Genomic DNA, 144,179 nt, shown 5'->3' with positions numbered 1-144,179 from the left:
ACAGGAAGAGAAACCCAAGCTAAGTTTTAATTTTAAAGTTAGTGAATTGCCCTGGAATCCAACATTCCCTTTATGGATCAGCATGCCCAGAGTTTCTGTGGGTCATCTACCCCAAGGAGACAAAACACCAAACAGTTCACAGATCTCTGTTATAAAGGTTTTTACAAAGACTGATCCAATGCAAAAGGCTCAGTTGTCACTTTTTGAAACAATGGTATTCCTTAGCCTTTTATGCTAGCCATGGTAAGCAAAGACATAAATATCGTGACCTCCAGTGTGAACTTGTCACAGTCCACTCACTTGGTTATTAATGGCTTTCCCCTGGCATAAAGCAAATCACCTGTCAGTTCAGGTGAGCAAAGGAAATCATGGAAATTCAAGCAAAAGAGGAAAAAATGCATGCACATATAAAGGTTTAACCCAAGGTCACCTAGTCTAAGATTCTCAGAAAATATGTCAGAACTTTTCTTTCTGTGAGGTATTACCGGGTGGAAAACACACTCAGCATCATCAGGTAAGTCTGTCCCAGGTGTAGCCTAGCCTTCCCATAGTTCCAACAGAGAAACAACAGCCCCAGATCCTGCCCTGTGACCCAGCTTCCACCTCGGACTCCGAGGCCAAGGCCTGGGAGAACGTGGACCCACCATTCCACACGGGAGCAGGAGCTCAAGGAGGGTTGGCTCAAAATTCAAACTTTATTGCATGAAGAAATGTTAAAATCCTTTGTGATCAAAAGCTTTTGCCTAGAGCCTTGGAGAGGATTACAAAGAAATGTTTTCTTCCTCCAGTTTATTTCTTAGGAAATTACCTCCATATCTGCCAAAGTCACAAAGACCTGCAGGATCTCATTTTTGCCATCGTAAGTGGAACATTTGGACATCCCTCATGACTTTCTCTACTTCTACTTCCTGAGGAGAAAACAGATCTGGGAAGGAAAGAGAGACTGCCCCGGTCTCTTGGCTGCACTGATGGAAGGGCTCCAAGCGACAGTTCTAGGAACAAAACCTGGGACTGTGAGCAGACCCATCACCTCTTACTTATGTCTTCTCACTTCACACTGGGTGACCCCATTGTCAGGCAAGGGTCATACTCCTTCCAACCAGGTGCTTTGCCTTCATCCTTGTTTTGCTACCACGTGTTTCCTTCTTTTCTCCTTTCCTTTCATCTATCTGTCCATCCATCCATCCATCCTTCTATCCTTTCACCCCGAATTGATGACTTGCTTTGTGCCAGGCTCTGTGCTAGAAACTGGCTTTAAAGATGAGCAAGATCAGTCCCTGCCCTCAAGGAGCTTCCAGTCCTGTGGAGGAGGCAAACATAACTGTAACATGGTACACAGGCTGAGGTGTGCCGAGACACTGTGAGTATTCAGAGGAAGACGTCACCTCCAGCTGTCACCTCCTGTGGTGGACATTCTCTTAAGATGGCCCCTGTGCTCCCCACCTCCTCGTGTTTGCACCCATGTGATCTCCTCCAGTTGAATATAGATGGGATCCATGACTTGCTTCTAATCAATACAATATGGCAAAGGTGACAGGGTACATGCAATTACATGTATGTGATCACATGATTATGTTACATAAATTGTAATGCCCATATTGCTGGAATCAGTCTCCCTTGCTGGCTTTGAGGAAACAAGTGGTCATGCTGGGGAACCCCATGAGGCAAGGAACTGCAGACAGGAGCTGAAGGCAGCCTCTACCCAAAAGCCAGCAAGACACCAGAGTCCTCAGTCATACAGCTGCAAGGAACTGAATTCTGCCAACAACCTGGGAAGAGAATCCTTCTCAGCCAGGCCTCAGATGAGAGCAAGCCCCAGCTGACAGCTTGATTGCAACCTTATGAGACCCTAAACAGAGGACCCAGTGAAGCCATGCCATAGAATCTGTGAGATAATAAAGATGTGTTGTTAAAGCCCCCAAGTGTGTGTTGTTGTGCAGTAACAGAAAACTAATACACCTCCTAAGGAGCAGCACACTGCTCCAACTCCCATATTCATTCATTCATTCATTCATTTGCTCATTCAGCAAATATTTATTGAGCACTTACTATGCACCAGGCATTGTCCTTGGGCTAGAATATACTTGGGACATATTAGTAAACAAAAGAAAATCCCTCATAAAGTTTATATTCTAGTCAGGGGATACAAACATTAAAGTAACAAGATTATATAGTGTGCTATTAGATGATGAGTGCTATAGAAAAACATAGATAAGGGGGACTGAGAAGTCAGGGAAGTGGGTTGCAACTTTTAATAGAGTGGTCAGGGTAGGCCTCACTGAGACGGTCCATTTGACAAACACTTGAAGCATCTGAGGAAGCATCAGGTAAGAAACTGCAGTCATTGTCCTTTACACGATTTCAAGCACGGGTTCAAGGTCTAATCCTGCCCTGGGGGTATGTGGGGTCATAACCTTCCTTTTCAATCTCATCTCCCACTGCTCCCCATCACTGCCCTAGTCCACCCTGTAGCTCCACCACCACACAACCCTCTACCATTCCCCAAATGCTACCAAGAACCTTTGCTCCTTTGGAAAACACTTCCTCATTTTGTTCACCTGACAAAACACTTCTCCTCCCCACTCACCTCAACCATCACCTCCTCCTGAAGCTTCCCCTTGTGCCTGGCAGAACATCAGCCTCTTCTCCGTGTTCCCCCGAGCTTTGCTTATTACTTTGTTGTGTGGGTTCCCCTTTCCACACATGTGTCGCAACTGATTGTCTCTGTCTGTGGGAGAGACTGTGGGCTCCTTGTGGGGAGCGACCCTGACTGTTTGTTACTGCATTTCCAGACCCCGGCATTATCATAGGTGGTAACTTTTTTTTAATGTAGTTGAATGTCAGTTCTCTTATGTTTGTTTGTTTTTTTCTCTCCATTGCCACTCCTATCCTGCCTCTCTCTTTCTCTCTTTCTCTGCACATCTCTTTCTGCATCTCTGAATGTCTTCTGTTTCTCAGTCTGTCTGTTTCTCTCTCGTACACAGACTCATAAGCATGGACACACCCTATCATATGTAAAAGTTTCTTTTGAGCATCTGTCCTCTCACAGCAGTAGGGGGTATGGGTAGGAAGGGAGTGAGGATAGGATGGGTAGGATGGGGTAGAAGAGGCGCCTTTCCTTCAAGGGAAAATCTAAGGTATACAGCTGACTCCTCATAAATATTACATTAAAATAATGTCATTGTTATCTGCACATCCACCAATGGAAGGGGGTGTCTCAACAGCAGAGCTCTTGATATTTTTGATCAGGTAATTCTGTTGGGAGGGGCTGTCCTGTGCATTTTAGGATGTTTAGCAGCATCCCTGGTCTCTGCCCACCATTAGCAGCCCCTGAGTCATGATAATCTAGTCCATAATGTCTCCAGACATTGTTAAATGTCCTTTGGGAGGCAAAATTCCCCCACGCCCCATTGAGAAACTATTGATGTAGGCCATTTATCCTAGGATCTGAAGGCACTCATCCGTGATTTTCCGGGCAACCTCTCAAGCATAACATTTCTGCAGGGCACATCAGAGAATAAAGTGTCTGAGTTCAGACAAGAACAGCAACCTCAGCCCACTTCCATCCTTCCCTGGCCTTGGGTCTGGCCGTTTTGAGCTAGCACTGACCCAGTGTGGCTTCTGCTAGCCTATAGGGTCCCTTTGTGCTGTGACTTTTTCTGGGAGCACCTATCCCCAAATCAGGGCCCACAGCTTAGATTTCAGCCCCCCCTGACCAGCTCTGCTGGGCCTTTTCGTTTAATGTACCAGCTGCACATCTTCTGTACACACAACCCTCCTTCCTACCACTAAACAGTGGGGCAGCTGTCAATGAGTTGCTCTTCTGAAAATATGACAGCCGTATTCTCTAATAAATCCACAGCTGAGGTGGTGTGCATAAGTGGGGGTGAGAGGTGGGGAGGTACATTTTCCCCTTCCTAAACCATCAGACTACATTTCACAAAAGTAGTTCACCTAGTAGCAAAATCTGGCCACCTGGGCAGAAAAGCTGATTAGAAAAGAAGGAGATGATACTGTTTTGAAAATCTAGGTAGAACTCAGAAAACATCGAGATGGAAATGAAGTGGATGGATGACTAGAGAGATTAATGACCTATACTTGCAAAACCATTTCTGGGACTTTATGTGATAGGAGACCTCAGAAACTCTCAAGGGGTGGTCTGACTGCACATCAGATCTGATTGGAGAGGAATCCATCCCAAGAGGGTTATGTAGCTTGATCCTGAGTCTGCTTAACTTGTGTAATCAGCCTGCAGTGGTGTAAGCAGAGGTATTTTAGTATAATACCTAAAATGTTGTTTAGAAATGTTGAAGTACTTAGAGGTTTATTTTGTTTTTCATTTGACTTGTTACCCAGAGAGTATTTGGACAAGGCAGTATTTGTTTTCTTTTTTTCTGATAAAAAAAAGTAAAAAATTATACTTTTGAGCCAACTTCTTCCATAGCGTGTGCCTGACCCTTTTCGCAGAACTGCACACAGCTTTGGACTTGAGTGCAGATAACCCATGCAGCCACATCTGTCTTTGCCCTCTGGGAAAGACAGAAAACAGTGACCTTTAAATGTTCTTAATAAGCAGTAAACACCTTGAAGGAGGAATGGTTTCCCTTCTAGAGCCCCAAATATGATGATTTTTAAAATCTTGCTATTTAATTTCTTATTGCAATTAAAAATAAAACAACAAGACAAACACTTATGGTAGCAAAGGAATTGCTGATGGCAGCTTCAGTATGAATTTCAGGCACCTGCCTGCTTATAATGCCACTACCATGTAAACCAATGACTGAAGGAAAGAATTAGCTTGCCCCTGATTACATCTGATGCCACCAGTGATGACAATAAACAAGGCCAGAAATGCCAAATGATACTTGTGGGAAGCTCTGAAAAAGGCCTGGGAAACATTTTCAATTGAGGATACACAAGAAAAAAACAATCAACTGAGAGTCTCATAGATAAAACGCAAACTGACTTAGCCTAGTCAGAGTAATGCAAATTAAAATAACAGAGCTATCACTTTATACCCTATTAGACTGGCAGATGTTGTAGTGGATAATGCCAAGTGTTGTGGGGCTGTGGGTTATAGGAAACCTCCTGTATTGCTGCTGGGAGGAGGCACTGGTGCAGCTAGACTAGAGAGAATTAGGATTCAGTCAAATTACATAATCCTAGGACCCAGAAAGTCCCCTCTTAGTATGACTCATAGAAAATCTCATACAGGTTTGGAAGGGGGCATGTAAGAAGATCTTCATCTCAGTGCTCTTTGTGGGGTTGGAGGCAATCTGGGTGTCCATTAGTGGAGTTCTGGAAAGATAAGTTATGGTGGATGCATACCTTGAAATGCTATGCAGCAGTTAGAACCAAAAGATTAGTTGCATGCATAATGACACTGATGGTTCTTAAAAATACAGTGCTGAGTTTAAAAAGTAAGAAACTAAAGAAGATATAAACCACACTGCAATTTAAGTAATTTAAGAATGTCATATCAAACAATAAAATATATTTTGTAAGAACACAGAAAGATCCATGTTAAACACATTAGAATGTTTACCTATATGGGGGACAGGGGCGAGGAATGACAGTTGGAATTGGGATAAAAGAAAATACATAAATAAGAGGGGGACTTTCACGGACCAGTGACGACACTGTTCCATCAACCAACTAGTGTGACTAATTTAAGTCTCTGCACTTGAGACTACTCCCACATACATTTTGTTTAAAAATAAAGTACAAAATGTTTCGCTACAATTTTTGTCAACATAACATAAAACATCTGATAAAAATAGTTTATCTTAAGGTCATTTTAAAAGGAGATGGAATATCGGCTCACACCTAAGACTCTCTGCTGATACAAGTGTGCCGATTTAGATATATTATGTCTCCCCACAAAGCCATGATCTTTTAATCCAATCTTGTTGGGTGGAACATTTTGATTGTTTCCATGGAGATGTGACACACTCAACTGTGGGTGATAACTTTGATTAGATTATTTCCATGGAGTTGTTACCCTGCCCATTCAGTGTGGGTCTTAATTAAATCACTGGAGTCCTATAAGAGCTCATAGACAGAAGGAGTGCAGAGCAGCTGAGAGGGACATTTTGGAGAGAAGCTAAGAGCTGACACTTTGGAGATGCTTAGAGATGCAGACAGAAGGACATTTGGAGATGTTAAACTAAGAGATGAAACCCCAAGTTTGCCCTGGGATACACAAAGACAAGACCACCCCCTCCCACCCCACCCCCAGGCACTTAGAGTGAAATGTCCTGGGAGAAAGAACCAAGAACGCACAGGAGCTGAGAGAGGAGTTGAAACCCAACCAGGGAGCAAAGGAACACAGACGCAAGCTATGTGCCTTCCCAGCTGACAGAGGTGTTCCAGATGCCATCCGCCATCCTTCAGTGAAGGTATCATCTTGTTGATGCCTTAGTTTGGACACTTTTATGGCCTTAGGACTATAAATTTGTAACTGAATAAACCCACCTTTATAAAAGCCAATCTGTTTCTGGTATTTTGCATAACAACAGCATTAGCAAATCAGAACAACAAGGTAGAGGTTAGTTGCCTTTGGGGGAGGGGCCGACGCCCCCTCCTCAGGACCCCTGTGCTGACACTGGGTAAGAGCATCTGTAACTGGAGGAAGGTTGAGAATCCAGTTTGAGGCCTGGATGCTGCACCATGAAGCTGAGGTCTGCTGCCACTGGGGAGGGGCAGAAAAGGAGCCTGCAGTCTAGAGCTGCACTATCCAACCCAGTAGCCACTAGCTACATGTCACCATTTAAATTAAAGTTAATTAAAATTAAATGTAAATAAGGGGGTGTGATGTCATCAACATGGTGATGTAAGACATCCCCTGGAAAAATCTCTCCTTGGAATCAGTCAATAACAGGACAAATCCCACTTGCTTAGAACTCAGGAGGACAATAGAGATTGGAGAAGGACTTCACAAATGTAAAATTGAAGAAAAAGAAAAATAACCTCCAGGAACAGGTAGGAAATTTCCATTCTGGACCCACCCGTCTGTACCCTTCCCCTTCACGCAGCCCCATGCAGCTTGGGAGTCACAGAGTCTGCCGTGGATGCAGACTATAGAGCCACTAACAACAGAGAGTTAGAACCTCACGGTATCCAGGCATAGGGACCCAAGGCTGCAGAGACCCAGGGTGGAACGCAAACTGCTGAGTCATGCTGCCTGCTGTATACAAAAGGGACCCCAGGCAGGCAAGAAAGAGAGACCACAGCAGAACTGTTGGTAAGAGGTGCACATATGCGATCCAGCTTCTGTTGGCTGGTCTACCTAAATGCAAAACAGATTTTTCTGGATTGACCCCATCTGGTTTCCTGGGGCAGGATACCCTAATGGGGAAGAAACCAGAGGCAGAAAAACCTCAGAAAAAAAAAGGTGGTGAGTGGGTGGGACTGTTGTAGGGCAGAACAAGTCCCAGAACTAAAAAGAGTAAGCAAAAGGGGGCAATGAGTGAGGAAGAGACTTTAAACAAAGCACAGGAGCTGGGGAGAAAATTCTGCACAAAAACTAACAGAATAAATCAACAGTCCCAGAGAAGGAACAGAGGAAAGGAAATTTTCTCTTGGAGGTGAAACAATTGCACAAAAAGTGCAATCTTAAAAATGGTACCAGATATCCAGGGCAAGAAGCAGATGAGGAAGAGCTGAAAAAAATCTGAACAGTTATGCACAGGCTACTCTATAGGTCAAAGAAGGGCCTCAATGCAAAGCAAATAAAACAATAAAACCCTACAAGGAGGCGGGGCAAGATGGCAGACTGGTGAGCTGTATGTTTTAGTTACTCCTCCAGGAAAGTAGTAAAAAGCCAGGAACTGCGTGGACTGGACACCACAGAGCAATCTGTCTTTGGGCATACTTCATACAACACTCATGAAAACGTGGAACTGCTGAGATCAGCGAAATCTGTAAGTTTTTGCGGCCAGGGGACCCGCGCCCCTCCCTGCCAGGCTCAGTCCCGGGGGAGGAGGGGCTGTCAGCTCCAGGAAGGAGAAGGGAGAATTGCAGTGGCTGCTCTTACCGGAAACTCATTCTACTGATTCAAACTCCAACCATAGATAGACTGAGGCCAGACACCAGAGACTCTGAGAGCAGCCAGCCCAGCAGAGAGGAGACAGGCATAGAAAAAAAACAACACGAAAAACTCCAAAATAAAAGCAGAGGAGTTTTGGAGTTCTGGTGAACACAGAAAGGGGAAGGGCGGAGATCAGGCCTTGAGGCGCATATGCAAATCCCGAAGCAAGGCTGATCTCTCTGCCCTGGGCACTTTTCCTTAATGGCCCTGGTTGCTTTGTCTATTAGCATTTCAATAACCCATTAGATCTCTGAGGAGGGCCGTTTTTTTTTTTTGTTTGTTTTTTTTTGTTTTTGTTTTTTTTTTTTTTTTAAATCCTTTTTGCTTTTTCTAAAACAATTACTCTAAGAAGCTCAATACAGAAAGCTTCAAAGAATTGAAATTTGGGCACGTCAAGTCAAGAGCAGAACTAAGAGAGCTCTGAGACAAAAGGCAATAATCCAGTGGCTGAGAAAATTCACTAAACAACACAACTTCCCAAGAAAAGGGGGGTGTCCGCTCACAGCCACCATCCTGGTGGACAGGAAACACTCCTGCCCATCGCCAGCCCCATAGCCCAGAGCTGCCCCAGACAACCCAGTGTGACGGAACTGCTTCAAATAACAGGCACACACCACAAAACTGGGCGTGGACATTAGCCTTCCCTGCAACCTCAGCTGAATGTCCCAGAGCTGGGAAGGGGGAGCAGTGTGAATTAACAGAGCCCCATTCAGCCATCATTTGAGCAGACTGGGAGCCTCCCAACACAGCCCAGCAGCCCAGAACTGCCCTGGGGGGACGGCACTCACCTGCGACATAGCACAGTCATCCCTCAACAGAGGACCCGGGGTGCACAGCCTGGAAGAGGGGCCCACTTGCAAGTCTCAGGAGCCATACGCCAATACCAAAGACTTGTGGGTCAGTGGCAGAGACAAACTGTGGCAGGACTGAACTGAAGGATTAGACTATTGCAGTAGCTTTAAAACTCTAGGATCATCAGGGAGATTTGATTGTTAGGGCCACCCCCCCTCCCCGACTGCCCAGAAACACGCCCCACATACAGGGCAGGCAACACCAACTACACACGCAAGCTTGGGACACCAATTGGGCCCCACAAGACTCACTCCCCCACTCACCAAAAAGGCTAAGCAGGGGAGATCTGGCTTGTGGAGAACAGGTGGCTCGTGGACGCCACCTGCTGGTTAGTTAGAGAAAGTGTACTCCACGAAGCTGTAGATCTGATAAATTAGAGATAAGGACTTCAACTGGTCTACAAACCCTAAAAGAACCCTATCAAGGTCAGCAAATGCCACGAGGCCAAAAACAACAGAAAATTATAAAGCATATGAAAAAACCAGACGATATGGATAACCCAAGCCCAAGCACCCAAATCAAAAGACCAGAAGAGACACACCTAGAGCAGCTACTCAAAGAACTAAAGATGAACAATGAGACCCTAGTACGGGATATGAAGGAAATCAAGAAGACCCTAGAAGAGCATAAAGAAGACATTGCAAGACTAAATAAAAAAATGGATGATCTTATGGAAATTAAAGAAACTGTTGACCAAATTAAAAAGATTCTGGACACTCATAGTACAAGACTAGAGGAAGTTGAACAACGAATCAGTGACCTGGAAGATGACAGAATGGAAAATGAAAACATAAAAGAAAGAATGGGGAAAAAAATTGAAAAACTCGAAATGGACCTCAGGGATATGATAGATAATATGAAACGTCCGAATATAAGACTCATTGGTGTCCCAGAAGGGGAAGAAAAGGGTAAAGGTCTAGGAAGAGTATTCAAAGAAATTGTTGGGGAAAACTTCCCAAATCTTCTAAACAACATAAATACACAAATCATAAATGCTCAGCGAACTCCAAATAGAATAAATCCAAAAAAACCCACTCCGAGACATATACTGATCACACTGTCAAACATAGAAGAGAAGGAGCAAGTTCTGAAAGCAGCAAGAGAAAAGCAATTCACCACATACAAAGGAAACAGCATAAGACTAAGTAGTGACTACTCAGCAGCCACCATGGAGGCAAGAAGGCAGTGGCACGATATATTTAAAATTCTGAGTGAGAGGAATTTCCAGCCAAGAATACTTTATCCAGCAAAGCTCTCCTTCAAACTTGAGGGAGAGCTTAAATTTTTCACAGACAAAGAAATGCTGAGAGAATTTGCTAACAAGAGACCTGCCCTACTGGAGATACTAAAGGGAGCCCTACAGACAGAGAAACAAAGACAGGACAGAGAGACTTGGAGAAAGGTTCAGTACTAAAGAGATTCGGTATGGGTACAATAAAGGATATTAATAGAGAGAGGGAAAAATATGGCAAACATAATCCAAAGGATAAGATGGCCGATTCAAGAAATGCCTTCACGGTTTTAACGTTGAATGTAAATGGATTAAACTCCCCAATTAAAAGATATAGATTCGCAGAATGGATCCAAAAAAATGAACCATCAATATGTTGCATACAAGAGACTCATCTTAGACACAGGGACACAAAGAAACTGAAAGTGAAAGGATGGAAAAAAATATTTCATGCAAGCTACAGCCAAAAGAAAGCAGGTGTAGCAATATTAATCTCAGATAAAATAGACTTCAAATGCAGGGATGTTTTGAGAGACAAAGAAGGCCACTACATACTAATAAAAGGGGCAATTCAGCAAGAAGAAATAACAATCGTAAATGTCTATGCACCCAATCAAGGTGCCACAAAATACATGAGAGAAACATTGGCAAAACTAAAGGAAGCAATTGATGTTTCCACAATAATTGTGGGAGACTTCAACACATCACTCTCTCCTATAGATAGATCAACCAGACAGAAGACCAATAAGGAAATTGAAAACCTAAACAATCTGATAAATGAATTAGATTTAACAGACATCTACAGGACATTACATCCCAAATCAACAGGATACACATACTTTTCTAGTGCTCACGGAACTTTCTCCAGAATAGATCATATGCTGGGACATAAAACAAGCCTCAATAAATTTAAAAAGATTGAAATTATTCAAAGCACATTCTCTGACCACAATGGAATACAATTAGAAGTCAATAACCATCAGAGACTTAGAAAATTCACAAATACCTGGAGGTTAAACAACACACTCCTAAACAATCAGTGGGTTAAAGAAGAAATAGCAAGAGAAATTGCTAAATATATAGAGACGAATGAAAATGAGAACACAACATACCAAAACCTATGGGATGCAGCAAAAGCAGTGCTAAGGGGGAAATTTATAGCACTAAACGCATATATTAAAAAGGAAGAAAGAGCCAAAATCAAAGAACTAATGGATCAACTGAAGAAGCTAGAAAATGAACAGCAAACCAATCCTAAACCAAGTACAAGAAAAGAAATAACAAGGATTAAAGCAGAAATAAATGACATAGAGAACAAAAAAACAATAGAGAGGATAAATATCACCAAAAGTTGGTTCTTTGAGAAGATCAACAAGATTGACAAGCCCCTAGCTAGACTGACAAAATCAAAAAGAGAGAAGACCCATATAAACAAAATAATGAATGAAAAAGGTGACATAACTGCAGATCCTGAAGAAATTAAAAAAATTATAAGAGGATATTATGAACAACTGTATGGCAACAAACTGGATAATGTAGAAGAAATGGACAATTTCCTGGAAACATATGAACAACCTAGACTGACCAGAGAAGAAATAGAAGACCTCAACCAACCCATCACAAGCAAAGAGATCCAATCAGTCATCAAAAATCTTCCCACAAATAAATGCCCAGGGTCAGATGGCTTCACAGGGGAATTCTACCAAAATTTCCAGAAAGAACTGACACCAATCCTACTCAAACTCTTTCAAAACATTGAAAAAAATGGAACACTACCTAATTCATTTTATGAAGCTAACATCAATCTAATACCAAAACCAGGCAAAGATGCTACAAAAAAGGAAAACTACCGGCCAATCTCCCTAATGAATATAGATGCAAAAATCCTCAACAAAATACTTGCAAATCGAATCCAAAGACACATTAAAAAAATCATACACCATGACCAAGTGGGGTTCATTCCAGGCATGCAAGGATGGTTCAACATAAGAAAAACAATCAATGTATTACAACACATTAAAAACTCGAAAGGGAAAAATCAATTGATCATCTCAATAGATGCTGAAAAAGCATTTGACAAAATCCAACATCCGTTTTTGATAAAAACACTACAAAAGGTAGGAATTGAAGGAAACTTCCTCAACATGATAAAGAGCATATATGAAAAACCCACAGCCAGCATAGTACTCAATGGTGAGAGACTGAAAGCCTTCCCTCTAAGATCAGGAACAAGACAAGGATGCCCGCTGTCACCACTGTTATTCAACATTGTGCTGGAAGTGCTAGCCAGGGCAATCCGGCAAGACAAAGAAATAAAAGGCATCCAAATTGGAAAAGAAGAAGTAAAACTGTCATTGTTTGCAGATGATATGATCTTATATCTAGAAAACCCTGAGAAATCAACGATACACCTACTAGAGCTAATAAACAAATTTAGCAAAGTAGCGGGATACAAGATTAATGCACATAAGTCAGTAATGTTTCTATATGCTAGAAATGAACAAACTGAAGAGACACTCAAGAAAAAGATACCATTTTCAATAGCAACTAAAAAAATCAAGTACCTAGGAATAAACTTAACCAAAGATGTAAAAGACCTATACAAAGAAAACTACATAACTCTACTAAAAGAAATAGAAGGGGACCTTAAAAGAAGGAAAAATATTCCATGTTCATGGATAGGAAGGCTAAATGTCATTAAGATGTCAATTCTACCCAAACTCATCTACAGATTCAATGCAATCCCAATCAAAATTCCAACAACCTACTTTGCAGACTTGGAAAAGCTAGTTATCAAATTTATTTGGAAAGGGAAGATGCCTCGAATTGCTAAAGACACTTTAAAAAAGAAAAACGAAGTGGGAGGACTTACACTCCCTGACTTTGAAGCTTATTATAAAGCCACAGTTGCCAAAACAGCATGGTACTGGCACAAAGATAGACATATAGATCAATGGAATCGAATTGAGAATTCAGAGATAGACCCTCAGATCTATGGCCGACTGATCTTTGATAAGGCCCCCAAAGTCACCGAACTGAGCCATAATGGTCTTTTCAACAAATGGGGCTGGGAGAGTTGGATATCCATATCCAAAAGAATGAAAGAGGACCCCTACCTCACCCCCTACACAAAAATTAACTCAAAATGGACCAAAGATCTCAATATAAAAGAAAGTACCATTAAACTCCTAGAAGATAATGTAGGAAAACATCTTCAAGACCTTGTATTAGGAGGCCACTTCCTAGACTTTACACCCAAAGCACAAGCAACAAAAGAGAAAATAGATAAATGGGAACTCCTCAAGCTTAGAAGTTTCTGCACCTCAAAGGAATTTCTCAAAAAGGTAAAGAGGCAGCCAACTCAATGGGAAAAAATTTTTGGAAACCATGTATCTGACAAAAGACTGATATCTTGCATATACAAAGAAATCCTACAACTCAATGACAATAGTACAGACAGCCCAATTATAAAATGGGCAAAAGATATGAAAAGACAGTTCTCTGAAGAGGAAATACAAATGGCCAAGAAACACATGAAAAAATGTTCAGCTTCACTAGCTATTAGAGAGATGCAAATTAAGACCACAATGAGATACCATCTAACACCGGTTAGAATGGCTGCCATTAAACAAACAGGAAACTACAAATGCTGGAGGGGATGTGGAGAAATTGGAACTCTTATTCATTGTTGGTGGGACTGTATAATGGTTCAGCCACTCTGGAAGTCAGTCTGGCAGTTCCTTAGAAAACTAGAGATAGAGCTACCATTCGATCCAGCGATTGCACTTCTCGGGATATACCCGGAAGATCGGAAAGCAGTGACACGAACAGATATCTGCACGCCAATGTTCATAGCAGCATTATTCACAATTGCCAAGAGATGGAAACAACCCAAATGTCCATCAACAGATGAGTGGATAAATAAAATGTGGTATATACACACGATGGAATACTATGCAGCAGTAAGAAGGAATGATCTGGTGAAACATATGACAACATGGATGAACCTTGAAGACATAATGCTGAGCGAAATAAGCCAGGCACAAAAAGAGAAATATTATATGCTACCACTAATGTGAACTTTGAAAAATGTAAAACAAATGGTTTATAATGTAGAATGTAGGGGAACTAGCAGTAGAGAGCAATTAAGGAAGGGGGAACAATAATCCAAGGAGAACAGATAAGCTATTTAACGTTCTGGGGATGCCCAGAAATGACTATGGTCTGTTAATTTCTGATGGATGTAGTAGGAACAAGTTCACTGAAATGTTGCTATAGTATGTAACTTTCTTGGGGTAAAGTAGGAACATGTTGGAAGTTAAGCAGTTATCTTAGGTTAGTTGTCTTTTTCTTACTCCCTTGCTATGGTCTCTTTGAAATGTTCTTTTATTGTATGTTTGTTTTCTTTTTAACTTTTTTTTTCATACAGTCGATTTGAAAAAAGAAGGGAAAGTTAAAAAAAAAAAAAAAGAAAAAAGACAAACAAGGAAAAAAAAAAAAAAAAAAAAACAAAAAAAACGATGTAGTGCCCCCTTGAGGAGCCTGTGGAGAATGCAGGGGTATTCGCCTACCCCACCTCCATGGTTGCTAACATGACCACAGACATAGGGGACTGGTGGTTTGATGGGTTGAGCCCTCTACCATAAGTTTTACCCTTGGGAAGACGGTTGCTGCAAAGGAGAGGCTAGGCCTCCCTGTATTTGTGCCTAAGAGTCTCCTCCTGAATGCCTCTTTGTTGCTCAGATGTGGCCCTCTCTCTCTGGCTAAGCCAACTTGAAAGGTGAAATCACTGCCCTCCCCCCTACGTGGGATCAGACACCCAGGGAAGTGAATCTCCCTGGCAACGTGGAATATGACTCCCGGGGAGGAATGTAGACCCGGCATCGTGGGATGGAGAACATCTTCTTGACCAAAAGGGGGATGTGAAAGGAAATGAAATAAGCTTCAGTGGCAGAGAGATTCCAAAACGAGCCGAGAGATCACTCTGGTGGGCACTCTTACGCACACTTTAGACAACCTTTTTTAGGTTCTAAAGAATTGGGGTAGCTGGTGGTGGATACCTGAAACTATTAAACTACAACCCAGAACCCATGAATCTCGAAGACAGTTGTATAAAAATGTAGCTTATGAGGGGTGACAGTGGGATTGGGAATGCCATAAGGACCAAACTCCACTTTGTCTAGTTTATGGATCGATGTGTAGAAAAGAAGGGGAAGCAAACAAACAGACAAAGGTACCTAGTGTTCTTTTTTACTTCAATTGCTCTTTTTCACTCTAATTATTATTCTTGTTATTTTTGTGTGTGTGCTAATGAAGGTGTCAGGGATTGATTTAGGTGATGAATGTACAACTATGTAATGGTACTGTAAACAATCGAAAGTACAATTTGTTTTGTATGACTGCGTGGTATGTGAATATATCTCAATAAAATGATGATAAAAAAAAATAAAAACTAAAAAAAAAAAAAAAAAAAAAAAAAAAAATCAAAACCACAAAGAGATCCCATTTCATACCCATTAACATGGCTGCTATTAAAAAAAAAAAAAAAAAAAAAAAGAAAAAAGAAAATTACAAGTGCTGCAGAGGATCCAGAAAAATAGGAACACGCGTTTCTTGCTGGTGGGAATGTCAAATGGGCAGGCAGCTCCTGTGGAAGGCAGTTTGGCGGTTTCTCGGAGAGCTAAGTTTAGAACTACCACATGACCCAACAATCCTGCTACTAGGTTTATACCCAAAGGAATTGAAAGCAGGGACTCAAATAGATATTTGCACACCAAGGTTCACAGCAGCATTATCCACAATTGCCAAAAGATAAAAGCAACCCAAGTGTCCATCAACCAATGAATAGATAAACAAAATGTTATATATACATAAATGGAATATTATTCAGCAGTAAGAAGGAATGAAGTCCTGATACATGGGACAACATGGATGAACCTGGAAGATATTATGTTGAATGAAATAAGCCAGACAGAAAAGGACACATATTGGATGATCTCACAAATACGAAATAATTGGAATAAGCAAACTCATAGAGTTAGAATCTAGAATATAGGTTACCAGGGGACAAGGTGGGAATATGGAATGGGAGGTTAAGGCTTAAAATGTACAAGGTTCCCATTTGGAATGATGGAAATGTTTAGTTAATGAAAGGCAGTGATGGTAGCACAACATTGTGAATGCAATTAACAACACTGACATATATATCTGAATATGATTTAAAGGGGAAATGTAAGATTTATATATGGTATCAGAATACAAACCATACAAACAGGGAACCCTAAGTTAAACAACAGCTTTAATTAATAGTATGGTTATAAAGATGTGCTATCATAAATTGTAACAAATGTTCCACACCAATGCAAAGTGGCGGTGGTGGGGTAGTATATGGGAATCTTGCATGCTTGTTCTGTAAAACTATATCTTCTCTAATAAAGAAAAAAACGGAAAAAATTAAAAAAAAAAAAAAAAAAAAAAAAACCCTACAAAAGAAAGAGAAACTGACCTTCAGAGTTAACTCATCAAAATAATCAGATGCCCAGACATTGGCAAAAAATTATAAGCCAAACTAAGGAAAGGGAAGACATGGCTCAGTCAAGGGAACAAACTAAAACTTCAGAGAAGACACAGAATTTGGAACAACTAATCAAAGAATTTCAAACAAATCTCCTAAATTAATTCAAGGAGATGAAGGAAAATATGGATATAGAGCTAAAGGATATTAAGAAAACAATGTGTAAGCATAAAGAATTTGAAAATATAAAAAGAAACATAAGAGAAACTATGCAGATGAAAGGCACAAAAACATTGCTAAAAGAAATCAAAGAAGACCTAAATGAATGGAAGGACATTCCATGTTAAGGGACTGGAAGATTAAATATTAAGTTGTCAATTCTACCCAAAATGATTTACAGATTCAATGCAATCCCAATCAAAATTCCAACACTCTAATTTTCAGAAAATGGAAAGCCAATTATCAAGTTTTTTGGAGGGTAAAGTGCCCTGAATAGCCAAAAACATCTTGAAAAAGAAGAATGAATTTGGAAGACTCACACTTCCTGACTTTAAAGTTTATTACAAAGCTACAGTGGTCAAAACAGCATGGTACTGGCACAAGGATAGATACAAATATACCAACGGAATTGAACTGAGAGTTCAGAAATAGACCCTCACATCTGTAGCCAATTGATTTTTAACAAAGAAGCCATGTCCACTCAATTGGGAAATAATAGTCTTGGAATCCTCTCTCTTCCAAGTTAAATATTTCCTGTTCCTTTAACTTTCCCCACCTGAGATGATTCCTGATGCGCATCTGTCTCTCCCTATCCTATTTGGCTTTGGTTTGCCATGCTGCCCCCAGAATTCAGAGACTGATCCCTGTCCTCGTCTGGGACACATTGCTTTTATTAATGCCCATAAGCTTCATTTAAAGTGTTTTCCCCCTTGTTAACAACATGTTTTTAAAATTATGAAATATATAAGGCATATAAAAAAGTAATGAATGAAATAATCTCCTAAGAACCCACCCCTCTGCTTTGGTACTCTAACATGATGGTACATCTGCTTCAGACTTTTGAAAGGAAATGAAATGTTACAGCTACAATTGAAGCCCTTTATAACCCCATTCACAGTCTCCTCTCTCTTCTGGAAAAACCATTATCATCAATTTGGTGTTTATCTTTCCCATGCATGTTTTTATATGGTTAAGCATATGAATCAGAAAAAGTTTCCATGTCTTAAACTTCATATAAATGGGGATGTACTGTATGTATCTTTCTATAACTTAAGTTTTGGAGATTCATCCATATTGATTCATTTTAAATGCTATGTTGTACATTCATTGAATTTTCCACAATGAATAGATCCATTCTCCTGAGATGGGCATTTAGGTTGTTTCCCATTTTCCCTATTACAGACAGCATTGCAGTGAGCGTCCTTGATGACTCCTTATGCACATGCATCAGAGTTTCTCTAGGGTCAGGTGTGGCTGGAATGTCTGCGTCACTGAGTGCATGCATCTTTCACTTCACTAGATATTACACATTTACTTTTTCAACCATCTGTGCCATGCTAAGCATGTGGTCAGCTAAAATCCCCAAGGTTTTATCATATAAACTCCTATCAAGTGAGGAGTCCCCCAATATGTTCTGTTCTTAAAAAGTCAACATTGAATTCTCTGAACATCCACAGGGTGCAGGACACTGTGTAGGATGCTGTATTAGGCACTGGGCACATAAAGAAGAATGGTAGGTCCTTCACCTTTAGTAACTTACAAATGCAGGCAGGCAAATCTAGGCCATGCTGGGTCTGTCAATGGAGGGACCTCGCTGATGCTCTCAGTTACCTATGAAATCCCACTGATGAGATGCAGAGCCTGGTACTTGGGAAGGGAAGAAGAAAAATGAAATATGATGGCTATATGCTATGTAGTGAGAGTACCTTTCCTTCAAGGATCACCCCTGTGGTGGTTCGGAGCTGTATGTACCCCAGAAAAACATGTTCTTAAATCTAATCCATTCCTGTGGGTGTGAACTCATTCTAAGTGGGACTTTTTGATGAGGATACTTCAGTTAAGGCGTGACCCACCTCAATCAGGGTGGGTCTTAATCCTCTTACTGGAGTCCTTTATAAATAGAATGAATACACAGAGAAAAAAGAAAGTCAAGAAGCAAAAAAGCAAGCAAGAAGCTGAAAGCAATGAAACTTGGAAGAGAAGGGAGAGACCAACAGACACTGCTGTGTGCTTTGCCATGTGGCAGAGAAGCCAAGGAGCGCCAGCAGCTGGTCTTTGGGAGGAAAGCATTGCCTTGATGATGCCTTGATTTGGACATTCTCATGGCCTTAAACTGTAAGCTAATAAATTCCCGTTGTTTAAAGCCAACCCATTTCGTGGTATCTGCTTTGAGCATCCTTGGATTTCATAACTTTTACATTTGTGTAGAGCGTCATAGTTTACAATTTGCTTGCATATACATCACCTAATTGATTCTTATATTTTTACCCTGGGAGGCCGAGTCACCTGGCTTTATCCCCACCGTAGACCTGAAGGGGTGAAGTGAATTGTTATCACATTACCAGGCCAGAAATGGCAGAGCCCAAGCCGGAACTCGGCTCCCCTAGCTCCAAATCGGTGCCTTCCTCTGCACATCTATGATTCCCCACAGTGGGAGAGCCCTGTGGGGCTCTCTACCTGTCCTTTCAGTCTGAAAGATAGGTGTGTTAGCAACAAAAGCTCCTGACCCCATTATCAATTGCCCTTTGGTCACCAGCGCTCCCACCTTCTCTTCCTCCCCAGACCTAGGTCTTCACAGTCCCTATGGGAAAAGAACAATTCAATCCATGGCTGGAAGCATCTATTTTCTAGAAAACACAGTCTTACTATATTTATAGAGCTAAGGTGCAGACAGCTGGCACTACTCACCACTCTTCAAATGCATCCCCATCTTCCTCTATTGCACCTTTGTTCAGTTTTCCTCTTCTGAGTGCTCTCGCCAACATTTCTACCTATTAAAATCCTACCCTTATTCACGGGTTACCTCTTTCTGGAATCCTGAGCCAGAAGTGAGCTTTTGGGGGAGGGTTGCCGGAGGGGAAAAGGAGGACAGGTCATTGTGATGAGTAGGAAAAGCTTAGAAATGCTGCCAGGCAGACCTGGGTTGGAATCCAAACTGGTTAATTTACTTCCTGATTTGCCTTGGATAAATTATGCAACTTGCTAAATCTCAGCTTTCTTAACCTGCAAAGTGGAGATAAAAATATCCAGGGTGTTCTTGTGAGGATTAAATGAGATTATGATTGAAGACACCTGGGACATAAAGGGCCTTTCTTACAACATGTATCACATCTGGCCTTGTAGAACACAGGGATCCTGCAGGTGAAGGTCTCCTTTATTCTACCCCCGAGTGCCTTGAGGGTAGAAGCTGCACCCTGATTTCTGAGCCAGGTGGCTCCCTGGTGATGTAGTGAGCAGGGACACGTGGATATCCCCCGGAGGGGGCTGCCGAGCTCCTGGGTTGTAGCTGGCCCTGGGCTTCAGGCGCTGGGCAGCAGCTGAGGGACCTTGGCAGGCCTGAGAATGGGTCTCATAATGGAGTGTGGAAAATGAAGCCCAGGGCCTCCTGAGGCCAGAAATTAGCAAGCCAGGAAGAGAGCTCAGGTTTCCACATTCAGCTCTTTCCATTAAAACAGAAAGGGAGGAGAAAGTAGGAGAGGAAAGTGGGGATGGGCTGGGGAGCAAGAGAAGGAAGAGGAAGTGAAGGGATTTAGAAATGGTGCAGGAGATTGTTCTGAAGAGCAGGCAGGATTCCTGGCTTAGAGCCCCTCCCCACAAATGTGTGACTTAGTGTGAAATGGGCAATGATATCTGCACTGTGAGGTTCGAGCGAGATAATGTGACGGATGTCCGACTATCTTCAAAAGAATAACATACTAAAAAAAAAAAAAAAAGAATAACATACTTTACAGATGTAGGGGGTTCCTGTCCTCAGTCGTCAGTGCTTTGCCACTCACGGCTGGGAGAACCTTTCACAAGATATGCCCTTTCGAGCCTCTGTAAGAGACAAATGACAGTATGGTGCCTTCCTCCAAGGGTTATCATGAAGTTAAATGCCTTGCTCACAGTAGGTCCTCAGTGTTGGTTGTCTTTGCTTCTGTTTTGCCTAGAGCTTGGGTGGGTTAGGGGCATCCATCAATTCTTGCTTGGTTCTCCAGATATTCCTGATAAGTAATGGTTAACATTCCCAGGTTGGGGCTTAGAAGTAAGTTTGCTGATCGCACAGCCAGCCTGCCTGTAAGAGGAACTAACCTTGGGACTAAGAAGCGTTCCCATTTGGCTCCTACGTGGTAGGGGCCACTAACGTCTCTGCCACATGTTTAGGATGACCCACCTGGGACCAGTCTTTGAGTCAGACTCACGAAGCAGAAAAGGTTCAGTTTTGCCCACCCTCTCAGCGTATCTCTCACTGTGAAGTGGGGATGACATTAGTATCCACCTTGTGGTATTGTCATGGGGATTAAACGAGATAATACATGCAGAATACTTAGTACAGTACCTGGCACATAGCAGATGCTCAACAAGCAGTAGAGATTAATACTTCTACCATCGGGGCATGGGTCCCATGAGGGCAGGAGGGCACAGTCCAGGATTATGATGTTATTCTGGGTTAGAAATGGCTGACCCAGCTCTTCCCCCTTGTTTTTGTAAAGAAGGGCTGGGAGGAGAATACTCTCTCTAACTGGAGAGGGGTCTTTGTGTTTCCCCCAAGGAGAATGCCTCTAATCCAGGGGCACCTCCACCATCAACACCAAAGAAGCATTGGAAGGCCCCCAAATCCCCTCAGGATGGTGGCCAGACCCAACCTGAGAACTAAGAGATAACAGAGGGACGAACAGGTGAACAGGTGAGCCCTTTGCCTGAGAAACAGGGTGACTCAGACACTGGCAGGTGGGGTGACCTTCCTGGTGATGACTTTCTTCTTGAATAGGTCCCTGACGAAAGATACAGATTTCTGAGGAGAGGAAAAAAAGGTGATTAGGGTAGCATGTACCACATCCCACCATAGAGAGATGCCAAGTCCTATTTTAAGCAGGAAAGGGGAGGAAACAACTGGAGAGAGAAGCACATTCTTTTCTTCAGCGACTACCCGGATCTAAACATTCTCTTCAGGCTTAATTGTCTCACAACCTTCAATCTGGAAAACATGTCTTAAAAATAATAACTGTGGCCACAATGAGAGTTTTGAAAAGTAGCACCCAGCAAGTTGTCGCTCCACGTGAAATGATTCAAGGAGAGTGGAAGTGACCTGGAACAAGGACTGGAGAGGAGAGCCATGTTCTCAAGGGAAGAAAGTTACAAGAAAATAAGGTCTGGGGACAGTGGTAGGTTTTCACATGGAAATAATGGATGCAACCATCTATTTGAGTGAATCATTTTACCATTAGGTAATTCTCCTATACTAACAGACCTTTGAAGAAAGTGAATAATCCAATCTATTTGAACAGAGAGCAAAGGAAAAGGAAGAAACAAAATTCTCCCTAGATTCTGCCTCCGCAAAGTTCAACTCATTTTCTGGATTCCACATATTTTCCTTTATATATTCATACATATTTGCCTTATAGATTTATCTTATATATTTATATGTAAGGGAATATGTATCTTATATACATTTATAGTGGTATGTAGATTTTTATATTCTGCTTTTGTTTACTTAACCCTGATTAATATTCTCTATTGGGAGGCATCATGTTGAACAATTTTTAAATTTAGTGATATAAACATAGAAACACTTCAATAATTAAAACAAAGTTAGCATGGATCCACTAAATGCCAAGGTTTTAGTTTTACAAATGATCTTTCCAAAAAATTGAAATGGAAAATGTTTGAGACACCTGTAAAACATTGAGTTTAAAACTCTCAACTAATAGATGCACTAAATAACCCTGAGGAGTAGATAGTGGGAATAACTATTATTTTTTTAAAATCATTGTTCTGCCTGGGTGGCTCAAATAAGACAAAGAAGAATTAGTTTAAATGGCAGTTCCAGATAAGTATTGGAAGGAAAGTTGCTGTATTTTATTTAAGTATCTGTATTTATTTAACTATTTTATACCTTGCGTTTGGGTATGAAAACAGACATTGTGAACTAGCAGCCTGGGAACAGACATGCTTTATAAACAAATAGAAGAGCCACATTCACCTTTATGCATCTATCATGCCAAAAAATATTAATTGAGCATCTACTAGTTGCCAGGCTCTGTTCTAGGTGCTGGGGAAAAAGTAGCAAACGCAAGCAGTCAAAAATTCCTGTCCTTGTGGAGTTTATTTTCTAGCGGAGGAAGACAGACAAGAAAATATATAGTGTGTGTGTGAGTACATATAGATACAACATATATATATTATCTTATATATATGTTGTGTGTGTATATATATATATACTTTCCTATATACTGTGTATGTAATATATACAATGTGATAAATGTTGCTGAGAAAAATAAAGCAGGAAAGGAGAATAGGGAGAGCTGGGAGATTGGGGGAGCTGAAAGGTAGGAAACAATCTCCATTTTAAATAGGGTGGTCGAAGCCTCTCTAAGTAGAAGATATTGAGTGGGAAGATAAAAGTCGCAGGCTATGATTCTGAGGCATCTCGTGGAAGAGGAGGCTGAGCTCATCCTCAAAGATCTTTCCCAAATCTGACATTTTGCTACTCCATTATTATGATGCTTCAGGAAAGTGGGTTTGTGGGTTTCTTTGTGTGTACACACCCATACAAATCCTTCATTCAAAGTCCAATGAAAACAACTGGAGACGATGTCAGCATTAACTACCCCATATGCGTTAATTAGATGGGGCCATCCAGAGGGAGAAGGCAGTTATTAACAGGAATGGACCTCACACATTTCACCCTAAGCAGTAGGAAAAGCCCAGCTCCCCTGCTCCTTGTTTCAGCTAAGCAGACAAAATCAGCAGCCTGATGCATAACAGCAATTTCAGGGAGCCTTCGAAGTCCTTTTGTCCTTGCTACCCCTACCCGCACTCCATGCTCTCACCCTGGAAACACCCTCCATCTGCATACCTGCTCCCGAGATGGGAAACCAATATTTACCGAAGTGCTTTCAGGTGAGGCATCTCAGTTAATCTTCCCAGCCACCATGTGGGAAATGGAGTCTCAGCCTCTCGTCTAACTGATGAGAAAACGAGGCTCTGAGAGTTTAACTAAATTCCTTCGGGTCACCCACCCCTAGGTGTGGCATTCTGGTGTCCTTGCTCTTTGCCTGTCGTATTGTTCTGTGGTCAGAGGCGACGCAACCACCTCACACCTGAGAGAGGACCCTGCAGGTGCTTGCTGCTTGGTAAGTGTGGCTTATGGCAGTTCCTGTCCTGGAAGCAGGTACTGATAGGAACGAGGGCCCGGGATGGCTGAAGGGAAGGTTTTGCACAGCAAGGAAAGAAGCAGAGCCAGGGTTCATGGGAGGCAAATGAGGTACCCAGGGTGCAAAATTCCAGGAGCCTTCAGTGGCAGGTGCTGGCCTCACATGTGCACAGCACTGTTTTATTTTAGTGTAGAACTGATTTAGCAGAGGGGTGATCCCTGCCCATGCATTCTGGGATCTATCTGGTTGGTGCTGTGCAGTGGGTTGAATACCTATCCCCCCACCCACCACAAATTCATGTCCACTGAGAACCTCAGAATGAGACCTTATTTGGAAATACGGTCTTTGCAGAAGTAATTAGTGAAGATGAGGTCACGCTGGATTAGGGTGGGCCTCATAAGAAGAGGAGAGGACACACAGAGGGAAGAAGGTCATGTGAAGGCAGAGACTGGCGTGATGCAGCTACAAGCCAAGGACTGCTGGGAGCCTCCAGACGCCAGGACAAGGCAAGGGAGGATTGTCTCCTGGAGCCCTCAGAGGGAGCCCCACCCTGCCGACGCCTTGATTTCGGACTTCCAACCTCCAGAACTGTGAGAGAACAAACGTCTGTTGTTTCAAGCCGCCCCCTTGTGGCCATTTGCCATGGCAACCCTAGGAAGCCGACACAGGCTGACAACTTGATGGATGAGTGGTCCGAAGGGGTTCTGAGGAGCAGCTTGTGTGCGTGTGGCAGGGGTGGGGGTGGGGGTGGAGGCGAGAGCAAGGGGAGCAGGCAAGGGACAGCTTGGTCAGGCCCAGGCTGGCCTGGGAGCATTCTCCCCGCCCCTCGGATGTGCGGCAGCTGGCGGGGAGCACAGAACACTTTGGGAGCCCTGGAGCAGCCTCAGCGCTCCTGGGAGGAGCCTGGCTGAGGGGGCTCCCGCCAGGCGTGGCGGGCAGGAGCAGGAACGGGGGCGAAGAGAAGTCTGTGAAGGAGCTGAACTTGAGCTCCTCTAAGCAACTCTAGAGATCACTGATCCCGGAGATCACTGGGGGTGGTGGGAGCGGCCGGGTGAGGGGGGGATGCGGTGGGGGCGGCACTGGGATCCTGAATCAGCAGGTGGGTGTGGGGCGGGGCGACAGGACAGGGTGCGAGTTTTGTGTTGAGATGACCTTTGTAGCGGCAGGCCCGGGTTTGGGGAATGTTTTGGTATCAGAAGGAATCTTGTCTACCGACTTCCAGCAGGGAAAATACATAAAAATAACCTCAGGAATATTTTGTCTTCTCTTATTCCAGGACACTTCAAAGAAGATCGTCAAGGTCAAGAAGAGGTGAATAACAACTGCCTGCTCTCATGGTTTACCTCCCTTCTGGAACAATCCTGTTTCTCAAGGGTGGTGAAGCACACCAAGAAAGGCACTCTCTTGGGGAAAAAAAAAACAACTGTTAGTTCTTGAGATAGAAACAGAAGAAATATAAGGAAGTCAGCTCCTTGTGGATAGTACTAAGAAAAGTCGTCTCTTTAAGAGATACTTTTAAAAATTTAAACAGATGCTTTTAAAGGATTATGGTGTTTCCAAAGGTATTTGTTACATATAAGGATTTGTGTTTGCCAAAAAAACCCACATTTTTTCCAAGAGAGGCAGCCCTGGCTTAATTCAATTTGGTGGTGAGGTTAAGTAAAGCACCCATGAAATGCCTTGTGTCCAGGTTTGTGGGGCATTCTAGGATGAATCGGCCATAGCTCCTGCCCTCAAGAGGCTCATACTCTAAATGTAGAGAAATTGCATGTGCAGCTGGGTGAACAAATTAAACGTTTACTTTAAATTACATTTAAACATTTTCATTCTGCATCCATAGGCCACTGTGTACTAGAACATCAGTATGGATCATAGCACCCGAGGCTGCCAGACTCGGACGGTCTCTTGAGGGCCTCCAGGTCATTTTATTGCTGGGAAATAGACTGCCCTATTTCTTCCTAATTTATTGGCCTGCCAGGCTAGTTTGGGCTTTACGCGGCACTGCCTTCTATCTGTTCTCCAACTGAAGACACAAATGCCTGCACTTTGCTTTTTTGGACACATCAAGCCCTAGGGGTGTGTAACCAGCCCCAGCTGAGGTGTGCCATTTAGTCTGGATGGAAACAAGCTTGGGGAACTATGGAGGTGAGCAGTTGACCTCTCACCTCTCTCCCACCCCAAAGGCCAGGTCCTAGGGCTCAGTCGGTGACAGGCTTGTGGGCAGCACTGCCTCAGTGACAGAGAGGTTGTTTACGGGGCTGAGAAGTAAAGCTCACTTTCTGTTTTTTTTTTATTTTGTTTGGTTTGGTTTTGAGGCCCTTGCCTTCTTTAAAAGATTCCAGCCTAGGAGAATTTTGGTTTTGACCCTGCCGTGTTTGGCTGAGGAAGGCATATAGCTCCCCCGTGAGAGAGAGGCAGCCAGGTGCAGCTGTGGGAACACTGTTCATCAACTTCAGCGGGATAGTTAGCCCCCCTCAACCTCTGTTCCCATCTGTATGTAGAACGAGCCCTTGTGGCTTCCAGCTGAAAACAGGTATGAGTGGGAAACTAAAAAGGAAGGGTTGTAGAATAGCCTTCTGGAAGCATCCTCTCTTTTTACACAGAAAACCAGGACTCCGTGAGGAAAGCCTGGCCAAGAAGAATACAAAGGAGAGGGAAGCACAGCTAAGCTGGGCTCAGAACCATCTTGGGAGGCTTGGCCCAGGACAGCTGTCAGGGGAGACCGGGCCTCCCTTACAGTGTCCATACCTGCAGAGAGTAATGGTCCAGTTAGAAATAGCTGTGGCTACCTCTGTGTGCAAAGCACTTCACAGTTTGCACACATGTTAGTTTTTGCACTCTCCAGGTTTTAATCTTTTGTGGAAAGTCTTTCTACTTGGACTTAGTCTTTCCCAGCCCTGCCACCAGGCAGCTTCACAGACCCCAAGGCACTTGCCCCACAGAGCGCAGCATCCTCTCTGCAGGAAAAAGGCCAGGTCAGGAGAAAGCCTTGCGTCTTCTCAGCAACCACGGTCCTCCCTTGAAGCTTGGTGGGCTCAGCCTCCTCCTCTGCCCCAGGGCAGCTCCCGCCCATCTGGGGCAAGGGGCAACCAAGGGCTGCCGCTCTGTTCCGGGAGCTTGGAGACCCACTAGCCTCGGGGCATTTTGAGCAGAAGCTGGGGCTTTCCTTCAGCAGAGGCTCTGCACCTTGCCTGGTGTTGGAGAAGAGCAGCCTCTAGCGTTGGTTCTTGGAAGAGGCGCGGCGGCATCTTCCTGCCTTGGCGAGATCCAGGAGGGTGGGGGGAGGACCCGTCCTGCAGAGGAGTGAGAGGGTGGGGCCAGCCCCACAGGTGTGGCAGGGGCGAGGCGGGGAGGTCGAGGGCGTGGGCTCTGAGCTCTGGGAAGGCTGCCTGCAAACACTTTGGCCTTTCAGGCCTGCTCCATGACGCTGAGCATGTCTGTCTCCGCCCTCTTATTTCAACACCCAAGACTCAGGGCTCGGAACAAGCTCACCTGCCTCTGTAACTGGAGAAGGGGAGGGCAGGAAAGGTGTCAAACAGCGTGTCTGGGTATGAAGAAGGGCACCTCGTTGTCCACTGAAAGTACCACCCCTTGGGAGGCCTCCATCTGGGCCTCTGTGGTCCTGCAATGACTAATCGCTCGGTCGGGCCTTGCAATCTGCACAGGAACAGCTCAGCAGCCTGCGAGCAGGCTGATGTTGGGCGCTTGCCCTGCGAGGGAGGACTGTGTGGTGACTGTTTTTTCGGGCCCCACCATCATCAGCCCCACCTCATTCTTTGAGATGGACAATCTGCATTTTCCCAGTCTTTAGTAAGTGCTACATAAGTCTGGTTTGAAGCCCCCCTTCCCTTCTACATGCATTACATTACCAAGTGCCTCCTATAGTGAAATTGTAGAGCTGCTGCTGGCCATGGGACAAGGTGTCCATGGTGCTTATGAGGCAGACGCTTTGGGAAATAAAGTGATAGAGGCATGCATGAAAGAAGAGGGCACGGTCAGCACCATGCCCTCGGTACCTTTTTTGTTTTTGTTTCCTATGAATGATAATCTACCTCCAGATCTATGAGACTACCCAGTTTAATGAGACCCCAGAGTGTTGCATCTACTAGATCAAGTTGAGTGGTATTTGTGTATAAATTTTGCCAAATCTATTTCCAGTCATAGGTAGGGTGGCCACCCAGCTGGGTTTGTGTTGAACAGTCCTGGTCTACAACTGTCATCCTAGCATAATTATTTGTGGAGTTTCCTTCCACTCTGAAAAGGATCTCCTTTAGACAGTGTATTCACGGTCCCCCTTCACAGACAGTCTACGTAAGAAAAATGCTTAGGTATTAGGATTTAGAGGATGTGGGAGATAATATTACCAGGAATTGGAGATAAAAATGGCTATTATAACCTTGGAATAATTAGCACCAAGCTTTCTTGGAACCAAACAGAACAAAAAAACACGAAAGCTTTGGAAGTTGATGCTGCCTTGTAAACGGACATGTTATGTCCTCTGGAGCGATATATAAATCAGGTACTAAATTTTAGGAGAAATTTTTCACATAAATTGAGATAAAAGGGTCATTGAGTAACATGAGGGCCTATATTTTCAGTGGCAGATTTTGCAAAAGTTTCTATGTGACTGTTTTTTATATTGATCTTCAAAAATGACTGTGTTTTTCCAATTCTCTCTCTGAAAAATGGGGGAGGGAAGAATGTTTGCCTCACAGGCATTAACTGAGATAAAATGTGTGAAAATGCCAAGTAAAGTACAAAAATCAAAACACTGTTTTTATTATTATCTTGTCCAAACCTCACCTTTTATTGATGGGGAAACCAGGATCCAGAGATGGACAGTGACATGGCTAGTGAGTGGCAAAACTGGGGCTAAAACTCTTGTTTAATTCCACATGCTAACAAAACCCCAAGTTGCTGTTCACTGAGACTAATTGAAAATCTGTCAGGCTACCAATGGGTGCAGGGGATGGGAGTCTGCAAGATGATGCAATGGGTGTCCCAAATACAGAAGCTAGAAATGGGTGTTTTAAGTCATTGTCATGGAAAGATGATATTAACATAATTTTCTTTTAGCAAAATAAAAGGCTTCCTTGTGTTTTCACTCCTGGCTGAAAAGTACAAGACACCTTTTCTTTGCTGGTTAAGAAAAGGAACAGCCTTTGCTAAGCACCATCCTTAAACTATATTCAATTTAAAAATGTTTCACCATTTCAGGGACTTTATTTTGAACCTGTTAAATGTCTGTCTAGGTAGGCTTTATGTTGCCCTTCCTAACTCTTTAGCTCCATATCTTTCCCTTAAAGTGGGTTTTCTGCCTTTGTACGTAGGCTAGATGGACTTACTGTGGCTGCTCCCCAGTTCAAAGGTTTAATTACTGGCATTAGGAAACCTTCCTCTTCTCAGAACATGCTAAACTCTGCAGCCCTGCCTTAGCCCAGTTTCCCTAGAGAATGGAGCCTGAGGCAGAGCTGGCAGGTGACATCTTTAGTGGGGGGACAGGTTTAGTTCCAGAAAAGTAAGAGTGAGAAAAAAAGGGGAAGTAAGGAGGCAAAGCAAATTCAGGATGGTGCGTTGCCAAACAGGCCATAAGGAAACACTGCTGGTTGCTCAGTCAATGGACACCTGATCAAACCCACCTGGGCCATGGCTGAATAAGCAAGAGTTCATTGACTCGACATCCTGGCAAGGAGGCCAGGGCATGGGGCAAACTTGCTGCTGGGGCAGCTCTTGGAAGCCTGGAGAGAGCGATGGCCAATGCTGAGTAAAGGGGAATTGTGAGTTTTCCCAGCAGTTGGAAGAGAAGGCACAAAGAGGCCAAGGGAAGTGGACACCCGGGAAGGGACACATAATGTGAGGCCAGAAGATCCAGCAGAGGAGTATGTTTGATCAAGAGCTCAGAGGCCACAATTTACCATGATCATCAGGACTGTGTTGGTGGGAGGGCAGCAGCATCGCTGAAAGCTCAGTGCTGCTCTTCTCTGCAGCCCAGGGTTGATGGTAGGAGAGGTGGTCAAAGAGCTGGGCTCATTGATGTCCATGGGGATGATGCCTCTGGCCCCCAGGTAGTAGGGACCAGGAGGGGGCCTTTACCAGCAAGGCCAGAGGCGTGGCCATTTACTTGGGTGACTGTACTCTGAGAACAAGGAGATACCCAGATGCTTTGAGGACTACTGGACACAGGGTCTGAGTTGACACTGATACCTGGAGACCCAAAGCATCATGGAAGGCACCTTGTTAGACTGAGGACCTACTGGGCCCAGGTAATAAATGAAGTCCTGCCTGAAGTCTGGCCTACATGGGAGAGAGAACAGCCTAGAAGAATCAGTCACGAGCAAGGAGGACACCTCAGGAGAGAAAACAGTCACCACCTGAAATCACCTGCAGGGGAGAGTTAGAGTTTTATTAGAGCAGGAAGGTGAAGGGAGATATATTTCTTATTTACTTATTATATTAATAATCTTTTTTAAATTCTCTAGACAAAGCTATCTATATTAAAGTGAGCAAGTCATCAAGAGTTCCTCATTTAGTGAGTTTTCTGAGACGCAGAGTGCAGATTCTGCAAGAGATTGGCCCATCTTCAGGGAACTGATCAGTCAAACCCAAAGGAATGAATGAAGCCCAGAAGCAGGCAACTCTTCATGGAAGAGGTAACATGTGGCAGGGAAGGGTAGAGGCCCTAACATCAATTCAGCAAAATCCATACAGTATGGCCTCCATGCCAAGCCCTGCGCCAAGCTCTGGGCATACGGAGATTAGTCCAGTCTGGTCCCTGAGGTCCAGGAGCTCCCAGACCAATAACCAAGAGCCAGCCATGCAGGACTTCACAACTGGGTAGAGGTCATCTCTTTGGGCCTCTCTCTGAATTGGGGATGTTGATATTTGCTCACTGCTCACAACCTTTGGGTTGTTTTCCCAGTTACAGAAAAATCCTCTGATCCACTTCCCACCTCGGTGAGACTTGGCCAGGTCAGGGTCAGAGTGCACCCTTGGCCAGCTGTGTGCTACTAACAGAGTGGCTGCTGACCCGCTGCCCAGGCTGCCAGACTTGTAGGGAAATCCATGAAGAAAGCCTGCTTCAGTGTGTGAGGTATTTCCCCCCAGGTTTCTGTAGCATTCTTGCCACCTTGGAAATGAAGAAGGAAAAACAATTAATAGCAACTGGCCAAATAAATTTCCACTGGCCTGGAGAGAGATTCTTGGACTTGTCTCTGTGTTACCCCAGTTGCTGTCATTGGTAGAGGCTAGATGGTTACTGGATGTGTTTGAGAAGTTCAGCTCAGTGACTCGTTTTGTTCTTGTTTAAAGGTCAGGGAGGAGAGAAGGAATTGGCAAAGCAGGTAAAGAAGGAACAGCCAGCAAGGTAGAAGAGAACCTAGAAAGCCAGGTGAACAAACTATGCCAAAGAAGAAATGTCTAGAATAAGCAACTAAATACTCTGACAACAAATTCAGAGAGAGTTATAAAGTAAAAACTGCCTCCCTCCATCCCTACTCTTACTCCTCAGAGGTAATAACTCTTAATAGTTTTCTATAATTCCTTCTAGAAATTTTCTTAACAAATGTAAGCATAAATATATAGAGAAATGTACATACATATGGTGGGTCATGCCACACATCTGATCCTTAATTTGCCTTTTTCACTTAAAATTATGTATCAAAGAACTTTCATACCAGGCTGTTCTATTTAATGGCTGAAAATTAAATTTCATTGTACAAATATATCATAATTTAGTTAATCATTCACCTTTTGGTAGATATTTATATCGTTTTTAGCTTTTTGATATTATTACATCCTAGTGAACAAAATGATTCATACATTGTTAGGCCCCTCTATAAGTAAATCTAGATGATACATTACTAGGAGTGGAACTGCTGAGTTGAATTTTGGGAGATATTGTCAAATTTCTCTCCAAAAAATTTTTGGAACAGCTATGTAGGAGAGTACCTGTTTCCCTACATCTAGTACCACCCTTGGACCAAGGGAAGAGGGACCCCTGCCATGGGCCTTGAGCTGCAGAAGGTCCCATTCTGGTTCTTCTCTGACTGTGCCTCTTCCCACAGGGCAAACTCTGTGGGGTCGAGGGGATTTCTCCTTGAGTCTGTACCCTTCCTCTTAGACCACATTCTGGGTAACTGGGACCCCAGAATTTCCTGCCCAGAAAGCCTCAAGCCTGCTTCTGGGGTCTGCACAGGTCTCCTCCCAGATCCATCTTCCAGAGTATGGCTAGTATACTGACCCCTAGGCCCTAGGGTAGCCAAGGGGTAGCTATGTACAGGCTGCACATGGGGTTTGGGTGTGTGGGGTGGGAGGGTCACCACATGGGCGTAACTCACCACACAGTGGGAGGATGGAGATGGGGCTGGGAAAAGAAGGGAGAGCAAGCCATGTACCAGGAGTTAGGAGCTGGGCCTCCTTGTACCACCATAGTCTGGTGAAGAAGTCTGGGGAGTCTGAGATTTCTGAACTTGAACCTGGCCTTTCAGATTGTTATTGAGGTATAATTGTTAACGTAAGAGGAAAGAACTTATTTTATTTGACAGTTTGTTAGCTTGATTCATAACTTGCAAGTATTTACTTATATTGTATGTGGGTATGCATTTGTACTGTTGCTTTAACCTTCAAATGTTAGGGGTGGGTATTTTCCAAGTTTTACATTTTTGCCCACCTGCTGGTGAAAAATGCTATATGTAAGTTTGATGGACATTTCTTTAGAATTAGTAAGGCAGAGCAGAGCACCTTTGAATATGTCTTAGCCATTTGAATTTCTTTTTCTGTGCACTACCTGTTTATATCCTTTGCTCATTTTGTCTTTTTTAGTGTTGTTGTTATTTTCTGTATTAAGCTAATTAGCTATTTGCCACATGTAATGCAACTATTCTCCTTCTCCCTTTTGTCATTTATCTTTTCATTTTGTTTAGGGTAATTTTTTTCCATATTAATGTTTGAATATTTTCTGCTTTCAAATTTATCCATTATTTTTCTTTTCTTTCCTTTTTCTTTTCCATTCTTTTCTTTTTTTCATGACTGTTGTTTACATGCTGCTTACATGTTTTTCTAAAACCTATCTCACTCTAAAATCATTTTTAAAAAACCAATCAAACAAACTACTTTGCTTTCTTCCAGCACATTTTGGACATATCACCTCCTGATCCAGTTAAAAAAATCAGAACAAGATTCTAAGGCTTCTTTCCCCAGGAATAAGTACAGTTTAGCTCTGTCCCAAGGGGCTTTGCAAGACAGAGGAGGGCCTACACACACACAAACATTTATTGAGATATAATTTATGTACCATAAAACTCCCCCTTTTGAAGTGTAGAATTCTTAGATGTACAATTCAGTGGTTTTTACTATATTCACAGAGTTGCACAATCATCACCACCACCTAATTTTGGAACATTTTCATCAACCTAAAAAGAAACCCCAAAACCATTAGTAGTTACTCCCCATTCTCCTCTCTCCAGCCCCTGGCAACCACTAATCTATTTTCTGTCTCAATGGATTTGCTTATGCTAGACATTTCTTCTTTGACATATTTTGTTCACTTGGCTTTCTAGGTTCTCTCCTACCTTGCTGGCTGTTCCTTCTTTACCTCCTTTGCCAATTCCTTCTCTCCTCCCTAACCTTTACATATCAGAGGACCCCGGGGCTGAAAGCTGGGACCATTTATCTTCTCCATCCACATTCACTCCCTTACTAATCTCATCCAGGTTTGAGAATGTATTCTCTCCAGCCCAGATCTCTTCCAGACTGAATTCCAGACTCCACCTCTCCCCTTGGCTATATAAGCATCTCAAACTTAACATGTTCAAAACTAAACTCTAATCCTCCACTTAAAATCTGCCCTTCTCAATTTTACCCCCATGTCAGTTAATGGAAACTACATCCTTCCAAGGATGTAGTCAAGGATGGGTCATCCTTGGATGAGTTGGAGTCATCCCTGACATCTCAATCCCCACCCCCCGCCACCTCCCCTCCCCTTTCATCTGATCTGTTAGCAAATCCTGTGGACTTCATCTTCAAAGCATATTCAGAATCAGGCCGCTTCTCCCCTCTGCTGCTACACCCTGGTCAAAGCCACCATCATCTCTCTCCCGAATTATCCCAACAGTCTCCTAATTGGTTTCCCTCTTTCAATCTAGCAGCCAGAGGAATTCTTTCAAAATCCCATCAGCTCATGTTATTCCTCTGCTCAGCACCCTTGGGTGGCACCCATCCAACCTAGGAAAGCCCCGGTTTCCTTGGCCTCGCGCCCTCCTGCTCTTCCTCTCATTCGCTCTGCTTCGCTCCCCTCGTCTCCCGAAGAGCCTCTAACGCACTGCGCGTGCTCCTGCCTCCATTTGCACCTGCAGATCGCTCTACCAACAGAGGCGGAGTTACAGGGCACCTAATGAAGCCTATGCTTCCCAGCCTTCACTTACATGGGCCCTCTCCAAGACCCTGTACCTACTTTTGCACTGATAATTTTATATTCTTTTTCTCAAAGAGGGCCCTCAAATTGTATAACCATCATGTCCCACATATCTTGGATTTACTCCTATTCCCAGATACCTGTATGGCTCGCTCCTCCACTTCTTTCAAGTCTTTTTCGAATATGACCTTTGGAGTGAGTCTCTATTTAAAGTTGCACCACCATCCCTCCATGTCTAGCAACATCCTATCCTCTGTTCCCAATTTATTATTATCCTTAGCACTTATCACTATCTGAAATACTAATATTTATTTATTTATCTTGTTTTCTGTCTCTTTCACTAGAATTTAAGTTCCATGAGGGCAGGGATTTATGTATTTTGTTCCCAGCTATATCTCTAGTGTTTAGAGCAATATTTAGCAAATAGTAAGTGCTCAATAAATATTGTCTGAATGAATGAAGCTCTTTTTTGGAATAAAGGGGTGGAATAAGCTAATTTGCATTTGTGGACCCAAAAAGAAGGGGCATCAAGACCCTAGGAGGAAGACAAAGGTAGGAGGAATGGAAAAGACAGGTGCTCTGCGTTCACCAAGGCCCAGATGCCTGAGTTCCCCTGACAGCAGTTCAAGGTTGGTGTTTGGCCTGGAGGTGCTGGGGCCAATAGAATATGGATGCTCTGTAAGGGGCAGGTGCAATTGCCCAGAAGCAGGGACAGCTTTGGGGCCCTTTTCTGCTCCATTGTCTCCCTGTGGAAGATGCTCCATCTCTGAGCAGCATCTCTGAAGTCCCTGTGCTCCAGAACCTTCTCCCAAGATAAGAAGTCCCCTTTCCCCCAGTAATGGTCCAGGACACTTGCAAGCTGTAGGGTTCTCCTGAACACCTAAAAAGAGTGGGGTAGAATGGAAGCAAAAGTAAGAGTTTCAAGTATTAGGTTTAAGAAGTGGGTAAGATTACCCAAAAGACAGGAAAAAGAGGACACAAGCTGGGAAGTTCAGGAGAGGTCAGAGTGGACTTGGAGGTGGGTCAAAATGCATAGTTATGAACGATATCACAACTAGTGTGAGTACAGGCTGCATGGTTCAGAGCTAGGTGGCTTGGTGGTGCCAGAAAGCACAGGTGTGTCTTGCAGAAACAGCTGCCGAGGTCAGGATCTCTCGCCAGCTGGCCCTGCCACCAAGGACCCACCAACAGCCAACCTGCATTTTCGAGAGGATTGCTTTCCAGGGCAGTCATTTGGCCTGGGTCTCAAAAACCATTAAAATTTAGCTTGGGGTATCCAAAGAACTTGAGAGAGAGAACAATAATCAAGAAGGCAAGGTTCCAGATACCCCCTAAGGATTGAGATAGCTGCTGCTCTAAAAGCCATTGAGCATTTGAGAGCAAAATGATGCCTTTTTTACATGGTAATTTTATTAAGGGAATAAATATTTACAACCACATGTGATCCAAATCTGTTCAGCCATAAATTTTAGAGGCCTTATTTTAATTAACTGAGGCCTATTAGATTCACTTTCTTATTGTTTCTGGCCAAAACTAAGTTGTCACACTCAGATTAATTTCTTCTAGAAGAGGAGCAAGGCGGTTATAACTGTACACATATGAGTCACTCATCGTTGGCAGAGTCTGTTGATATTTGAGAGAATATTATTTATCCAAAATAGTCAGTGATACACTGCTGGATGGTAATGCTTAATTAGACCGTCAACTTAACATACAACTTAATTAGTTCTCAATTAAATGGAAAGCTCCACTCTGTAGTCAATTTTGTTCACTGCAGTTTCTCACAAGTGCTGCTACCGTTGCTGGGAACGTATGCGGGGCCCTTTTCTGACTCTCCACCGTGTATCCTGAGCATGCTCCCTGGATACACAGCTCTTGGAACTTGGAAGAACAGTGCAGTACAGGGAGGAGACAGGAGGGCATCAGGATGGATAAAACCATGGAGTATCAGAACTCTAAGAGATCTTCAGTATTACCCAAGGCTACTTTGTCCTTCTGAGTATGCAGAGCTGGACATCCAGAGAGGAGAGGTTCTAAGACACATGGCACAGTAGTGGCAGAAACTGGATGCCATTTCTTTTGACTCTGAAAAATGTTCAGACCTGCTGTACTCCTCATTTTTTATTAGACTCCATAGTAAGAATTCTTCACAACTTTGTCCTTCTGATGCATGCTACCCTCCATGAGCCTTTCCCACAGAGAACTTTAAGAACAGTAAAGAACAGAACAGGAGGTGTGGACTCTACCATTTTTCAGGATTTCTCCTTGGCTTTCTACTCTCAGGACAAGGGGGATGTAATGAATGTTTGATTTATGTCCCACTCAACCTTAGGGAGCAGAAACACTGGAGAGATCGCAAAAGATTAAAGGTGTGCGTAGATGTGAGTGCTGTCCCCAGGACTTCATGTAAAGCTGTCATGCTCACATCCCTTGGGTGACTCATCGCTGTCGCCCAGAGGCTGCCTGATACTGCACGAGAGAAATTCCCTTTAACTCTGAGCCTTGCAGCCTCGTTTCAGAACAAATCTGCCCTTGCGTCTCCTGGCATTAAGGGAAAAGTCTGTGCCTATACGTAAGTAGAAGGGTGGGAGAAGCAGCTGCTCCTAAGGGCAGCTTGGGGTTGCCAACAATAATGAGAGGGGTGGATTTCTAAGGGGAAGGGGACCCTGGAGGCAGAAGATGGGGTGGTGAGGGGCAGCCATCCTCCCTAATGTCAATATTCTCTCACCTCTGATTAATTTGGAGGTGGCTGGTGGACGTTTTTAGTGCTGAAGTGAGCAGAGGGGAACTGTGCCTACTTAATGTAGTTATTCCTTTATTTATTTATTTGACAAACATCTATGAAGTTCCTGTTATGTGCCTAGAACTGCTTATACTATGCCACCCGGTTGGCTTTGGGTTTGTGCAAATATGTGATGGAACTCTGGATAAGCTGCCACAGGCATTTATTGGTTCACGTTTCTAGGATTGCTCCACTCATGGCCTCTCCCAGCTTTCATTCTCCCGGTTTCAGGACTGTGCCCTGCCCACCTCCCACCTTCAGCTTTGGCTCCATGTCTTAACTCCTTGGATCCATGGACCTGTGGGTTTTTGTTTATTTGTGTTTTAACCTATTATGTATTCAGTATTGGGCTTGAATGTATGTACTGTGAAAATAGGTGTTTTGCTCCAGATCAGCACTTACATTTCTCTCCATAGTAGGTGCTGCATAAATATTTGTAGAATGCATAAATTAATGCATATGCATAATGAAATAATGCATAATTGGGGGAGTTGCGAACAAAACAAAACAAAACAAAAGGGTAGGGCAGCACCTTTGCCCTCGGAAGTCTTTTTAATTTTTTTTAGATTAAAAAAGTGTGATACCAGGAAGTGGAGTTTAAATCCCCTCCCTTTGAGTGCTGTCTGGACCTAGTGACTTGCCTCCAAAGAATAGAATGTGGAAATGGAAAAATAGTAACTTTATATACAGAAACCCAGCAGACACTACCTTAACAAGTGATCAAGGTTAACACTAACAGTGGTAAGTCACGTTGGTAGTATGTACCCTCGAAAGACGTGATGGGAGAGGCACTTCACCTCTGCGATGTTCTTCCCCCAAATCAGAACCCCTGTTCTGAGAACAATATCATGACAAACCCATGAGAACAATATTGACCAACCCAAATTGAGGAAAATTCTACAGAATACCTGACCAATACTCTTCAAGACTATCAAGGTTCTGAAAAACAATGACTGAGAAACTGTCACATATTAGAGAAGACTCAGAGATGTGATGACAAAATGCAATGTGGTATCCTAGACTGGATCCTGGAACAAAAAAAAGGCATTAGTGAAGAAACTGGTGAAATCCAAATAAAGCCTGGAGTTTAGTAAACAGTGATGTACCAATGTTAATTTCTTAGTTTTGACAAGTATAACCATGGCTATATAAAATGTTGATGGGGAACCTGGGTTAAGGGTATGTGGGACCTCTTTGCACTATCTTTGCAACTTTTCTGTGAATCTAAAATTATTCCAAAATTAAAAAAAAAATTTTTAAAACCCTTGAAAAGGCAGCTGAGCACCCTCCATATACACAGTTATAAGGCAAAGCTGGCTGCCAGTTCTAGCCTGCAACCTGTATTCACAAGAAAGTAATACATGCTTGGCATAAAAAAATCAAACAATTCAGAGTTCACCCCCCTCTGCCACCCCAATACCACCCCTCAGAAATAATAGCTGCTGGGAGTTTGGTGTCTATTATTTCACATCTTTTTCCATACCTAAATAAAAGCTTGTAATTTTGTATATTACACAAATAGTTCTTAAATTCTAAAAATTTTTTAATGAAATAATGTTACATATATATTATTTTACACCTTGATTTTTTTCACGATATAATATAGCCTTGATATTTTTCCTTGTCTCTACACACATTTGACTTCAGTCTTTTATTTCCCCCACTTTATTAAAGAAGTTGTGGGTTTACAGAACAATCATGCATAAAACACAGGATTCCCATCTACCACCCACCAACACCTTGCATTGAGGTGGAACATTTGTTACAATTGATGATAGCACATTTTAATAGTTGTACTATTAATTAAAGTCCATTGTTTAACATGGTTCACTATGTAGTGTAGTTTCACGGATTAAAAAAAAATTTTATTGTTACCGTATATGCCGTCTAACATTTCCCCTTTTAATCATATTCAGATATGTATTTCAGTGCTGTTAATTTCATTCAAAATGTTGTGCTACCATCATCACCATCCATTACCAAAATATTTCCATCATTCTAAATAGGAACCCTGTACATTTTGAGCCTTAACTTCTCATTCCCTGTTCCACCCTGTCCCTAATAACCTATATTCTAGATTCTGACTCTATGAGTTTGCTTATTCTAATTGTTTCAAATCAGTGAAATCATACATATTTGTCATTTTTTGTCTAGCTTATTTTATTCAACATAATGTCTTCAAGTTTCATCCAAGTTGTCGCATGTATCACGACTTCATTCCTTTTTACGGCTGAATAATATTCCATTGTATGTATATGCCACATTTTATTCATCCATTCATTAGTTGATGAACACTTGGATTGCTTCCATCTTTTGGCAATTGTGAATTGTGCTGCTACGAACATCAGGGTGAAAATATCTGTTTGAGCCCCTTCTTTCAATTCTTTTGGGTTTACACCAAACTAGTGGGATTGCCAGGTCATATAGTATTTCTATACTTAGCTTTCTGAGGAACCGCCAAACTGTCTTCCACAGCAGCTGCACCATTTTACATTGCCACCAGCAATGAATGAGTGTTCCTCTCCAACACTTGCTGTTTTCCATTTTTTAAAAAGCATCCATTCTAATGGGTGTGGAATGGTATCCCATTGTGGTTTTGATTTGTATTTCTCTGGTGGTTAATGATGTTGAGCATATTTTCATGTGCTTTCTGGTCATCTATGTATCTTCTTTGGGGAGATGTCTGTTCAAGTCTTTTGTCCATTTTTTAATCGGGTTGTTTGTCTTTTTGTTAAGTTGAAGGATTTTTTAATATATATTGACTATTAATCCTTTATTGGATATGTGGTTTCCAAATATTTTCTCTCATTGTGTAGGCTGTTGTTTTACTTTGATGATAAATTCCTTTGAGGAATAAAAGTTTTTTTTATTTTGATGAGGTCCCATTTATCTATTTTTTCTTTTGTTGCTTGTGTTTTTGGTGTAAAGTCTAAGAAATCATTGCCTAACACAAGGTCCTAAGATGCTTCTCTACATTTTCTTCTAGGAGTTATATCTTATATTTAGGTCTTTGATCTATTTTGAATTGATTTTTGCATATGGTGTAAAGTCATTCTTTTAGTTTTCAAATGGAGATCCACTTTTTCCAGCACCATTTGTTGAAGAGATTTCTTTAAAAATTGAGTGGTATTTTCTGCCTTGTCAAAAATCACTTGGCCATAAATACAAGGGGTGATTACTGAGCTTTCTGTATGTCTGTCCTTGTGCCAGTACCATACTGCTTTTATTACTGTGGCTTTGTAATAAGTTTTAATATCAGGAAATATGATTCCTCTAACTTCATTTTTCTTTTCCAAGATAACCCCTTACCCTTCCATACAAATTTGACGGCTGATTTTTCCATTTCTGCAAAGAAGGTTGGTGAAATTTTGTTAGGGACTCCATTGAATCTACAGTGTAAATTTTCTTGGGTAGTATTGACACCTTAAGAATATTCAGTCTTCCAATTCATGAACAGGAACATCCTTCCATTTATTTATTTAGGTCTTCCTTGATTTCTTTCAGTAATGCTTTATAGTTTTTTGTGTACAAGTCCTTTACATCTTGGTTATATTTATTCCTGGATATTTGACTCCTTTAGTTGCTATTGTACATGGAATTTTTTTCTTGATTTCTTCTTCCAATTGTTTATTGCTTGTGTGTATAAACATTACTTATTTTGGGGTGTTGAACTTGTACCCTGCCACTTTGCTGAATTCATTTATTAGCTCTAGGAGTTTTGTTGTGGACTTTTCAAGATTTTCTGTATATAGGATCATATCATCTGCAAAAAGGGAAAAGTTTACTTCTTCCTTTCCAATCTGGATGCTTTTAATTTATTTTTCTTGCCTAATTGCTCTGGTAAAAATTTACAGTAAAAAGTTGAATAACAATGGTGACAGTGGGCAACCTTGTCATGTTCCTAACGTTAGAGGGAAAGCTTTCAGTCTTTCACCATTAAGTAGGATGTTAGCTGTGAGCTTTTCGTGTATTCCCTTTATCATGTCAAGGAACTTTCCTTCTATTCCTAGTATTCTAAATGTTTTTATCAAGAAATAGTACTGTATTTTCTCAAAAGCCATTTCTGCATCTATTGAAATGATCATACGGTTTTCCCCCTCATTCTGTTAATATAGTGTATTACATTAATTGGTTAATGATTTTCTTATGTTGAACCCTCTTTGAATACCAGGGATAAATCCCACTTGATCATGGTGTATAAATCTTTTAATATGCTATTGGATTTAGTTTGCTAATATTTGTTGAGAATTTTTGCATCTATAGTCATAACAGATATTAGTCTGTAGTTTTCTTTTCTTGTGGTATCCTTATCTGGCTTTGGTATGAGGGTGATGTTGGCCTCATAGAATGAGGTAGGGAATGTTCCCTCCTCTTCAATTTTTTTGGAAGAGTTTGAGCAGAATTGGAGTTAAGTCTTCTTGGAATGTTTCATAGAATTCCTCTGTGAAGTCACCTGGTCTGGGCTTTTTTTTGTTGGGAGGTTGTGATGACTGATTCAATCTCTTTACTAGTAATTGGCTTGTTGAGATCTTCTATTTCTTCTTGAGTCAATGTAGGTAGCTTGTTTCTAAGAATTTCTCCATTTCATGCAGGTTATCTAATTTTTTGGCATACAGTTGCTCATAGTGTCCATTTTCAGTTCTTTTTATTCCAGCATGATTAGTAGTAATGTCCCCCTTTTCATTTCTGATTTTCGTTGTGTCTTTCCTCTTTTTTTCCCATGTCAGTCTAGCTAAAGGTTTGTTGATTTTGTTGACCTTTTCAAAGAAGAAACTTTTGGTTTCATTGATTCTATTGTGTTTTTTTTTTAATTTTTTTATTCCATTTATCTCTGCTCTAATATTTATTTCCTTCCTTCTGCTTGCTTTAGGTTTAGTTTGCTCTTCTTTATCTAGTTCTTCCAGTTTTGAGGTTAGGTCTCATATTTCAAGACTTCTTTTTTAATGTAATCATTTAGAGCTATATATATTCTTTCTCATCACTGCCTCCACTGCATCCCATAAGTTTTGGTGTGTTGTATCTTCATTTTCATTCATTCACCTCAAGATATTTCATAATTTTGCTTCTGATTTTCTCTTTAACCCATTGGTTGTTTGAGTATATTGTTTAATTTCAACATATTTGTGAATTTTCCATTTCTCCCTCTGTTATTGATTTCTAGTTTCATTTCATTCTGGTCATAAAATACACATTGTATGATTTCAATATTTTTGAATTTATTGAGACTTGTTTTGTGCCCAACATATGGTCTTTTCTGGAGAATGATCCATGTGCACTCAAGAAGAATGTGTACTCTGTTTTTTTTGGGTGCAGTGTTCTATTTATATGTCTGTTACGTCTAGTTGGTCTAGTGTATCATTCTAGTCCTGTACTTTTTATTGATCTTCTGACTAGATGCTCTATCCATTATTGAGAGTAGTGAATTAAAGTCTCCTACTGTTAATGTCGAACTGCCAATTTCTCCCTTCAAATCTGTCAGCATTTGCTTCACATCTTTGGGGCTCTGCTGTTAGGTGCACATATATTTATAATTGTTATATCTTCCTGCTGCATTGTCCCCTTTATCATAATGTAATGACCATCTTTGTCCTCTTTAACTGTTTTTGACTTAAAGTCTATTTTATCTGATGTTAGCATAGCCACTCCATCTCTCTTTTGGTTACTACTTGCATGTGTGCCTGTTTGGATGTATTATGTCCCTCAAAATGCCATGTTCTTTAATGCAGATATATTAGTGTTGATTAGGTTGCAATCTTTGGATTAGGTTGTTTCCATGGAGACATGACCCACCCAACTGTGGGTAATACCTTTGATTAGATTATTTCCAAGGAGGTATGGCCCAGCCCATTCAGGGTGGGTCTTGATTTAATCACTGGAGTCCTTTAAAAGAGCTCACAAACAGAAAGATCTTGGAGCAGCTGAAGCTTAGAGAGACATTTTGGAGACGGCTGTTGAAAGCAGACTTTTGCTAATGCTTCCAAGATGCCTTGGAGAAGCTAAGAGAGGACAAAATGCCCCAAGAGCAACATTTTGAAGAACACACAGGAGCTGAGAGAGGAGCTTGGACACAACCTGGGATCAGCAGACACCAGCCACGTGACTTCCCAGCTAACAGAGGCTTTCCAGATGTCATTGGCCTTCCTTCGATGAAGGTATACTTGTGTTGATGCCTTAATTTGTACATTTTCATGGCCTTCAGACTGTAAAATTGTAACCAAATAAACCCCCTTTATAAAAGCCAATCCATTTCTGGTATTTTGCATAATGGCAGCATTAGCAAACAGGAACACTTGGTATATGTTTTTCCATCCTTTCACCCTCAAACTACTTGAACTTTGACTTTAAGGTGAATTTCTTGCAGACAGCATATAGTTGGGTCAAGCTTTTTTATCTATTCTGTCAATCTTTTGACTGGAGAGTTTAATCTGTCTTTTAACTGGAGATTTTAATCCATTTGCATTTAAAGTCACTACTGATAACACAGGTCTTTCTTCTGCCATTCTGCTACTTAACCATTGTAAATCTTATACCTTTCTTGTCCCTCAATTCTGTTAAAGCTTACTTTTCTATTTATTTGCTTTCTTGTGTTGTACCGCATTGAGTACCTTCCCATTTCTATCTGGATATATTTTTCATCCATTTTCCTTGTTGTTACCATAGGGTTAAAATTCAACACCTTAAATATAAAACAATTATATTTGGTTTGATACCAACTTAACTTCAATGGCATGCACATATACTTTTCCTATACCACTCTATCCCCCCAGTATTTTTTGTTCTTGTTAACACATATATCTTTGAACATTATGCATCCAAAAACCTAGATTTACCATTGCTTTTTATGCATTCACATTTTAGGACCTAAAGGAAGTAGGAAATGGAGTTACATACGAAACATTACAATACAACAATACTGACATTTATAATTACTCAAATGGTTACCTTTAATGCAGGTCTTTATTTCTTTATGCTGCTTTGATCCACTGTCTAGGGTCCTTTCATTTCAGTCTGAAGAACTCCCTTTAGCATTGCTTGTAGGGCAGGTCAGGTGGTGATGTATGCCCTCAGCTTTTGTTTATCTGAGAACATCTAATCTCTTCCTCATTTTTGAAAGAGAGTCTCACTGGATATAAAATTCTTGGTTGGCAGTTTTTCTTCAGCATTTTAGGTATTTCAACCCACTGCCTTCTTGCCTCCATTGTTTCTGATGAGAGATCAACAGTCTCATTGGGACTCCCTTAAATGTAACACATGTTGCTTTTCTCTTGCAGCTTTCAGAACTCTCTCCTTGTCCTTTGCATTTGATAGTGTAAACAGTATATGATGGGGTGTATTTTTCTTCATGTTCATCCTGTATGGTGTTCTCTGAGCCTCTTGGATGTGCATATTCACACATCTTTTGCCAAGTTTGGGAAGTTCTCTGTCATTATTTCTTTGAATATTCCTTCTGTCCTTTTCTCTCTTCTCTTTCTGGGACTTCTGTAATGCATATACTGGTGTGCTTCATGGTATCCCATAGCTGTCTTAGTCTATTTTTACTTTTAATATTTCTTTTTTCTTTCTGCTCTTCAGCCTGACTCATTTCAAGTGTCTTGTCTTCAAATTCAATGATTCTTTCTTTTACCAGCTGCAATCTGCTCTTGAAAGCCCCCTGGGCATTTTTCATTTCAATTATTGTAGTCTTCAAATACATAGTTCTGCTTGATTCCTTTTTAAAATTTCTATTTCCTTACTTAGACTCTCAGATTGTTCATTCATTGTTTTTCTGATATCCTATAGTTCTTCCTCTGTATTTTCTTTATCTTCTTAAGCATTTTTAAGATCATTTTTTTTAAAAGACTTTGGTATGTTCATATTCTCATCTTCTTCATTGGTGTTTTCTGTTTTTTATCTTCTTCCTTTGGATGGCCCATCATTCCCTTTTTGCCTTGTTCCCTTTTTTATGCACTGTACCTTTTATTTTTTTTATTTTTTTTTTAAATTTTTTATTTTGAAATAAATTCAAACTTACAGTAACAGTTGCAACAATACAAACCCCATACACAGAACTCCAGCATACCCCAACCCCCCTCCACCGACACCCCAATGTACCAACTTTAATATTTTTTCACTTTACCATTTTTCTTTCTTTCCTTCCCTCCCTCTTTCCCTATCATCCATCATCTATTGCTCTGTCTTCTGAACATATGAGAGCGAGTTGCACACATCCAAATCAAGATACTTTTGCTCTTGCTTATCTCCTTCCCCTCTTTTTTTGGTTTGTGGGCATTTGTTAGTAATAGCTGCTACCATTTTTGGAATTATATCAGGTGACAAGCATTTGCCAAATTCCTTATCATGTGACTTAACTCTTACAACAACCTTGTAAAAATCATGTTTTACGAACTGAAATCTGAACAGGTTACAGAGATTAACCCTTGCCCATGGTAGTTAGCTGTAAGTGGCAGAGCCATGTTGAACACCAGTACCTTGTTCTTCAGCCACGCACCACATCCATTCACTCTTTTTTTTTATCATCATTTTATTGAGATATATTCGCATACCACGCAGTCATACAAAACAAATTGTACTTTCGATTGTTTACAGTACCATTACATAGTTGTACATTCATCACCTAAATAAATCCCTGACACCTTCATTAGCACACACACAAAAATAACAAGAATAATAATTAGAGTGAAAAAGAGCAATTGAAGTAAAAAAGAACACTGGGTACCTTTGTCTGTTTGTTTCCTTCCCCTACTTTTCTACACATCCATCCATAAACTAGACAAAGTGGAGTTTGGTCCTTATGGCTTTCCCAATCCCATTGTCACCCCTCATAAGCTACATTTTTATACAACTGTCTTCGAGATTCATGGGTTCTGGGTTGTAGTTTGATAGTTTCAGGTATCCACCACCAGCTACCCCAATTCTTTAGAACCTAAAAAGGGTTGTCTAAAGTGTGCGTAAGAGTGCCCACCAGAGTGACCTCTCGGCTCCTTTTGGAATCTCTCTGCCACTGAAGCTTATTTCATCTCCTTTCACATCCCCCTTTTGGTCAAGAAGATGTTCTCCGTCCCACGATGCCAGGTCTACATTCCTCCCCGGGAGTCATATTCCACGTTGCCAGGGAGATTCACTCCCCTGGGTGTCTGATCCTACGTAGGGGGGAGGGCAGTGATTTCACCTTTCAAGTTGGCTTAGCCAGAGAGAGAGGGCCACATCTGAGCAACAAAGAGGCATTCAGGAGGAGACTCTTAGGTACAAATATAGGGAGGCCTAGCCTCTCCTTTGCAGCAACCGTCTTCCCAAGGGTAAAACTTATGGTAGAGGGCTCAACCCATCAAACCACCAGTCCCCTATGTCTGTGGTCATGTTAGCAACCATGGAGGTGGGGTAGGCGAATACCCCTGCATTCTCCACAGGCTCCTCAAGGGGGCACTACATCTTTTTTTTTTTTTTAACTTTCCCTTCTTTTTTAAATATATTTAAATATATTTAAATATATTTAAATATTTTTAAATATATTTTTTTAAATACAGTTGTATGAAAAAAAAGTTAAAAAGAAAACAAACATACAATAAAAGAACATTTCAAAGAGACCATAACAAGGGAGTAAGAAAAAGACAACTAACCTAAGATAACTGCTTAACTTCCAACATGTTCCTACTTTACCCCAGGAAAGTTACCTAATATAGCAACATTTCTGTGAACTTGTTCCTACTATATCCATCAGAAATTAACACCATAGTCATTTCTGGGCATCCCCAGAACGTTAAATAGCTTATCTGTTCTTCTTGGATTATTGTTCCCCCTTCCTTAATTGCTCTCTACTGCTAGTTCCCCTACATTCTACATTATAAACCATTTGTTTTACATTTTTCAAAGTTCACATTAGTGGTAGCATATAATATTTCTCTTTTTGTGCCTGGCTTATTTCACTCAGCATTATGTCTTCAAGGTTCATCCATGTTGTCATATGTTTCACCAGATCGTTCCTTCTTACTGCCGCGTACTATTCCATCGTGTGTATATACCACATTTTATTTATCCACTCATCTGTTGAAGGACATTTGGGTTGTTTTCATCTCTTGGCAATTGTGAATAATGCTGCTATGAACATTGGCGTGCAGATATATGTTCGTGTCACTGCTTTCCGATCTTCCGGGTATATACCGAGAAGTGCAATCGCTGGATCGAATGGTAGCTCTATATCTAGTTTTCTAAGGAACTGCCAGACTGACTTCCAGAGTGGCTGAACCATTATACAGTCCCACCAACAATGAATAAGAGTTCCAATTTCTCCACATCCCCTCCAGCATTTGTAGTTTCCTGTTTGTTTAATGGCAGCCATTCTAACCGGTGTTAGATGGTATCTCATTGTGGTCTTAATTTGCATCTCTCTAATAGCTAGTGAAGCTGAACATTTTTTCATGTGTTTCTTGGCCATTTGTATTTCCTCTTCAGAGAACTGTCTTTTCATATCTTTTGCCCATTTTATAATTGGGCTGTCTGTACTATTGTCATTGAGTTGTAGGATTTCTTTGTATATGCAGGATATCAGTATTTGTCAGATACATGGTTTCCAAAAATTTTTTCCCATTGAGTTGGCTGCCTCTTTACCTTTTTGAGAAATTCCTTTGAGGTGCAGAAACTTCTAAGCTTGAGGAGTTCCCATTTATCTATTTTCTCTTTTGTTGCTTGTGCTTTGGGTGTAAAGTCTAGGAAGTGGCCGCCTAATACAAGGTCTTGAATATGTTTTCCTACATTATCTTCTAGGAGTTTTATGGTACTTTCTTTTATATTGAGATCTTTGGTCCATTTTGAGTTAATTTTTGTGTAGGGGGTGAGGTAGGGGTCCTCTTTCATTCTTTTGGATATGGATATCCAACTCTCCCAGCCCCATTTGTTGAAAAGACCATTATGACTCAGTTCAGTGACTTTGGGGGCCTTATCAAAGATCAGTCAGCCATAGATCTGAGGGTCTATCTCTGAATTCTCAATTCGATTCCATTGATCTATGTCTATCTTTGTGCCAGTACCATGCTGTTTTGGCAACTGTGGCTTTATAATAAGCTTCAAAGTCAGGGAGTGTAAGTCCTCCCACTTCGTTTTTCTTTTTTAGAGTGTCTTTAGCAATTCGAGGCATCTTCCCTTTCCAAATAAATTTGATAACTAGCTTTTCCAAGTCTGCAAAGTAGGTTGTTGGAATTTTGATTGGGATTGCATTGAATCTGTAGATGAGTTTGGGTAGAATTGACATCTTAATGACATTTATCCTTCCTATCCATGAACATGGAATATTTTTCCATCTTTTAAGGTCCCCTTCTATTTCTTTTAGTAGAGTTATGTAGTTTTCTTTGTATAGGTCTTTTACATCTTTGGTTAAGTTTATTCCTAGGTACTTGATTTTTTTAGTTGCTATTGAAAATGGTATCTTTTTCTTGAGTGTCTCTTCAGTTTGTTCATTTGTAGCATATAGAAACATTACTGACTTATGTGCATTAATCTTGTATCCCGCTACTTTGCTAAATTTGTTTATTAGCTCTAGTAGGTGTATCGTTGATTTCTCAGGGTTTTCTAGATATAAGATCATATCATCTGCAAACAATGACAGTTTTACTTCTTCTTTTCCAATTTGGATGCCTTTTATTTCTTTGTCTTGCCGGATTGCCCTGGCTAGCACTTCCAGCACAATGTTGAATAACAGTGGTGACAGCGGGCATCCTTGTCTTGTTCCTGATCTTAGAGGGAAGGCTTTCAGTCTCTCACCATTGAGTACTATGCTGGCTGTGGGTTTTTCATATATGCTCTTTATCATGTTGAGGAAGTTTCCTTCAATTCCTACCTTTTGAAGTGTTTTTATCAAAAAGGGATGTTGGATTTTGTCAAATGCTTTTTCAGCATCTATTGAGATGATCAATTGATTTTTCCCTTTCGAGTTTTTAATGTGTTGTAATACATTGATTGTTTTTCTTATGTTGAACCATCCTTGCATGCCTGGAAGGAACCCCACTTGGTCATGGTGTATGATTTTTTTAAAGTGTCTTTGGATTCGATTTGCAAGTATTTTGTTGAGGATTTTTGCATCTATATTCATTAGGGAGATTGGCCGGTAGTTTTCCTTTTTTGTAGCATCTTTGCCTGGTTTTGGTATTAGATTGATGTTAGCTTCATAAAATGAGTTAGGTAGTGTTCCATTTTCTTCAATGTTTTGAAAGAGTTTGAGTAAGATTGGTGTCAGTTCTTTCTGGAAAGTTTGGTAGAATTCCCCTGTGAAGCCATCTGGCCCTGGGCATTTATTTGTGGGAAGATTTTTGATGACTGATTGGATCTCTTTGCTTGTGATGGGTTGGTTGAGGTCTTCTGTTTCTTCTCTGGTCAGTCTAGGTTGCTCATATGTTTCCAGGAAATTGTCCATTTCTTCTACATTATCCAGTTTGTTGCCATACAGTTGTTCATAATATCCTCTTATAATTTTTTTAATTTCTTCAGGATCTGCAGTTATGTCACCTTTTTCATTCATTATTTTGTTTATATGGGTCTTCTGTCTTTTTGATTTTGTCAGTCTAGCTAGGGGCTTGTCAATCTTGTTGATCTTCTCAAAGAACCAACTTTTGGTGATATTTATCCTCTCTATTGTTTTGTTCTCTATGTCATTTATTTCTGCTTTAATCCTTGTTATTTCTTTTCTTCTACTTGGTTTAGGGTTGGTTTGCTGCTCATTTTCTAGCTTCTTCAGTTGATCCATTAGTTCTTTGATTTTGGCTCTTTCTTCCTTTTTAATATATGCGTTTAGTGCTATAAATTTCCCCCTGAGCACTGCTTTTGCTGCATCCCATAGGTTTTGGTATGTTGTGTTCTCATTTTCATTCGTCTCTATATATTTAGCAATTTCCCTTGCTATTTCTTCTTTAACCCACTGATTGTTTAGGAGTGTGTTGTTTAACCTCCAGGTATTTGTGAATTTTCTAAGTCTCTGATGGTTATTGACTTCTAATTGTATTCCATTGTGGTCAGAGAATGTGTTTTGAATAATTTCAATCTTTTTAAATTTGTTGAGGCTTGTTTTATGTCCCAGCATATGATCTATTCTGGAGAAAGTTCCATGAGCAGTAGAAAAATATGTGTATCCTGGTGATTTGGGATGTAATGTCCTGTATATGTCTGTTAAATCTAATTCATTTATCAGATTGTTTAGGTTTTCAATTTCCTTATTGGTCTTCTGTCTGGTTGATCTATCTATAGGAGAGAGTGATGTGTTGAAGTCTCCCACAATTATTGTGGAAACATCAATTGCTTCCTTTAGTTTTGCCAGTGTTTCTCTCATGTATTTTGTGGCACCTTGATTGGGTGCATAGACATTTATGATTGTTATTTCTTCTTGCTGAATTGCCCCTTTTATTAGTATGTAGTGGCCTTCTTTGTCTCTCAAAACATCCCTGCATTTGAAGTCTATTTTATCTGAGATTAATATTGCTACACCTGCTTTCTTTTGGCTGTAGCTTGCATGAAATATTTTTTTCCATCCTTTCACTTTCAGTTTCTTTGTGTCCCTGTGTCTAAGATGAGTCTCTTGTATGCAACATATTGATGGTTCATTTTTTTTGATCCATTCTGCGAATCTGTATCTTTTAATTGGGGAGTTTAATCCATTTACATTCAACGTTAAAACCGTGAAGGCATTTCTTGAATCGGCCATCTTATCCTTTGGTTTATGATTGCCATATTTTTCCCTCTCTCTATTAATATCCTTTATTGTACCCATACCGAATCTCTTTAGTACTGAACCTTTCTCCAAGTCTCTCTGTCCTGTCTTTGTTTCTCTGTCTGTAGGGCTCCCTTTAGTATCTCCAGTAGGGCAGGTCTCTTGTTAGCAAATTCTCTCAGCATTTGTTTGTCTGTGAAAAATTTAATCTCTCCCTCAAATTTGAAGGAGAGCTTTGCTGGATAAAGTATTCTTGGCTGGAAATTTTTCTCACTCAGAATTTTAAATATATCGTGCCACTGCCTTCTTGCCTCCATGGTGGCTGCTGAGTAGTCAGTACTTAGTCTTATGCTGTTTCCTTTGTATGTGGTGAATTGCTTTTCTCTTGCTGCTTTCAGAACTTGCTCCTTCTCTTCTGTGTTTGACAGTGTGATCAGTATATGTCTCGGAGTGGGTTTATTTGGATTTATTCTATTTGGAGTTCACTGAGTATTTATGATTTGTGTATTTATGTTGTTTAGAAGATTTGGGAAGTTTTCCCCAACAATTTCTTTGAATACTCTTCCTAGACCTTTACCCTTTTCTTCCCCTTCTGGGACACCAATGAGTCTTATATTTGGACGTTTCATATTATCTATCATATCCCTGAGGTCCATTTCGAGTTTTTCAATTTTTTTCCCCATTCTTTCTTTTATGCTTTCATTTTCCATTCTGTCATCTTCCAGGTCACTGATTCGTTGTTCAACTTCCTCTAGTCTTGTACTATGAGTGTCCAGAATCTTTTTAATTTGGTCAACAGTTTCTTTAATTTCCATAAGATCATCCATTTTTTTATTTAGTCTTGCAATGTCTTCTTTATGCTCTTCTAGAGTCTTCTTGATTTCCTTCATATCCAGTACTATGGTCTCATTGTTCATCTTTAGTTCTTTGAGTAGCTGCTCTAGGTGCTGTGTCTCTTCTGATCTTTTGATTTGGGTGCTTGGGCTTGGGTTATCCATATCATCTGGTTTTTTCATATGCTTTATAATTTTCTGTTGTTTTTGGCCTCGTGGCATTTGCTGAACTTGATAGGGTTCTTTTAGGGTTTGTAGACCTATTGAAGTCCTTATCTCTAATTTATCAGATCTACAGCTTTGTGGAGTACACTTTCTCTAACTAACCAGCAGGTGGCGTCCACGAGCCACCTGTTCTCCACAAGCCAGTTCTCCCCTGCTTAGCCTTTTTGGTCAGTGGGGGAGTGAGTCTTGTGGGGCCCAATTGGTGTACCAAGCTTGTGTGTGTAGTTGGTGTTGCCTGCCCTGTATGTGGGGCGTGTTTCTGGGCAGTCGGGGAGGGGGGGTGGCCCTAACAATCAAATCTCCCTGATGATCCTAGAGTTTTAAAGCTGCTGCAATAGTCTAATCATTCAGTTCAGTCCTGCCACAGTTTGTCTCTGCCACTGACCCACAAGTCCTTGGTATTGGCGTATGGCTCCTGAGACTTGCAAGTGGGCCCCTCTTCCAGGCTGTGCACCCCGGGTCCTCTGTTGAGGGATGACTGTGCTCTGTCACAGGTGAGTGCCGTCCCCCCAGGGCAGTTCTGGGCTGCTGGGCTGTGTAGGGAGGCTCCCAGTCTGCTCAAATGATGGCTGAATGGGGCTTTGTTAATTCACACTGCTCCACCTTCCCAACTCTGGGACAATCAGCTGAGGTTGCAGGGAAGGCTAATGTCCACGCCCAGTTTTGTGGTGTGTGCCTGTTATTTGAAGCACTTCCATCACACTGGGTTGTGTGGGGCAGCTCTGGGCTATGGGGCTGGCGATGGGCAGGAGTGTTTCCTGTCCACCAGGATGATGGCTGTGAGCAGACACCCCCCTTTTCTTGGGAAGTTGTGGTGTTTAGTGAATTTTCTCAGCCACTGGATTATTGCCTTTTGTCTCAGAGCTCTCTTAGTTCTGCTCTTGACTTGACGTGCCCAAATTGCAATTCTTTGAAGCTTTCTGTATTGGGCTTCTTAGAGTAATTGTTTTAGAAAAAGAAAAAAGGATTAAAAAAAAAAAAAAAAAAAGGGCCCTCCTCAGAGATCTAATAGGTTATTGAAATGCTAATAGACAAAGCAACCAGGGCCATTAAGGAAAGGTCCACAGGGCAGAGAGATCAGCTTTTCTTCGGGATTTGCATATGCACCTCAAGGCCTGAGCTCTGCCCTTCCCCTTTCTGTGTTCACCAGAACTCCAAAAATCCTCTGCTTTTATTTTGGAGTTTTTCGTGTTATTTTTTTTTTTCTATGCCTGTCTCCTCTCTGCTGGGCTGGCTGCTCTCAGATTCTCTGGTGTCTGGTCTCAGTCTATCTATGGTTGGAGTCTGGATTAGTAGAATGAGTTTCCGATAAGAGCAGCCACTGCAGTTCTCCCTTCTCCTTCCCGGAGCTGACAGCCCCTCCTCCCATGGGACTGAGCCTGGCAGGGAGGGGCGCGGGTCCCCTGGCCGCAAAAACTTACAGATTTCGCTGATCTCAGCAGTTCGACATTTTCATGAGTGTTTTATGAAGTATGCCCGAAGACAGATTGTTCTGTGGTGTCCAGTCCACGCAGTTCCTGGCTTTTTACCTACTTTCCTGGAGGAGTAACTAAAACTTACAGCTCACCAGTCTGCCATCTTGCCCCACCTCTCGCACTGTACCTTTTAATATTTCAAAATATTAACTCTGAGATTTACTCCCTGGGATATCTGTTTCTTTGTTTTGTAACCAGCTGGTGATAAGACAGAGATTTTCTTGAGCTTCAGCCCCCCTATCAGGAAGGTCGGCCCAAAGCAAATGCAGTGGGCCCGGCTGTCCTTGAGTTACTGGGCTTCTGTCTTGTCCTGGGCTTTTGTTTCTTAGTTGTTTTGGAGTTCCCCTGTTTATAGGCATTTGGTTGTCCCCTCTGTTTTTCAGGGGATAAACCTCCCAGGTATCTGAAGTCATCAGGCCTTTGTCCAGACTGCCTCTATAGTTTTTTGTTTGTTTGTTTGTTTTTGTTTTTGTTTTGTTTGTTTACCCTTTTTGTTGTCTCAGGCTGGTTTTTCCTGGAGGGAAAATTCTGGGAGGAGGTTCACCCTGGGGAGGACTTTCCCAATTCAGTCTTTCCCGGACAAAACAGCACCAGGGACCCAAAAAAGGGGTTGCAGACTGGCTTCAAAGTGCCCTATGGAGGAGTCAGGAAGGGCACCAAAAACTTCTCTGACAGTTCTCCAAAGCTGAGCTTTCCTGGCCTCTGCAGCAAATGCAGCCGTTCAGCTAACTTTCCCGTACAGTCCTGAAGAAGCCCTGCATCTTTAAATTGTTTCTGGGACTCACTTTCTGGAAGCTTAGAATTTTTCAAACCATCAGTTTCTGATTTCTTTGTTCCCTGGAGTTCATTTCTTAGCTTATCCCTTTCCTCTCCCATATTACTATAAGTTGCAAGGAGAAGCAAGGCCAACTTTCCACACTTAATTTGGAAATCTCCTCAGCTAAACATCCAAGTTCGTCACTTTCAAATTCTGCCTTCCATCCAACATCAGGACTCAATTTTACCAAATTCTCTGCCACTTTAAAACAAGGATAGCCTTTCTTCCAATTTGAAGTGACACATTCATCATCGCTGTCTAAGGCTTCATTGGAAATACCTTTAGCGGCTGTATTTCTACTGACAGTCTCCTCAAGGCAAGCTAGGCCTTTTCTATCAAGCACCTCACAGTTCTTCCAGCCTCTACCCATTACCCAATTCCAAAGCCATTCCACATTTTTGGCATTTGCAATAGTGGCTCACCATACCCAGTACCAAAATCTGTTTTAATTTCCTAGGCTGTTGAAAGTAGATACCATCAAATGGGCTGGCTTAACAGAGGAAATTTATTAGCTTACTGTTTTGAGACTGAGAAAAATGTCCAAATCAAAGTATCAACAAGGCGAAGCTTTCTTCCCAAAAGTGGCTGCCAGCCATCCTTGGTTCCTCTGCCACATGGCAAGGCACATGGCAGTGTTTCCTGGTCTCTCCCTTCTCTTCTGGGTTTCGTTGCTTTCAGCTTCTTGCTTCTACAGCTTTCTCTCTCTCTCTCTGTATTCATCCTGTTTATAAAGGACACCGGTAAAGAGGATTAAGACCCATCCTAAATGAGGTGGGTCACACCTTACCTGAAGTAGCCTCCTCAAAAGGTCCTACTTACAATGGGTCCACAGCCACGGGAATGGATTAACTTTAAGAACATGCTTTTCTGGGGTACATAGTTTCAAACCACTACACTTCTCATTATTCAGTCCATCATTCATGTCTCTCAGTAGATACACAGTTTTCTTTGTAAAGTCTTTGCATTTCTGGTTGTCTGTTGCTATTGTGATTTTTATTTTATCATTATAGTTTTCAAAGGGGAAAAGCTTTTAATTTTTTTTCCCTGTATTTGTCCTGTATTAACCTAATTTACTGAACTCCATTATTATTCTAACAGTTTTGTGTTAATTATCCTAAATGTTCTAGGTTAATAATTATAGTGCCTGGAGTAGTGCTAATTTTGACTCTTTCTTTTATTTACACTTCATTTCTTTTTCTTGCTTTACTGGCTTCACCATTGTGGTGTCTGGACACAGCATTTCTCTCTGGCACCCCTTTGGGACATGACTCTGGGTCTCTGCCTTCCAACTTCAAGCCTCTCAACTATGGGTGGAGTTCTGTTTTATTTTTGTGGGTCCCCCCCCGAGCCAGCCTCTGCTTGTCAGAACCTACCCTCCCTGTAAGCATTGTTTTCACCCTTTTCTATTGCGGCTGCCACAGTCTCACGCCACACAAGAAAATGAGCAGCCATCCAAGGAAAAGCCTCTGAGGATGACCTGCTGTCTCTATGCCAGCAAAAATCTTGGCCACATCATGGCTCAGTTCTTTTCACATTGCCAGTCTGTCTTTATAGCTGGAATTTAAAGATCTAGGGTCAGTACTAGAAGACTGGGCTAGTCAACCTGGGAGTCTTTTGTTTCCAGCTTATCCTTACCCCTGTTGTGCATCTCCTCACTCTCCCTGTCTCTGTGTTACAGGACCAAGGCGGTGGATTATTTTGCCCAATGTAGTCAAATGACCAATTCCTGAGACACTGGGTTTTCAAAAAGAAAAAGAGTTTTATTGCTAGGCACAAAGCAGAAGAGCAGATGACTATTGGTCCAAAATCTGTCTCCCCAAATTGCAATAATTCTGATAGTTTTATAGTATCAAAAGATGGGCAGGTTTTAGGATAATGAGTACAGTGGCCTCAGATGATATAAAGTAGTGATTTAATTATTGAGCATGTGCAAATTGATTACATGCTTAGTCACAGAACGTGTGTAAGAAAATGGTGGCCTCAATATGATGATGGGTGTGATTTTTATTATTATAATGAGGTATAGGTCACTTGTAGGTTAAAGTCTAAGCTACTGTACATGTCAGGTGGGCCCATTTTGGTTAGATACAGTTTCAGTTATCAAGATAACTTTGGAATTGGGATGGGCTAGTTCTGGGTTGACCCAAGACCCTTCATTAATAAACATTAGGGGCTGTCTTTAGTGGTCATAAGACTTTAAAGTTGAAAAACTGGATAAATAGGTACAAGTGAAGGTTAGTCACAAGGTTTTTACAATCACAAGGGCACAAGATAAAGGCTGTACAATCATCATCAGAGATCAAGGCAGCTGGATTACAGTTCAGGTTTCAGGTATTTCCCTCTGTCTGCTCTAATATACCAGAAAGTAAAAATGAATATCTATGTAATGATTCAGTAATCATAATCAGTCCTTAAATCTAATTTCTTGGTTACGCCTGCAATGCTTTCCTTGGCTCTTCTCTGTTGACTCACTAGGACCCCAGCTTGGGCCCTATGTCCTCTTTCACCCCCAGACCTGCTGCAGTGGTCAGAGAGAGGAAATAAGGTTGCGAGGACAGATGAGCTGAATTCCTCCTGTATTCTGAGGCTGGTTGTAGAACCTGGTGGAATGGGAAGGATGAAGAAGGAGAGGTTTCAGGAACACTTGGTCTGCCCCAAGTACCAGGAGAACCCAGAGAAATCCCTGTGTGCCCTGGCTGGCTGTGGCCTCCTAGAGGAGAACACATTGCTGGGGTGGTTGTGTGACCTTAAGGACACACCTATCATCACCCAGTGAACCTGCCATGAGTCAGAGGGTTGCCACAGCAGACACATTAAATTCAGGGATAAGCTCCCCAGCCTTCTACCCAGCCATTCCTCAGTATCATCTCTTCAGACTCTCTTCATTTCTCCCTACTCTTCCTTCTGGTTTGGCCACTGGCTTGGTCCACTGCTTACTCCCTGCTAAGTGGACCCCCTCCTGAGTCAGGGTCTTCTTGAAGTTATCTGCCTTTGGGCATGTCCCAAGTGCCCCACCTGGGAGAAGCCCTAAAAGGGCAGTCCTGGCAGGGATCACCTGGTGACCTGGTCCCTGCTGCCCCACCCCCCCCGCCTCCCCTGCAATACAGGCCACAGTGGGCTGGACCACTGGATGAAGGGGAGGCATCGAGGAGGAATCCCGGGTTTTGGGCCTGGTGACCAGAAGGAGACAGAAGGGAGGAGAAAAGATATGGGGGCTGAAGGGAATAGCTCTGAGAAAAATGGCCAACAGACATTAGTGAAAGAAAGAAGAATGACATTAAAAGTAATTATGCTCCTCTTTATTCAATTGAAATTTTCTTTTTGCCTTTTTTCCTATTAATATGTTGTGGTCTGGGGATGTTTGGAAAGGTCCCATTGTTTAAAATATTTCTTCCAGGGGCCTGGAACTCCACAGTTTTAGACTCATTTCTTTGGGTCTTGAAGACTTTTCGGTTTTTGAGGGTCTTTCATAAAAAGTTAAAGTGACTCCAGAGGCTATGTCTCCCCAGTGCCCTCTGAACAAAGAGGCCAGTGAACATGAACCAAACTGCCCTGGCCCATCCTCATTTCCTGCTGCTCATTGCCCACTCCCACCCCCACCCTGCATGTCCTACAAGGCGGCGCCCGACCACAGCTATTCCAAGGCATGCCAGGCTGCATCAAACCTAAGGGACAACACAATTCTTGCTCTTCCCTATGTCTGGGGTACCCTTCCCCATCTCAGCCTGTCCAAATTTTACCTGAACACCACCTACGTACTATTCCTACCAAAAAATGTTTAATGTCAATCCAATTATGAGGCAGATTTGAGAACATTTTACAAAACAACTAGCCTGGACTCATCAAATGGTCAATGTCACGAAAGAGTCCTCCCACCCATCCCCCACCCCACCCCCGCCAAACAAAGGGCAGGGTTCTGTTCTGGATTTAAGGAAACTAGAGACTTGAGAACTAAACACAAGTCATGATCCTTGACTGGAATCTTGATAGAGGGAAAAAGCTATAAAGGGCATTATTGGGACAATTGGGGGAATTTTTTTTTTTTTTTTTTTTTATGTTCCAAATGTGATGGATTTATTTTACTCTGATGCAAAACCAAAGATTTCACTACAGCACAGAGACCAATATATTAAAAGGTCATGAAAAAGTGGTGTGGGACATGCAGGACATAATGTACAAACTGGACGATCAGGTCATTTCCCTTACAACATGACACACTGTCACTGAGGAACACATTTAAAATAACACTGAGGAACTGAACTGAAATGTGGCACAAACATGAAAACTTCCATGCATGCCTTCAAGTACCTCCCTTAGGATGGACTTGCAACCTCTAGACTTCAGAGTAGGGAGGATTACAATTCTTTGGAAGAATAAAAAGTTCACACTTTTGAAATTTCACAGAAGAATTTTAAGGCCAAAACAGTAGGTTCGCTTCTCTTCATCTCCAGGGACAAATCTGATACTCTACTCAAAACCATATTAAGCCTCTAGTTCGAATCCCAACCCAACCTTGTGACCTCCTGCATTGAAGTTCTTTCCATCGATTAAAGCTAATAGGGTCAGTTTGACTCCTGGTCGAAGGGTCTGAGTATAGCCAAGTCCAATCAGGCTGGTGTTATTTACTTTAGCAGATAGAGAAGTTTTACAATCCAGCTTGTATTTAGCAGCAATGCCAAAACGGGTGTTGTTACTGCCAGCTGTCCAAGCAAGATTTATTGAAGTTTCGATCTTCTCATTAACCTTCTGGTAGATAGAACCCCCAAATTCAGTGCCATCATTCACATGGGTATGCAGCTGGAAGTCTGCAGCTTTGTAACCAAGGGCGAAATTATTCTGTGACAGTTTGGATTTGGCTGTGTCAAAACTCATCTGATAGCCAGCAAGCCAACCTTCAAGGGCCAACACAGCCCAGCCATAGATGGTTGGTCCAGAAAAATCTATATCAACATTACTGCCAAAACTGAAACAATCCTGCTTATAAGAGGCCTTTAATTTCCCACTCTTCTTTCCTGTGTTCGGTACAAATATGGTATCAAGAGTCACTTTCAACCCTTCAGCCAACTTATTCTCCAAAGAGATTTCTGTCCCAAGAGTATTGTCTGTGTTCCATTTTTGGGTGAAGGTAAGCCCATAGTTACAGATCTTATATTTGGTTTCTAGGTTGCCTGACGCTTTTCCTGTATCAGTGTAAGCGTGACCAGAAGTAGAAAATTCCACTCCACTACAAGACTTGGTTTTCAGATCTATTTTGACCATGCCAAACCCATATCCTTTGTTAAAGACATCTTTGGCGGCCTTTCCTAGGTCACTGTAAGTCGGTGTGTTACACATATCTCCAACCAGATGGCCTGTCTCCACTCCGCCAGCTGGGGGAATTTGAATATGGATTAATTTGATAAAATTATTATCAATGTTACATTTTCTTGAGTGTGACAGCAGTATTGTCGTTATGTAGGAGAATTGCCTTGTTCTTTTGAGGTGCATGCTGAAATATTGAGGAGTGTTTTGCGACTATGTCTGCAATGCACTTTCAAATGATTTAGCAAAGCGTATATGTATATGTACATGTATATAGAGAGAAATAAAGCAAATGTGACAAAGTGTTAGCAATTGGTGAATCTAGATTACAGCTATATGGGTGCTCATTATACTCTTTCTTCATCTTTTCTGAAAGTTTTAAATTTTTCAAAATAAAGAATTGGAAGAAAAATATCCTACCTATTCTGTGAATCCTAGATCCAAGACAGTCACCTCCTCTATGTAGCCTGCTCTCTAGTCCCAATCTGAAGCATTAGTTCCTTCTTCCACCTTTCCAGAGCCAGTACCTACACTTATGTTACGTCACCTGGCCCAAGCTGTCCTGGAACAGAGTAATGGTCTGCTCATCCCAGGGACATGTCTGTCCCCCTCCCTGGGCTGTGAGCTCCTGGAAGGCACTGACTGCAGAGATCTCAGGGGATAGAGAGGTTGAAAAACCAGCCTTGCCACGTCCCAGCTTGGCCTGGGGCCACCCTCCTCCCTCTGACCTGTGCTCCAGGCTCTTGGGTAAGGACCTTCCCTGCTCCTGTTGGATCCTGCCCTCCCTGACAAAAAGAGGGAAGAAAGGGGACCAATTAGAGATTAGAGGAATCTGTTTCAGTGTTGTGTCAGGGTCAAATCAGGCAAGCAGACCACACTAAGTGGGATAAAGGATTTCTTTTAGGAATTAGATCTCATGCAATTGTGGCAGGATCTGAGGAGGTGAAGGTCCAGGAGGGAATTGGAGGATCAGAGAAGGTGTCACATACCAACCAGAGAAGCCAAACATTTCTAGCCACTGGAATGGGACTGCAAAGGGAAGGCTCATGGGGTGGTCTTTGGGAAGTCAGCTTCTGTGCAGCTACCACCTCTGTGGGCCCACCATCAAGTATCCGGTGGTGGGTTTGGAGCCACTGTGGGTCAACAGGGTCAGTGGTTGGGAAGAAGAGCTGGAAGAGAGAAAGGACAAGCTGGAACCCGCCAGCACCTCTGTGTCTCTCTGTCACACTCATCTAACCATCACCACCTCAGAGAATAATGATTGCTGCTTCTCTTCTTCCAAATCTTGGGCAAGTTTCTCTTTTGGTCTGCTCTAATTGGGAACTATACAGAGAAGAAGATTGTGGTAAACATAATTTCTGCTTAAACAAATACCAACACAGCTCTCCCTCTAGGAAACAGTCTTGGAGTCTGGGAGAAGAGGTGGGCAGGAAGTAGATGCTTTCCAAAGTCCAGCAAAGTGTGAGGTGCACCAGGGACTCTGACTTGGGTTTCTGGATTGGGCCCTCTTGTGTTCTATGAGCATTTATGTGGAGGGTGTTAATGGTGTGGCCTGAGAGGGAGTGCCTTGTGCACACTCATCTCTAACGTGACGCCCAGAGTGAGACTATCAATGATGTAGGTTGTAAACTCCGCCTTCCCCAGGCCACATAAACCTAGGGTTTAACAGTCTGCACATTTACAATAATACCTATTTTGCTGCCCCTGCTACAGTTGCTGTTGTTTGGCCCATGGGACTCCTGGGAAGTCTCCCCTGGTCATATCTTGGAATCCCCAGGGGATGTTCCTTGTGAACTTCTGATCAAGCCCCTTCAGCTCCTATAGGACACTCACCACACTCCTCTTCTGCCTGTGGTCTCCACTGCCCATGGTGATTTCTGCTGCATACGAAGCTGCTGGAGGTGGTTCCTGACTGCTGCCCTTGGTGGCCACAGTCAACCTGCCTCACCCCCAGCATCACCACCTCTCCCAACACCTCCAGCCTGGACACAGCCATCGCCTCTGCTTTCACCTTGGCCAGCACCACTGATGCCCAGGAATCAGTGGGGGCCATGAGATACCAAAAGAAGGCAGAGTTCAGTGGCAAAATAGAGAATCAATTTCCTTTGGAGTCACTCTATTAGAGGGGCCCACAAATACTAAAATAATAATTCCATCTCCAAAGGCCTTATCTGTTTCAGTTTTCCCTTCCAGGATCCAATTACAAATCCCTGATAAAGACAGAAAGGACTGGGCTGGGGGAAAACAATCTGAGGAGGCAAACCCTTAACCCCTGCTCATTCTCAATAACTGGTTTTGTTTTGGGACCAGGCCTGTAAGTTTTTGGGTGAGTTGTCTCCTGCTTCTCTCAGGAAGTGCTTCAGTCTTTTATCCAAAAATATTCCTGCTGGATCCAGGTCCAGCCCACCGCTTCTGCAACCACGTCCAGACATGGTCACTGTGTCTAAGTCATATGGTATGTCCCTTCTTTTCTAGAATATAGGGAGTGTCCCCAATTCCCAGAGTCATGGGAATGAATGCTGTGGTCTCTCCTGCTGGGTAGTAAGCCTGGTCAACTCAGTAAACCACCAATCCACATGAGGGCCAAGGCCAATGCCTATCAGGTGGCCACGGAGTGGGACCACCCTTCCCTGTGATAAATAGCTCTTTACCCATCTTTCTCCTGCTCATAAACACACTGATCCCTGATAGAAACTCAAGCAGTTTGTTCTTTAACGAGGGTCCATGTGAGCAGCCCAAAGCCATGCAGAGTTGGGGGTGGGAGGCAAATTGGGAATTAGGCCTAACTCATTTCCTCACTGCTCAGGCCTTTGACAACATCTCATGTAGATACACCTCTGGGCTATAATGTTCTCTCTTCTCCATCCCCATGGAAGTCCTTCCCTTTGAGACCTTCCTAGTCCAGTGCCCACCCACCCCCTTTTGCTCCCCTCATTGGGAAGCATCACTCCTTCCCGTAGTATAATGAAGCCTCAGCACCCTCTCAGGCCCTTCTTGGGTTTTGGATGATTACTGGCTGATAATAAATGTCTTCTCTGCTTATTTTTGCTGGCTTCCCTGCAGAAAAGGGGGAGTCCTAAATCTCTAGGGAAAATGGTGGTGCCTCCATTCTAGCTACAGCTGGATTCTTCCTAACACAACCGAAGTCAAATAGACTTCTCTACTACAAAGATAATTTTTTCTCCTAAGACCACCCTATCAATTCTACATGAGTAACCAATACTTCTATTGACATAATTTTGACCCTATTCCTTGTGGGACAACTTTGGTATTTTGAGGTTGAGGCACATTCCCAGCCCTCGCCTATCCGTGTTGTCTGAAAGTCTCTGCCAGCACTACCTAGATGAATGGCCCTAGGTTTCACCCTCTACTACAAGAGTGAAGAGGTGAGACATCAGTTCATTTAATCTGACTACTTATGTGTTATATATGGTTGAAAAATATTTCCTTTCTTAGTGAACTGAGTTTAATAGTGTTGCCTAAGAATTCATGTCCACTGGAACCTCAGAATATGACCTTATTTGGAAATAGAGTCTTTGCAGATGTAATAAGCTAAGTTAAAATGAAGTCATATAGATTAGGGTGGGCCCTAAATCCAACATGACTGGTGTCCTTAGAAGAAGAGAGGATGTGCAAATCCACCCAGAGGAGAATGCCAGGTGAGGATGGAGGAGGGATGAGCTACAGGCCAAGGAATGCAAAGGCTTGCCAGGACCACCAGAAGCAAGGAAGAGTCAAGGAAGGAGTCTCTAACACAGCCCTCAGAGGGAGCATGGCCCTGTGACTCCTTGATATCTGACTTTTGGCCTCCAGAACTGTGAGAGAATACATTTCTGTTGTTTTAAGCCACCCAATTTGGGGTCATTTGTTATGGCAGCCCTCTGAAAAATACACACTTCCCTTCAATATTTAAAAAAAAAAAAAAAAATGTTGGGAAGGAGGACTCAGAAAAGTAGCAAAAAAAAAAATTATACATTAAATTTTATTTTTTAGTTAAGAGTGTTTTAATAGGAAAAACACCTTTGAATATATGTTATTGTTTGTGGCCCTGAGGGAGGTTGCCTAAAGGGGCATTCCCTACAGTGAGAGTCAGCAGGAGCCATTCTACAAAGTCACCCTAGAATTCCTGGACAAAATGTGAAAAGGCTCCTAGAGACAAACAGAGGAACTGACTTTAAATGGTACTCCCTGGGGCTGATGGATGGTTTTCATTCATTGCTTCATTCATTCAACCCACTGCACCTACACAGGTGCAGCACAGAGCTACACAGATGAGTGAGGCAGGTGCTCTGCCTTCGCTATAGAAGACAAGGCAAGGAATAGATAGAACCTAGAGTGGGAAATGCTGTCCCAGAGGGGTGAGCAGAGTGCTGGGTGGGCAAACCCCCAGCTATCAGTGTTTGTGAGCCATTTATTCAAATAAATCACTTTACTCCTAGAAGATCCAGATCCAGATTCCTTTGTAGCAACCACCCACTAAATTCTTAGGAATTTCAGGAAAACTTTGAGTGATTCAAACAAAAATAAGTCAGTTGGAGTTTTAGGATGAAGTCATCTCAAAAGGCCGGTATTTGATAAATGGCCTGCTTTGTATGTTGTGATGGTCTGAGGCTGTATGTACCCCGGAAGAGATCATATTCTTAAATTCAATCCATTCCTGTGGGTATGGATCCATTGTAAGTAGGATCTTTTGGTGAGTAGAATCTTAAATTGAGATGTGACCCTCCTCATTCGGGGTGGGTCTTAATCTGCTTACTGGTGTCCTTTATAAGAGGATAAAGACACACACACCAAAAACAGCCCCAGAGAAACCGAGAGAGAAAAGCCAGAGAGAAACAAAGAAAGAAAACCACAGACAGAGAAGCCAGAAGCTGAAGCAACACCTGGGAGAGAAGGCCCAGCAGACGCCAGCCATGTGCATCACCATGTGACGGAGGAGTCTGATGATGCTTTGATTTGGACATTTTCACAGCCTAAGAACTGCAAGCTTGTAAGTTAATAAATCCCCATTTTTAAAGCCAACCCATTTCTGGTATATTGCATTTTGTCAGCTTTAGCAAACTAAAACATATGCTAATCCTGTGAGCACCTCACAGGGGTTGGTTTTGGCCTCATCTCCTTGCAGGTGACCCTGTCCAAAGCCATCTTGAAATCTTCCTCAGACCCTGATTCCAGGTTATGCTCAGGGCACTCTCTGGATATTTCTCATTCTGTTCAAGCCAATTCTCTGCTCATTTATGCCCACACATACCTGGTCAGGAGAACTCAGGATGGAGTCCGCTGGACCTGCCCTTTGGCATCATTCTTTCTTATGTGTCCCTAAGCAGCACCATCTAGCCTTGACCTGCTACTTGTCAGAGGGCCAAATCTACAGACATTTTAAGCTTAAAACAAACAGTTACAAAACTGAACTTTGCCTGTTCAGTGGCAAACATACAAGCATCCAGAAACCTCATGTTGTATTTTTTTTATTAGGTGACTTTGCTTATCACATGAGTGTGAGAATTTCCTTTCCCAGTTAAAAACAAGCATTGAAATAATAGACATAAAGCCTGGAGGACGTTTCCAGGAATATCTATTACACTCTGTTAGGTGAGAATTAAGAGGATTCCAGGAGTGTCTGGCTATTGATTTACCTGGAGAGGATCCTGCGGGCTGTTAATGAGGGAGCCTTGCTGGCTAAGGTGAGAAGGCTGAATGTGAGGGCTGTCAGCAGGAGGAAATACTTCAAGCCTTGGGAAGGGCCTGGTGTATGGGGGAGGGGTTTGGGGATGAGCAAATAGCCTTTGGAAACCCCAACCCCAAAACAGAGAGGCAGCAGCTTTGCCATTTGATTTCCCCTTTGAAATAACAGACTCTGTTCCTGCTTGCAGTAAGTTGAAAATAAAATAACACGCATTCATTGGGAACAAATTGAAAAAAAAAAAAAAAAAAGAGATAAGCCAGTGGTTTTGCATCTTTTTTTTTTTTTTAACCGTTTATAGTAATGTATTAAATATGCTTTGAAAAAAATGAATTTGAAGTTCAGAAAATTAGATTCAGGAGCTGAGAATCTTGCATCATATTTTTGTCTTTCAAAGTTAATATGGTCAGTTAGAACTCATAATTACTTTTCCTATTTGAGGGCATCAGATCTTGGCATCTGCCTTGTAACCAAGAGAGGTCTCATTGAAAGAAATTTCCATATAGAGAAGCAATTCCAGCTTCGGTTGTATTACCCAAAGCAACAATGCCCAACAAGTTAAAAAAAAGATTCTGTACTTCACAGAACCTTATAACTGGGATTGTTTTTTTATCTGTTCCTTCAAATGGTAATTGGTGGTGTGCTTAAAGCAATGTCTTCGGAGTAGGAGAAACTTGGATTGGGATCTCTCTCTGCCACCTCCAGGTTGTGTTGCTGTGGGCTAGTTATTTCACCTCTCTGGGCCTCAGCTTTCTCAGCTGCAATATGGGGGTAATCTCCAGTTACTTTTAGGATTGTTGCAAAGATTAAGTAAAATACTGTGTACAAGGCACTTAGCCCAGTGTCTGGCACATAGTGATCTATCATTAATTGCTAAGTTGTATTATTGGAGAGGGAACCCCACAGTGGCTTATCATTGCCTTCTGAGAACATAGCACATTACCTGGCATATCATTAGGGCTCAATCGATGTAAATTGAATGAATGAATGAAGAAACTTTATAGGTTGCTGTAGCTTGCGATAGGGTGGGGGGAGACAGGCCACGGTTCTTTTTTCATCTCCTCATATTTTTCCCTCTTCAAAGATTCCTATTACATACGTACCTCAAAACAACTTTGCTTAAGATTTCAGACTCCACCTCCACCCACACTGTGGCTTAAACAATCATATTAGTGAAACACAGAGTCAAAGGACAGAAAGGGGATGTGTTCGCCAGTGCCTGATAGTGCTCCTCTTTTTCCCTTAAGGTCCTAGCATTTGCTCAGTCACCACAGGAAAGAGGCTGGACTTCAGCTTCTCTTTCCTCTACAGAGTTTGGATCGTAGTCACATCAAGGGTGCAACACCGAATAATACATTGGACTTTTTCTTTCCTTTACTGTCAATTATACAAAAAGCTACTTGATACTTTTAAACTTCTGCAGTTAGGGCATGATTTCTAGCAAAAACAAAAAAACAGAAAACGAAACCCCTTTTTTAAAGAAAATTCCATTGCATTAAAACAAACAAAAGACCTGTGGGTTTGGGGGTGGTAGCTGGTGTTATTGTTCTCTTTTCCCCAGCAGAAGTCAGCACAGAGAACTGCATGCCTGGGATCCTTGGGGGCTTGGAAGTGACTGGCTAAGGGCAGGATTTAACCTGGCATTTGGCACAACGCTGAGGACAAAGAAGAGCAGGGACATTCAGAGACAAAACAGGGCCAGCTCTGGCAGGGGAGAGACTGGGACCTAGCAAGATGAGGGAATGATGAGGCTGAGCTGAGACTGCAGAAGGGTATGAGCTGGGAGGCACTTAGGAGCTGGTTCAGAGACAGGAGCAGACACCGTGGGCTCTCTTGGCTGGGGACAGTGTTTTATGGGTGCTTCATTCCAACTGAGAATCTTTCAGGATTCTACAGCTTCTACAAAGCCTATCCTGACCCACTGCCAGAACTCCCACTGCACTTAAATATTCCTCTTTTAGAAGACTTGCAGAACTTTTAATGATAGGTTCAGCTTGTGTGCATGTCTGATTTCCTTTCTTGAAGACAGGGAGTGAAGGCTGTTTCCCTCCCAAACCTAGCTTGGTAATCAACACCCTCTTGGTGTTGAAATGAGATGAAACATGCCAGGTGCTGAAGATCCTGGCCTGAGACCTCGTACTCAGGCAGAGAGAAGGTGCCTTTAAGGGGAGGACAGGAGGACAGGAGAGAGACAGAATCTTGGCAACCGCTGTGTTGGGAGTAGTCTGGTTCCCACACTGCCTCTGCTTAGCAGGTTCAACCCCAGAGCTGAGAGTTTCTCGTATTTCAAGGTCAGCAACCAGGACTTGGAAAGTGGGAAGAGGTCTCAGGTGGAGCTAAGCATGGCTTTGTTGTCTTTCACCTAGACCCAGCCCTCCAGCTGGCCCTTTCTCTTGGGAGTCTCTGACAGTTTCTGCCTATCTTTAAGAGCTTATTAGTGCCCTAGAGAACAGGGTAACTGGGAGATAGGAGCTGAAGAGCAAACCAATAAAATCAACTCATATCAGACTTGGGAAAAAGTCTGGTAGGGAACGGGAACTGAAAGGTGGGCTAAGATGTCTCTTTTGAGTTAACCATTGCTCAGCCTGGCTTCCCCCCAAAAGCAGAGCCTGAGCAAGGACTTGTGTGCAGGTAGATTGCTTTGGGGATAAATCCCAAGGAATAGTAGTGAAGGACTGAGAAGAGTCAAACCGAGGAGGGAAAGAGAAAGGTAGTCCAAGGGTACATCATTGAGTTGATTGAGTTAGTGGGCAACCAGGACTCATCTTAGGAGCTGTATTGTCAACCAGAAGAATTGAAAAGCAGAGCATTTCTCTACCAGCTCCTGCCAAAGGTTGCCCCATGAGATGTTCTTTTGCTCTTCCAGGTTTATGCATGTGTATGAATGGGCAGTGGGTTCCTGCAGGGGTCCTGTGCTGTAGGGACAGAGGAGTTTTGGGGCAAGGAGATACCAGGTGCAGTTGAGACCAGGTACTGTCAGATTACACTTGAACACAGCTGGTTGCCACAGCAAACGTTGGAGTAAAAAGGTGGGCTGGCTGGGAAGATAATTGCAGACAGATCAAATGTCCTTTTCCTGTCTTTCATAAATAGAAATATACATTCATTTCATTCCCAGTCCAAAGTCAGGACCTATGGTTTTCCTAGGTGGAAAGATGAATTCGTCCTTTCAGTGCTTTTCAAGCAGTGCTTAGCCTTCAAAGTATAATCTGCTGACTCAATATAGGGATTTCTTGCTATAGCTGTGGCATGATGTACAAGTGACTCTTCTGAAATACATCACTGAAGCAAGTACTCTGGGCTTGAGTTTGTCTGTGAAATAGGTACTGAGATCCAAGAGTGCATCCTCCCTTTATGATTTTCTCAGTCTTCAAGGCTCACCCTTCACAGACAAGGAAGGAGGCTTGTATGAATCAGAATAGAGTTGACAGATTTCTTTAAAGCCTGGCAGGCCAGTACTTCCTTCCTGTTTTCATCTGTCTGGTCCTTCTCTAATTTAAATAGAACCTTGCTACTAATTTGCGCTGATACCTCCTTCTCTCCTCAGCTTCTCATCCTGGAAACTGAAGGGGCCACCCTGACTTGTTTTGGAGGTCTCATCTGGTCTCTGATGTTCTATTGTGGAAACTGTGGGGAACTATGACATTCGTAAATCATTAAATGACCCTTCAAAGAAATTTTTAAATGAATTTCATCTGATTAAAACACAAATTGAAACAAACAAACCCTGATGAGCTCTAAAGGCAGCAAACACACACAGGACTTTGAAGGTGACCCTCGTCCTCACCAGGGTTTTCCTCACTTCCTGGAGCTGCACCTTTTCTTCCCCGCCAGCAGCCCCCAGGGTGGAAACTTTTTCCCACCCACTTCTGGAGGGAGGAGAGATTTGCGAAGATGTACGTCCGGGTTAGAGCCGAGACAGACGGGGCAGGAGTGGGTTAATCCCCGGTTGAGCTCCCGGGGCTTCAGAGTACCCTTCCAGGCGCGCCTGGACTAAAAAGGAGGCGCGGGTGCACACCCCGCCCCAGCGACGCTCGCTGCCGGGCTCCGCCCAACGCAGCCCTAACGCGCGCACCCAAGGTGTCTCCCACAGCTCCCGAGCAGAGGCTGGAGGCCGCAGGATTGGGAGGTGGCGAAGGGGCTTCGAAACGGAAACGGCGGCAGCGCCCCCACTGGGTCTTCCAGGCTAGGAGCGCAAGTCTCTGCGTGCGGCCGGGTCAAGGAGAGCTCACCAGGCAAACTTCTGCAGCCGGAACCCCTCGCCCATTTGGTTTGGGGTAAGAGAAGGGAGCAAAATCTCTGTACAAGCTCGGGTGAAAGGTGTCGGCGCCCTCCACTCCATTTGGTTGGCCTTGCGCGGCCACTTAACAAGGACGCCGGGATGCTGGCCCGAAGGGGCATCGCACCCTGTAGGCAGGGTCCTGCGACCGCAGAGGGATAAAGGTGGGAGGATGGGCGCGATCTCTTCCAGATCCGACCCTTGGTGGTCCTCTCCCGCTGCCCTTCCGCTTCCCCACGCCCCTCGGGAAGCCAGACCTGGCGTTTCATATTTGGAATAATGTGCTCCGCTGGAGGAATCCCCAGGTCGAACACGCTGCTCCGCGGCTCTAGGTCAAACCCTCGGGACTCATCCTTCTCCGTCGCTGCATTTTACACAAGGGACCCAGGTCCCAAAAAGGGAAGGAACCGGCCCAAGGTCACACACATCGTAGTCATTGGTCGAGCTAATGACTACTGAATCCAGTAGCCCTTGTTTGCCTCCTGCCTCGGGTTCTGGTCCTGCTTCCTTCCCACCGTACGTCCTCCCCTCCCACCTGAGGGCCCACCCCCACCCACATTCTACACGAGACTCTCGTTCTAGGGGGTTTGGGGCATACTCCCTCCCCTCCCCCTGCGTCCTCGCGGAGGTTGCCGGACAGCGGTTAGGTCGCCGGTCCAGCTGTCTGAGCACGAGCCAAGCCGGCGGTTGCGGGGGACCAGAAGGGCTTCCGCGCTGGGGAAGGAGGGAGGACAAAGCAAAGTGGAGGCGCCGCGGGGACTGGCCGGGCTGCTGAGGTAGTGGCGGGCCGGGATCGCAGGGGGCCAGGATCGCAGGAGGCCGGGAGCCACGGCGGCGCACTGGCGCGGGGACCGTGGGGCTTTGTCTAGGCGGTGCCGTCTCAGCCAATCGGAGCGCGGCTCCGGCCGAGCCCTCTCGGCTCCCTGCCCTCCGGCCGGCTGGAAGATACCGCGACGCTGTGATTGGCTGCGCCTCTGATGGCGCGAGGTGTGGAGCGGCGCGGAGCGAGGCTGCGCCTGCGTGTCTCGGGCGTTCCCGCGCCCCGTATTCGCGCTGGGGCGTGCCCGAGACTGCGTCCGCCGGTGCGCAGGGATGGGACCCGGGGCGGTTTGTACGCAGCCTTCTAGGGGCCGCGCCGAGTCGCGGGGAGGGTTCGGTGCTGCTCGCGGCGTTGATCTCTGCGCGGGTTTTTCCATCCGGTCAGCCAAAGTCAGCTGATGCAGAGTCACCGTCTAAACCTGCGGTTCATAGTTTGAGGGGTTGCAGAGGCACATGTTTCATCATGGAGGGCCTGCTGCTGCCAGGATCCTTTGTGACGCAGCAGATGCCCTTTTTTTCTACCAGGGCGTTGAAGCCCGGCCCTACACAGGGCACACGCTCCTGGCGGGCGATGAAACCGACCTTTGTAGCTTTTATATTCCTTCAGTACACATTTGTAGAGCGTCTGCTTGAATTGAGGCACCAAAGTTGATATTTCTGAGAGGCCAGAAGTTAATGATTCAACACGTGTGTCTGTTGGGGCGTTCACAGTCCCAGTGAGGACTGGTGGTTGGAAAGGGGCTGTGAGTGACTATAAACAGAAATATCTCTAGTACCCTGTCTTGGAAAGTGCACAGAAGGAAGGAGTGAAATGCAAATGTGAGCAAGAAATTCAGTTTTGATTTAGAGAAGGAGATGTTATTTGAACCGGGTAGGACTTGGTCAGAGGAAGGGGAAGTCAGATTTTGATATAGGGGGTGAGCCAGGCACGGAAGTTGGAAAGGACAGGGCTTGTTGAGGGGCGGTGTAGCACATGGTATAAGAGCAGATATAGATATTATATGGAGGGGCCAGGCGACTCTTATTCGAAATACGGTAAGCACTTGTGAATAGAATGGTTTCTTAGTCTGTCAGGTACTAATGTCATGCTTTATATGGATTCTTCCTTTTTTTTTCACTCCATGTTCAGTCTGTCAATAAATTGTAGTGGGCACTACCTTCAAAACATAGCCAGAATCCGATCACTTCAAATCACCTTCATGGTTTCTACCAGAGCTGGCAGCCCTTTTATACATTTCCAGGGGCACCTATTCACATTTTGCCAGAGTTGTGCAGTGCATAACCTGCATGACTGTACATATTTGTCCTGAATTACTACATTAGCTTCTGAATGGTCTCCCTGCTTCTGCACTTTCCATCCCCTTCAGAGTTATCTTATTACAATGTACATCTGGTCATGGCATTCCTCTGCGCAAAACTCTCTGTTATGTGCCTACTGTGTGCAGGGCACTCTTCTATTTGTTGGGGATACAGCAATGAACAAAACAGACAAAAAGTCCTGCTCTCACAGAGCTTCCATTCTACTGGGACTGAAAGACGAAAAATGAGATAAATAAGTACAATATAGAGAGTGTTATAATTTGGTAAGTACCAAGGAGAAGATAAAAAATGGAAGCAGGGAAGGCGGGTAGAAAGAATTGAGGTGAAGTAGGGATTGATATATTAGATGGGGTGGCCAGGGGATGTCTTACTGAAGCAATGACATTTGAGTAAAGAGCTGAAGGAAGTGAGAGAATGAGCCCTGTGGATAGTTGGGGGAAAAATATTCCAGGGAAAGGGAACGGTAAGGGCAAAGGCCCTGAAGCAGGAGCTTGCCTAGCATGTTCCAAGGACAGCAAGAAGGCCACTGTGACCCAGACACAGCAGGCAGGGGCGAGGTAGGGGTGGGGGTGTGTGAGGTCAGAGAGTTCGGAGGGATCCAGATCATGTGAACCTTCCAGGCAATCCATAAAGATTTTGGCTTTTCCTCAAAGCAAGACTTGTGTGCAGAAGCAACATGATGTGATTTATGTTTCAGTAGGATCATGCAAGTTGTATTGCACATAGTCTGAAGGAAGACTAAGGTGGGAGCAGGGAGCCTAGTTTGGAGGGTATTGCAATAGTACAGGTAAGAAACGATGGCGGCTTAGATTAAGATGGTAGCAGAGGGAACTTGATAGATTGTGAAGGTGGAGACGATAGGATTTGCCGACGGCTTGGCTGTGGGGTAGGCAAGAAAGAGAGGAGTCGAGTGGGAAGACTTAAAAGAGCAGGTTTGCAGGGCAATAATACAGGCTCAATTTTGGACAGGTTAAATTTGAGATACCTAATAAACATTCAAGTAGAGACATTGGCGGTTGTTTACATAAGTCCGGAGTTTTGGGGGAAAACTTGGGGTCGGAGATAAAATTTGGGAGTTGGCAGCATGTAAATAATACTTAAGGCTGTGAGGCTGGATGACATCACCATGGTAGTGGGATGAGGACCAAGAATGGAACCCTGGACTCTACTGTTTAATGGTGTGACTCGAATTTGGTGGGCGAGCCCTGCTCACTTAGGGATAGAATGGTGCTTTAATCTGGCAGTTGCAATTTTGGCAGTTTTGACAGTTCTGGTAACCCTTTCTCTTGGGAAGAATCAGATGAGAAGTAGAAGGTGGGTGGGGCATGTTCCTGTTGTCATTACAAAGGGAGGCCTTACAATGAGGCAGTCTCAGAATATGGGGCAAGATGAAGAATTATAATAATGTTCTGCAGAAAGAACCTACCCCTTTAGTGTATTTTAGATAATATTGTTTTAGCTGCAAGTAACACACCTTAAATTTGTTTAAATCACGATAGAGAATAGAGATACCGAATGTCTTATGGAGCTGGAGGACAGGAGAGCAGTTGGGCCTCAAAAGCAGATCTGCCCTGCAGAACTGCTCAGGGCTCTGTTTTTGTTGTTTTCCTTTCTCCACCTCCATCTCTGCTTCTTTCTGCATCTGTCTCATTCTTCTCTTCTCCCTTACCCTCCCCTCTCTCTCTACTCCTGGCTTTCTCCATCCGTCTCAGGCTTTAGGGCAAAATGTAGCTGCCCCACAGCTCCCAGATTGCGTGTTGCTGCCCCACAGAGGCTGATATGCATCTTTCACGGTCCCAGGGAGAGAATGATGGGCCCTTCCTGTTGGGTGTCTCACTCTGGTCCAGTCCTCTGTGGCCCAGGGGTCAGCCTCAGAATCCAACCACCTGTGGGTAAGACAAGGGGGAACCAGGTGCACAGGGCAAACACCCAAACTTTAGTGACGACTGCAGAGTGCCTGTGATGTGTTAACCCAGGAGAACTGGCAGTCACCCCAGTCTAACCCAGTGACTAGAGTGTCTCTCAGACTAATCAAGATTTCTTTGCCGTCAATGAACTTGGCTATAAATTTAAAGCCTTGGCTTTTATTGAAGGTCTCTGTGAAACACAGCCAAATAGGAGTCACCTCTACATTTTTTTTTTAAATCTTCATTTTATTGAGATATATTCACATACCACGCAGTCATACAAAACAAATCGTACTTTCGATTGTTTACAGTACCATTACATAGTGGTACATTCATCACCCAAATCAATCCCTGACACCTTCATTAGCACACACACAAAAATAACAAGAATAATAATTAGAGTGAAAAAGAGCAATTGAAGTAAAAAAGAACACTGGGTACCTTTGTCTGTTTGTTTCCTTCCCCTATTTTTCTACTCATCCATCCATAAACTAGACAAAGTGGAGTGTGGTCCTTATGGCTTTCCCAATCCCATTGTCACCCCTCATAAGCTACATTTTAATACAGCTGTCTTCGAGATTCATGGGTTCTGGGTTGTAGTTTGATAGTTTCAGGTATCCACCACCAGCTACCCCAATTCTTTAGAACCTAAAAAGGGTTGTCTAAAGTGTGCATAAGAGTGCCCACCAGAGTGACCTCTCGGCTCCTTTTGGATTCTCTCTGCCACTGAAGCTTATTTCATTTCCTTTCACATCCCCCTTTTGGTCAAGAAGATGTTCTCCGTCCCACGATGCCAGGTCTACATTCCTCCCCGGGAGTCATATTCCATGTTGCCAGGGAGATTCACTCCCCTGGGTGTCTGATCCCACGTAGAGTCACCTCTACATTTATGATAAAATGGTATGGTGAAATAAGCAGGATACACAAGGACAAATATTGCATGATGTCACTTATAAGAGCTGTCTAGAGATAATAGCAGATTCCCAGAACCAGAATGTAGATTAGAGGTTACCAAGGAATGGAGCAAGGGGGAAAGGGAAGTGTATGTTTGGTGGATATGGAGTGTTTGTAAATAAAATTAATTTTTAAAAAAAGTATCAAAGAGCAGGCATCTGAGAGGGTTGTCTTACAATTACAAAGTAATGATAAAAAATATGGTATTGAGAACATTGTCTGCTATATCATTTGATGTTCCTATTGAATGCTTTTAGACTTTTGTTCCAGAATAGTTAGCCCCCTAAGGAATAGTAAGCATCTTTCTTGAATGATGCTTACTATTCTTCTTAAAGCTTCTTAAGCTTTAAAGCTTAAGAAGTTTCCCTTTTATCTGGGCCTTGAGGAAGTTCCCAATAACTGTACAGTTTGCATGCATAGCTGAGCTGGGCTGGAACTTTTAAGCAAGACTATACTAAATGATCAAAAGGGAAAGAGCCAAAGCAATTTGCATCTGACAGGTTAGGGATCTCAAACTCAAATGCACAGAGTGTCCATTATAGGCAAGTGATCTGGGTAGGTTTGAGATAATCAGTGCAAGCTGTTTGTGTTCAGTTGGAACATAGCTTAGTTATATTACCTTTTAAAACACTAGGCTGGCCAAACAAAACCGCAGCCAGGTGGAACACTGGTGGGCTGCCAGTTGTCAGAGCTAGCAATCTGTTTGGCACAGAAGCTCACTGGTCTTAAGTTCTCCTCAGTGGGAGTCCCTACATAGGATGTTTCTCTGCCTAAACTCAACCTGCCCTCCTCCTTGGGACAAGGGCCTTTGCCTCCCACTTGGGAGTGCCGAAGACCTAACCAGACTTCATGTCTAGAAACAGAGAAGTTCTCTTTCTTGCCTAAAGCCTGCCTACCTGGTTCCTATTTCTTGCTGATGGCCCCGCCTCTTCTGAGGTTATCAGCAGGGGATTGATCACCCCTTTCAGGGGAGAGCCTGCTCCTGCCCCTCAGGAAAGCAGCTATCTATTGCCTCTGCAAGATAGTCTTGTCAGAATGCAACACTGGGAGCCCAGTGCCAGTACAGAGATATATGCATGGTTTTTGTTTGTTTGTTTGTTTGTTTGTTTTGGGGGGAGGGGGTTAGGGGATGGGGGATTTCCATGAATTATGCCTTGACAGTGGAGAGCATACCAAGTGTTCTCAGCAGTAGAAAAGCTTCTCCAAGAGTACACCGTGAACATCTTGATTTTGTGACAGTGTCCTGTGAATTCAGTTGCTGTGAATCAAGCAAGTCACTCTCAGGCAGCTAATTACTTCCTGTATGGCAGGGTGGAGGAGACTGTCCCCCAGGCTCCCACAGGTGCTCTGCCTTTCTCCTTGCATCACCCATCTCCAACAACCATTCTTGTTCCCAAACCTAAAGGCAAGCAAGTGGCTTTTCAAGCTTGAAAACTTAGTATTTGCAGAGAATAAAGCCCAGCACAAAGCATTAAGGTGGCAGACAACAACAAAGCGTCCTTGGAAGTCCCAGCTCTGAAACATTGTGTTTGGAATGAAAATAGTAACGTGTCTCAGAAACATAAAAAAAAGAATTAATCTAAACTTCTCCTCCGTATGCAAGAGACCACATTGTGAATAGTGCATTCAAAGGACTTGAATTTTTATGTGGTTCAAACTATTTTGACCCCAGTACTTTTAGCTATTGCTGACCCTCGGGGAAACAAAATTGAAAGCAGCTCTCTACGGAGTAGAAGAATGGAAAGGGTGTTAATTATAGACAGGGGGTTTGAAATCACCCAGCAGCGGTGACCTCAGACCCTGGTCCAGGAGTGGGGAGGGTGGAGATGTGTGTGCTCAGCCAGCTGGGCAGTCCTTGGGTGGGGAGACAGGGGTACTCCGTTAAGGAATCTGAGCCAAACATGGGCCTGTGCCTTCCATAAAGGGCCAGCCTGGGCTTGGTTCTGTTGTTGCCTGCAAGGTGCTTTCCATGGAAACTTCAGTTTGGGTTACAGGCTGACTTTCCACCTCCGGGAGCCTCAGGTAGCTCACTCAGCTCATCTCCATGCAGCAGAGGCTCACTGAGTGCTCCGCTGTGTCAGGCCCCGTTCTGGGAGCTGGGGATCCTGGGGCGAACAAGAGGGACAGGGCTCCAGGCCTCAATGAACTTTTTTTTTTAAACTTTTTTTTCTTTTTTAAATCAACTGTATGAAAAAAAAATACAATAAAAGAACATTTCAAAGAGACCGTAACAAGGGAGTAAGAAAAAGACAACTAACCTAAGATAACTGCTTTACTTCCAACCTGTTCCTACTTTACCCCAAGAAAGTTACCTAACATAACAACATTTCTGTGAACTTGTTCCTACTATATCCATCAGAAATTAACAGACCATAGTCATTCCTGGGCATCCCCAGAACGTTAAATAGCTTATCTGTTCTTCTTGGATTATTGTTCCCCCTTCCTTAATTGCTTTCTATCGCTAGTTCCCCTACATTCTACATTATAAACCATTTGTTTTACATTTTTCAAAGTTCACATTAGTGGTAGCATATAATATTTCTCTTTTAGTGCCTGGCTTATTTCGCTCAGCATTATGTCTTCAAGGTTCATCCATGTTGTCATATGTTTCACTAGATCATTCCTTCTTACTGCCGTGTAGTATTCCCTCATGTGTATATACCACATTTTATTTATCCACTCATCTGTTGAAGGACATTTGGGTTGTTTCCATCTCTTGGCAATTGTGAATAATGCTGCTATGAACATTGGCGTAGAGATATCTGTTCGTGTCACTGCTTTCCGATCTTCCGGGTATATACCGAGAAGTGCAATTGCTGGATCAAACGGTAACTCCATATCTAGTTTTCTAAGGAACTGCCAGAGTGACTTCCAGAGTGGCTGAACCATTATACAGTCCCACCAACAATGAATAAGAGTTCCAATTTCTCCACATCCTCTCCAGCATTTGTGGTTTCCTGTTTGTTTAATGGCAGCCACTCTAATCGGTGTTAGATGGTATCTCATTGTGGTCTTAATTTGCATCTCTCTGATAGCTAGTGAAGCTGAACATTTTTTCACGTGTTTCTTGGCCATTTGTATTTCCTCTTCAGAGAACTGTCTTTTCATATCTTTTGCCCATTTTATAATTGGGCTGTCTGTACTATTGTCATTGAGTTGTAGGATTTCTTTATATATGCAAGATGTCAGTCTTTTGTGAGATACATGGTTTCCAAAAATTTTTTCCCATTGAGTTGGCTGCCTCTTTACCTTTCTGATAAATTCCTTTGAGGTGCAGAAACTTCTAAGCTTGAGGAGTTCCCATTTATCTATTTTTTCTTTTGTTGCTTGTGCTTTGGGTGTAAAGTCTAGGAAGTGGCCGCCTAATACAAGGTCTTGAAGATGTTTTCCTACATTATCTTCTAGGAGTTTTATGGTACTTTCTTTTATATTGAGATCTTTCATCCATTTTGAGTTAATTTTTGTGTAGGGGGTGAGGTAGGGGTCCTCTTTCATTCTTTTGGATATGGATAGCCAACTCTCCCAGCCCCATTTGTTGAAAAGACCATTATGACTCAGTTCAGTGACTTTGGGGGCCTTATCAAAGATCAGTCGGCCATAGATCTGAGGGTCTGTCTCCGAATTCTCAATTCAATTTCATTGATCTATATGTCTATCTTTGTGCCAGTACCATGCTGTTTTGACAACTGTGGCTTTATAATAAGCTTCAAAGTCAGGGAGTGTAAGTCCTCCCACTTCGTTTTTCTTTTTTAGAGTGTCTTTAGCAATTCGAGGCATCTTCCCTTTCCAAATAAATTTGATAACTAGCTTTTCCAAGTCTGCAAAGTAGGTTGTTGGAATTTTGATTGGGATTGCATTGAATCTGTAGATGAGTTTGGGTAGAATTGACATCTTAATGACATTTATCCTTCCTATCCATGAACATGGAATATTTTTCCATCTTTTAAGGTCCCCTTCTATTTCTTTTAGTAGAGTTATGTAGTTTTCTTTGTATAGGTCTTTTACATCTTTGGTTAAGTTTATTCCTAGGTACTTGATTTTTTTAGTTGCTATTGAAAATGGTATCTTTTTCTTGAGTGTCTCTTCAGTTTGTTCATTTCTAGCATATAGAAACATTACTGACTTATGTGCATTAACCTTCTATCCCGCTACTTTGCTAAATTTGTTTATTAGCTCTAGTAGCTGTATCGTCGATTTCTCAGGGTTTTCCAGATATAAGATCATATCATCTGCAAACAATGACAGTTTTACTTCTTCTTTTCCAATTTGGATGCCTTTTATTTCTTTGTCTTGCCGGATTGCCCTGGCTAGCACTTCCAGCACAATGTTGAATAACAGTGGTGACAGCGGGCATCCTTGTCTTGTTCCTGATCTTAGAGGGAAGGCTTTCAGTCTCTCACCATTGAGTACTATGCTGGGTGTGGGTTTTTCATATATGCTCTTTATCATATTGAGGAAGTTTCCTTCAATTCCTACCTTTTGAAGTGTTTTTATCAAAAACGGATGTTGGATTTTGTCAAATGCTTTTTCAGCATCTATTGAGATGATCATTTGATTTTTCCCTTTCGAGTTTTTAATGTGTTGTAATACATTGATTGATTTTCTTATGTTGAACCATCCTTGCATGCCTGGAATGAACCCCACTTGGTCATGGTGTATGATTTTTTTTAATGTGTCTTTGGATTCGATTTGCAAGTATTTTGTTGAGGATTTTTGCATCTATATTCATTAGGGAGTTTGGCCGGTAGTTTTCCTTTTTTGTAGCATCTTTGCCTGGTTTTGGTATTAGATTGATGTTAGCTTCATAAAATGAGTTAGGTAGTGTTCCATTTTCTTCAGTGTTTTGAAAGAGTTTGAGTAAGATTGGTGTCAGTTCTTTCTGGAAAGTCTGGTAGAATTCCCCTGTGAAGCCATCTGGCCCTGGGCATTTATTTGTGGGAAGATTTTTGATGACTCTTTGGATCTCTTTGCTTGTGATGGGTTGATTGAGGTCTTCTATTTCTTCTCTGGTCAGTCTAGGTTGTTCATATGTTTCCAGGAAATTGTCCATTTCCTCTACATTATCCAGTTTGTTGCCATACAGTTGTTCATAGTATCCTCTTATAATTTTTTTAATTTCTTCAGGATCTGCAGTTATGTCACCTTTTTCATTCATTATTTTGTTTATATGGGTCTTCTCTTGTTTTGATTTTGTCAGTCTAGCTAGGGGCTTGTCAATCTTGTTGATCTTCTCAAAGAACCAACTTTTGGTGATATTTATCCTCTATTGTTTTTTTGTTCTCTATGTCATTTATTTCTGCTTTAATCCTTGTTATTTCTTTTCTTCTACTTGGTTTAGGATTAGTTTGCTGTTCATTTTCTACCTTCTGCAGTTGATCCATTAGTTCTTTGATTTTGGCTCTTTCTTCCTTTTTAGTATATGCGTTTAGTGCTATAAATTTCCCCCTCAGCACTGCTTTTGCTGCATCCCATAGGTTTTGGTATGTTGTATTCTCATTTTCATTCGTCTCTATGTATTTATCAATTTCTCTTGCTATTTCTTCTTTAACCCACTGATTGTTTAGGAGTGTGTTGTTTAACCTCCAGGTATTTGTGAATTTTCTAAGTCTCTGATGGTTACTGACTTCTAATTGTATTCCATTGTGGTCAGAGAATGTGCTTTGAATAATTTCAATCTTTTTAAATTTATTGAGGCTTGTTTTATGTCCCAGCATATGATCTATTCTGGAGAAAGTTCCATGAGCACTAGAGAAGTATGTGTATCCTGGTGATTTGGGATGTAATGTCCTGTATATGTCTGTTAAATCTCATTCATTTATCAGATTGTTTAGGTTTTCAATTTCCTTATTGGTCTTCTGTCTGGTTGATCTATCTATAGGAGAGAGTGATGTGTTGAAGTCTCCCACAGTTATTGTGGAAACATCAATTGCTTCCTTTAGTTTTGCCAGTGTTTCTCTCATGTATTTTGTGGCACCTTGATTGGGTGCATAGACATTTACGATTGTTATTTCTTCTTGTTGAATTGCCCCTTTTATTAGTATGTAGTGGCCTTCTTTGTCTCTCAAAACATCCCTGCATTTAAAGTCTATTTTATCTGAGATTAATATTGCTACACCTGCTTTTTTTTGGCTGTAGCTTGCATGAAATATTGTTTTCCATCCTTTCACTTTCAGTTTCTTTGTGTCCCTATGTCTAAGATGAGTCTCTTGTATGCAACATATTGATGGTTCATTTTTTTTGATCCATTCTGCGAATCTATATCTTTTAATTGGGGAGTTTAATCCATTTACATTCAACGTTATAACCGTGAGGGCATTTCTTGAATCAGCCATCTTATCCTTTGGTTTATGTTTGTCATATATATTTTTCCCCTCTCTCTATTAATATCCTTTATTGTACCCATACCGAATCTCTTTAGTACTGAACCTTTCTCCAAGTCTCTCTGTCCTTTCTTTGTTTCTCTGTCTGTAGGGCTCCCTTTAGTATCTCCAGTAGGGCAGGTCTCTTGTTAGCAAATTCTCTCAGCATTTGTTTGTCTGTGAAAAATTTAAGCTCTCCCTCAAATTTGAAGGAGAGCTTTGCTGGATAAAGAATTCTTGGTTGGAAATTTTTCTCTCTCAGAATTTTAAATATATCGTGCCACTGTCTTTTCTTCCCCTTCTGGAATACCAATGAGTCTTATATTCGGACGTTTTATATTATCTATCATATCCCTGAGGTCCGTTTCGATTTTTTCAATTTTTTTCAATTTTTCAATTGAATTTCAATTTTTTTCTCCATTCTTTCTTTTATGCTTTCATTTTCCATTCTGTCAAAATATATCGTGCCACTTTACTCTTTTCTTCCCCTTCTGGAACACCAATGAGTCTTATATTCGGACGTTTTATATTATCTATCATATCCCTGAGGTCCGTTTCGATTTTTTCAATTTTTTTCTCCATTCTTTCTTTTATGCTTTCATTTTCCATTCTGTCATCTTCCAGGTCACTGATTCGTTGTTCAGCTTCCTCTAGTCTTGTACTAGGAGTGTCCAGAATCTTTTTAATTTGGTCAGCAGTTTCTTTAATTTCCATAAGATCATCCATTTTTTTATTTAGTCTTGCAATGTCTTCTTTATGCTCTTCTAGGGTCTTCTTGATATCCTTTGTATCCCGTACTATGGTCTCATTGTTCATCTTTAGTTCTTTGAGTAGCTGCTCTAGGTGCTGTGTCTCTTCTGATCTTTTTATTTGGGTGTTTGGGCTTGGGTTATCCATATCGTCTGGTTTTTTCATATGCTTTATAATTTTCTGTTGTTTTTGCCCTCTTGGCATTTGCTGAACTTGATAGGATTCTTTTAGGATTTGCAGACCAATTGAAGTCCTTATCTCTAATTTATCAGATCTACAGCTTCGTGGAGTACAGTTTCTCTAACTAACCAGCAGGTGGCGTCCACGAGCCACCTGTTCTCCACAAGCCAGTTCTCCCCTGCTTTGCCTTTTTGGTGAGTGGGGGAGTGAGTCTTGTGGGGTCCAATTGGTGTACCAAGCTTGCGTGTGTAGTTGGTGTTGCCCGCCCTGTATATGGGGCATGTTTCTGGGCAGTCAGGGAGGGGGGGTGGCTCTAAGAATCAAATCTCCCTGGTGATCCTGGAGTTTTAAAGCTGCTGCAATAGTGTAATCCTTCAGTTCAGTCCTGCCACAGTTTGTCTCTGCCACTGACCCACAAGTCCTTGGTATTGGTGTATGGCTCCTGAGACTTGCAAGTGGGTCCCTCTTCCAGGCCGTGCACCCCCTGGTCCTCTGTTGAGGGATGACTGTGCTATGTCACAGGTGAGTGCCGTCCCCCCAGGGCAGTTCTGGGCTGCTGGGCTGTGTAGGGAGGCTCCCAGTCTGCTGAACTGATGGCCGAATGGGGCTTTGTTAATTCACACTGCTCTACCTTCCCAATTCTGGGACAATCAGCTGAGGTTGCAGGGAAGGCTAATGTCCACGCCCAGTTTTGTGGTGTGTGCCTGTTATTTGAAGCACTTCCGTCACACTGGGTTGTGTGGGGCAGCTCTGGGCTATGGGGCTGGCGATGGGCAGGAGTGTTTCCTGTCCACCAGGATGATGGCTATGAGCGGACACCCCCCTTTTCTTGGGAAGTTGTGGTGTTTAGTGAATTTTCTCAGCCACTGGATTATTGCCTTTTGTCTCAGAGCTCTCTTAGTTCTGCTCTTGTCTTGACCTGCCCAAATTGCAAGTCTTTGCGGCTTTCTGTATTGGGCTTCTTAGATTAATTGTTTTAGAAAAAGAAAAAAGGATTAAGAAAAAAAAAAAAAAGGGCCCTTCTCAGAGATCTAATGGGTTATTGAAATGCTAAGAGACAAAGCAATTAGGGCCATTAAGGAAAGGTCCACAGGGCAGAGAGATCAGCTTTTTTTTATTTTTTTATTTTTTTATTTTTAATTTATTGTACTGTGGGAACGAATATACGTAACATGAAATTTGCCATTTTAACCATTAAGTGTACAGTTCAGTGGCATTACATTTACAATGTTGAGTAACCGTCACCATCATCCATTACCAAGTCATTTTTATCACCCCAAATAGAAACTCTATACCCATTAAAGAAAAACTGTTCCCTTCTCCCCTCCAGCCTGAGTCACCTTTAATCTACTTTTTTTTTTAATCTTCATTTTATTGAGATATATTCATATACCACGCAGTCAAACAAAACAAATCGTACTTTCGTTTGTTTACAGTACCATTACATAGTGGTACATTCATCACCCAAATCAATCCCTGACACCTTCATTAGCACACACACAAAAATAACAAGAATAATAATTAGAGTGAAAAAGAGCAATTGAAGTAAAAAAGAACACTGGGTACCTTTGTCTGTTTGTTTCCTTCCCCTATTTTTCTACTCATCCATCCATAAACTAGACAAAGTGGAGTGTGGTCCTTATGGCTTTCCCAATCCCATTGTCACCCCTCATAAGCTACATTTTTATACAACTGTCTTCGAGATTCATGGGTTCTGGGTTGTAGTTTGATAGTTTCAGGTATCCACCACCAGCTACCCCAATTCTTTAGAACCTAAAAAGGGTTGTCTAAAGTGTGCATAAGAGTGCCCACCAGAGTGACCTCTCGGCTCCTTTTGGATTCTCTCTGCCACTGAAGCTTATTTCATTTCCTTTCACATCCCCCTTTTGGTCAAGAAGATGTTCTCCGTCCCACGATGCCGGGTCTACATTCCTCCCCGGGAGTCATATTCCACGTTGCCAGGGAGATTCACTCTCCTGGGTGTCTGATCCCACGTAGAGGGGAGGGCAGTGATTTCACCTTTCAAGTTGGCTTAGCTAGAGAGAGAGGGCCACATCTGAGCAACAAAGAGGCATTCGGGAGGAGGCTCTTAGGCACAACCATAGGGAGGCCTAGCCTCTCCTTTGCAGCAACCGTCTTCCCAAGGGTAAAACCTGTGGTAGAGGGCTCAACCCATCAAACCACCAGTCCCCTATGTCTGTGGTCATGTTAGCAACCATGGAGGTGGGGTAGGCGAATACCCCTGAGATCAGCTTTTCTTCGGGATTTGCATATGAGCCTCAGGGCCTGAGCTCTGCCCTTCCCCTTTCTATGTTCACCAGAACTGCAAAAATCCTCCGCTTTTATTTTGGAGTTTTTCGTGCTGTTTTTTTTTTTTATGCCTGTCTCCTCTCTGCTGGGCTGGCTGCTCTCAGATTCTCTGGTGTCTGGTCTCAGTCTATCTATGGTTGGAGTTTGGATCAGTAGAATGAGTTTCCGATAAGGGCTGCCACTGCAGTTCTCCCTTCTCCTTCCCAGAGCTGAAAGCCCCTCCTCCCACGGGACTGAGCCTGGCAGGGAGAGGTGCGGGTCCCCTGGCCAGAGAAACTTACAGATTTCGCTGATCTCAGCAGTTCCACATTTTCATGAGTGTTGTATGAAGTATGCCCAAAGTCAGATTGCTCTGTGGTGTCCAGTCCACGCAGTTCCTGGCTTTCTACCTACTTTCCTGGAGGAGTAACTAAAACATACAGCTCACCAGTCCACCATCTTGCCCCGCCTCCTCAATGAACTTTTAATTGTGTGGAGGAAGATAAACAAACATAATTTGGGATTGAGATAGGTGCTATGAAGAGTGATCATAGAGAGCAACCTCTGTTTCGCAACCCAAAAGGGCCATGCCAGTCCAAAGGCCAGAGAAGACAAGGAGCATTTTCTGATACATGAACTTTTATTCAGGGCTTACTTACAGGGTGAGAAGTCGTGGAGAGATCATGACAGCTCTCTCAGACCAGGGAGGTATCACATTCGCAGGGAAGACAACCTAGCAATGCGAAAAGGGCAGAAAGCCTTTTATAGGGGTTTAAGACAAAGGCCTTCCTAAGGGTGGGGGGAGCATAGATGCAGGAACAGGTCACTCTGCCCTGGGGGGTGGTGCAGGAAGGACTAGAATAGCACTTGAACAATTATATTTTGTTCTTTTTGTGAGACTAAGAGTCTCTCACTTCCTGCCTGCTTGCATAAAGTTGCATTTTAAGGTCAATTTACCCTTTTTCTCTTTACTGGCTTAGAAAGACAATAGGTTAAACATTTAGCTGCCTAGGTCATGCAGACTGCTGTGCACCAAAGATCTGCAGGCCTGTTTTGCTCAGTCCACGGGTTGCCACACTGTGTGTGTTGCATGAGGAGCTTCTCTAGAAAGGGGGATCAGGGACAGCCTGTCTGAGCCGTTTGGAGTGAGGGAAGAGCAAGGGCCAGGCCCTGAGTGGGGAAAGAGCTGCACACTCACAAAGAACTTTCAGGTCAGGGTGGAGAGCAAAGGGAAGGGTGGTACCAGATAGGGATCTAAAAGGAAGAAGGGGCCAGCTCCAACAGGCCTGGAAAGGAGACAAGGGAATTTACATAATTTTCTCCTGATGTGAGAAAGGGCCTGCTGGCTGCAGTGCTGAAAATGGAGTGTGGTGAGAGCGGACAGAAGTGGAGGTAGTTAGGAGTCTACTGTGCAATCCAGGAAAAATAACAGCAGCCACAGGGGCCCCTGCTTGTTTTCCTTTCCTAAGGATTAAACAGATCAAACACCTTCACCTGCCTCCCACAGTGAACAGTCCGGTGGTTTGTCAGGTAATGGACATATTAGTGACCTATTCGTCCAGGAGGTTGGTTATCAGTTGTTAGGTTTGGGGTAACAAATGGGTGGGGGGAGATCTGCTTCCCACAAGTGCCTTATTACTGATAAGAGGAGTAGGACAAACTGCAACCAGGTGTACACAAGGGAGGCTAGAACCCATTTACCAGGAAAAAACAACAGCTCCCCCAGGCTCTGGTGGCCTTGCTCAACTCCCTTGGGCCTCCTCTTCCTTCCCTGTTAGGCCAAGAGGAAAGGCACACAGCAATCACAATACTGCACAACCAGTTACAGTGCTAAGTAGCCTTAAGGTGACACCAAAGGATACATGTCCATGTTGTAATAAGATTGATTTAACTTGGAGTGGGGGATGGGGGGCGGGGCAGGCTGTTGTGTGTGTGTATGTGTGTTTTAATTTAGGTTGATTAAAGAGTCTCTTATTTTATAGCTCTAATCTCCACGCTATAATGAGTTACTGGAAATTCGGCTGCTGCTCAGAACCAGACCCCGTGTTTGGGGTGGGGTTGGGGAGAGGGGTGGAGAGTTGAGTCAAATATTATAAGGCATGGAGCTGGAAAAGCCACTTGCGGAGGTGTGTGAGCAAATGGGGAATGGAAGCCGATGCCCCTGGTCACCACAGATGGATGTTTTGCTGGGTATGGGGAACATGGACAAGGGAACAAGATACACGGGGTCGGATTCCCCAGGAGATTAGGTCTGGGAGTCCACAGTGGTTGCTGCGTGGCCTGGTTTGAGAATTACAGGTCGGGTCCAACCTCCTCATGTCACAGTTGGGGGATGACTTGTCCAGGGAGGCCTAGTGACATGGTGGCACATCTTTCCATCACATGAGGCTGTAGCTGGAGAGGAAGGTGCAGGCGGGACTGACTGGTACCATGACAGGACCTGGGCCGAACAGCCAGAGACCAGTTTGGCTTTCACAACCTGCTGGAAAAATGCCCAGTCCTGCCTGCTGCAGGCAACAAGGTAACGCCGAGGTGCATTTTGTGTTTCAGAACCCGCCAGGAGGAAGCGCACCACTCTACCACTTGTGGCCACCATGCTGGCTGCCCGCCTTTCCAGACCGCTGTCACAGCTCCCAGGGAAATCCCTGAGTTTCTGTGACAGAGAAAATGCAATGAGGTAAGAAACCGAAGAGTGGAGGTGGCCTTGAGGGGCACACTTTCTGTGGCAAAGTGGAGCTTTTCACACATATGTGATGCACGTGGTGATGAGGCCTGACACTCAAAGATGTCTCTCAAATACCCACCCCTCTGCCAGCTCAGGAAATGCAAAGGTGTCCACAGAAGACAGAAACCTTCCCAGGGCACACAGGGCAGAGAAGAATATATTGCATAACTGCTGTTTTTAACTTTTTATTTTGAAATAATTTCACTTTTATAAAAGTTGCAAAAATAGTACAAAGGGTTCCTATGTACTCTTTACCCAACTTCCCCAAATGTTAGCATCTTGCAAAACCATAGTGAAATTATCAAAGCCAGGAAAGGCCATTGATAAAACACTATTAACTAGTCTACAGACTTCATTCAAATTTTGCCAAACATCCCACTGATGTCTTTTTTCTGGATCAGAAGCCAATCCAGAATCCCACATTGCATTTAGTTGTCATGTCTCCATAGTCTCTTTCCATCAGTTCCTTGGTCTTTGTCATTCATGACCTTGACACTTTGGAAGGATACTGGCCAGACATTTGTGGAATGTCTCAATTTGGGTTTGTGCGATATTTCCACATTTAGATTCAGGTCATGCGTGTTTGGAAAGAATCCCACAGAAGATGCTGTGTCCGTGGTGCAGCATTTTAGGGGGCACATGATGTTGCTGTGTCTCATTACTTTGGTCACTTGGATAACTGCTTTTTAAAAATTTTACATGTGAAATCAGTTGACTAAAATGCCTTCACACTTCCCCGAACTGTTTGTTAATGCTTTACTTAAAAAGCATTAAGTAGGTTTAAATTAAACAAGCTGATTTTCTTTGGGAACTTGTTGAATTGCCTTTTCCCAGGGCATTCAGTGTGCTCTGTTACCCCATTTTCCTCTTTTGCAATTAGAGCAAGGAAAAAATTAAAAATGCCCTTTTCTTTCTGTTATATTTGAGGGGAGTGAGATTAAGTGTCCGGTTAAATTCAAAGTACCAGCAGCTAGAAAATGGATGGATATTTTCTATGCCAATAAACATGTTTGGAAGAACATGCATTTAGGCTCTTAGCAGCATTTACTTAAAAGCATATCCATGGAGAGACAGAACTTGGTTGGAAATGGGGCTTCAGTTACCAGAGGACATCTTTCAAGAAGAGTTTAGATGGCACGTCCAGCAGAGGGGCGCACCCACGGTGTCCTGTGCTGCTCCTCCACCTCCAGCCTGAATCCAAGCAGGAAGAAGCAAAACAACATGGAGGAAGGGCTGAGTGGCACCTATATCGATAAAGCAAAACTTTCCCAGCAATCATTGCAGACTTCTGCTCACACCTTATTGGCCAGAGGTGGATCACCTGACCACTAATTAGCGAGAAGTTTGCAAACTGGTGAGACACATTGCTTCACCCATAAAAACATGTAGCCTTTGTTAATGAGGGAAATGAAAAGAACGGATATTAGAGGGAAAATGGTAATGTCTGCCAAAGCTGAACTGTGCTGTGGCCTAGAGCTGATTTCGTCTGTAGCGATGTTAGGGTTTTTGAAGTCAAGAAGCTCAAAAGGAAACCCTAAAGTTGGAGGACTCACAGTTTTTGATTTCAAAAGTACAAAGCTACAGTAATTAAAAAAAAAAATATGGTATTGGCATAAGGGTAGACATATTGATCAGTGGAATAGAATAGAGAGTTCAGAAATAAAACCATATGTCCAAGGCCAATTGATTTTGTTGGGGGGCGGAATTTCAAAAAATTCTTTCATAACTGAGATTTTATTGGTTCTGAAGATCAGCACACAGACATTATGAACAATTTGTGCATAATTAATGGATGTACCGACAATTTAAAAACCCCATAGTTGTAATTCTTTTCTAACATTATTCCAGTGACTTTCCAGCTTAAAATTTGGAGGCAAGTTTTCCCTAAGAGGATATCAAGTACCATTATCTTCAAATGTTGATAAGCTGTTGCATTCTAAGCCCAACTAATTCACAATTTAATGTCATATGCAGTATATACTCACGTTTCCAATCTTTCACAGTATATAATAAAGTTGTTAGGAAAACTGGACAGCCACAACCAAGGATGTTACAGAGCACACACATTTCTGACAGGGAGAGCCAAGATCAGGGCACAGTTTTAAGAATTAATTCTACTAAAAAACATGGGAGTAGAAGTAATTTAAAATGTTTAAGACATATTAAATGGAAGACTGTGACTCCAAATCATCATTTACTGTGCATTGTATTATAGGGTATAATAACTGCCACCCCCCCACCCTATGGAGTGTTAAAGTTGACAACCTCCCATAATTCAATATCCCACTATTTTCTGGTTGTACTGAAAAATAAACAACCAGCAAATGATTTCTCCTGTTTAAAAAAAAAGCATTTACACTTAAAAAATGGGATGTGGTAGGATTTCAATCTCCTTAAAAATGTTTCTTCTAGAGCTACTAAAAAACTTGCATTTACAAAATAGTTGATAAAAATATTCCTCTGGATTGTACAAGAAGGGAGAAACAGGGACCACTGGTAAGACATGATACATGAGATCAATCAGACTTGACTTCTTTCTCTTCTGCTTCATCAGAGGCTGGATTTTCTTCATTTTTATTTTCTCCATTTTCTGCAGGTAAATCTTTAGTTTCTTGGTTAGCCATTTCAGCTTGTTTTCCCTTTGCTCCTCTTTTCCCTTTTGGTTGCACTTTTTTGTCTGAAGACTTTATCAGTTCCCACTGCCTTTTTGGCTTCGTTTCCACTTTCGCAGGAGCAGGCTTAGCTGACAGCTTCACCCACCTCATCTTGGGCTCCTCCATCCCCGCCCATTTGGTGGAGCTGACCTTCCTCTTGGGCATCTTGGTGGTGGAGCAGGCGCCTGCCGGGTGCTGCACAAGGCCCATTGATTTTTTTTTTTTTTTAAATTAAATTCAGTTTTATTGAAATACATTCACACACCATACAGTCATCCATGGTATACAATCCACTCTCCACAGTATGATAACATAGTTATGCGTTCATCACCACAATCTATCTCTGAACATTTTCCTTACATCAGAAAGAACCAGAACAAGAATAAAAAATAAAAGTGAAAAAAGAACACCCAAATCATACCCCTCATCCCACCCCATTTGTCCTTTAGTTTTTATCCCCATTTTTCTACTCATCCATACACTAGATAAAGGGGGTGTGATCCACAAGGTCTTCACAATCACACTGTCACCCCTTATAATCTACATTATTATATAATTGTCTTCAGGAGTCCAGACTGCTGGGTTGGAGTTTGGTAGTTTCAGGTATTTACTTCTAGCTATTCCAATATATTAAAACCTAAGAGGTGTTATCTATATAGTGCATAAGAACGTCCACCAGAGTGACCTCTCGACTCCATTTGAAATCTCTCAGCCACTGAAACTATTTCATCTCATTTTGCATCCCCCTTTTGGTCAAGAAGATACTCTCAGTCCCACGATGCCAGGTCCACATTCATTCCCGGGAGTCATATTCTGCATTGCCAGGAAGATTTACAACCCTGGGAGTCGGGTCCCACATAGGGGGAAGGGCAGTGAGTTCACCTGTCGAGATAGGCCCATTGATTTTTGAAAAGGGTGCCAAGTCCACTCAATGGGGAAAGGTCAGTCTCTTCAACAAATGGTGCTGGAAAAACTCAAAATCCATATTCAAAAGAATGAAGTTGCAACCCTACCTCACACTTTACACAAAAATTAATTCAAATGGATCAAGAGCCTAAATGTTAAGAGCTAAAACTGTAAAACCCTTAGAAGAAAACATAGGGGGAAAGCTTTATGATTTTGGATTTGACAAAAGGTTCTTAGATACGTTATTATAAAAAATAACAAAATAAAAAATAAACTGGACTTCATCAAAATGAAAAATTTTTGTTCTTATTTATCAAGAAAGTAAAAGGACAACCTATGAAACAGGAGAAAATAGTTGCAAATCATACATCTGACAAGGAACTTGTATCTAGAATATATGAAGAACTCTTACTTATCAATAATAAAAAGACAACTCAATTTAAAAATGGGCAAAGTATTTGAATAGATGTTTCTCCAAAGAAGATAGATGGCCAATATGCACATGAAAAGATGCTAAACTTCATTAGCCCTCAGGGAAATGCAATGAAATACCACTAAATACCAACTAGGATGGCTATTATTATTATTTTTAATGCAATTTTATTGAGATATAGATGACTTATTTAAGAAATGGAAAATAACAAGTGTTGGCAAGGATGTGGAGAAAGTAGAAACTTCATGCATTTTTGGTGGGAATGTAAAACGGTGCAACCACTGTGGAAAACCGTTTGCCAATTCCTCAAAAGATTAAACAAAGAATTACTATATGATCCAGCAATTCCACTTCTACAGATATGCTCCAAAGAGTTAGAAACAGGGACTTAAATAGATACTTATACACCAATGTTCATAGCAGCATTATTCACAATAGCCAAAAACCCAAGTGCCCATCAACTAACGAATGGATAATCAAGATGTGGTTTATCCATATAGTGGAATGTTATTCAGCCATAGAAAGGAATGAAGTTCTGATACACGCTGCAACATGGATGAACTTTGAAAAGATTATGCTAAGTGAAATAAGCCAGACCCCAAAGGACAAATATTGCATGATTCCACTTATGTGAAATATCTAGAATAAGCAAATCAGAGAGGTGGGAAGTAGATTAAAGGCTACCAGGGGCTGGAAGGAGGTGAGAAAGAGAAAATACTGCTGAATGGGTAGAGTTTCTGTTTGGGGTCATGAAAAAGTTTTGGTAATAGATGATGGTGATGGTTGTACAACATTGTAAATGTAATTAATGCCACTGAATTGTATACTTTAAAATTGGTAAAATGACAAATTTTATGTGATATTTGTCACATAAATAAAACTTTTAAAAAAGGAAGGAATTTTAAAAATAGGTGAAATAGGAGCTTTCCAGTCAAAGAAGGGAAGGAAGTATGTGTGTGTTGGGGTGGGGTGGGGAGCAGGGGGAGAAACCTAAGGGAAAGAAGTCCTTTTTCTTTCTCCGAAGGCAGTGACTTTCAACTCTGGTTACAGGTCAGAATCACCTAGAGCACAGTAGGGGGAAAATCCCTACATCCCACCCACAGAGATTTATATTTAATTGGTCAGGGATAAGTCCAGGCATGGGAATTGTTTAAAAGGCTTCCCTAGTGATCCATCTTAAACTGTTTTATGGAGAATTTCAAACATAAAAAAGTAGAAATTAGTATATCAATCCCTGTGGTACATATCACCTAGATTTCAATCATTATCAGCTTATACCCAATTGTGTTTCTTCTATTTCTTCACCCATTTTCCTCCCCCTGCCCCTATTGGATTCTTTTGAAGCAAATGCTGATCATATTTCATTTGTAAATAGTATCTACGTCTAAACGGTAAGGACCCTTCTTAATAACCTAACCACATAACCATGATCACATCTTCAAGTGACTCTAACAAATGACCAGGGTGGAGAAGCGGAGAACCTCAGGGAGGAGAACCTGAGAACCTGTGGACCTACATCAGCCAGCCCTTTCCTCTGGATCTCTAGTACTGGGATTGCCTGAGAGGCTGTTAAACATGCAGATTTCCAGGTGCCACCCCTTCCTACTGAATCAGAATGTCAATGACAGGGCCCTGGGAGTTTGCATTTTAACAAACTCCTCAGGTGTGCGTTGACTAAAGTTTGAGAAATGAGAAGCAGGTACAAGTCAGGAATAATACTAGAGCAGGGACTTCAGAGTGAGAGGAAAGAAACGAGAGCAGAATGAGGTGACCCCAGCAGTGTTCAGAGGGGAAGGCTGGGAGGCCAAGCAGTGCCCAGTGGGCCCTCTTTCGCAAGCTGGAGCATCCTGGCAGTGTTCTTACCCCCGACTCGCCCACCTTGTTCTGCTTCTCGGGGGTTGGGTGTGGAGGGGTAGCGCCTTGTCTCTGTGGAAAAGTAGAACTATGCCATTGACAGCTGGACCGTACAAGTTGGCATGAGTGGGTAAAGCTGGTGTAATACATCAGTGATAGACAAGTTCAGGTCTGGATATATTTGAGAATGGGGAGGTGTATTAGAGAAAACCTGGCATCAAGTCTGAAATAAGCTCTTCCTCTCTCTGAGACCTTTTTGATACTTTTTAAAAAGTCAAGTTGTGCAAAGGGGGTGGCAGGGGGCACACACATAACCCATTCCAGCAGAAACACCTTGTTCTGTTTGCAGAGCAACACTTGGGGAGATGGGAAAAAGGAGTGATTTTCTTTGGATAAAGTTGTTTAACCAACTCTGGATGTATTACCGTATCATTCTGCTTACATGAGACCATCCATACAAAAAGATTTAAAATCCAGAGACTCTTTTGTGGCAATTCAAATGGAAAGGAGATTACCTTGGCAAATTTTCCTAGTGAACCCACATTGCCAACTAGTAAATCCAACATTCTTTAAGATGTTGGGTAACACATTCTTATGAAAAATTTTAAAAGTGTAGCATTTTGAATAGGTAATACCTTTACATGGTATAAAATTTAAGTGGTAAAAAAGGGTATGGAGAAAATAAGTCTATCTCCTACCTCTTTTTACCTTTTATCATCTGCAATTGTTACCAATTTAATATTCATTTAATATTCTAGGAAGATGAAGTAGATGCATTTCCCCTGTTTCCTTCCCTAAGTACAACTAAAACCTCTGAACATTATATATTAAAAAAGCATAAGAAGACTCTGAAAAAGATAGAAGATAGGCCAACTAGGGACCTCAGGACCCAAAAAACAATGTGGTGAGTTCCCTGGGTTTTATTTTTGCTTTGTACATCCCAGACTTGGAGTTCAAGAAGCTGCCAACCCAGAAATGCCACGAATGTGGACAAAAAAAGCTCCCACAAAATACTGATTTCTCTAGCCAAAGGACCTAGAAAGGAGCAGCTTAGTAAGACAGAAAACTTTTAGAAAATAGCTGTTCTGCTCCATCCAAATACCACAGAACAAACTATGGCCCCACCCACCAGGAAAGGCCAGTGAGAGACTAGACTTGCATGGTCACAAGGCTCTAAGAAGGTGAACCAACCCCCAACTCGGGTGGCTGTCAGAGAAGGCCAGGTAGGGGCTGGGACTTTCATCCTCACCTGTCAATTACAAGGTGCTCCTTCCCTCTTGTGGTGTCAGAGGAGGCCTGGTCAGGACTTTATCCACTGCCCAGAATAATGAGGCCACACCCCCAGCCCACCCCTGATGTGGAGAGCAGCAGCTAGCCACTCTACACTCTTCCAGCCAGGGAGGGATCAGTGGAGGCCTAGGAGGGAGTTGGAACGCTCAGCTACACGAGCAGTAACCCCAGTACCCAGATACCAAAACCAGACAAAGATGGTACATAAAAAACTACAAACCCAGTGTCCCTCATGAATATGGATGCAAAAGTCCTTAAAATGGTAGCAAATAGAAATCGGAAATTGCAATGGTTAAGTTCTTGTCTCAACTGGGGCTGGATGATGGTGTCCAGCTGTTTGGTCAAGCAAGCACTGACCTAATTGTTCTGTGAGGATATTTCATGGACTTAAATCATCAGTAAGTTGATTGCACCTATGGCAGATTACATCTATAATCAACAAAGGAGATTACCTTCAACAATGAGAGATGTCTCATCCAATTAGTTGAAGGCTTTAAAAGGAGAAGTGATGATTTCAGCAGTCAGAAGAGAGAATTTCCATCTCTACCTCAGGCAGCGCCTCCTGGGGAATCATTGAAAACCTTCATTGGAATTCCCAGCTTGTGGCCTGTACAATGGAATTTGGACTTACCGATCTCCATAGTCATGTGAGACAATTCTTAAAAAAATCTCATAATATTCAAATATATCTCCTGTCAGTTCTGATTCCCTAGAGAACCCTGACTAATACAGCAATATATGAAAAGAATTACACACCATGACCAACTGGGATTTTTCCAGGGATACAAGGATACTTCAATATTTGAAAATCAATTCATGTAATTCATCATATTAACAGGCTAAAGAAGAAAAATCACATGATCATATCTACGCAGAAAAATCATTTGACAAAATTCAATATCCATTCATGATTAAAACTCTTAGAATAAAAGGGAATAGAGGGAAACTTCCTCAAGTTGATAAAGAGTGTCTATAAAAAATGTACAGGTAGCATTATAGTTAATGATAAAAGACTGAATGCTTTCTAAGATCAGGAATAAGGCAAGAATGTCCTCTCATCACTTTTTTCAACATAACGCTGGAGGTTCTAACCAATACAAGAAGGCAAGAAAAGGAAATATAGATCAGAAAGGAGGAAATAAAACTCCTTATTTCCAAATGACATGTTTGTCTACATAGGAAATCCCAAAGAATCTACAAAAGACCTCCTAGAACTAATACATAAGTTCAATGGGATCATAGCATACATGATAAACATACAAAAATCAATTGTATTTCTATATACTAGCAATGTACATATGGACACCAGAATTAAAAATATAATACCACTTACAGTGGCTCAAAAAATACTGTTCTGGTTTGCTAGAGCTGCAATTATGCAAAATACCAGAAATGGATTGGCTTTTATAAAGGGGGTTTATTAAGTTACAAATTTACAGTCTTAAGGCCAATGAAGTGTCAAACTAAGGCATCAACAAGAGGATACCTTCACTGAAGAATGGCTGATGGCATCCGGAACACCTCTGTCAACTGGGAAAGCACGTGGCTGGTGTCTGCTGATCCCAGGTTGTGTTTCAGCTCCTCTCTCTCAGCTCCTGTGCATCCTAGCTTCTTTCTCCCAGAGCATTTCTCTCTAAGCGTCTGGGGGTCTCACTTTCTTAGCCCCTCTGAGGCAAACTCTGGGCTTCATCTCTTAGCATCTCCAGACGTCCTTCTGTCTGCATCTCCAAGCATCTCTAAGCGTCAGCAAGCATCTGGGTCTGCGTCAGCTCTTAGCTTCTCTCTTAAATACTCCAGTGATCTAATTAAGACCCACCCTGAATGGGCTGGGCCACACCTCCATGGAAATAATTTAATCAAAGGTATCACCCACAGTTGGGTGAATCACGTCTCCATAGAAACACTCAATCAAAATTTTCCACCCAACAAGATTGGATTAAAAGATCATGGCTCAACTGGGCAGGTGAACTCACTGCCACCCCCCACATGGGACCTGACTCCCAGGGGTGTAAATCTCCCTGGCAAAGAAGGATATGACTACCAAAGATGAATCTGGACCCAGCATCATGGGATTGAGAACACCTTCTTGACCAAAAGGGGGATGCGAAATGAAACAAAATAAAGTTTCAGTGGCTGAGAGATTCCAAATGGAGTCGAGAGGTCACCCTGGTGGGCATTCTCCCACACTATATAGATATCCCTTTTGGGTTTTAATGCATTGGAATTGCTAGAAGTAAATACCTGAAACTACCAAACTCCAACCCAGTAACCTTGCTCTTGAAGACAATTGTATAACAATGTAGCTTTCAAGGGGTGACAGTGTGATTGTGAAAGCCTTGTGGATCACACTCCCTTTATCCAGTGTATGGATGGAGGAGTAGAAAAATGGGGACAAAAACTAAATGAAAAATAATGTGGGAGGGGAGCGATGATTTGGGTGTTCTTTTTTACTTTTATTTTTTATTCTTATTTTTACTTTTTCTGGTACCAGGAAAATGTTCAAAAAATAGATTGGGATGATGAATGCACAACTATATGATGATACTGTGAACAGTTGATTGTACACCATGGATGATTGTATGATATGTGAATATATCTCAATAAAACTGAATTAAAAGAAAAAGATCATGGCTCTTCTGGGTTCCATAACAGTTTCAAACCGGCACAAATACTTAAGTATAAATCTAGCAAAACACATACAGGACTTTTATGCTGTGAAATACACAATGCTGAAGAAAGAAATCAAAGAGGATCCAAATAAATGGAGAGCCATACTGAGTTAAGGGATCAAAAGACTTAACAAAGTAAAGTTGTCAATTCTCCCTAAATTGATATACAAACTTAGTTCAATTCCTATCAAAATCACAGCCAGAAATTTTATAAATATAGATAAGATTATTCTAAAATTTAGTTGGAAAAGCAAAAGAAAGAGAAGAGTAAAGTGATTTTTGAAAAAGAAGAATAAAGTGGGAGGAATCATTCTACCCAATTTCAAGGCTTATCATATAGCTATAGTAATCAGGGCTGTGTGGTAGTTGCATATGGAGAATAGATACATCAACTGATGGAAAAGAATAGAGAATCCAGAAATAGACCCCCACAAATATGCCCTACCTTTATATGACAGTGGTGCAAAATGCTTTTATATGACAGAGGTGCAAAAATAACTCAATGGAGGAAGAATAACATTTTCAAAACATGATGGAGCAATTGGACATCCTTAGGCAAAAAAATAAACTTTGACCTGAGTCTCATACATTGTACAAAAATTAACTCAAAATGGATCATAGATTTAAAGGTAAAACATAAAGCTGTAAAACTTTTAGGAAGAAACATAGGAGAAAACCTTCAGAACCTAGAGCAAAGGGTTCTTAGCTTTGACTCCAAAAGCATGATTTATACAAAGGAAAATTGATAAATTAGACTTCGTCAAAATTAAAAACTTTTGTTCTGCCAAAAAACAAAACAAAACAAAACAAAACAAAAACCCTGTTAGAGGGGAGAAAATATTTGCAAACCATATATGGGGCAAAGAATATATAAAGAATTCTCAAAACTCAGCAGTAAAAAACAAATAATACGATTAGAAAATGAGCAAAAGACATGAAGAGATATTTCACCAAAGAGAATATACAGATGGCAAATAAGCACATGGAAAGATGGTCAACATCCCTAGCCATTAGAGAAATGAAAATAAAAACCACAAGATAACACTATGCAATTATCAGAATGGCTAAAATTAAAAAGGGACAATTCTAAATGTTCACAAGGATGCAGAGAAACTTGGTCAGCCCTACATAGCTGGTGGAAATGTAAAATGGTATAGCCACTCTGGAAAACAGTTTGGCAGTTTTTTTTTTAAAAAACAAAAAAAAAAAAAACAAAAAAACTAAACTAAACTAATCGTGTAATTACCACATGACCCAGCAGTTGCATTCCTGGACATTTATCTCAAAGACATGAAAACTTATATTCACACAAAAACCTGTATACAAATGTTCATCGAAGCTTTATTTGTAATAGACTGCAACTAGAAAAAACCCAAGTATCCTTCAGTGGGTGAATGGTCAAACAAACTGTGGTACAGCCGTGTCATGAAATACTACTTAGCAATAGAAAGGAACAAATTATTGATACGTGCAACAACCTGGATAAATCTCCAGAGAATTATGTTGTGTGAAATAAGTCAGTCCCCTCAATGTCATTAGCCATTAAGGAAATGCAAATCAAAACCACAATGAGATACTACCTTATACCCACCAGAATGGCTACTATTAGAAAAATGGAAAATAACAAGGGTTGGTGAGGATGTGCAGAAATAGGAACCCTTCGCTGTTGGTAGGGATATCAAATGGTGCAGCTGCTATGGAGAGCAGTTTGGCAGTTCCTCAAAAAGTTGAAAGTAGAATTACAATATGATCCTTCTTCTAGGTGTATGACCAAAAGAATTAGGGACTCTAACAGATACTTGCACGCTGATGTTCATAGTGACATTATTCATTTGCCAAAAGGTGGAAACAACAGATGAATGGATAAACGAAATGTGATATATGCATACAATAGTATATTATTCAACCTTAAAAAGGAATGAAGTTCTGACACATGCAACAACATGGATGAACCTTGAAGACATCATGTTGAATGAAATAATCCAGACATAAAAGGGCAAATATTGTATGATTTCACTATATAAAATCATTAGAATTTGCAAATTCATAGTCAGAAGTTACAAAACAGGTTACCAGGATCAAGGGTAGGGGCGGGGAATGGGGAGTTAATACTTAATTGGTACAGAGTTTCTGTTTGGGGTGATGGAAAAGTTTTGGTAATGAATGGTGGTGCTATTAGCACAAGATTGTGAATGGAATTCACATTGCTGACTGTATACTTGAAAGTGGTTAAAAGGGTAAATTTTAGCTGCATATGTGTTATCAGAATAAAAACTTTAAAAAATCCACGGAACACAAAAAGTGAACTCGTATGGACTACTGTTCATAATATAGTTACATTGTTTTATCAATTATAACAAAGGTATCATATAAATACAAAATGGTAATAACAGGGAAAAGTGTGTGTGTATGTGTTGTGTGTGTGTGTGTCAGGTAATGTGTATTAGTTTCTTAGCTACTAAAACAAATACCATACAATGGGTTGGCTTAAACAATGGAAATTTACTGGCTCATGGTTTTGAGGCTCGGAGAAGTCTAAAGTCAAGTCCTCAGCAAGGCAGTGCTTTCTCCCAGAAGATGGAGGCATTCTGAGGTTGGCTGCCGGCGATCCCTGGTCTTTGGCTTTTCTGTCATACTGCAATGCACATGACAGCCTGGAACTCTTCTAGTTTCTGTTGACATCCATCTTCTGGCTGCTGCCTGTGGCTTCTCTTTCCTTATCGAATTCCCTTTGCTTATAAAGACATCAGCCATATTGGATTAAGGCCCACCTTCATTCAGTGTGGACACACCTCAACTATAACATCTCTAAAGATCCTATTCACAAATGGGAACAGGGGTTGGGGTCTGAATATGCCTTTTGTCAGGGACATGATTCAATTCCCAACAGGGGTGTATATGAGAAATCTGAATTTCCTGCATGATTTTTCTGAAAACCTACAAATGCTCAAATGAAAAAAATTTAAAAGTCAATCCCAAAAGTTTACATATGATATGATTCCATATACATAATGTGAAAAAAAATTAGAGATGGAGACCAGGTTAGAGGTTGTCAGGGGTTAAGGGGGTGGGTGTGGCTATAAAAGGGCAACATCAAGGATCCTTGTGGTTGATGAAAATGTTCTCTGTCTTGACTGCCTCAGTGTCAGTATCCTGGTTGTGATATTGTACTACAGTTTTGCAAGATGTTACCATTAGGGGAAATTGGGTAAAAGGTACTGGACATCTTTCTGCATTGTTTCTTAAAACCACAAGCAAATCTGGTAGAAAATGCGGAAGTGTTGGACTTCCTCACCTGTATTGTTGCTGATGTTCTCACAAACATTGGGGACTGATGGCTTGACATGCCGAGCCCTCTATCTTGGGGCCTGCCCTTATGAAGCTCATTACTGCAAAAGAGAGGCTGAACCTGCTTATAATTGTGCCTAAGAGTCTCCCCTGAGTACCTCTTTGTAGCTCAGATGTGGCCCTCTCTCTGTAGCTAAGCCACCTTGGCAGGTGATCTCACTGCCCTCCCCCCTACGTGGGACCTGACTCCCAGGGGTGTAAATCTCCCTGACAACACAGGATATGACTCCCGGGGATGAATCTGGACCCAGCATCATGAGATTGAGAACACCTTCTTGACCAAAAGGGGGATGTGAAATGAAATGAAATGACGCTTCAGTGGCTGAGAGATTCCAAATGGAGTCAAGAGGTCACTCTGGTAGACATTCTTATGCACTATATAGATAAACCTTTTGGGTTTTAATGTATTGGAATTGCTAGAAGTAAATACCTGAAACTACCAAACTCCAACCCAGTAGCCTTGACTCTTGAAGATGATTGTATAACAATGTAGCCTTCAAGGGGTGACAGTGTGATTGTGAAAACCTTGTGGATCATGCCCCCTTTATCCAGTGTATGGATGGATGAGTAGAAAAATGGGGACAAAAACTAAATGAAAAATAGGGTGGGATGGGGGGCATGATTTGGGTGTTCTTTTTTACTTTTATTTTTTATTCTTATTCTGATTCTTTCTGGTGTAAGGAAAATGTTCAAAAATAGATTGGGGTGATGAATGCATGACTATATGATGGTACTGTGAATACCATGATGATTGTACACCATGGATGATTGTATGATATGTGAATATATCTCAATAAAACTGAATTTAATTTAAAAAAAGCACATGCAAATCTACAATTATGTCAAAATAAAAAGTTTAATAAAACTAAAAAAAAAAAACTGCCAGGAAGCAATCTTAAACCTACTGGGAGTTAAGACATTGAATGTGCAGAAGGCTTCATTAATAAAGCTCTGTGGCTGGAAGGATAGACCACATGTGAATTATTCTGAAACATTGCCTATCTATGTCACCTTGGAAAGCAGAAAGTGGAACTTTATTGGGTGGTACACAGGATAGTCAAGTTTGGACAGGGCCTCCCAACAGAAGTAGCTACTGGGTTGGCTTTATTCCAGGGCATCTCTTCCTACTCAGTGGCAAAGGGGGCCACCATATCTGCTGGTTCCCTTCCTGTCAGCCTAGCAACGCTGGTGGAAGAGGGCCTCTTTCTCAGTGGTACCAACAGGTTGTCCCAGGAGCTTGGATTGGGGAGACACTTGGTGCTGCTTTTGGCTGAGTGGTGGGTGAGGGTCCTCTGAGTTGCTTCTGCCTCGGGAACAGGGTCTAGGGGGTGAGTGTGCTCATGGCTTCACATTCTCTTGCAGACACAAAGTGCTGTTTTACTCCGCCTCCTTTGCCCCACTTGGCCGTCGAACCTATGCCAGTGAGGTGAAACCGGTGAGTGGCAGCCCAGCCACCTGGGAATCAATTGGATGATCAAAGTCCTTCCCCTGGGACCCTGGGCCCTGAGCCACCCTCAGAGCAGGGCTGTTGAGCTTCCAGGACACTTGGGGCCACTTTCTCATTTGACAACCCACCCCCACCCCCCATAAAATCAAATGAAATTAGGGGTTAAGAGTTCAGACTTGAATCTCTCAGTCCTGATTTCAGTTTCAGCTCTATTGCTAACTATATTGGGGATTTTTAAAAATGCCTGTTTCCTCACTTGTAACATGGTATAATAATAATACTTATAATATATGGTTATTGTGAGGATTAAATAAGAATAACAAATGCCCATTGCCTTGCGTGTGGTAAATACTAGTAAAAGCTTTGATGATGAAGATGATGGTGATGATGATGGTGACAATGATAATGGTGACTGTAGATGAAGAAGCTGAGACTAGAAAGAGGAAGTAAATTCCCCAAGCAGTGTTGTTGGTTGGTGGCAGAGTCTGGGTTGGAACCTGGTCTCCTGGTTCCAAGTCCGAGCTTTGTCCTCTATACCACACGGTGTTTCTCCAGACAGCGAGAGGCAGGTGGGGAGGGTCAGGCCTAATCCACCCAGGAAGCACTAATTGTCACTTTGCAGAGGGTGGAGGGCCCTGGTTATTCTGTCCTCAGAATTCTGGGTTCCTAATATGGGATCTGCCTTTCTAAAATAGGTTGGCAGCAAAGCTGTCCTGGTCACAGGCTGTGACACTGGATTTGGGCTCTCCTTGGCCAAGCATCTGCACTCAAAAGGCTTCCTCGTGTTTGCTGGCTGCTTGCTGAAGGTAAGAGATGGGTCATCTTCATCACTGTCCCTTACACACTGTCATTGTCTTGCCGTTTTTAATAGTATTCCTAACAGCTGGCTCATCTGTTGCTTAAAACAGCCTGTACCTTTTCCATTGGCTTCAGCCTCACTTTTTCTTCATGGCTTTGTCCATTCATTCATTCATTTATTCATTTACCAAATACTGATGATGTGCCTGGCACTTTGCTAGGTGCTGTGAAAGAATAAAACCAGGTCCTTGCCCCGGAGAGCTTATTGTTCAGTGGTGAGGGGCAGCCACAAACAGACACAGGTGGACAAATTAAAATGAAGATGGTTTGCAGGGATGTGCAAAGAATGTTTAATGAGTGTACACAGAAGGAAGGGACTGATTCTCACATCATAGAGGAGGCCACGTGTGCAGGTTTGAATGTATTATGTTCCCCAGAAAAAGCCATGTTCTTTGATGCAATCTTGTGGGGCAGATGTTTTAGTGCTGATTAGATTGGAATCCTTTGAGTGTTTCCATGGAGATGTGACCCACCCAACTGTGGGTGATGACTCTGCTTGGATAGTTTCCGTGGAGGTGTGGCCCCACCCATTCAGCATGGGCCTTGGTTACTTTACTAGAGCACTATATAAGGTCAGACAGAAGGAGCCAGCTTGCTGCAGCCAAGAGGGACACTTTGAAGAAAGCATAGAGCTGAGAGAGGAGCTGCAGCTTACAGAGACATTTTGGAGACAGCCATTGAAAGCAGACTTTTGCTCCCAAGAAGCTAAAAGAGGACAAATGCCCCAAGAACAACTGAGAGTGACATTTTGGAGAGAAGCTGAAGCCTAGAGAGGAACATCCTGGGAGAAAGCCATTTTGAAACCAGAACTTGGAGCAGACGCCAGCCACGTGCCTTCCCAGCTAACAGAGGTTTTCCGGACTCCATTGGCCATCCTCCAGTGAACGTACCCAATTGTTGATGCCTTACCTTGGACACTTTATGGCCTTAAGACTGTGACTGTTTAACCAAATAAACCCCCTTTTATAAAAGCCAATCTTTCTCTGGTGTTTTGCCTTCCAGCAGCATTAGCAAACTAGAACACCACGTGTTCTGGGCCACGGAGAATGAATAATGATTTGTTGGGTGGAGTCAGGGAAGAATGACCTGTCAGACAGAAGGAATAAACTGAGCCAAGGCTAGAAAGCATGAGGCCCCTCTGGGGCCCATCAAGTGGGGTTTAAGATCCGTGAAGGGAAGCATTGGGGCATGAGGCTGAAAAAGTAATTAGGGGACAGTTCCCCCAGTTAAGAGAGTTGTGCAGCCATCACCGTGATCCACTTTTAGAACATCTCCGTCACTCCAAAAAATTCCCCTGTGACCATTTAATTAATTCCCACATTTACCTCCAGCCTTAGACAACACTACTGTTCTGTCTCTTTAGACATACCATTTCTGGACATTTCATATAAATGGAATCATGCAATCTGTATGTATTTTTTCCCCATCCAGTTTTTTAAAATGTAATTTTATTGATATGTATTCATACACCATACAATCCATCCAAGGTTTACAATAATTGGTGCACAGTATCATCACATAGTTGTGCATTCATCACTATGATCATTTTTAGAACATTTGCATTAGTCCAGAAAAACTATTTAAAAAAATAGAAACTTTAAACATCTCATACCCCTTACCCCTCCCCTCTTATTGACCACTAGTATTGCCCTCTACCCAATTTTAAGACTTGTAATAGAGGTAGGTTAACTAAGACAGTGTAGTATTGTCAGAGATAGATGTTTAAATCAGTGGAACAGAACAAAACATCCAGAAGTGGATTCATACAAACATGGGCAACTGACCTTTTTTTTTCTTTTTTTTTGCTACATGGTTATCAAAGATCAGGGCTACTGGATAACAGTTCAACAACTTCAGATATTTCCTTCTGGCAATTCTAAAACAATAGACACTAAAAAGAAGTATCTATATGGTGAGTCAGTAGTCACAGTCATTTGTTAAATCCTAATTTCTCAGTTATACCTCCTCCCTCTCATTTCATCATTCAATCTTCAGAGACATCTAGACAATGATCATTTAACTTCTTTGTGCTGGAAAGGGGTGTTGACCATATGGGGTAGAGGCATGAAACTGGTTGATGTTCTTGGAGAGACTGGTATCTCTGGGTTTCAGGGCTTTTCTAGCATAGGATCAATCTGGAGGCAAAAAGTTTCTGAAAGAAATAGAGGAGAACCCCTGGTGGTGAATAATAGTAAAGTTTTCAATTGTGGGTATGATTATTCCCAATTTACAGATCAAGAAATTAGGGTTCTAGAGCTAATTAGGAGGAAGTTCTATTCTGTTTTAAAGCCATCTACTCTCCTTATTCCCAACACAGTAATTGATAAACTATAATATACTAGATACAGACTATTTTTTCCCTAAAGAAATATCCAATAATGTGCCAGTGCCAGCCTTTGTGATGTTTTTGATGATTTAATGAAACTGCTTGCTTAACTGTAAGCTAACTGGTTTTCAATAAAATAATCAAAAAAAAAAAAAAAAGTTTCTGAAAGAATAGACTTAATAAGAAAAACTATTATAAAGACTTAGATAGAGCCCAGGGCACTCCCTAGGGTTTTCAGGAATACTGTTGGTTGGGGTTTGGCATACTGTAGTAGTTTTCAGTATCTGGCTAAAGTTTGCATAAGAGTAACCTCCAGAATGACCTCTTGACTATTTGAAATCTCTTAGCCACTGAAACTTTATTTTGTTTCATTTCTTTCCACCCTTTTGTCAAGAAGGCATTGTCATTCCCACAATGCCAGGGCCAGGCTCATCCCTGGGACTCATGTCACACATTGCCAGGGAGACATATATCTCTAGGAGTCCTGCCCCATGTAGGCTTATTTGCAGAGACAGAGGTCACATCTGAGCAACAAAAGAGGCTCTTGGGATGACTGGTAGGCATAATTACAAGCAGACCTACTTCGCCATTGCAGAAATAAGTTTCATAAGGGCAAGCCTCAAGATTGAGGGCTTGGCTTTTTAAATTGGGAATCCCTAATGCTTGAGAGAATATCAAGAATTCCACAGGTGTGGAAGTTTAATAGTTCCACATTTTTCCAAAACGTAGTCTTTTGCACTGGGCTTATCACTTAGCCTAATGTTTTTGTGGTTCATCTACATTGTAGCATCTATCAGCAGTTCATTCCTTTTACTTAATGAGTAGCATTTCATTGTAGGGATACATTACATTTAAAAAAATCCATTCACCAGTTGATGGATACTTGGATTGTTTCCAGTTTTTGACCACTATGAATAATACTTCTATGAACATTTGCGTTTATGTCTCTGTATAGACATATGTATAGACACATGGTTTCTTCTAACACAGTTTAGAAACCAAGATCTGGACATTAGGTGTGGTCATTGCTATTGAGGCATTGCTGCTCCTAGGCCCTCTCCATGGACAGACGAAAATATATGTTTATAATGTATATATAGGATATATATATAATCACACACATATATTCTCACACACTATATCTATGTATCCTATGTACATTTCCTATAAATATATCACATATATATAATACATATAAATCATGAGCTTATATTCACCTCCTGTTCCATTTCAATACATCAGCATTCTTCCTTGCTCCCCGCATTCCATGTTTGTTTCTTCCTTCTCCTGCAGTGAGAACTCGGATTCCCAGCTACATCAGTATATACTCATTTGGTTAACCCTATAATACACACAAAGTAGTTTCAGAATTGCTACATACATATCATTACAAACAGCAAACCTACTAATTCAGTGTGTCAGTTCTGATTCTCTGAGAAGCAGATGCCAAAATAGGACTAGATGTGGAAGAGATTGAGGAAATGCCTTTGATGGATAAAGGAGGAAGGAGCAGGAAAAGGTAAGGAAATGCTTTATTGTAATCAGGTCTATGAAAAGAAATTGGGAAGGCAGAGCTTCAGACTACAGCGCAGTTCTGAGAGTCTCTTTGGGACAATGGGGAGTGCCCAACCAAAAGTTGCCTGTTAGAGGAGACCTGCATTGAGCAAGAATGGCCCGGTGTTCCCAATTTGCTCAGTCATTAAATAAGAACAGCCAAGGGGTGGCATGGGTGTGGCATCATGCTGCAGTGGATTGGAGGCATCTGTCAGTTGTGCTCTTTGCAGCAGGTTCTCGTGAAGGGAGCTCTGACAGGTGCACCTCTATGGCCACCACAGTAGAACTTAAGATTTATTTAAAGTTCTTTTTTTTTGTCTGTTGACTGAAGGTATATAGTCAAAGTACTATGTCCAGAAGTTACATGGATTCCTTTTTTGTTTTAACCATAAAAGCACTTTTATTAGCAAGTATTTTTAAAAACATATAACATTAATTTCCATTTATTCTCTAAAGAGGATAATACGTTATTGCCAGAATAACGTAAATAAAAATTCTGAAGTGTTTTTACTATAATCTCTAAGGTTAATTCCATTTTTATTTTCTTTTCCTGACTTTCATATTTATATATATGTACACACGTCCTCTAGCTTTTCCAAAATAATGCTTTTATTTATTTTTATATTAGAACTACAAACATATCCCCAACTGGAATACCCTTGAATCAGATCCTAGAAACGAAAATAAAGTCTGTCACTCTTTCAGATCCATCAGTGTTGGATTTCTTTGTCCTGTCAACCCAACCTTACATTAATTTTGCTTTTTTTTTAATCTTATTAATATCTGTGTTTTGGGCTACATTACCCTATGTTTGGAAGTACGTAAATTTTATTCCTGCAACTAGCTTTATGAAAGGGGAAATTACTTTTTTTTTTCTCAATTTTATTGAGATATGTTCACATATCATACAGTCCATCCAAAGTATACAATCAGTGGCTCACAGTATTATCACATAGTTACTCAACCACTACCACAATCAATTTTAGAACATTTTTATTACTCCAAACAAAAACACAGAAAACATTAGCCTTATCCACCCCCCTATTATTGACCCCTAGCATTGGTGTGGTACGTTTGTTATTGTTGATGAAAGAATATTAAAATATTACTGTTAACTATAGTCCATAGTTTGTAATAGGTATTTTTCCCATATGCCAGTCTATTATTAACTCCTTGGAATAGTTACGTACATTTGTTATAGTACATGAAAGAATTTTTGTATATTTGTACTGTTAATCACAGTCATCATCCACCACAAGGTTCACTGTGTTATACAGTCCAATGGATAACTAAAAATAGTGACTGTTTGGGTTTGCTAAAGCTGCTGGAATGCAATATACCAGAAATGGATTGACTTTTATAAAGGGGATTTATTAGGTTACAAATTTAGAATTCTAAGGCCATAAAAGTGTCCAAACTAAGGCATCAACAAGAGGATACCTTCATTGAAGAAAGGCCGATGGTGTCCGGAACACCTCTGTCAGTTGGGAAAGAACATGGCTGGTGTCTGCTGGTCCTTTGCTCCTGGGTTGCCTTGCTTTCAGCTTCTGATTCCACGGGCTTTCTCTTAAAGCATTTGTGGGTTCTCACTTAGCTTCTCCAGGACAAACTCTGAGCTTTATCTCTTAGCTTAGCATCTCCAAATGTCTTTCTGTCTGCATCTCCAAGCGTCTGGGTCTGTGTCAGCTTTGAGTTCTCTCTCTCTCCCTGAGCTCTCTTAAGGACTCCCGTAAACTAATTAAGACCCATCTTGAAAGGGCGGAGTCACATCTCCATGGAAATAATCTAATCAAAAGTTCCCACCCACAAATGGGTGGGTCACATCTCCATGCAAAAACAACCTAATCAGAAGATCCCACCCACAATAGGACTGCTCCCACAAGAATGGATTAAAAGAACATAGTCTTTTATGGGGTACATAACAGATTCAGAATAGCATAGTGACTCAAACAGATGCCTGTACACCAATATTCATAGCAGCATTATTTGCAATAGCCAATAAGAGAGAACAACCTGAGTGCAGATGAATGGATAGACAAAATGTGTTGCATCCACATAGTGGAATATTATTCAGCTGTTAAAAGGAATGATTTTCTGATATATGCTACAACATGAAAATATTATGCTGAGTGAAATAAACTGTCTTTGCAGTGTTTCTAATATGTGTGATAAGATGCTCAAATATAATATGTGCCAAGTATCCTCACTTCTGGCCTTGAGACCACCTAATAATATATGCTGAGAGACTGTAAGACCATTCTGCCAGGATTAGCCCATCACCTGCCTCAATATTATAAGAAATTGAAGAGGAAGAAGTTGAGAATACACATTTCTTTGGAGAGAGTTGTTAGTGTGCTGTGATATTTTCCCTCTGATCTCAAGTCAAATGAGGTGGGTTTCAAGAGAAGTACTCAGCTTCCCATTTGTGCCCTGAGACCTGGGGGCACAGAATGGTATGTTAATGTTTACCAAAAGAAGCCTAAAGGCCTGAGGATGAGGCTAAAAGGCTTATCTGGAAGCAAGGCAGAGAGAGCAGCACTGGGCATGGGCACAGGCATGGGTAGGGCACAGGTGCCTGGACCTGATACATACCTGTCTGAGGTCACCTTAAAGGCACCCACCTAGGGAGACCTGTAGGAGGGTCCAAGGGACCCCGGCTGGAAGGGTCATCACTGAAGCCCAGATCTGAGGGAGAGGGGGCACTGCCCTTGCCATGGGAATAGCAGTTGTTGAATCCAGTGGGGGGATCTCTGTGGAACCCACAAAAGTGTCCTCAAAAGGCAGAGCCAGCCCTTGTGCATGTGCCTTTCTGAGAACACCAATAGCAGATAACAACTGCACCAGGCTCAGAAGACCATGCTCTTGCCCCATAATTTGCCACCCTCTGGATTGCCTCCTGGAGGGTCAGAAATTAAGGCTACTGAATAGGAGAGGAGGAGGAGGTAGAAAATATCGAGAATGACAACCTCCACCAGCATGCCCCAGCTTGCCACACCCGGTCAGGCCTGGGTCAGGGTAAAACTTTTAAATTGGATACAAGTTTGAGACTTTTGGTTTCAAACCAGGCTGTGCTGGAGTTATTTGATTATTAGACTGAACTGGGCTTTTAATGCCAAAACAAAGAGCTCTCTATTTTCTGAGAATGACTGAGAAAGCTACACGACTTGCCCACAATTTCATCTAGGGATGGAAAAAACAGCATACAGCTGTGGGACAATGATTTGCTTTGAGAAAAGGCTCTTTGCTGGCAAGCTGCCAGATAAGAGTTCTGTGGACAACCTGACCTTGAGTGAGGGGCTTTCCTGGGGACCACAGGGGGATTGGTGAGATGTTGGCTAGAGGCACAAGGTGTGGTCTGGTGTGGGAGTCCACAATTGCGGCACTGTAACAGAATTAACAAAGTCCTGGGTGAGTGGAAAAGACACTGGTACATCTAAGTTAGAATCTGCAGTATTGGAAGTAGACACGAGCAACCCTTCTGAGATTCAGATCACTCGGGCTTGGCTCCAAGGGGTGTTTGAGAAGACACCAGGTAGAAGACTTCATTAAAACAATATGTGTGTTTTCCTGGTGCCCCTTTGCTATCTGTGGCAGAGAGAGGTATCTGTCAGCCTGGACTGTGGGCACCAGCATCCCCCCACATCTGGACTTAAAGATGGCATCCCAGGGAGTCCTTTCTTTGGTGGAGCCCTCTGTGGGCCTCTGAGAATGGAAGCACAAGCTCCAGGCTATATGCTCTCCTGTAGATGGAACACCTGCTGTGTCATTTGGGAAGGTTGGCACCTCCAAGGGATTTCAGAGCCAAACCTTGGACTAATCATGCTTCAAACCCAGCTCCTGTGTGCAGCAGTGACTCTGGGTGTAACTGGCATTCCTGGTGCCAGGCCTGGGCAGAGGCTCCCTGGGTTATATCGCATTGCTTCTTCAGAAGGGCCATTGGGGAGGCTCCTTTTAGATGGAAAACGAAGCTGTGATGATGAGCGGGTTTTGGGTTGGAAGGGATATTAGAGGGAAATCAGCCTAACATCCTGTTTGTTGCCTGGATCTTCTCTGTACCATGTCCCCCCAAACTCCAACCACCACCACAGGATGTCACCCCTTCACTGCCTGAACACCTCCAGACAGTCCACACCATTACCAGACCATGAAAGTCACCCCTCATTTTGAGCAGAATTTGACTTCCTGGCCCTGGTTCTGTTCTCTGGGGCTGCATAGAAGTTGGCCTCCTCACCATCCTGTTCTCCCCAAGCCGTCTCTCCAGGGTCATTTATCTCTAGCACCTTTGGCCCCATTTGACGTGGTCCTTTCATCACTCTCTTCTCCATCCCTCTGAATTTGGGTACTTGCCAGGGTCCTCCAGTGCTGAGGTTAGGGTCCTCCTGGTTCAAACCATCTAATAGGCTCAGCCTTTAGATTAAACTTCCCACCCTTGACAGATGCTGACCATCTTCTGTGCCATCCACTCTTGCCCTTTGCCTGGTATGTTTGCTTTGTTACCAGTTGTACATGCCCTTGGCAAGCCCTGGGTGGAGAGTAGGCATTTCTCTTTCACATCATTCTCTGGCAGCTACTCCAGTCCTCTTGTAAGATGCACCAATATTCCAGGTGCCACTAACAGAAAACACTGCCAATTAAACTGACAATGTTTAATTTTCACATGGACTGTAACTCATCCCTACTGTGAAAAAATGTGTGTCATACAATAGATACGATAATACAACCTGCCTCGTGACATGAGGACCAACGAGATAATGCACGTGAAGTGCTTAGCACGGCACACACCACAGCAAACACTCAGTAAATGAGGTCTGTTTTTACTGAAATCCTCCTGCACTTCACTGCTGCCCCCAAGCAGACCCTTGTCCACCCACCTCTCCAGTCTCACGTACCACCACTTGCTTCTACATCAGCTCTGGCTCCAGCCAATGACTCCCCGTCCCATCCTCTTACACGTCCCAAAGTGCCCTGTCCCCATCGGCCCCCTCTTGTGAATTCACAAATCAATATCCTCAGCTGTCACTGCCTTTGGAAAGCTGTCCCTCCCCTCCCCACCTTCTCTGTCCCCTTCCACATCCCACACAGGTTACAAACAGCAAATACTCACTGTATTGTTTGCTTACTCCTCTGTCTACTTCCGTAGAACTTAACTCTTTGAGAACAGGGACTGCATTATTGATCTTTCTGTCTTCAGGGCCAAGCCCAGGGCCTGGCATGTGATAGAGACCCAGGGAATACTTGCTGAATGAGTGACACTTTTCTGATGTTTAATGATTCCTAAATTTGCTTAGGACTTTACAGTTTAACAGATTGTTTAAAAAAAAAAAAAAAAAACTGTTTCTCCATTTCAATAACCTGAGCAGGTTAGGACAGGGGGCAATGTCCTTATTTTACAGCTTAAAAAAATGGGCAGCAAAGTTAAGGGACCCCCCCTGAGCACACAGGACTTGGTAGAACTGGAATTAGAGTCTGGCCTCTTACCAACTCAGGCGTTGATGGGCTCTTGGCTTAGCACAGAGGTGCAGACTGCTAGTCAAATGTGGTCTGTAGATGTGTTCTGGCCCAAACAGTTTTTTTTTTTTTTTTTTAATTGTGAATAAGTTGCCAACACTTAAAAAATTAGATTTCACACAGATTTTCCAGTTTCAAGCTTAAAAATCTAAGCATCTGGCAACCCTGGGCTTATTTGTCCACATGGGCAACAACTGGCAGGGGTTGAGAGGCAAGGCCTGTGCTCCAGTTCCTTCAGCTCCCCACCCTCCCCACTGACACCCAAATGTCTGGCCACGATAGGAATTAAGTTTGCAACCCCTGCTTAGAGAAGTAATCCTGCCAGACAGTGAGTCTTCTTGGGCAAGGTCTCCATTCTCTTAATGGCTTTGTCTCTGGTACTTTGCTTGGAGCTTGATATGTCATCAGGGCTCAGGGGTTGACGAGAACCACCTGATGGTGGGGCAGGTCCCCTTGGGCCTCCAGAAACACCACCTGCAGCTGTCAGTAAGCCCGAGGCTTTGGCAGGGACTTGGGGGACCCTAAATTTGCCTCAGGATGGAAAGGAGGGTGAGGGTTGAAGCAGTTCCTCTCTCCTTTCCAGGACAAAGGGGGCCCTGGGGTCAAGGAGCTAGACAGCTTGAAGAGTGACCGATTGAAAACCGTCCAGCTCAACGTCTGCAAAATCGAGGAGGTGGAAGAAGCAGTGACAGTTGTCCACTCGATCCTGAAGGAACCTGAGAAAGGTAGGGGGCAGTTTGGGGCAGCAGGGGTATTGTATGGGGCCAATCCAAGGGGGCTTTTCCTAAATGCCACCCTCCACTTCTGGTATCCTGCCAAAACACTGATTCTTTATTGTTTATACTCTTCCTCCTGCACAGTAGGAGGCAGTAGATTCAATTAAACATACCCATGCCATAGGGCAATGTAAAATAAAGCCTGATGGTGATGCCAGAATCTATAGGAGTGATGAATGCATGTGGGCTGGTTCAGGTCAGTTCAGCTCTGCTCATTGAATGCCCACTCTGGGCCAGGTGTTGGGGACACAGTCCCTGTCCCTGAGGGCCTCACAATTCAGTGTGGGGCCTGACCAGGTGACTTCAACAGGATCAGTGCTCTGAGAGAGGCAGAGCAGCCCAGGAAAGAGGGACTTAGCCCAGTCTTGGGGCCGGGGTGTGGGAATGGGTCAGTTAGGGCAGATTGTGGCTGGAGTGGGGAAGGTCATTCCAGGGGGAGAGGGGAACATGAACAAAGAAAGGCTCTGAGGTGGGAGGCAGCCTAGGATGCACTGGGGTGACAATGGTTTGGGGTGACTGGTGGAGGTGGTGGCAGCCACAAGGTCAGAAGGTAGGGCCAAGTGGTCGAGGGTCTTGGGTGCCAGGTGAGGGAAACTGGCCACACTCCTGAGGGCAGTGGGGAGCCACGGGAGGGATTTTAAAGAGAGGAAGGGCCTGGTGAGATTTGTGGAAGCTCACTCAGGGGCTGAGGCAGCTATGTGGGGAGTGGATTTAAGGGGCAGCAAAGGTGAGGGTCCTGAACTGATGGGCATTGGAACGATTCAAGGAGCATTGAGAATGCAAAACTGGCTGGACTTGGTGACTGATGGGTGTGGGTTTGATGAAGAGGTGAGAGGTCTCTATCCTGGACGCTTTGTGTCCCGCACTTGAGCAGGTTGGAGGAATAAGGAGCTGCAAAAGTGCCCATAGAACACCCTGGGGAGTGTCCTGGATGGAGATTAGGTGTCCGTGGTGGGAGATGAGACTGGGAGTGGGGGAAAGGCAAGGCGGGTCTCCTGGGGAGCCTGAGTGTTTAGGGGCCAGAGGATGGGGAGGGGACAGGAAGAACTGTCAGGTTTGAGTAGAGTGTCCCAGAAACTAAAGGAACAGAAAGCTTGGGAGGGCCAGTAGCCAACAAGGTCAAATGCTGCAGAAAGTTCCCATAGCATATGGACTCAAATGTCCTCCCAGTTCAGCCACATGGAGGGTCTTGGTGGCAGGGGCTGTCAGACAACTCCAGGGGATGCCATTCACATAGATACAGCGACAGTGGTGCCTCTGGAAATGGGTAGCACGGCAGCCTTGTGGAGAAGTGAGTTTGATCTCCTCTTTCATCTATGAAATTTTCCTTTGTGCTCTCTGGCAGCCCAGGCGAAAAGGGAAGTATGCCTGGGGTATGCCTGATTTCAGCTCCCTGCTTTCCAGGGTGGGGGCAGCTCTCCTGAGGAGGGGAGTGGGCGGTGTGACCGGTGCTGGCACTCTGTGCTGAGCATTTGTAAGTCAGGCGGGAAAGCTGGTCATCCGTGAGCAGCAGCCGCAGAAGCTTCTGTGCTGTGGCTAACTGAGAAGCTGTTGCTTGAGCTGCCAGCCTGTCACTGAGTTGTGACTTTGTCAGCCCACTGCCACTCCCCTCTCTCCACAACAGGCGGTTTCCAGTCTCCCCCTGCTCTCTGAGGAGAAGCCTGTGAGTTCCTGACCGCACCCAACATCTGTTTAATAATCAACAGGCAGAGCCAGGGCTCCTGTCCCATTAAGAAAAGGCAGGATGGGTCCCACTGGGATGATTATCAGCTCGGAATGTACAGCCTGCCTGGCCCCTCCCTGATGGTAAATCCTGCCTTCCCAGGGGCGGCTTGGGATATTGCCGTCATAAACTAGTAGGCAGGAAAACAGCTGCAGTCAGCCCCATAAAACCACTTCATTACAGCCTGTGGGTTTTGTGGTGAGTTAAAATGCCCATGGAAAGGAATCATCACTCTGGACCTGAGCACAGAATGGGGCTGCACCAGTCCTGCGGCCCTATTGTACCCGAAGGGCTTGGGGGCTGCTCAGGGCCACTGGGACAGAGCCGTCTCTGTTCCCTGTACTGGACCAGCCAGTAAGCCTGACTGGGCAAGGCAGGGTGGACGCCCATGCCCTTGGATCTGGGTTCAAACCCCAGCACCTCCCTGACTCACAAAGCTTTGCCGGCTGCTTTTTTCCACATGAGACATTCGGGGAAGGCTTGATAAACCACTCACCATGACCTTACTTCACCAATACTGCATTTTTTTGGAAAAAAGATTTGAAAATTTTTATGTCTGAAAAAGAAAATAAATCTGTCAAATATGCATTTATGTAGGGGATCCACACACTTCTCTCCTTCCGGGACAGTCTTTTCCCGCCCCTGGAAAGCAGCGACAATGCTGGCTCTGAACTCCAGGTGGCGCCCTCCCAAGGCGTTCAGACCGGCTTGCTGTCCCTGTGCAGTGGCTGCCGCCGACTCACATCCACCCGGGCAGAAACCTGCCGGGAGAGTTACCCTCTTTCCCTCCCCCTGCACTGTGGGGGGCATTTTTTGATGGTGAGTTTGATGCCCTTCATCCTGGCTTCTTGGTATAGATGCTGCCAAAGCCTCGTGGAGCCAGCCGCAGGGGGTGAGATGAAGGGGATTCTGATTAGAGCGGGTGAGCCATCTGCCGCCAGCTCCTTTCCTTCCAGCAGGACCCTGAGGGACTGGACATCTGGAACCTGTGACCAGCCCGCCCCACTCTCATCCCAGGGAAGAGCCATGTGGGTGGGCCAAGGGGCAGGCTGTGGGCATGGTCAGACCTTGGCACTGTCAATTCTGAGTCGGTAGGTAAACCCGTGTTGAGCACCTACTGTATACTTGGTAGTGTGCTGAGCATTGGAAGAGTATGACCTGGCAGGAGGGGTTTATGATTGAACAGGAGCCAAGTGGGAGCTGGGGGCTGCTGGGCAGGACCTCTGAGGAATGGATGTAACATTGGGGGGCCTTATGCCATTGTCAGGGAAAACCCTACATCAGAGACACCTTCAGTCTGGGAATGAAAAGACTGAATTTCCTCTGGGTTTCACCTCTTACTAGAAGGGTGACTCTGGGCTTGTACTGACCCCTGTGTGGGCCTTAGCTGGCCTGTCTGGGAGACAGGGAAAGTGCTCCGAGCTTTCCAGTGCTCACATCCAGATCTGGCTGCTGCAGCAACTCAAGTAGAATTTTAACAAGTGCTCTCAGGCTGAGGGGTGGCGGAACGGAGTAGAGCCAGGAAGCAGCAGAGGCAGGAAGGGGCCGCAATGTCGGGAAGTGGCGGGCTGGTTAGACTTAGGGGAGCAGAATATATGAGAGGGAGCGGAGGAAAGTCTGATAAGAAGGCCCCACAGGCTGCACCCCAGAATAGGACCATGGGGAGCAGGATGCTTCTCCAACAATACAGGAGACAGGGAACAAGCCCCTAAACTAATGGAAATGGAAACAGGAAGGAAGATATGGATTCTAGTGACACGGCAAAGGAAACCAACAATGGCATGGGGTTATGCACGAGGGCTGTGTCCTGAAACAGACCTGGGTCCGTATCTCATCCTACCTTCCCACTGGTTTGTTGTGTGACATGAGCTAGGTCCGTAACCTCTCTGAGACTCAGAACAATGTGTATCTACTCTAGGTTGGTTGTGGTGATCAGGTAATTGATAGATGCTGAGTGCTTAGCTCAGCCTGCCAGATGTCATGTTGACCTTTATCAGTAACATCAGCAGTGCTTGGTGAGTCTTCAGAAAGAGGAAGTGAAGGAGCCAGAGGAGTCAAAGGTGAAACTGTTAACAAAGGAAAGGAGCCAATGTGGGCAGCTTGGGAAATCCTGTGTTGGTTGTTAGGGTTAGGGTGAGTTGGAGGACCTGTGGGACTTTCAGGTGGAATTGCCTATCAGGAGGAGGAAACTGGGGTCGGGGGAGAGCCATGACTCCCGAGGGGTACCTGGGAACCCTAGCCATGGGGGTGGTGTTTGGGGCTTTTGTAGGGAACAGCTGTCACTCAGGAATGTTGTGAGTTTATAATAAATGTTGGTTGAGGATCACTGCGTTCACAAACTGGTACTGCTTACCAGGTCAGCAGAGCTAAAGTCCGGGAGCAGTGGGCTTTCAGAGGTCAAATTCAATTTACCATTTTTGGATATCAGTGACAGATGTAATTGTTTTGATTTTTAGATGGCAAAATGTATGCATTTTAGGTCATGTGATACTGTCCTATAGGAATCATACACAAAGAAGTTAGAAAATTCCACAAACATAAAGTAGCTGTGGTTACCTAAGAATAGAGTTTGAGGAAGCAGGCCCAGGAAAGGACACTGTGGGATACCTCTATTTAGAGAAAGGGCAGGTAGAAGAAAGGGGTCAGGAAGGAATGCTTGGGTATCATTTATGTCGAGGGAGAAGTGAGTGTTGAGGACGATCAATGGTGTATCATGCTGTAGAGAGGTAGAGGAGAGTGAAGACAGGGGCTTTAGCATGTGACTAAGGAGAGTGCAGGGTCTGGACCACTGGTCAGGCTGGGAACCTGGAATGCCTGGGAAATGGGAAACTGGAGAATAGAGATTATATTTCAGAACCCTAGCCATGGAGGGAAGGAGAGGGAAAGCATGTTTAAAAGAGGGTTCTTTAGGATATGAAGCATGGTATTTGTAGACATTCATTCATTTAACAAACATTTATTGAGGCCCTAATGTGTACAGCGCTGAGGGGAGGGAGCTAGGGACAAGGGAAAAGTTGCAGTTGCATAAAGGAGAGAGGATTGATGGATCACTGTTGAAAGCTGGGGAGTGATGCATCAACCTTGAAGTGTGGAGAGTGATCTGCTCTTCCTGGGAAGAGAAAGTGGGTGGGGAGGCCCAGGGGAGGTCTGCAGGGTGGGGGCGGGAGCATGGGGGTTGTGGTGGATGGCGTGGAACTTGTCACTGGAGTCCACTGCGAGGTCATGGGTTAGGACGGAGAGCAGGGAGTCTACAGAACTGCCCCTGCGGGGAGTAGGAACACACGCTCATGAGCACTTGGTTAACCAGCAATTTCCTTTCTCTAATAAATGTCCTTAATTCTCCATAATTGCAGGAGAAGGCACCGGCGGTCAGTTGATGAAGCTTTAATTTGGGTAACACGGAAGGAAAGCAGCTAGAGACCAATTACTCTGTCGTTTACACAAACTCATTTCCATGATTAACTCGCATAGTTCTCCAGCAGGCAGGGGGAACGGCCCAACACAAGGACGGGAGCTCTGCTTCCCCAAGGCCACGTGGAGGCTGTAAACTGAGGGTTTCCACAAGAAAAAGGCTGGATCTGAGGATCTTGCCTGTCCCGTCCCTACACCCAAAAAAAAATGAACTCAGAGAGGGTCCTGCCAAACAAAGCTGCCGCCTTGTTGCCACTTTCCCCCAGTTCAGCGCTGCCTCTGACTTACTGAGTAACCTTAAGCTGGTCCTTTCCCTCAGGGCCTTAGTTTTCCTAGCTATGAAATTAATCATCAGACTAAATGAACTCCTAGGAACCTTCCAGACTCAACATTTTCTGAGTTTACAAAAGCCAGTTCTCCCATAGCAGGGAAGTCAACCCAGGTATACTCTGAGAATATACATTTGCTCTGATCTTATACTCAGTGCTGTGGGACCACACAAGGATGAGGGGTGTCTCTACCTGCAAAGACCAGAAGTATTCATGTAGTGTATTGGTGAACAAGTCACTGTGTCACAGGGGCTTAGCATGTGATAACCATTAAAGAGTGACAGGGTTCAAGTGAGATCAGAGAGCAGATAATTGTTAGGAGGGTCTCAGGGTAGAGTGGGACAGAGGCCTACTCCAAGATCAGGTCTTGGCTGAGCCTCTAACTTGCTGTGCAGCTTTGGAAGCTGGGTCTCCTCTCTGGTCCACCAGAGGAGGTTGACCTGGAAGGTTCCCCTGGCTTCTGGCAAGAGGGAAAATGTAAGCAAAAGCTCAGGGGCAGGGATGCATAAGTAGGTGCATGGGTGTGGGGTGTGGAGCAGTCAGGGTACAGGGAGGAGACTGAATGGAGGAGAGTAGAAGTGAGTGACTGAGGTGAGGTGGGACTCAAGGCCGGAGGGACCCGGAGGGCTGGTCATGATGAGCCCAGAGAAGTGGTTCAGGCAGAAGCAACAGCCTCCCTCAGCAAGATGAGGACTCAGCATCCTAGAGTATAAGGAGGGTCATAGCCAACCCTTTAGACCTTGTTATCTCCTCTCATTCTTGGGTGACTCTAGAAAGTGTCTAGAACTGTGGGCAAGAGGCCAGGAAGTCATGGGACAAGGGGATGAAAGTGGGGAGAACGGGCTGGTGGGTGATGACTGAGCTGAGCACACACGGTAACTGTCAGTCCTGTCCTCTCCTGTCCAGGGCTGTGGGGCCTGGTTAACAACGCGGGCATCTCTACATTCGGGGAGGTGGAGTTCACCAGCATGGAGACCTACAAGGAGGTGGCGGAAGTGAACCTCTGGGGGACAGTACGGACGACAAAATCCTTTCTCCCCCTTATCCGAAGGGCCAAAGGTGAGTTGGAAAGGAACCTCTTTCTCGCTCTCTAGACCTGCTTTCCTCAGCAGATCCAGCATCCATGGCCCAGCAAGTACCCAAATCCCAGGAGCCTTGCTGGGCTGGTGGGTGGTGCCAGGCAGAGGCGCCATGACCAGGCAGTGGGAAAGGATCTGTGGCTTTCAGGAAGTGGAGCAGGTAAGAGATCAGCAGTCTAAGCACCAAAGACTTGAAGATTAGAGCAGTGATCCCACCTCTGGGAATCTAATCTAGAAAAATACTCACTTTTGTGCACAAAACTGTGTAACATGTTCACTGTATCAATAGGGGTGTGTGGTTAGGTAAATTTTGACATATCCATTCTATAGGTTATTATGCTTTGGTTTAAAAATGAGACAATCCTGATAAAAAGTAAAAAACAAACAAACAAAAAAAGAATTATTAAAATTTTGGAAAACATACAAAACACCCAAACCACATTAGATAGCCAAATGTAAACAAACCACCTCAGAAGTCACTGACTTTCTCCCAAGAACAGCAAACAGTTGTGACAAAAAGGGCATGATCTATAGGGTCTATCCCAAAGTTCTGGCAACAACAGAGATGTACATGGAGAGCAGCTGTAGGATCTTAGAAGAAAACCCCAACCCTCCAGTGACCTTGACTTTAGAGGTTCCTGAAAGTTGCTCCCTGCAGTGCTCAGGACAGGGCTGTGTGTTCCTTCCTGCGCCCCTTCCTGGGTATGCTAATGGCCCAGAGCACACCCAGGGCGAGCTGCTCCCGGATCCACCAGGGCTTACACAGCTGGGCTGGACGGGATCCACCTCCAGTACCCCCTACCCTGCCCAGGGCTGGGAGAAGCTGTGGTTGGGGTTGGCCCCCAGCCCCTACAGGCCTTTTGAGGTCTTCACTCTCATCGAGTGCCCAAGTCTCTGCCTGTATGTCCTAGCTCTAAAGTCAGGTTCAGAAACCCTGGTCCTTTCCCATCTGCTTCCCTCTTTGTCTGCTGTCTTGGGGTCCATCCAGAATAGGACAGACTTGGGGAAATCGATCCTCACAGCACAAGTCCTTCTCCTCTTTCCAGGTTGCCTTTAGGCCCTCCCAGCCATGGGTGGGCTCTGTACTCCTGCCTCCATCCCTCTTGTTGCCATCTGTCCATAAACACTTGGACTTGGCCGTGTTACTTATCTGTCTGTCTTATTATTTGAGCTTGATGTTAAGCCTCTTGAGGTAGGTTTAGGCTGTATCTCTCCCTGCCCAACATCAGACCTTGCCTACTGTGGATGCTGGCTCACCGTCCCACATTCGCCCATTGCATTTTCACCCCAAATTATGAACACCTGGTGGGCTCTGGTTTTTGAATTAGTTGTGTGTTGCCCATTAAATTGTGCCCTCCTGGCACACAGGCCTGCTTCTCACTCCTCTCTCCTCCCCTGTCCTGCCAGGCACCCGAGAAATGTTGGGGATGCTGATGCAGATTTGTGGGGGCCTGAGCCGGCCTTGGGTATGGCATGAGAAGGCCTGTGCCCCGCAGGTGAGCAGATCCAAGCACACCCGAGCACACCTGAGCAGATGTCTGCTGTCTCCCCCTGCAGGCCGTGTTGTCAACATCAGCAGCATGCTGGGCCGCATGGCCAACCCTGCCCGCTCCCCGTACTGCATCACCAAGTTCGGAGTGGAAGCCTTCTCTGACTGCCTGCGCTACGAGATGCACCCCCTGGGCGTGAAGGTCAGTGTGGTGGAGCCTGGCAACTTCATCGCCGCTACCAGCCTCTACAGCCCCGAGAGCATCAAGGCCATCGCCAAGAAGATGTGGGACGAGCTGCCGGAGGTGGTGCGCAAGGACTACGGCAGAGAGTACTTTGACGAGAAGATCTCCAAGATGGAGAGCTACTGCAGCAGCGGCTCCACAGACACGTCCTCTGTCATCAACGCTGTCACCCATGCCCTGACAGCCACCACCCCATATACCCGGTACCACCCCATGGACTACTACTGGTGGCTGCGAATGCAGATCATGACCCACTTGCCCGGAGCAGTCTCTGACATGATCTACATACACTGAGCAGTTTCTCTGTGGCCCCTGGTGTGGGGACCTGATGGGAGGGAGAAGGAAGGGAGGGAGGAAGGGAGGGAGGGAGGGAGGGTGGGAGGAGAGAGCTTACATTACACAGCCACCTTTTGATCACCCACTTGTGGATTATCCACAGCAGTGTCCCAGGAGAACCCACCACCAGTTTTAGCATTAACCAGAGGGAATAACCCAGTGTGACTTGTTTGCATAGTGAGCTGTTTGGGCCTTCACAACAGGGTGCATAGTGGCTGGCAGCGACACCTAAACCTCAGTGCAAATATGGTGCATCTGTCTTTCTGGAGTTGATTTTATTCAGAGATTTTATAGAAACAATTTTATATTAAAAATAGATTTATTATAGAATAGAATGCAAATTTCCTTATATTTTAAAGCTAAAACATCAAGTAAAAAAAAATTATCTCGTTTGATCCTTTAGCAGCCTCAGGAGTAAATGAACTGATTTTTTTTTCTTTTGTGTATGAGGAATCTACAGCCCAGAGAGGATACACAAATAAGCCTTTCATTGCTTGTAAGTAGACAGCCTGGACTTGAACCCCGGTCCCTTGGGTCCAAGTCGTGTGTTCTGCCATGCTGTAGAAACACTTCACTTTTTACATCTCAGGGCTGCTTTGGACCAGACTAACTCTGTGTCCTCATCTGAGCCAAGCAAACCAACTGCCCGCTTTGTACCCTCTTTGCATGTACATGGTGCTGTGTGACTGGCCAGAGCTGACTGTATGGAGAGGGTCGGATCATTCTGGATCTTATCCATTTGAGAATTTTCTCACCTCTTTTAGGATTTAGGAGACTCGTGTGGAAATGCTCTTTGGCTAGGAGGGCAGTTGGTGTCCGGTTTGGGTCTGTTTGGTTCTGCCTGGGGTGGAATCAGGCAATGAGGGGGCATCCTTGGCAGGAGCCTTGGTGCCAAAGCCGGACACCGTGGGACCTTCTCCCCCAGGGGTGGCTCCAGGATCGGTCCCCTGTCTGTCCCACAGGGTGTTCACACTCACTCATAGCACACATCTGTTCTGCAGGGTTTCAGCGTGCCTTCATTGAGGCTCACCTTCCCTCTGTGGCCTTATTTTTTAGTGAAGAAGCCAGGTCACTATCCTGTGGGTTTGGGTTTGAAGGCTGCCTGCCCAGAGCCTGGATGTTTGGACCAAAACCAGGCACCGCCGTCATCCAGGTGGCTGCAGGCCGAGGGCAGGGTGCCAAACGCCAGTCCTGTAAATCAAACTAGAATTTGTGCCTGTCCCTGGAGGGGCCAGGCCTGCCGCTAGAGGGCTCCCTGCCTCAGCCGCAGCCAGAGTGGGCCGCCCCTGCTCCCGAGCTCTCAAACCTTGGAAACAGCCCATGCACAAAGAAGCAAGGCCCTTTTAGAACCATTGTTCTTGCTCTTCTAGCAACTGCCTGGCTGAAACCTGGAGCCTGGTGCTAGGGGAAGGCAGAAGAGCCTGGGCTGTTGGAGCGAGTCCTGGGACTTAGGAAAATGGGTCTCATAATGAGCAAGTTTGCCCTTGGGCCTTTGTCCCCTCGGTCTTCAAACAAGGAAGCTGTGTCCCAGCTCCCTGTCTGCAGGGTGAGGCCAAGAGAAATTGGGGTGAGATAGGGGGGTGGGCAGGTGGATCTGAATCAGAGCTTTGAGAGGGGGGCTTGAAGGCCATTGTGTTTATATAACAATAAGGTGTTTTTGTACCACTGAGAATGCCTCTCCCAGGACACTTGCCGAATTGCAGTTTTGTCTTGGGAGGTTTTGTTTTCATGCTTAATTTTATTAAAGGAAAATGGATGCAACCATTGGAGTTATACTTGTGCAACAATACCTGGAACTAGAGGGAAGGGGAGATGGTCACCTGCCAGGTTGGAATCCGTAGTGAACTGGACTTTGGAGAGTCCACTTTAGTCTGCATTGGGTGGGGAGGGGGAAGTTCTCTAGGAGGAGACAGCACTGCTGAGCCGACCGGCAGGCTGCCTTGATTTTTTTTTTTTTTTTTTTTTTTGGTTTTTATAAAGGCAATTTATTTGGTTACAGATTTACAGTCCTAAGGCCATAAAAGTGTCCAAACTAAGGCATCAACAAAAAGATACCGTCCCTGAAGAAAGGCCAATGGTGTCTGGAACACCTCTGTCAGCTAGGAAGGCACATGGCTGGCGTCTGCTGGTCCTTTGCTCCCGGGTTGTGTTTCAAAATGGCTTTCTCCAGAATGTCTCTGGGCTTCTGTCTCTCTCAGCTTCTCTCAGCTCTCTGCTTGGTTCTCCTGAGGCATTTCTCTCTAAGTGTCTGGGAGTTCTCTCTTAGCTTTTCCAGGGCAAACTTAGGGCTTCATCTCTTAGCTTAACATCTCCAAACATCCTTCTGTCCACAACTCCAAGCATCTCTCAGGCTGCCTTGATTTTTAATTTTTATCCCAGTGATTAAAAAGCCCAGGGCACTTTCCTTCTAGATAACCTGAATGCTAATTAAAACCATTCACTTTCTGGCAGTTTTGAGCCTACGAGGGTGTACCCGCTAGTATTGATCCAGGTGAGGTAGGCAGGACGGGTGGTGTTCCCCTTTTTACAGATGACATAACAGACCCAAAGAGGGGAAATGAGTTGCCCAGTGTCATGGTGGATCAAGGCAGAACCAGGGCCAAAACAAAAGGCTTCTGAGTGTCTCTGGTCACCACCGCGTCACACTGTGGCTCCTGACAGCCCTGGGAGCGAGGTGGGTTGGGGCAACCGGCACCTAGACCTTCACTGCTTGTCTGCTGGCAGAGAGCTGGCCCTACTTGTGTGGGCGGGGGAGTAGGGGAGAGGCCTTCTACCCGGCTCCCACTGTCCCACTGTCCAGGATGGCGTCCACAAGCCCTGCCTTGGGTAGGAGCAGCATCTCCTGCCATCCTCACCCTGGAAGGATTCACTGGGACAGTGAGGTCTGAGGACCCTTCTCCCTCTGCCTCCTCGGGCCTACAGTTCAGGCCCATGAAGAAACCTCCGTCAGCAGGGTCCCAGATCCATGTAGCATATCGTTAGTCAGTAGCTATCTCAGCCCTAGTCCCAGGAACCAAGCATTCATGATCTCATTTGCCATTTGCTCCTCACCAGGGCCTGTGAGGTGGGGAGAAGGTCTAGCAGCCCCTGCTGGTCCCACTTCAGCTGCCCTCTGTGGCATGACTTTGAGCAAATGGCTGCTCTCTATGGCCTCAGTGGGTGTCCCAGACAAGAAGAGGAAAAGGACTGCAGACAGCCTGGAGCTGTGGGAGTGAGTTGCAGCCTCGGCTCAGTTTGCACCCAGAACATCACTCGGTCCCTCTGTCAGTAGGGACCCATGGTCTGGTGCCTCCAGCCAGCACTGACCCCTCCATCAATGGCTGGAGGCTGGGTGAAGGTTTTTTGCCAGATGCTCCTGACAGCGGCTGCCTGTTACCCAGAGCATGCTGCACTTAGCATTCCACATGGGGCCACAAGGCCACATGAGCAGATGACAGGCTGGCCTGGCAATACTGGCCAGAGTAGCTACAGCTGTGCCCCTGGTACCCACAGCAGGGAATCTGTAAAGACTCCCCACTTGTGAGGTCTGTTCACTTCCTGTGTGTCAAACATGGCCTGACTGCAAATCTGTACAGCCCTCTCCCCTGGTACAGGTGCAGACGTGAGAGGAGGCTCCTCCAGCTTGGGTGGCACTGGGCTCAGGCTGCCAGATAGTGACCAGGCACAGCTGTGCAGTGTTGGGCATGTCACAAGGCCAGTTCCCCGCCTTCTTTCACCTGATTCTCACAGCAGCCCTGGGAGTTAGGCAGGATGGAGTTATTACCTCATTTTAGAGAAAAGGAAACAAGCTACCTCTAGTCTCTCACCAAGATAGGGATAGAGCCAAGTCTACAAGTCAGGTAACCTCCAACTCAGAGCTAGTGATGCATGAAAAACAGGGCAGATGGTACCAGGATCTAAAAGGAAAAAAAAAAAAAAATCAAAAACCTCAATTATGTAACGCTGAGAAAAATCTGTAAGCATAGGTACAGTAACAACCGCAGAGTACCACCACACAAGCCAGCTCCTTCCCTACCCTATTTGGGGTCTGAGTGCCACCCCCTAGGAGAGAGTGCTGGAGTCCCCCTGCTTCCCTCCAGCAGGAAATCTGCCTTGGCAGGGCTAGTACTGCCCCATTAGGGGCATCTCGCAGGGGAAGCTCTAGGAATACTGAAGCTCAAACCCTGGGCAGAGGCAGGTTCTGGGGCTGTCCTCTAAGGGCTCAGGGGCTGTATGAGCCAAGAGGTTGAGAAATGCAGGGAGTATTTCTCTTCAGACAAGGAGAAGGAACAAGGAAGGCTGTGGGCTCTGGTGCTCTGGTGGTGACAAAAACAAAAATCCCCAGAGCATAATAAGGCCTTTCTGGTGTGTGCAGGCAACAGGGAAGGGTGATCTGTGAGTGGTGGCTTCAGAGGCAGTGTAAGCACCGGTGGGGCCAGGGACCAGGGACGAGGACTAGGACTGACAGCAGCTGTCAAGATCCCCAGAACCTCAGAGAAGGAAAGGGGATTAACCATTATCAAACCTAGCTCCCAGCCACCCCAGTGGCCAGCTAGCCAGGGCTTGAATCCCTCCAGTGACAGAGAGCTCATTACCTCATGAGAGGGAATTTCCTTGGTGAGAGGGAGTTTATCCAAAGACTGTAGAAGACTGTATCTGCTCTAACTTAACTCCTTTGGCACCTGGCTATGACCGAGAACTGCAAAGAACAGTTTTAATCTTCTCAGCCACTGGGTATTTGAAAGAGCCCAGGTCCCTCATCTGACAAAGTTTCCATACTATCTGAAGAGAAGCTTTTGGCTGTGGTTTCCCACCCCTCATTCTCAACGACACATACCGGGTTGAATGGCCACCAGAGTTCCCTTCAAGCAACCAAGAATTTGGAGACAGGTTTTAATACCTTTGGTGAGACACTGACATGCATGAGGGCCCACTTCAGAAGTAACCAAGCACATTCATGACCAATCTCTCATCTGATCCTCATAAATAGCTTATGAGTCAGGCAGGGCAAGGACCATTATTCCCATTTTACAGATAAGAAGACTGAGACTCGGGGGTAAAGTGATCTGCCTGAGATCACACAGTGAGAAAGTGGGGGAGCCAAGACAGACACCCAGACTTTGTGGCTTCCATCCCAGGGAACTTTCCTCTACCTGGGGCTGCCTCAGCCTCCCCTTCAGGACTGTGGACTCCGCTCAGTCAAGGCTGGCCACGTAGCATAGTGAAGGAGTGACAGACGCGGGAACACGAAAGCCAACTTCCTCCTAGTCCATAGTTTTTCAGGGAGCAGCCCAGAAAGAGGGCTCAGCCTTCCCGGTATCTCGTTGCACAGGAATCCGTGGTATCTCCCAGTGGCCTGGGCACTGAAGGAGGGCCCGGGGTGAAGGGAGCAGGGGCAAGAAGTGCTCCCGGGGCTGTGACTGAGGACCCTCCTGGCCTCAACATCCATAGAGAGGTGTAAGGACAGGAGTGCAAATGGGGCCAATGTCAGGAGATGCTGGGTTCTGGAAACACCCTGTGCTACTCTCTCAGTGAGACACACTTAATTACTCCATAAAATGTGGAGCTGCTCTCACTTATCAAATTATGGATGAACTTAATTACAGCTCACTGAGTAACCACTCTGGGTTCCTTCAGAAATAGCAGTGAGCTGGCTGTTCTTAGCAGCTTCAGTTGTAGCCACCCCAGTTTCAGGGGGAACTGCCCGATCCCAGGGTCTCGGAATGCTACTAAACTCTGCTCTCAGCGAGAGTGGGCTTGGCAGACTGTCCCAGGCACAACCCTGCTGGGACCACTCGGGCAGCAAGCGCTCTGCCGGGCCAGCTGGGCCTGGGTTCTGCTCCAGGGTTGTTTACTCTGCTAGGGGCCTCTCTTCCACCCATGTTATGTTCTGGTCAAAAGTTTTGGCCCATGATACCTGACCAAAGGTGTATAAAAGTAGCATGGGAGCTGCCACAAGAAACAAAGAAAGAACATCGCGCTGGATGAGAAAACACACACTTTATAGAGACTCAAGGGCAGCTTCAAGGAGTCAGGGGTAAAGAGCAGTAGGCCACTAGAGGTTGGTGAAAGTTCTATGACATGACGAAGGGCATCGTGAACGTCACTGCAGGCTAGCAGTTATTGACAAGACTGTTGTTCCAGTGGAAGAAATTGGCTGGAGGCATGTTGCCATTTCTGGGGCTTTGATGGGAACAGAGGAGCAATTGCCAATAATCCAAATTCCGCTAGTGTTCCCATATTCAGGGTGCAGTCCTGTGCTTAATTGCACCTCCCCCCTTCTCCTTTTGGCCCCCTATTTTTGAGTCTCTTCTTGGTGCCAGGCCCTGGGCTAGGCACTGGAGGTTCAATGGTAGGCAACCCATGGCTCTCCCAGTTTCCCAGTCTAGCTGAGGAAGGCAGAAAGTTTAACTCATTGTGACAGGTGCCATGTTGGGGAACTCTGCGGGGACATGGGGCACCTCACCTGTTTTGGGGTCAGAGAAGTCCTCTTGGAGTAAGTTACTTACATTGAAACCCAAAGGATGAGGAAATGTACCCTAGTTTGTCAGGGCTGCTATGACCAATACCACAGAAGGGGTGACTTAAACTACAAGAATTCACTGCCTTGCAGTTTTAGAGGATATAAGTCCCAGATCAAGGTACTGACAGGGCTTGCTTTCTCCCAGAGATCTCTCTCTGCTTGTGTCAGCTACTCTGGTTTCTGCTAACTTGTGGCTTCCACTTTCATGACCAATTTCCTTTGCTTATAAGGACTTCAGCTATTTGATTAAGGCCCACCCTCATTCAGTTAGGCCACACCTTAACTAATAATAACATCTTCAAAGGTTCTATTTACAAATGGGTTCATAACCTCAGGAATGTGGATTAAGACTTGAACATGTCTTTGTGGGGGGCATGATTCAATCTACCACAATGAACCAGGAAGAGAGTTTCAAGCAGAAAGAATAGCATGTGCAAAGGCCAGGAGGAAAGCAAGAGCTTAGGGGACCCTTTAATACGGGGGTTGGGGGTGTGTGTGGGGGTGTGGCCAGATGGGCTGGGGTAAGGGGGAGTTGAGTTGAGAGAGAAAAAGGCTATAAAGACAGACAAGGGTCAGTTACCAAGGGCCTTGTAAGTCCTGGCAGGAGTTTTTCATTTAACTTAAGGACAACGGGGAGCCAATGCATTGGTTTTAAGCAGTCAAACATTATGATCTAATTTGCATGTTAGAAAGAAACTGTGGCTTCTGTGTGAAGAATGAATTAGAGGGAGGCAAGAGTGGAAGCAAGAAGAACCACTATTGTTGGGATAATCCAGGCAAAAAAGTGGCCTGGGCTAGGATGAAGTAAGGATGGATTCGAGATTTGGAGAGAGATTCCACAGGACTTGGTGATGGCTTAGATGAGAGGGTGCAGGGAATGTCATCAGGGGTCATTCCCAGGAATCCAGTTTGGGCAGCTTGGTAGGTAATGAGGCTGCTCCTGGAGGAGGACTCCCAGGAGAATGAGACGCTTGAGTGGGGCTTCAGCATTCAATACCCTTTAATGAGCACTTATTATATACCTGACACTGTGCTGGGTACCAGGGCTGTGACAGTGAACAAAAAGCATTCACAAAAATCACTTACATACCTTACATTCTAGTGTGTTTCCTGGTTCTGGTTCAGTTCTTGGATTTGGGGGAAGTAGAGAAAGGTTTTTTCCTACCAGATATGAATAAAGTTCCAGTTGTTTTCAATCTAAATACAACCTTAAAATGTCTTCCTCCCTGCACAGTCTTGGAGCCCTCAGGGGGACAGCAGATGTGTGGGGGCATGAATGGATAGGAATCTTTCCCTACTTGGGGAGTCCCCTGACTTTTGGAATAATAAAAAGGGAGCATCCATGGAAAAACACTGCTGGACTTGCCCAGATGACAACAATGTGAGGTGGCCAAACAATGGTGCTGTGGCTGCAGAGAATGACCAGGCAGCAGGGCTGTCTTGTAGAAGGGGCATTTCCCAAATCTGGGTTTGTTGCTCGGTGAAGCCAACAGAAGTCACACCGAACCAGGCTGAAGAGGAAAAGAGGGTTTATTTATGCCGGCAGGAGGACAGGGGAAACTTTTCCAAATCAGCCTCCCCTAAGTGTTTCTTCAATTCGTTTTTATGCAGGTTCAGAGACAAAGAGAGATAATCATTTAATTAACATGCAACAAGAGTGATAGACTTTTCTACATCTGGGCGGTTTGGGGCAATCTCCCCCAAGTGATTCTTTAATTGGCTAAATCCATTAGAGCTGGTCAAAGAGAGTTAATTATTTTAGTTAAGATGTGTGCCAGTTTGGATATATTATGTCCCCCAGAAAACGCCACGTTCCTTGATGCAGTCTTGTGGGGTCAGACGTATTAGTGTTGATTAGGTTGAAACTTTTTAATTGTCTCCATGGAGACGTGACTAGTAACATCTTTGATTAGGGTGTGACCTGTTGATGGGATCGTTTCCATGGAGGTGTAGCTCCACCCATTCAGCATGCATCTTGATTGGTTTCTGGAGTACTTTAAAAAGAGCAACACAGGCCAAGTTTTCTAGTTTCTCTAAGCCTCAGTTTCCTTATGTCTAAAATGGGGATAACAGTCCCTACCTTGCAGGGTTGTGTGTAGATTAGATGAGGGTGTCCCCCCCAGCACCTGGCACAGAACCAGATCACTCCACTTGAACCTCAAAAACCATCCAGCCCCTTGGTTCCCCAACTAACTGCAACTGCACCTCCTGGGACCTGATTAAAGAGCAGATTCCCCATGTTCGCTGATCAAGTAAGCTTGGAGTAGAGCCCAAGAACCTGTATTTCTAGGAGGTGATTCCAAGGCACGGCCAGGAAAGGAACCAGAATAGAGAGGAGTCTGTATCCTGAGTTAGTGACATTTCTGGGGCTAGAGCCTAGGTGTCCCGCTCCTAGCCTCTGCTCTTCCACTGCACACACAATGGGAACATCTGGGACTGTGGGTTTAGCTACTAGTGGTGAAATTTCTGAAGAAGAAAGGCCCTGGGAGCTTATTTCAGAAGCATCAGAATGAACTTTCCTTCCTCTCTCATTATCAGGAAAAGAAGGGCAGAAGCTGCTGGTGTGGATTTGTTCCTCCAGTTAGGTATTTGTATTGTCGCAGTGGCTGGTGGCCCAGCCTTCCACGATTTGCAGGTGGGTGACAGGTCATGCCGTGGGTGACTCCATCCAGCTGTTGCTAGCACTCTTGCTTGCTGTGCTGCTCTGCGTCTGGAGCCTTAGCTTTGCTCAGTGCCCTCTTATTGGCCAGAAGGGGGCAGTCAGCTGCCTCTCTAGTGTCTTTCCTGAGTTTAGAGTTGAGTCATGGAGATCCAGGGGTGGTTAAACAGGACAGGGCTTTCTCTAACCCATGGCAGGAGGCCTGAGTTCCAGAAAGGAATGTGTAAGCCTGGGGAGCAGGTGGTTTGCCACGTTCTCAATTGCTCACTGAACTACCAGGGGGTGGCTGGGGAGAAAGCAGCATGCACCTGTGCCTGGTTTTTAGCCCTCAGATACCAGGCTCCCAGCTGCCTCAATGGCCTAGATAAGCTGGAGGCTTGGGCAGAGACTGCTACACATCCCTAATAGCCAGTCTTTCCTTCTATAGGAATATATCCACCAATATTTAGCTGGACACATGGCTGCTCATAATAAAGACTACATTTCCCAGCCTCCCTTGCAGCTAGGAGTTGTCATGTGACTATATTTTGGCCAATAGAATGTAAGCAGAAAGAGCACAGCCCTTCCAGGAACCTTCCTTACGAATAACCTTTGGCTCCTTCTTCCCTTCCTCCATCCTTGCTACCTGGAATTTGGATGCTGTCATCTTGGACCATAAGGTCAAAACCACATTTAGCAGAGCAACAAGACAGTGTCTGGATCTCAGACACTGGGGAGCCACTTATCATCCTTGACCACCCATCCAGATTTTATGTGAGAGGAAATAAACTTCTATCTTCTTTGCCATACCTCTATTTTGGGATTCTGTCTTTGCAGGGAAACCAAACTGTAACTAACACAGGCCCCTAGCCCAGCTAGGCAGAATGTGGGGAGGCCATTGTACACAAGAGTGCCAGGACACCTCTTATTTGATAATAATCATAATAAAAGCACACACTGAGCATTTCCCATGTGCTGTGTCAAACCCTGGGTTAAGCACTTTAAATGCAATATCCCATTTGATCCTCCCAATGATCCTTTGAGGCAGGATTTATAATCCCAATTTTATAGATGATTAACCTGAGCTTAGGGAGTTTAAATACCTTGCCCAGTCCATTAGGAAGTAACAGAAGCAGGATTCAAAACCAGACTCTGATTCCTGGGCACGAGTATTGTCTGTTCTTCAGGCAGCGAGAAAGGTCCCTGCCATGCTGGCCATGGCCTCCTGGACCTCACCTGGGCCACTGGGGACCGTGGATTAAGTTTAGATCGAGAGGAGAGACTCATCAGGTGGTGACTGCACTGACACTGACCACAGAGCAAGCTGAGACCCTGGGCAAACCAAAGTGTAGTCCTTATTCCCTTGCAAAATTCTTAAACTTAAAAAACATTTTAGAGGTTTAGTTCCTCTACCTAACGTAGGTGTCCCCTCAAGAGCATCCCAGTGAGACCATCTCCTGTTTAGTGGCTGAGCTAAGAGGGCTCCACACTCCTCTTCCTTCACCTTCCGTCATCCCTCTTCTCCTTCCGTCATCCCTCTTCTCCTTCACTTCCTGCGGATTGTGGAGGCTATGCCAGAGGCCCCTTACAGAGCCTGGCCTCCCCCAAATGGGCTTCTGTTTATTTGCTTATCTTCACAGATTTCCATAGAGCATCTAAGACACAAAGGACTCCATCCAGACCAGTCAGAAAACCTTGTAACTACTTCCAGCTCTACTACCAAGTGGCTGTGTGATCTTGGCGAGACCCTTATCCTCTCTGATCCTCATTCTCATCTTAAAATAAAAGTAATGATAATGATAACACTAAACACACACTTCTAAGTGCTTTACATGTATAAACTCACTTAATCCTTACAACAACCCAATGAGGAGTTTCTATTATTTCTCCCATTTTACAGATGAGAAACCTGAGACAGAGGTTTTATGTTGTTCAGGGTCATTCACAATGAGGTGAAAATGAAAAGACTTGCAAGAAGATCTCAACCTTGCTTTTGGTAACAGAGCACTTGTTTAAATCACATATATAGAATGTAAAGACAGTAGATCAAAGGAGGGGTGTTTGAGTGAAATAGGGGTGGAAGTCTAAACCCTCATCCCTGGGCCTCCCGAGCTGACCCTGAAGCCTCTCCTTGTACTCTGGAACAATTTAAAAGCCACAAAACTTTCTGGTCTCTAAAGGCCCCTCCAACTGGAATATTCTGTGAGTCTCCCGTGGCCAGGAGTCACTGAGGGTTGTCAGGGCTGGGACAGAGGGCGGATCCTAAACGGTGCCGTGTTGCCTGCCACCGAGCCTGGGGTTAAGGGCTTGATCAGAACGTGTCTGCGAGTTCCTCTGCGAGATTAACTGCCTCAAAATAGCCCGTTTGTTTTCTAGGTATGCAAAATCTCCACCTAGGACGGCACGGGGCCCTTTTGCTCGGAAAAAGACCTCAGCTCCTCTAAGAAAGCAACTCTGCTTTCAATTAGCGGCAACACCTACTCCCGAGAACACAAGGAACCGAGGCAGCGACAACTTCGTTCAGACAAAGAGCAGAAGCTCGTCTCCGGGAGGGAGCGCGCTGCGCGCACCCGCCGCGGCGCTCCCCGCGGCCGCCCTCCGCGCGCGCCACGTGGCACATTCCAGCGCCCGGAGCGCGGGCCGCGAGCACTGGGCTCGCCCACTCGGCAGCAGCTCCAGGGCGGCGGGGAGTGGCCCCGGCGTCGGCAGCCCGGCCGGGAGCCGGCATGCAGAACTCGCCTGGCACGGGAGGCGCGGGCGGCGGCTGGCAGGCTGCTTCCCGCGGCAATTCTGGCACCCGGACTCCCGGAAGCCCCCGCAAGGGGAGGGGAGGGCGCAACTCGGGGTCGGGGGTGGACACCCATCCCCCTCCTTTCCAATCCCCGCCCCCTGCCCCTGTCTGCAGCCCGGCCAGCTGGAATGCGTTCCTCCAACCCCCTCCCCAGCTCCGTGCTGATCGACAGTGGGACCTTGGTCAAATCTCTTAAACTTCTTAAGCCTCTCCGAGGGTTTAGCCATAGAGCCTTGCGGTTGCCCTCCAGTCCTGTGGGCTCTCCTCGCCGTTGTGGTTTGCACCTCCCCTCAGGCACCTATCCCATAGGAACATGTAAAGTGACATGGCCGTCTGACTCTTCCCCAGCCCCAGGCTGTCAGCTCCGCCCTGGCAGGAAGCTTACCCCAAACCTCCTCTCTGGCTCCTGGCTCAGGGGAAGTGCCCTGTGGCCACTGGTGTCAGCAGGGGTCCTTTCTGCGGCGGGGGCCCCTGGCGAAGACTGGCGGCCAGTGTTTCTGGGAGCAAGGCGGGAGTGGGGGTGGGGTGGGGTGGGAATTCCATTTTCCCAGTTTTGCCAGACCTAATTCTGCTTTATTTCAGCGAGGGCCTCAGTGCCTCAGAAGCATCCTGCCAAACATTCTTGCCATTTCAAAGGAGACAAGAGCATCCCGCTTGCTCAGTAGGCTTGGTTTATTACAACTACATGAATGAATTGCCCCCATTCACTACCACACACACCCTTTTGTGAACCATGGCCTCCTTCGCCAGGGTGTGTAAATGACCCGGAAATGAAGGACCCTTTCATTATTGCTCTGAGGCCATACTTTGCTGGAGACAACTGTGCTGAGAGTCAGAGCCCTGCATTTAAGGTGGGGTTTTTGCTTGTTTGTTTTCACCACTGGTTTATTGTGTGGCTGTAGTCAAGTTCTGTCCCCTCTTTGAGCCTCATTTTCCCATCTGCACACTAAGTCTGTGGTGCTTCCCAGAGTCTCAGATTCTCCAGAAGTACCTGATAAGGGGTTTGCTCTCAGATCTCGTGGAAGAAAGGGTTCTGCTAAAATAAAACAAGAGTTTGAAAAAACTGGCCTAGATGACCTAACATCTGTGTCAAGGAATTTGCCTACTTAGTTCTCTAACTGAAACTTTTCTTGAGGCTTAATTACTGCAGTGTCCCCAGGTCTGAAATGTCTTCTCCTCTCGGTGTCACCAGACTGAGCCCTGGAGAATAAGTGCCCTCATAAGGCAAGGAGCTGCTGTCCTAGGACAGACCCGAATGGAGACGGGAATTAAAGCCTGTCCCAGTTTTATGCTTAAGAGATGAGCAGGAGAGATAGCTCTACTGGAGTTGAAGAGCATTCCTATGTCCAGTCTCCCTCCCCTGCCTGGGCCTCATCTATCCCTGACTCCTCCTACAAGATGATAATACTCCTTTATCTGTAACAAAGCTCTCCAGCAACCATGCTCTCTCATTTGACACAGTGAACTTACAATAGAGGGAGGGGCAGGAATTATTTTCCCCATTTCACAGAGGAAAACACGGAGGCTCAATAGATGAAGGGTCTGCAACAAGGTAACAAAGCGAGTTTGGGCAGAATTGGATAAGAACCTTGGCATCCTGATAATTTAAGGTGAATCGAGACTCCTGCCAACTGGGGAAGTGGCTCTGAGAGGTGTGATGTGGTGAGAAAGAAAGATACACTTTGAGCTAAACCACCCTCTTAAACCTGGCTTAACAGCCAAAACAGGCCCTGGCTTGAACGGGTGGGTGTGACTACCTGTGGTCCCCTGGGGTCCCCTGACCTCATCCTAGGATACTTTAAGAGATGGACAAAGGGTCCTGGCAGTCCCAAACCTGAGGCAGGAGGGCCCTGGTCTGTGACTACACACCCAACACACCCACAACCCTTTTCCCCACGGAACCCCCTGCCCCAGCAATGAAGAGGGTCCTGGTCCGTGGCACGTTCCTGACACAGGAGTGTTGGGGACATGGGCTGTGTAAGCAGAAGGCCTCTTACTGCCAGCCAGACCATAAGGCTTTGAGAATCTCCCCAGAGCATCACTGGCAGCTTCTTAGCTTCCTCTGCTGTTTCCAAGACAGGCCCGGCTTGTCCTCAAGGGACCCTGAGTGGAGATGAGTATTCTAGTCACACCTCCCGTGTCGGAAATCTCTCCTGTCTGGGCAGTACTTGGGAGTTGACAAAGTGCATTCATGCCCGAGGCTGGTGAGGTAGGCAGGGCACATAAGCAGTTTATCTCCATTTTATAAACTAGATGAAGCCAAGGCTCGGTGGGGGGTGTGGGTGGGGGGGGTGGGGGGGGGGACTTGTCCAAGGCCACAGCAGGTAATTGGAAGACTCAGCACTGGACCCTGGGCCTGCTACTGTTGTCTGGCTGAGTGCCCCGCTGTAAGACTTTCCCACTCTGCCCGAGGGGTTTCCTACTCTGCAAAGGCCCAAGCAGGATATCAGTCCTTTCCAGCATTTTCCCGTGGCAAGCTGCCCCTCTTAGAATCAGAAAAGGGAGGACCCTGTTAAGGAATGAAAGTCATGCTATCCACTTTCCATACCCCATCCTAGCCCCAGCCAGGCTGGGCTCACTATCTGACTCAGGAACCAATTCTCTGGGGGACCTTGGTCAGCAGGACATTTCTTTTTGGGTCTCAGTTTCTTTCTCTGAAGATGAGATGATGGATTAGAATCACTAACGAACAACTCATATCAGGGTCGCCTGGGAAGTTTGTACAAAATCCGCACTCCGGGGCAGCGCCCCAGGTCTAGTGGATCTGCTCCAAGGATGTGGCGTCTGTGGGAACACACATTACCCACCTTCTGGGTGACACTGAAGCCCGTGGACATTGGGGGCCGCAAGGCAACATGGTCCCAAGGGCCTTTCCTGCTCTGACATCCTATTATTTGAGGCATCAGGAAGTGTGGTAAGTGCACTCTGACTCTCTGATTATTTCCTCCCATGTTTTATTATTTGTAGTAGACTCAGGACCCTAGACATGGAAAAATACTTTAAACAGATGACCAGCGTGCAGTACCTTCAGGAAAAGCAGCAGTACAAGAAGGCCTGGGAGGCGCAGGGTGTCACATTCCCACAAGGCCGTGAGGCAGTTGTGGATTCTCTGGGCTTCCACGTAACAGATGTTTCCCAGGCCACTGGCCTGGGGTGTATTGGGGTGACCCACCCTGCAGTCTGGGGAGGTGCATTCAATTCAGGGTGGTACAACTAGCTCAACCAGCCCAATCAGCATAAAACCGTGGTTCTGAACTGGAAATGGAAGAGGGGTGTCTTTACTTAACCCCCTAAAACCTTAAAACTTAGAGGTATCATTTTCTGAGATAGGGAACACTGAATGAAGAGTAAGTTTCAAGGAAGAGATCATTAATTTAGCTTTAGATCCCTTTCCTGGCCACTTTGATTTCTTAGCTTTGGCTTAAATGTCCTGTTAGGTCAGCACCTTTGCCCACATACCCTTTTTTATTATCTTGGCAGAAAGAGGGCATTAACTACATTCAAAGAAGAATGTCTAAAATTTTACTTTGCTTTGGTAGGTCAACCTGGACTTACAAATCTCAGCCAAGTCTCCTCAGAGAAACGGTGAGCCTGCACCCCATCCTACAGGAGCACTCCTAACTGACATGACTGAGCACTTAAGATGTGTCCTATGTTGTGCTAAGACCATCCCATTTAATCCCTACAATACCCATGAGAGAAGTGTTTTTATTATTCCCACTTTACAGATGGAGAAACCAAGGCCCAGAGACTTTATGTGTCTGGGCAAGGCCATCCAGCTAATGAGAGGTGAATCTGAGGTTCCAAAGCTCTTGCTCTCAGTGCTATGTTGAACTGGAGGATGTGCTCCAAGGTTTTTAATCACCAGGTGAAAAGTAAGAAGCACATTTGTTTTTTATGCTCTCACCTGAGGGATTCCTAGGACCTGTGAATCAGATTCCAAATGACCTTTTAGTCTCTGCTTTTCTCTCCCCATCCATGCTGGTCCTGAGAGCCCTTGGCAGCAGCCCTCTAAACTCAGAGCTGCTCTCCTTCCAGACATGCCCCTCCTCTCCTGTAATGCAGAGACAACCTGTCTGGTAAGGCCCCTCAAATCCGGCCAGAATCATCTGGAAGAGTTTAGCAGACAGGCAGGAAGACCAGCCTGAAATTGAATTAGCCGGGATTCTGCCTGAGGCTCTCACATCAATGGAGCAACACAAATCACAGCCCCATGCAGAAAACAGACCTGGTCGTGGTCAGGGGCTTGTCCCTGTTTGCATTGAGAAGTAAGGTTGTTGTAAAATTCCCTGTCTCCTATAGTTCTGGATCAGAAGTAGGAGGAAGCACACCGTGCCCTTCCCTAACCCAGTTGGTGTGGTCTCTGGACCCCCTAGCAAGGAGCTTTCATCAGTGCCCATTGGCTGTGAATGAGCAAGGCCCTTTTGGGGGGAACTCAGGGCACTACATCTCTACCCCCCCTCTCACCCCCTTACAGGCTCTGGACCTTTGTCCTGGGCCTTCCCAAGACCTCAGATGTAAAATGAGAATAATTGTACCAACCTCATGGGAGCTGTCATGAGAATAAATGATTTAATATATGTAAAATGCTTGGCACATAAGTAAGTGTTATAAAACAGTTTGCTGTCCTCATCGTCATTCAGTACTGAGTTTCCCACCTTCACACTTTAAAAATTCAAAACTGTAGCAGATGTAATATTTTTTAATACTTTATTTAAACCATCTTTAAATAAACTCACTTTTAAAACTAAGCCTCCTCCTAAGCAACAGTCTCCTTGAAATCACAGGTTTGATGGTTTAGTTATATTTTTAAGGCACATTACAATAAACACATGCCTATTCAAATAAAGATGCTCACCCTGTAGCATTAAATCATCTTGTGCACAGTGTGTTCTTACCATGTTGCTTTAAGGAGCTCTGCTTGTAGGCAAGTCCTTAAACAGCTCTCAGTTTCCTCATCTGTATATTAGGAGTGATGTGATGATAGCACTGCTTCCTGGGACTGTTGTCACATTCTGTGCGGTGCTGGTTGGGAACATACTTTGTCAAGTGTCATTCACCCATGAACTGCTCCCCATATACACCTCATTTCCAGGTTTCCAAGGATTTTAGTTCTCCAGAGGCTCCAGTGGTTCACCCTAGGTTTGCAAAAGGAACTGCTAATCATCAGCTTCCCTGATCGTCACCCCCACCTCTCTGGAATTTGTTGGGCTGTCATTCATGTATATATATATTTTCTCACACATTTCCTCTCTTCAGGCTAGAACAACCCCCCAAACCAATTTTAATCCATCATCCCAATTCAGCATCCCTTCTCCCTCTCACTTTTGTTTTCTTGACCTCTCTGAGGATATCAGGCCCAGTTACTACACTCAGGGGATGAACCCCACTGGCCAGCCCACCTCAGGGTTCAAAGAGCAGCCCCTGGATTTTGTCTCCACTGCTCTTGGGCTCTCCCACTTGCCTGCCCACCCAACTCACTGATCTGGGAACACCTTTTGTCTGGACTAGCAGAGGCAGCTGCCCAAATTCTGCTTTTTCCTTCTGCATCATGACCAGTTAGGCATTCCCTCCGACCTGAGCCTCTTCCCCTCTCTCCACATGGGCAAACAGGGTAAATCCCCAAGAGTGACCTTAAGGTACCTTCAGCTCCAAGCAGAAAAGGCTGAGGCCTGATGGGACCGTGCTGTGGGCAGAGGCGAGGATGGGAGTGGAATTCTGGGAAACGGGGCCTGGGATACTTTGCATTTCTCGGATCCTGCCCAACCCAGCTGCACCCAGGGCTTCACAAATGTCCACGTAGACAGCCCCACCCTGCTTGTGTGGTGAGGTCCCTGAGAGCAGCTGGCTGGCCGCTGTCAGAGACAGGAAAACGGGAGGAGGTTGGGCACAAACTTTAGAAAAATTATGACAATATGATTTCTTTTATTTCACGGGAGGTAAGAAAAACTGCCTATAAAGCAAACTCAGAAATTCTCCCTTAAGAATGGAAGGAAGGAGCAGTTAAGTTTATTATGTAACTTTACTTGTAGCCTATTCATGCCTCACGGAGTCCGGAAGAATGTACAAAACAGCCCTTCAGGTTTGAGTCTTCCAGTCCAGTCAGAGGCCGTTAAGGTTAGGGGTTCAGAGTGGCTGCTTCTACTCTAGTTGGCAAATTCCTTGGGCTCTCCTCAGCCCTAGGTTCTTCCAGCAAGGCCCGAGGGTCACCCTGCCCCTCACCCCGTTTGGGCTTCTCTCCTTTCAACCTTCCTGTCCCCCCAGATCCTGCCTCTTCAGACCTTCTTACCCCATTCCCAGGTCCTGCCTTGTGTCCTCAGCCTCTGAGGTGGGTTTTCGGGTGTATGGCTGCCCTGGGTTCTGCTCTGCCTTGGCCGGGTTGTGGTGGGGGCTGGTGTTAGAATCAGGTCCTTGGATTCTACAAGGCAAGTTGACCTTCCACTCTGCTTTGTGTCTGCTGAGTGTCGATATGGACTCTCTTCTCTTTCTCCCCCTTGAGTTAGTCTAGCTTTGGCTTGTGAGGCCCCAGGAGAAGGCAGGGGGTTGGGGTGGGTGTTAGAGGAATATAAAAACCCATTCTGCCCTGTACATTTATTTAATTCTTGATTAGAATATTAGATATCATTTGTTTATGTAATGCATTTCATTGTACTGGTAATTCTCTCGTATAAGTGGGATTCTTAAAAACTTGATCCAGCTTGTGGAATTCTGGGGAAAACAAGTTTCCAGAGCAGTGATTTGGTGTGCTCCCCACAAAATTAGACAAGTTGGAGATGTCTGTGATCATCAGCTCCCACCTTAAGAAAGTTCCCCAGCATTGGCCTACGACAGCCTCATATGGTGGGAGATTAGGAAGTGATACAGGGATATACAGAGATTATAGTAACAATGAAATAATAGTTATTATAATCAGACTACTGCCTAAGGGGTGGCCCTGTGCTGGATGGTGAGGATTTAAAAATGAACAAGATCTGGTCTCCCCCCTTAAGGGTTCCGGGCTTTCACTCAAAAGAATTTGAAATGACCCTTCAAACCCACCTTCTGTCTCTGCTGACCCCAACTGATGACGCTCCGCAAATGCTTGGATGGTTACAGGTGTGATTAAGGATTAGACATCGGCATCTTTTGTAATTTATGACATTGTCCAGATTTTGTGCACATGGTGCACGTCTGCCTGTCTTTTTAAATTTTCGTCCACATCAGTTTTGTTTTTTTGCTCCTCAGCTAAATTCCCTAAGATGAGAAGTGTGTTTATTCATTTAAATTGCTTTGTGCAAGGATCATCTCAGCCGAACACCTGGATCATATTTGGATGATGATGATGTTGATGTTGACAAAAGCTTGATAATTTAATAACTATATAATGTGTCCTGTTTTTTGAAAGAAAGCTGGCTGGAGCCTAACTACAGCTGCAGACAGAATTCAGAAGAGGTGGGGTTTTTTGTGTGGTTTTTTTTTTTTTTGGTTTGTTTTTTAAGAAAATGGCAAAAGGAAAGGGTTTGCAAACCTACTAGAAGAGAGAACAGTGCTCAGTCTGGCAGTTTTGTCTGCATCTGACACTGTCTGGGTCACCCCCAGAATGACACACTGTCCCTGTGGGCCGCATCCCATCTGCTTCTGTCTGTCATGGCCCAAGGCCCGTCAGTCCCTAAAGCGTCCCCTCCAGCTCTCGGGCAGGCCTGGGCGTCCTCCGTGGGTTGCTCTTTTAGCAGCCGTGACCCAGGCGGCTTCCCAGAGTGTCTTAGCTCAACCCTTCATCACTAGCCTCGGTGCTCATCCAGCAATTTTGGAAAGAAGCTGCAGGATGTTGTTTTTCTGCCTATCCACAGACTCTCCTGCAAAACAACAGTGCAATTTATGATGAGAGCTGCTTCCAAAGCTAAAAGTAAAGCCAGACAAATATGAATTTGAGATATTCTGTTGGTCAAACTGGATGCTTTGATATCAGCCTGTCAGAGCCAGCACAGGTACCATCAAAGCCTCTTGTAGAAAGTTCCTTGACTCCTTGGGGCCAGGGCTGATAATTTGCTGGTGTGCAGGGTAAGGGCATTCAGTGATACAAGAGTCTCTAGAGCCATTTTCATCACAAGACTTTCTGTAGCTCTGCATCTACCCCTGAAGTTTGCCTGGTCACGTCCTTCTCTGGCGTGAGCAATGCAATGAGGAGTATTCTGACAACCTCTGGATTTCTGTGGACCTGAAAGGTCCCTCCTCCTTAACCACAGGATTTAAATCCCAGCTCATGTGGAGCTCAGTCTGGCTAGGATCACTTTTTCTGCAGATATTGCAAATGTGAGGCAAGGACCTGGAAAACCAAATTCCAGAAGATACTGAGAAGAGGCAAGTGGAGGATAAGAAAGAAAGAAAGACAAGTGAGCAAGACTGAACCATAAATATGGAGCTGGGCAGAATGACACTGGTTCCCAAGCGGGGACCACTGTGCCACTGGTTCTCACCCAGGGCCTGAGGCCCTCTGTTGGATTGTGAAGACATCCCGGGTGTGTCCAATAACCTGGGTATTTTCTCTGCCTTTTACCAGGTTTCAACTTGAGAAACAGAGAAGAGGGAGGATGGCTGGTGGGGGCAGGGGAGGATGTGACAGGGAAAGATGTGGATGTGAAAGAAAGGAATTCATCTAACATCTGAGATTTGCCCCCAGTCAGAAAACAATGAGTTAAGCACTGCCCTGCACCACTTAGCGCAGGGCCCTCAGAAACCTGGTAGAACAGTTTCAACCTGACAGCCCCTTACTCACCTAGATTTATATTTCATAGTCCTCAGTTCATAGCCAAGGAAGGGAAGGATGAGGGCCTTGTGGTAACTGCAAATAGCCCAGACCAGGAATCCAAAAGAGCCTGACTTGAGTGCTGGCTCAGACACCGACAGTATAATCTTTCATTTGATACCCCTTGGATCCAATCTTTGGCAGTTTTAAGGTGGTTTGCTGGCTGAAGTAGCTGAGGGAATGGAAATTTATAGAGCAGGAACCAGACCGCAGCAATCCATTGGCCACAACAAGCCACACTGCTGACTGTCCCCAACACAATTCAGGTCCTCATTTATTACTTACTCTTCTCTGCTGATCACCCGCTGACAGAGACCTACTGCTTCACCACACTGGTGGTAACAGGTGGTCAGATGTGATGAGAGCATTGCAGCATCCCATTTGAATTCAGAGGATCACAGTTGTCAGGGCTGGAACTCCTTCATCTTACAGATAAGGAAACTGAGGCCCAGGGAGGAAAATATTATAGCTATTGGTCCACATGTTTCCCCATTTAGATTATGAAGTTCTCTTGGGCAAGGTCTCTGTTTTTGAAACCCAGAGGCCTAGCAGAGGGCTTGGTCCATAGAAGATGCTCCATCGACGTTTATGAAAGAAAGGAGGGGAAGGAGGGAAGTGCATGGTAGTGAGCCAGTGGCAGAGTTGGGCCTCCCCCACAGGCCACAGTGCTGGCTCTGCCTCTGTCTGGAAGCTTGCTGGCCCTTGGCCTCGCCAGCACTAATCAGTGTTTCAGCAGGTCAGGCTGACTATCCTCATTGCCAGAAAGCATCAGTGATACCGTGAGATCCCAAGGTGTCTGCTGTAGCACAGCCAGGCCCAGGGAGGCTCCACTGGTCTGCACTGTGAACACCATCGGAGGAACCAATAAATGCTTGCTCACCTTCCCTGCTGAAGGGTCTAAGCCTGGGGTATTGACTCAGGCTGGGGCCCATGAACTGGGTGGGATCCGGGAGGGGGGCATGGCAAGCCCAGGGCTGGAGGGAGTGGAGCCCAAGAAGAGCCAATATAGTGGTCCAGGGTACAGGCAGGACCAAGTGAGCCTAACAGACCATCCAAGCAGGGCATCCATGCAAAGTGACTGGCAGAGGCATAGTTCTGGAAAGGTCAGTGAGGCTGGACCTGGGAGACCGAGGCCCAGAGAACTCAAGCTCAGCCACTGTCAGAGCAGAGACAGACTAGAGGCAGGATGGGTTTCTTCACAGGACATAGTCATGGGTTCAGAATGGAGGGGAAGGGAGGAAGCCCAAGCAAGTCCCTGAGGCAAAGTAGTGCAGCTGCAAATTCATTTATAGGGTGGCAGCAAGAGCCTCACCCAAAGCCTGTTGGGAGGTGGGGGGAAGGGAATGATCTAGAAGCTATTGAGGAAGCTGAGCAAGTTTGCAGTCTGGAAGAGAGCTGAGCCAGGCTGGCTTGTTCTGGGTTGCCTGCTCCACTCTCTGCCAGCCCTGGGGATCCACCTCCTCTCTGTCCTTTGTGCTGGCTCCACTTGAGGGGAGGGGCCAGAGTTGGGTGTGACCTTCTTCTAAGCAGCCTCCAATCTCAGGACGCTGCCAGTAATAGGTGGTGACCTTTTGCAATATCCACAGACACTTAACTTGGTATCCCCCATGTCCCAGGATTGTTGCTGTGATATACATGGGCTAGAGCTCGGTCCTTTTCTCCAGGGTTTTCGTGATTTTGCTGGGGGGTGTGGGGTACATTTGAAGACACCCAGCACAGGGCACTCCAGGTCAGGCTTGGTTCTCAGTACACACACTGAGTTGTTCAGAAGAAGCAGGGAGCTTCATGGGCAGGTTGGCTTCCTGGAGGAGGTAAGGCTGGAATTGAAGGGGCAGTGTTATAAGTTGGGCTGGAAGTTTTCAGGAAAGTCACTGCAGCAGGAATTCATAGGGCTTCTGGCAGAGGCAGGAGATGGTGCGATGCAGAGGGAAGAAAATTTGTAAGGGCAGCCTCAGGGTCATGGAGTGAAGGCCAGTATTTTTCAAAATTTTTTAGCAGCAAAATCCTTTACCCAACAAAACCTTATTCAGAATGTGCCAACCTGTTAAAGCAGGAATACTCTATCCTCTTAGCTTTCCTCCTACCCTAGTGTTAGCCCCTGACTCCCCAAAGCAAATGAATGGAACTTTACAGCTGGACCAGTTCAGCCTCCTTATTGGATTGGCAGGCAAACGGAGGCACAGAGAGCAGAAGGACCTGCTCAAGCTCATTTGCTATTAGGATCAGAGCCAGACAAGAATTAAGCTCTCTCCTCAGGACTTTTTTCTTTGCTTGGGACTTTTGCCACCAGACCTCTTTGCTGCCTCCAGGAGGGGCCAGGCAGGAGGGACCATCAGCCAGGCTAAGGAATGTGGGTTCCAGGGGAGCCACTGAACATGTTTGAGCAAAG

General features: G+C 44.1%; 3 protein-coding genes across 6 annotated transcripts; 2 read left to right on the top strand and 1 right to left on the bottom strand.

Moving 5' to 3' along the window:
- Positions 1 to 58,662: 58,662 nt before the first annotated feature.
- Positions 58,663 to 59,633, bottom strand: LOC119539284 (voltage-dependent anion-selective channel protein 3-like). The gene has a single exon (XM_037842733.1). It carries the CDS (start codon positions 59,606 to 59,608, stop codon positions 58,757 to 58,759), a length of 852 nt encoding a protein of 283 aa, XP_037698661.1. The 5' UTR covers positions 59,609 to 59,633; the 3' UTR covers positions 58,663 to 58,756.
- Positions 59,634 to 65,117: 5,484 nt separating this feature from the next.
- On the top strand, positions 65,118 to 121,090 carry BDH1 (3-hydroxybutyrate dehydrogenase 1). Of its 2 annotated transcripts, none has more exons than XM_037837843.1 (7): positions 65,118 to 65,259; positions 86,666 to 86,792; positions 101,357 to 101,429; positions 102,137 to 102,247; positions 112,271 to 112,412; positions 118,833 to 118,985; positions 120,563 to 121,090. In XM_037837843.1, the coding sequence occupies exons 2-7, from the start codon at positions 86,710 to 86,712 to the stop codon at positions 121,030 to 121,032; spliced, it is 1,032 nt and encodes a 343-aa protein (XP_037693771.1). In that variant the 5' UTR covers positions 65,118 to 65,259; positions 86,666 to 86,709; the 3' UTR covers positions 121,033 to 121,090. The 2 variants fall into 2 exon arrangements, with proteins under 2 accessions (XP_037693771.1, XP_037693764.1); XM_037837836.1 differs by lacking the exon at positions 65,118 to 65,259 and adding an exon at positions 69,276 to 69,535.
- An 8,419-nt stretch (positions 121,091 to 129,509) lies between these two features.
- On the top strand, positions 129,510 to 133,485 carry LOC119539193. Of its 3 annotated transcripts, XR_005217816.1 has the most exons (3): positions 129,510 to 132,001; positions 132,115 to 132,210; positions 132,591 to 133,485. XR_005217816.1 is itself a non-coding variant. In XM_037842535.1 (2 exons), exons 1-2 carry the CDS (start codon positions 132,140 to 132,142, stop codon positions 133,168 to 133,170), a joined length of 651 nt encoding a protein of 216 aa, XP_037698463.1. In that variant the 5' UTR covers positions 132,021 to 132,139; the 3' UTR covers positions 133,171 to 133,485. The 3 variants fall into 3 exon arrangements, 1 of the variants encoding a protein (XP_037698463.1); XR_005217818.1 differs by lacking the exon at positions 132,115 to 132,210 and having other exon boundaries at positions 132,591 to 132,608; XM_037842535.1 differs by lacking the exon at positions 129,510 to 132,001 and having other exon boundaries at positions 132,021 to 132,210.
- The last annotated feature ends 10,694 nt before the right edge of the window (positions 133,486 to 144,179 follow it).

The sequence above is a fragment of the Choloepus didactylus genome, chromosome 1 (genome assembly GCF_015220235.1).
Source record: "Choloepus didactylus isolate mChoDid1 chromosome 1, mChoDid1.pri, whole genome shotgun sequence".
Classification (NCBI taxonomy): domain Eukaryota; kingdom Metazoa; phylum Chordata; class Mammalia; order Pilosa; family Megalonychidae; genus Choloepus; species Choloepus didactylus.
This window is presented reverse-complemented; position numbering and strand designations above follow the sequence as displayed.

What these genes read in the sequence shown, in the direction of transcription:
- LOC119539284 (XM_037842733.1), bottom strand. Translation starts at nt 59,608, where the DNA reads ATGTGTAACACACCGACTTACAGTGACCTAGGAAAGGCCGCCAAAGAT.
- BDH1 (XM_037837843.1), top strand. Translation starts at nt 86,710, where the DNA reads ATGCTGGCTGCCCGCCTTTCCAGACCGCTGTCACAGCTCCCAGGGAAA. An exon ending in TTGCTGGCTGCTTGCTGAAG is followed by an intron (nt 102,248 to 112,270) that starts GTAAGAGATGGG and finishes TCTCCTTTCCAG; the next exon opens with GACAAAGGGGGCCCTGGGGT. An exon ending in CCTTATCCGAAGGGCCAAAG is followed by an intron (nt 118,986 to 120,562) that starts GTGAGTTGGAAA and finishes CTCCCCCTGCAG; the next exon opens with GCCGTGTTGTCAACATCAGC.
- LOC119539193 (XM_037842535.1), top strand. Translation starts at nt 132,140, where the DNA reads ATGTTGTTCAGGGTCATTCACAATGAGGTGAAAATGAAAAGACTTGCA. An exon ending in AGATCTCAACCTTGCTTTTG is followed by an intron (nt 132,211 to 132,590) that starts GTAACAGAGCAC and finishes TTTGTTTTCTAG; the next exon opens with GTATGCAAAATCTCCACCTA.